The 144,179-nt window shown below is 41.4% G+C and overlaps 1 protein-coding gene across 1 annotated transcript; it reads left to right on the plus strand.

The window, feature by feature from the left end:
• The first annotated feature begins 27,994 nt into the window (after positions 1–27,994).
• Positions 27,995–120,359, plus strand: elfn1a (extracellular leucine-rich repeat and fibronectin type III domain containing 1a). The gene is made up of 3 exons (XM_034088412.2): positions 27,995–28,269; positions 75,406–75,496; positions 115,359–120,359. Exon 3 carries the CDS (start codon positions 115,754–115,756, stop codon positions 118,100–118,102), a length of 2,349 nt encoding a protein of 782 aa, XP_033944303.1. The 5' UTR covers positions 27,995–28,269; positions 75,406–75,496; positions 115,359–115,753; the 3' UTR covers positions 118,103–120,359.
• The last annotated feature ends 23,820 nt before the right edge of the window (positions 120,360–144,179 follow it).

Here is a 144,179-nt window from a genome sequence, read left to right on the forward strand (position 1 = left end):
TAATAACATTTTTAGTGCTGACCTGCCTCGTAGAACTTGTAGACCATGACCTATAATTCAACTTCTATAACTACATCAGTCCTCTTTGTTATATCTGCAGCAGACTGATGGTTGATGACAAGGTAAAGTAGACTTGCTGAACGCAATGTACAAAGGTCTGTTGCTCCTAGTCACAACCCTGCATAATATCTTCTAGCATGGCTGTTCAAACTCTACAGGGCCATAGGACTCATAAATCACAATACAGCATATTGAAGTGAGGGCGACCCCAACCTCAGAGCAGTCATAATATATTGATTCCTGCATCTTTAGACAGCAATAAGTACATGATGGCTGTATTAAATGCTGCCTTATGCATTTATTGCTTAAAGGTCCCCTATTATACAATTTTTCATCAATATATTATAGGTCTCAGATATATATAAACATGTTTCTGAAGTGTTTGGCTCGAAACACCAAACAGATCACGCATTGTAGCATCCCACAAACCCCTCTGTTTCAGCCCTGTTTCAAAAGTGCTGATTCTCTGTCTGTTGCTTTAGATCAGGGGTGTCAAACTCAATTTCATCGCGGGCCACATCAGCATTATGGTTGCACTCAAAGGGCCGGTTGTAACTTTAAGACTATATAAACATACATATATAAATATTTAATAAATATAAAATAATGTAATTACTTTATTGCCTCTGCATTGGATTATTATCGGATAGGGTAAAAACTTCATAAATAACTACGTCTGAAAGCAGAAGTCTAGGGCAAATAAGTGCAAGTCTCTTCAGTGAGAATGTCACACAATTATTTTAAAAGAAGAGCCAAATTCTGAAAAAAAAGTGACATTAAAAAAATTTAAGATGCATTATGGGACATGTAGTTTATGGACATCGTGCATCTGTAAACCGGCATGTAACCGTATAATAAACATATTACATTCTTTCAGAGCTCTTGCGGGCCACATGAAATGAAGTCGCGGGCCGGATTTGGCCCCCGGGCCTTGAGTTTGACACCCCTGCTTTAGATGAAAATAAGGAGCCCCTCCCCACGCCCCTCCGCGAGATATTTGGTTAAAAAGAACACAATGGTGCTCTAGGAGGAGATTCAGGTGATAAGGTGGGGGGGGTTACCTTGGTTGGTTACTGGCTAATAGTTACACAAGCCAAAAAAACGTTATGACATCACAAAGTGGCCGGAATCTGATCAGCCCATTTTCAGTCAGGTTTTTAAATAAATGGATCAGGACAAAAAGTGAGAGAATCTTTTTTCCTGAAACTTTCAGAATCTCTTTACACAGAGGGGACACATGTTGATGTAGAAAATATGTGAAAAAGTGGATTTTTCACAATAGGTGACCTTTAATAATCAATAATGATCATTTGACTTTTGGTCCTCACAATGACAAGAAAAATGTGTTTAGTAAAATGATGTATTTCTTACCTCGGATGGTAAATGATCTAACTGTAAGGGCACATTTTACAAGCTGCAGTAAAGTGAGCTTTTGTTTGAGTTCAGCTGTCCCACTTGCCTTAGTAGTCCGACACACAGTAACACAATACATATGAATGCAAGCCACAAACACAATTGCCAGGAGACAAAGCCAACAATCTTTTTTAAGTAATTATCCTGGCAGTTTCTGTATATTGAGCTAACTAAGAACGTGTGTTTACCTCATATCAGTTCCCAGTCACAGATAATGTCAGTGGTGGTGACTGTCAGGCTGTCAGCAGCTGCTTCCTCACTGGTGATATGAAGCAACAAACTGCTGTGAGAGCAATAATAATGTGTGTGCTGTGAGGGAAATGATTGTTTCCTATATTTATGATTGTATATTTGTATGACCAAACAAACGGAATGACCGCAAATAGTTTTCCTTTTAGAAAATTGCCATTGAAGCAGGCTCAACACATATTAGAAGTTGTATACTTTAAATACAATCCAAAAGACAGAAATCCATATGATGCACCTGCATATATGCTCATTTCTTCATTAGGCATCCTCTAAAACTTCCACGATAATGTATTGCCCAGGTTGTTACGGATTTGAAGTAAAAATGAAATGAAATAGGAAAAGAAAAATATGTATGGTGACACAGAAAATGGTATAATTGAAAATGAAATCATAGAGCTTCTAAAGAGACTTGACTCATTTGCATAATAATGAATACTGATGTGTTATTGTGTAGCCGGGAACAAGCTGTTTAACCACACTTTGAAATGAGTTGTTCCTGGGCTTTGAACCTCTCGCTGTACAGCTGACGTCTTTGCACTGAGAAAAATGACAGGGAAGTAATGAAAAAACATCTTTCTCACATCAGAGCTCTCTGTAAATTCCTTTCAACACATCTGTTCCCCTGGAGTGTCATCAAGTGATGCAGCTGTAAAATATATGGGAGTGACAATCCTTAGAGCATCAAACATTACCCATCAGCCCCCATTTATTTTGAAATGAAATGAGCTTATTCATTCACATGTGTTCATGCCCGTATGTCATTATGTTATTCACTGTGTTGGCAAACAAGTGTTGTTTTGCCCTTGACCTGAATGAAATATGCCTTAGAGAGAGACACACACACAAACACACACACACACACACACACACACACACACACACACACACACACACACACACACACACACACACACACACACACACACACACACACACACACACACACACACACACACACACACACACACACACACACACACACACACACACACACACACACACACACACACACACACACAAACCACATCTAGAAGTTAGCTTTAGGTGGGCAGCAGACATCTTCATCTCTGAGGTCAGTCATCGGGCCATCATTGTCTGCTGTGACCCGCTCCGAGCCGCGGAGACACCTGAATCATTTGAATGATTGTGTCGCATGGAGCCTCAGACGGTACAAGGAGAGATTACTGTGATTGCATCTGTCTCGCTCCGCTGATATCTGTCGGTGTTGCAGCTTCACAGGGTCAGGTGAGTCTGAGACTGACGAAGACGCGGTAGATTGTAATGAAGCTACGATACAGAACAGTAGTCCGGAGAGGAAAAAGTCATTTCAGATTTTTTTTACGTCTCCCCTGATAATCAGAGTTGAAAAGCAATTTCACGTTGAAGATTTGAGATAATATCTCAATTGCATCATATTCATGTAAACGATGAAAAACAAGTTAAACTGTGTTTAATAGGAGTTCAGATAGCAGTAGTATCTACAAAGACAAGTCAGGTCAGATTTTTTTTATTAAATTAAAGGAATAGTTCAATATTTTTTGGAAAACATTTTTTTTTGCTTTCTTACTGCAAGTTATATGTGAAGTTTCATACCACTGTCATGTCAGTATGACAAAAACTGGTAGAAGTGAAATAGCTTAGCTTAGCACAAAGACTGTAGAAACGGTTACAAAACGCTAGCCTAGCTCAAAGTGCGTTAGAGTGGAAACACTGAAACCTTGTAATATTTAATTTTCTCAAAATGTGCCATACTTTTAGCATACCCAATATAGGCCTATTGAGAAACAGCAACCAAGAAACAATCACAAACATAACCCCCGGTAAAACCCCAAAGCAAGGTTTTAAAATGTCCTTTTTCAGATGTTTTGAGGTGTTCATTAAGGATTGTGTTATCCTTAGACCAGTGGTCTGGGGGGCGCAGAGGCATGCCAAGGGGGGCGCAAGAGAACAGGAGGAAAAATGGCTGTTAAAAAAAAAAAGATTTAAAAAAAAAAAAAATCATAAATTGAAAAATTATTGATTCAAAAATAATATGATGCAGTACAGTACTATTACGTCTGGGTCTCTGTGTTTCATTAAAGCTCGGCTCTGTGTGTGTGTGTGCGCGAGCGAGAGAGAGAGAACGCACCGTACCGGAGATCGTTGTTGTTAGCTTCTGGTGCTAGCGAGCTACGCTAACGGATATAAGGAGTTGTTTCAACAACAAGATGGAGGAGACTCCTCTTCTGTCAGACTGAGAGACTCAGTGAGCTAAAGGACTCTCTGATTGTTATCTCAGTGGGTCTCAAACGTTTTGGTCACCATTAATGTAAACAATTATTTCCGAGGCACACGTTTATAATGATCATTATTACGGTGGCCCTGAAGTGCAAGACACCACAGCATTTCAGAAAACATCACAGCATTTCACAAAACACTACAGCATTTCACAAAACGCCACAGCATTTCACAAAACACTACAGCATTTCACAAAACGCCACAGCATTTCACAAAACACTACAGCATTTCACAAAACGCCACAGCATTTCACAAAACACTACAGCATTTCACAAAACACCACAGCATTTCACAAAACGCCACAGCATTTCACAAAACACTACAGCATTTCAGAAAACACCACAGCATTTCAGAAAACACCACAGCATTTCACAAAACGCCACAGCATTTCACAAAACACCACAGCATTTCACAAAACACTACAGCATTTCAGAAAACACCACAGCATTTCACAAAACGCCACAGCATTTCACAAAACACCACAGCATTTCACAAAACGCCACAGCATTTCACAAAACACCGCAGCATTTCAGAAAACGCCGCAGCATTTCAGAAAACACCACAGCATTTCAGAAAACACCACAGCATTTCACATTCGACGGAAAGGGTATTCCTTTAGGGAGAACACTTCTTGTTTGTGATTGGACAGAGCCAGCCAGAGAAGAACTGCTGTGATTGGTTGTTTTTGCTGCCAGTCAAGAAATGACGCTTCGTGATTGGTCAACACCCAACAGCGAAATATGTCCCAACCATGGTCCCACAAGGTATGGTCCCAACACATCAGCCGTTAGCACACACTCAGATCTCACAGCTCCTCATACAGTATCTGTTCAGAAACTGGACAAAAGTTAAACATGTACAAACCACAGACTGTCTATGTCATGGCGAATACAGTCGCTGCTTTATTTTATATTGCAGGTCTCCCTTGAAAAAGAGATCTATGATCTCAATGGGACCAATCTGGTTAAATAAAGGTTTGAAATGAAATGAAAATGTATGTCTGTATGATGTTGTTGTGAGTGTGTACGGAGCAGCTACAGGTTAGTTTAGCCTGATGAATCCGATTCAGAAAACACGCATTTTAAAAGCTTTTCGCCTGCCGTCTTGTCTGCAGACTTGTCAAAGCGTTAATTCATGGTTTTTACTAACTGTTATCAGTATGTAGTTACTTCGGCATCACTTTGAAACGTGTATTACAATTAAATCACGGTCAAATATGTTCATTTTGTTGTAGGATTTACATGGAGATACGCCCCGTCCCCTCTCCAGCGCCTCTTGTTTGAATGACAGCATTGACAGGAGCAAACACAGCTGACAGTCGCGGTGAAACTCGAGCAGCCGCGGTGAAACTCGAGCGATTAGAGCGATGCGAATATTGGGTGGTCTACCATAGTATTTACATGGAGATAAGCCCCTTAAAAACCATGAGTTAATAAAGCATTAATTCTGTATTTACTCCTGTCATTCAAACAAGACGCTGGAGAGGGGGCGGGCCGTATCTCCATGTAAATTCTATCGGAATCGGATCCATCAGGCTAAACTAACCTGTAGCTGCTCCGTCCACACTCACAACAACGTCATACAGACATAAATAAAGCAGCGACTGTATTCACCATGACATAGACAGTCTGTGGTTTGTACATGTTTAACTTTTGTCCAGTTTCTGAACAGATATGAGGAGCTGTGAGCTCTGAGTGTGTGCTAACAGCTAACAGCTGATGTGTTGGGCTAATCACAAGCGTCATTTCTTGACTGGCAGCAAAAACAACCAATCACAGCAGTGCTTCTCTGGCTGGCTCTGTCCAATCACAAACAAGAAGTGTTCTCCCTAAAGGAATACCCTTTCCGTCCAATGTGAAATGCTGTGGTGTTTTCTGAAATGCTGCGGCGTTTTCTGAAATGCTGTGGTGTTTTGTGAAATGCTGTGGTGTTTTCTGAAATGCTGTAGTGTTTTGTGAAATGCTGTGGTGTTTTCTGAAATGCTGTGGTGTTTTCTGAAATGCTGCGGCGTTTTGTGAAATGCTGTGGTGTTTTCTGAAATGCTGTAGTGTTTTGTGAAATGCTGTGGTGTTTTCTGAAATACTGTGGTGTCTTGCACTTCAGGGCCACCGTACATTATAGTTCTAAAAAAATAAGAGAATAAATGAAAAACAGGTATGAAATACTATATGACAGTAAAACAAGAATAAAGTTTAAAAGGGTGATTTGTAAAATATCCATAAAGAAAAAGTAAATCTGTTTCCAGTTCTGTTTCAAATGGGTGCTGAGAGATGTATCCATAGATCTCTTCATGTTGCTCTCAAAGTGCACCAGATTGATGCATTTAACTTCAATATTTAAAAATAAATCTTCCCGGGGGAGCTTGCCCCCGGACCCCCCTATGTGAGGTCCACACACCACCTATAAAATAGCACTTTACCCCTGCTTACACCTATATGCCTCAAGCCTTCATTGTAACTGTCACACTGTGTATATGCGTGGGGAGTGTTGCAGTAGAAAATTCCACTGTAGCGACCGGTACATTAATGGGAAACCCTAAATGTTTGAGCACCCTCTATGAAACGTCAAGCTACCCCACAGCACCCCAAAATAAATATCTGGCGCCGCCGCCACTGAGCCTGACTATTTGTGTTGGGGGGGCTCGACTTATTTTTTTCTCCAAAGGGGGGGCCTGACAGAAAAAGTTTGAGAACCACTGCCTTAGACAGAGCTGTTCACTAATGTGTATAGTGACTATAGTCCTTAACCTGTTGGCTGTACTATATATTTCCTCATACAGATAGGAAGTATTAGGATCATCTCATTTATATCTAAGCTAGAAAGCAAGTCAATGTTTTCCTTCTTTGAAATCACCTTGCAGATTTTAAGAATGACTGCAGAAAGGTAGAGAGAAAAGCCGAGCTTTATGTTGTGAATGCCCAAGGATCCGGTGGGTTTTACAGATGAATGCCTCCATATGCTGCATGCCTCACACATGAGAGCTGCAGGCCGGAAACAAAGCAGGATCTGTTCTCAGCGGTGCTTCCTACACGCTGTTCTGTCTCAGGGGCTCCTGGGTGTGCATGTGTGAGACCAAACTCATTCAGCATTAAAACCTTTCCTGTGTTTTACATAAACTCCCCCATTAACTCGAGCTACTTTTTAAAACTTAAAATTGCCTTTAACGTGAATACATTTGTCTTAATTATTTTCTGAAACAAAAAGTACAACCCTAATAATTTTCAGAAGTGTGTCAGGAAAATATGTAGCCATTTTCCGTGTGATGTAATAAGCAACTATCTTTTGCCAGGAGCAGATTATTCATTGGATCGTTGTAGCAATACCAGCTGCTGCTCTTAGAGTTGCTTATTTGCGTATTAGACACCTTTGTAAATACTTCATGTGGAATGAGTATTCATATCTCTTCCTGGCACACTCAATAGTACCACAGAGTTACAGTCATTTCTTTTAAAATGGACAGTAATTATTAAAAACGTTGCTTTTGTAAGCTTGCATTAGCTTCTTTTTCAATCCGACATTAAGCCTTTCATGAAGAAGAGACTTTCTGATTTATTTTCATTTTGGCTTTTTAAAGTCTCCTTTAAGGGACCGCCCTGTGATGTAGTCATTTGATTCAAAGTGTTTTCCTTGGAGAGCAGAGCAGCTTCTCCAGGAAGTGATGCGTGATTATCTCCGCTTGTCACAATCCTAATCAAAGTAAAGTTCAGACGTGCCACGGTGCGAGCATTATGGGGGATTGCACAGATGTTTCAGATGGCAAGAATCAGGTGTTATTCCCTTTCTGACACAAACAAACATCGTGATGGGCGAGAAGTGAAGGAAGCATTTAAAATTTGATGTGGGTTGTGAGGCCTGAGAGCGCTTCTCTGGGATTTTATTGAAACTTTTAATAACAACATAGGAGTATCGACCAAACTACTGCTGTGTTTATAGTTTATAGTTTATTAGTATCCCCATTAGCTGGTGCATAACAACAGCTAATCTTCCTGGGGTCCACAAATAACATAAAACATGACATTCGACAGTACATTACAAGACAATGATACAAATCGTGTACGGCGTCAATTTTCCTTCAAACAGTGACTTTCATATCAACCATCACATACAGCTTATTTTCTGATTCCCCATTTCCTTGAAAAAAAAAAAAAAAAAAAAAAAGAATAATAATAATAGTGATTTTACAAATGTCTCCCTTCGCTTCTTTTAGAGTAAAAACTAACTAAACAAATACAATCCTCATCATAACTGTGAAAGGCTGTGTGTGTGTGTCTATGTTAGCGAAAGTACCATATTCCTGCATGTGTTTAAAAAACCTATATGAATCGGTGTGCTGCTGTATGTTTACCATAACCTGTCTGCTGCTTGTGTAATTTACAATCTTTGGGCTTCTAGATGCCTCTTCAATCGTCTTTTGAAGCTTGCTTTAGTTGTTTCTTTAGAAATCTGATGTGGCAGTGTGTTCCATGCAGCCATGGCTCTATACAGCACTGTGCTCTTCATAGACTCTGTTTTGGCTTTAGGGATTTGATAGCAACCTCTTGTGGCATGTCTCGTCTTATATGTATGGATGTTAGAGCTAGGTGTAAGTTGCTTATATAGACAGGTTGGATGTTTCAGCTCATTTATGTTTCTCAAAAAGACAAGGAGTGATACCATCAGCCTCTCCGTGACTAATGTCCAGGAGAGCTTGATATGCATTTGTTTACATTATGTCTTGGTGTCCACCTAAGGGCAAGCCGAGCTGCTCTGTCTGAACCAGTTGCAGCTTTCCCAGGTCCCTCTTGTTTGCCCCTGACCAGATCATTGAGCAGTAGTCCAGTTGTGAAAGGACTAGAGTCTCAATGACTTGTTTTGTCAGTTGCGGTGGTAAAAACACTGAGCACCTCTTGATGACAGATATATTCCTCCCCATCTTTGCCACCACTGACTCTATGTGTTTCGTCCATGATACATTGTTCACTAGGATGAGTCCCAGGAGCTTTGTTTCCCCAGCATCAGATACAACTGCGGTTTAGACCTTAGTACGTAATTTGTGCCAAATACAATACTTTTTGTTTTTTGAATGTTGAGCACTAATTTGTTGCTGGTCACCCATTCCATTACTGTTTTCAGTTCTTTGTTCAGAATATCAGTTATCTCACCAATTGTGGGAGCCTGTGTATATATTGTCGTGTCATCCGAGTACATAGAGACTTGTGCTTTTTCAAGAGCTAATGGAAAATCATTTGTAAAGATTGAGAAGAGTAAAGGACCTAGTGAACTTCCTTGTGGAATTCCACTTGCAACACATCTAGCACTAGAGATACTGCCATTAAAGTATACACTTTGAGTTCTGTTATATAGATAGCTTTCTAGCCATGATATCGCCTTTGGGGCAAAACCATAGCACTCCAATTTGTCAAGTAAAATTCTATGGTCTATCAAATCAAAGGCAGCGCTATAATCTAATAGTACTGCTCCCACCATTTTCTTCACATCAATCTCTTTCATCCATTGATCTGTCATTTGTGTTAATGCTGTGGCTGTTGAGTGACCCTCTCTATACGCATGTTGATACTCACTCATCAGACTGTTAACAGAAAAATAGCATTGTATTTGTCTTTGTTTAGAACAGGTGACAGGCGTATTGGTCTGCTGTTAGAGCCAGTGAAGGCATTCTTTGCAATTTTAGGGAGTGGAATAACTTTAGCTACTTTCCAGATTTGCGGGCATGTACCTTCCAGACTCATGTTAAAAATATGACAGATGGGTGCAGCAATGAACTTGGCTACATTCTTTAATAGCTGACCATCTAAGTTATCAATACCTGGTGGTTTATCATTATTGATTGCCAACAATAACTTTTCCACCTCTTCTGTCCTAACTTTACCCAGCTCAAAGGTGCAATTTTTATTTTTCATAATACGTTCTCTAATATTAACATAGGACGACTCGCAGCTAGATTTTGGCATTCCCTGCCTTAGCTTCTCCACTTTATCAATGAAATAATTATTAAATAATTGGCAATATCTAGTGGTCTAGTGATGTATGCCCCCTCTGATTCTATAAAGGATGGTGTTGAGTTGTTTTTCCTACCCATGATGGTATTCAAGGTACCCCAGAGCTTTTTTCCATCATGCTTTATATCATTTATCTTAATCTCATAATACATTTTCTTCTTCTTTCTGTTCAGTTTTGTCACATTATTTCTTATTTTGCAATATAACTGCCACTCAGAATGATTGCCGGAATTCATTGCTGCCCTTTTTGTTCTGTCTCTATCAGCCATACATTTTTTGAGCTCCTCGTCAATCCATGGTGCCTTTACTGTTTTAACGGTTAACTTCTTAACAGGTGCATGTTTATCCATCACTGGTAACAACAATTCCATGAAAACATCCAGTGCCGCATTTGTGAAAACATTAGACCAACATACTCCCTTAACATCCTCCACATATGAATCACAGCAAAACCCTTTATATGATCTCTTCAGCACTATTTTCGGTCCTGCTTTTGGGACTTTGGCTTTCCTACATATTGCTACAAGGTTATGATCGCTGAAGCCAATTGGTACTGATACCGCTTTGAGCACAGTTCACTTGCGTTTGTGTATATGTGATCAATGCATTTGGATGATGTTACTCCAGAGCTATTGGTAATTACCCTGGTTGGTTGATTGATCATCTGATCTAGGTTACATGCACTTGTTACCGTCATCAATTTGTTTTTCAATGAACAGTCTGATGACAGAAAGTCAATATTCACGTCACCCAATAAATATATCTCCCTGTTTTCATCACATGCCTTCTCAATCATTTCACACAATTTATCTAGATAATTACTATCAGAGCTTGGTGGTCTATAGCAACATCCCAGCAACATAGGTTTTAAATGGGGCAGGTGAACCTGCAGCCATACCATCTCTACCTCACTTAACATCAAATCCTCCCTATACTTCACAGGAATGTGACTTTGTACATAAAAGCCACTCCTCCCCCATTGCAGTTTCTATCCTTTCTGTAAAAATTGTACCCCTGTATTGATATTGCACCGTCCTCAAACGAGTCATCTAAGTGAGTTTCAGAGATGGCCAAAATATGAATATTATTTGATATCAACATATCCTGAACACACTGAACCTTATTTCTAAGGCTGCAGATATTCAAGTGAGCGATCTTTAGCCCTTTCTTAGGTAGTTTAGCATTCACTGACATAAATAGAGATAGACTAACAGAAAATTAAGCACAATGTCCATTACAGTTCTGATGCTAAAGTGCATGTTTGTGTGTGTGTATGTGTGCATCCCTTGTGTGTGTGTGTATATGCATGCACCAAGCTACAAACCCCTTCTGTCTCTTTAGTCCCTTTTCTCAGTCCTCTGAGATGAGTGGCGTGAGTCCGTTCTCTCAGCCCTTTGGGAGGGGGGGATCGGGGGATGGGTGGGGGTTTGCGGAGGATGAACAATTAGTCTGTCGTACCTAATGTAAGCAATGTTCCCTTTGCTCCTTTCGGCCTTCATGGCAGGGATGAGTTCCTTTCTCTTCTGGCGTACCGCTTCAGGATAATCCTCGTTGAGGAAGATGTTCGTTCCTTTCAACCTGTTTCGTCTCCCCATCACAGCCGTCTTGTCCTTGAAACGCAGAAACTTCACAACAATCTGCCTAGGCTTGTCTGCGCCCCTGCCGTATCCCATTCGATGTGCCCTTTCCACCTCGATCCTCTCCTCATCCATCTGTAGTTCTGTTCTTAGCAGCTCCCGGACCTTGTACTCCGATTCCTCCCAACTCTCCCCTGGAGACTCTGGGATTCCATCAATAATTAAGTTTTTGCGTTTCGATTGGCCCTCTAGATAGTCTGATTTTCCACTCATTGTCATAACAGATTCACGCACAGTACTAATGTCTGTGCGTGCTTCTTGGCTCTTCTTCTTCAACTCCTTACAAGTCTCTTTTAGTTCATCCACTTCTTTTTGGGAGAACTGTAGACTGTTCTTAAGGTCCTGAGCCTCCCTATTCATATCATCCATTCTCTTGTTGGTGGAATCAACCAAGATTTGGATGAAACTTTTAAAATTGCTTTCTTGCTGCGTTAGTAGCTGCCCGTATGCATCCTGTTGTTGTTTTAACAGTTCACGCCCCTCTCCTGAGGACAACGTCAGACAATACTGACACAATATTATTGACTTGTCAGGCAATAAGTACACCAACAAAATGCAACAACAGTGTCAATGTGTCAAAACATCACTGCAGTAAGAGAAAGGTGAGATTCTTCAGTAAGATACTTAAAGGAATGACTTACATTTCATCAAAATTAGTCCACCGGGAGTACAAATATGGCCTCTTTCTGGTTAAAAATGACAATTTGGATCCTGAAAAGGCAGTCAGCATCCTCAATAACCCCAAAAAACACTTAAAAAGTGTCCAAATCGGCCAAGCCATTTTCAAACTATTGTCCACATAGGCTAATTAATGCAACTTCCGCTAATTATGCAACTTGTCCAATATATGCAAATTAGGATCTGCAGTTTCTATATCCTCGGGGATCCCCTAGTATACATTTCTAACGTAAAACTTTGGGGTATTCAACATTTCCGGGTTCACAATGCTGGCAAATAGACTATTTATAGATTCAACAAGGTTCACATAAGAGCATGAACCATACTGGGAGAAATCCCTGAGCCTTTGACTCATATTTGGATAAAAATGTGTGTCAACAGTTCAAATCTCTTTTTGCATAAACTCTCTATTCTTTATGACCGAAACAACCTTTGTGCTAATGTCACAGATCAGTGACTGGATCTCAAAACCCTGCAGAGCTTTCTGTGCCATGGTGGTGGCACAGACAGATGACAATTAGCCGTTTGTGCGACACAAGGCTCATGCATGACTTCACTAATTCCATAACTGTATTTGATTGTAGGCACTATCATATTTGCTCACAGGACAATTGTGCGGGGTTAGTCGGAGTTTGAAAAGTGAATCATTCAGAAAAAATATTTTATCAAAGAAAAAAACATTGATTTTTTTATTTTTGGCCTGAAGTCATCTTCAAATTAAAGCAAAGAGCTTTTTTTGGGCCACTCACAGATTATGGAAAACAGATTTCTCAACAAAAAAAACCAGCACATCAAATGGTTGTTTTAATAATGTAGACTTAAGGCCCATATGAGAATGATGCACCTGCATGCATATGGGTGAATGCAAATAAGTTAATGAGAACATACTGCATTGTTCTCATTTTTTTTCGGCAAACATTTCAGGGCTTTGTGGACGTAATCCATGACAAACTGGAGTTGAGACCAGGAGGCGGAGTCGCAGTCTTACACGCTTCTCTGCGCTCTCTCCTAGGCAGTCATCCATAGGAATCCCGAACCCAATAAAATACCCAATATTAGCGTGTGTCTGCCCAAGGACAATTTAAGGTAAAACCTAATAGAGGTGTCATACATAATAACCTAATAAAAGTAAATGTAACAACTACTACAGTGCAACAAAACAGGAAGATTAAATGTGGTCTCTTAAACATAAGATCTCTAGCATCTAAAGCAATATTGATAAATGATTTAATATTAGATTATAATATTGATATATGCTGTCTCACTGAAACTTGGTTGAGACATGAAGAATATGTCAGCATAAATGAGGCCACTCCACCCAGCCATATCAATACTCATATTGCTCGAGGCACGGGCCGAGGAGGTGGAGTTGCAGCAATCTTTGACTCAAGTTTACTTATCAATACTAAACCAAAATTAAATTATACCTCCTTTGAAAGCCTCGTTTTTAGTCTTACGCATCCGACCTGGAAAACTTTGCAGCCAATCTTATTTGTTACAGTGTATCGTGCACCAGGTCCTTATTCAGAATTCTTATCAGAATTCTCTGAGTTTTTATCAACTTTGGTTCTTAAAACAGACAAAGTAATTATCGTAGGTGACTTTAATATTCATGTTGACGATGATAAAAATAGCCTTACTGTCGCATTTAACTCTATATTAGATTCTGTTGGTTTCTGTCAGAGTGTAAATAAACCAACCCACTGCTATAATCACACTCTCGACCTTGTTCTGACTTATGGTATTGAAATTGAGCAACTATTAGTCGAACCGCATAATCCTGCTTTATCCGACCATTTCTTAGTAACTTTTGAAGTACTATTACGAGACTACAAAGCATTAGTCAAAAGCTCTTGCAGCAGAAACCTATCTGTTAGTGCTATAGCCACATTTAAGGAAGAGATTCCACCAATACTTAACTCGATAGCATGTCTGCATGTAGGGGAGGAAACTTATACAAAATGTACACCACCCCAAATTGATCATGTTGTTGATAGTGCTATAGATGCGCTGCGAATAAAATTAGACTCTGTTGCTCCTTTGAAAAAGAAGAAAATAAAACAACATAGATTAGCTCCATGGCATAATGCCGAAACCCGCAAAATAAAGCAAAAGTCTAGACAACTTGAAAGGATATGGCGTTCCACTAAACTTGAAGAATCTCGTTTGATTTGGCATATTACTCTCAATGAATATAAGAAAGCACTGCGTAAAGCGAGAGCAGCCTACTACTCTTCATTAATAGATGAGAATAAGAATAATGCAAGATTTCTTTTCAGCACTGTAGCCAGGCTGACAGAGAGCCACAGCTCGATTGAGCCTTCTATTGCCATAGCACTCAGTAGTAATGATTTTATGTGCTTTTTTAACGATAAAATTGTTACTCTAAGAAACAAAATTAATGACCTCTTACCTTTGACCAGTATAGTGTTATCAACAGCTCCCGGAAACGTAAGTTCTAATATTACACTAGATAGTAAACTAGAATGCTTTTCAGCCATTAACCTTGAACAATTACATTCAATGATTCTCTCTTCTAAACCATCAACGTGCATGTTAGACCCAATTCCAACTAAGCTGTTGAAGGAAGTTTTTCCATTAATTAGCACTTCTTTATTAAATATTATGAATATGTCTTTATTATCAGGCTATGTTCCACAATCATTCAAAGTAGCAGTGATAAAACCGCTTCTTAAAAAGCACAACCTCGATCCAGAGGTTTTAGCCAACTATTATAGACCTATTTCTAATCTTCCGTTCCTCTCAAAAATTCTTGAGAAAGCGGTCGCAAAACAGTTGTGTGATTACTTAAAAAACAATGATTTATTTGAAGATTTTCAGTCTGGCTTTAGAACACATCATAGCACAGAGACAGCTCTGGTTAAAGTCACAAATGATATTCTAGTGGCCTCAGACAAGGGACTTGTCTCTATTCTTGTTTTGCTCGATCTCAGTGCTGCATTTGATACTATCGACCATGATATCCTATTGCAAAGACTAGAGCACTTAGTTGGCATACAGGGAACTGCTTTAGGCTGGTTTAGGTCCTATCTATCTGAACGCTCTCAGTTTGTACGTGTTAACGATGAATCTTCCACGCAAACCAAAGTTAGCCATGGAGTGCCACAGGGCTCAGTGCTCGGACCTATTTTGTTCACATTATATATGCTTCCATTAGGCAATATTATAAGGAATCATTCTGTAAACTGTCATTGTTATGTGGATGATACTCAACTATATTTATCAATCAAGCCTGATGAAATTAATCATCTAAATAAAATTCAAGACTGCCTTAAGGACTTAAAAACGTGGATGACCTTAAACTTTTTGATGTTAAACACGACCAAAACTGAAGTTATTGTACTTGGCCCGAAGAATCTACGAAACAAATTATCTAAAGATATACTAACTATGGATGGCATTAATTTGGCCTCCAGTGAGACTATAAGGAATATTGGTGTTATATTTGATCAGGATTTATCCTTTAACGCCCACATAAAATCAATTTCAAGGACCGCCTACTTCCATCTACGTAACATTGCAAAAATCAGGCATATCTTGCCTCAAAACGATGCAGAGAAACTAGTCCATGCATTTGTTACTTGTAGGCTGGATTATTGTAATTCTTTATTATCAAGCAGTACCAAGAAGTCAGTCAAGTCGCTTCAGCTGATTCAAAATGCTGCGGCTCGTGTACTAACCAGAGTTAGGAAAAGGGACCACATTACTCCTGTTCTGGCTGCCTTACACTGGCTCCCTATAGAACACAGGATAGAATTTAAAATTCTTCTTCTCGCCTACAAAGCCCTTAATGGGCAGGCGCCATCTTACCTTAAATAACTCATTATACCCTACTGTCCTACTAGGGCATTGCGTTCCAAGAATGCAGGGTTGTTGGTTGTTCCTAGAATCTCTAAAAGTACAATGGGAGCCAGAGCCTTTTCTTATCAAGCTCCACATTTGTGGAATCAGCTTCCAGTTTGTGTTCGGGCGGCAGACACCCTATCCGTTTTTAAGAGTGCGCTTAAGACCTTCCTTTTTGATAAAGCTTATAGTTAGGGCTGATTAGATTCAGCCCCTAGTTTTGCTGATATAGGCTTAGTTTGTCGGGGGACATCTTACTTCTTCCTTCTCTCTGTCTATACCTGTGTACTCTCATGTTCCGATTAACCCAGCTTCCCCAAATGTCTTTCTTTTTGGTGTCTATATACGCTGGGATCCGGTGTTATGGATGATCCTGCGGTCCTGTTTCCTGGATCGCGAGCGCTGGATCTTGAGTCGTGGCTGTGGTCCTGGATGGATATCCTCGTGGATTCATCTTCCTATTATACACACATGCATTTCCAAACATTTGGACTACCTATGTTGCAAATGTATTATCTTTTCAATTTACACACGGCATCTATTGCACGTCTGTCCGTCCTGGGAGAGGGATCCCTCCTCTGTTGCTCTCCCTGAGGTTTCTCCCATTTTTCCCTTTAAACTGGGTTTTCTTTGGAAGTTTTTCCTTGTACGATGTGAGGGTCTAAGGACAGAGGGTGTCGTATTGTCATACTGATATTCTGTACACACTGTGAAGACCACTGAGACAAATGTAACATTTGTGATATTGGGCTATATAAATAAACATTGATTGATTGATTGATTTTCAAGTTCATATTTGTATTTTGTGCCACTACTGTGACATGTCTCCATGCTTTGCTGCAGCACCTATTTTCACCCTCTGTCTGAAACTAGAGCCCAGTCTAGGGCTGCTCAATTAATCGTATTTTAATCGCGATTCCGATTATGGCTTGCAACGATTACGAAAACAACGTAATCAAAATTAAACGATTATTTTTTTATTATTATTACTTTTTCAGTTGAATTATACTTAAAGTTCAGGGTAATCAACTGTTAAACACATACTGTTCAAATGTTTTTTCTCCAATAAATTGATGTTTTCAAAGTAAATGGATAATCGTTTTTAATAATCGTGATATCAATGATTGTCCCAGTGGAGTGAGTGGAATATGTTGAATATGTTTTACCAAAATGTTGGCTATTAAGGAGTTTTCAGGTTGTGACAGTGCACTGCAACATGTTTGTTGATCTTGTTTATTGGTATTTATTATTTTGATATTATTTATTTAAATGTAGACATGAATGTATAATTTATTTTATTTTGTATTGGTTTTTCAGTTGATTACCCTGAATGTAAATTCAACAGTTAAAAAGTACAAATTATTATTTTTATTTGTTTTAAAGTACAATAAATGGATGTTTTCAAAGTAATGAATAATCGCATTTAATAATCGCAATTACAATTATTGACCCAAATAATCGAGATTATTATTTTTGCCATAATCGAGCAGCCCTAGCCCAGTCTGCTCTGATTGGTTAGCTGGCCAGCTCTGTTTTGATTGGTCAACTGCTTAGAGATGTCCCGCCCCTTGGCCTATCATTTACAATGTGTTGGAACGCTAGCCAATTGAAGAGCGAGTGTTCCATAGTGATGTCACCATGTTACAGAAGTAAACAAATGAGTCCAATGCGTGTTAGGGACAGGGGGGGAGTGTGTGGGAGAGAAACTCCCTCTGGTGTTCATTACTTTTTACTATTTACTATTTGCACATTCAATTAAAACCAGGAGCTGTGCTCATGTACTGATGAAGGTTTAAATACTATTAATAAGCAGCGTTGAGCTGTTGTGAGATATTTTTTAACAGCAATCCCTTATTAATTTGCCTTACTGGTCATTTAAATGAAGTTATTATAAATATTGTACTCCGTAATGTGAGTTCATGAATAAAATCCTGTGTTAATAAGCAGTGATTAACATGTCAAGCTAATAGGCTTATGAGGGATTTCGTGCTACGTCTAAGCCTCGATGGAAATTTCAGCTGAGACAGAAGTCGCACACCGCCGTCAACTTAACAAAAACATGTGTGTGCGGTTGTCGGCATGTCTATGCATTTCAATGTGTGTGTGTGTGTGTGTTGTGCTTCTATTGCTCTAAACACAACCCCTCCTTCAATAACAGCTGAACCTGTACCTGCTGTTTCAATGCGCTTCCTCTCACCTTCCCAGATGCAAAGGCGATCAAAAGAATTAAGTACTTTTAACCCGAGTTTATCAAAACAATCCCTTACCCAGCACCATCTGTCAGAAATCATAAGCCAGCTCACAACCTTTGACCCTCCTCTTTTCATTCGAGAAACTCTGCAGTGCAGTAATGACAAGTTTTACAGGAACTGAGGCAAGTATTTCTCCATAAACATTTCCCCACCTCCACTGATCATACACTTCACAATCTGCTCTGCTTCTCTCATCGTTACGTGAGCTGGGGAATCAGCTCGAAAACACAATGTAGGCGGATGTCCTTTTGTCGGTATGCACAGCATCTGTGTGGGCTGCCTGCTGGGCTCAGCTCTCTTATGGATAGGGCACTGGAGGACCCGGGCTCCCTGGCTGCAGTCAGACAGATGCAGACTGGTGGGCGCCTCATTGCTAAATGCCTGCAGACAGACACACAAGCCGCGGCTGTTCACTGTACCAACGCTCGCTTTGAAATGGCTGCGAGAGCGATGTGAATCCACAGCACATGCGCCTGAGTCCACTTTCCTGGCCTCTGATCCGCCATCAGTCTGTTTACATCTTATAGCATGACTCAGATGTTGTGAATAGAGAAAACAATACTGTGTAGGATGAGGATGGTTTCATCAGCATTCGTGCAGATATTATTTCCATAATGGTTTTACTTGTTGTTTTTACTTATTTAGTTTCATTTAATGGTTTCATGCACACAAATGAATGTTGGCTTGGTTGAAGGAATACTTTGGTATGTTGGGCAATATGCATATTTGCTTTCTTGCTGAGAGTTGGATGAGAATATTCCAATTTCTTATCAAGGTGTGTGTTGAAGTCATGTGGCTCAAGCATTAAGGAAGTCCCAAGTCAATTGTTCTTGGGCAATTCAGGTAATCACAGCTAATACCAGCTCACGGATGGTATTAGCCCCAGGGCCCTGAGGACCTGTGCCCGCCAGCTGTCTCCTGTTCTCCAACACCCGTTCAACCTGAGCAGTGGAAGACGTCCTGTGTTGTTCCCGTCCGTAAGAAGACGACTCCTCCTGGGCTCAATGACTATCGGCCAGTAGCTCTCACATCTCATGTGATGAAGGTGCTGGAGAGACTGGTCTTGGCCCATCTCAGACCGCAGGTGAGATCATTTCTAGACGCTCTGCAATTTGCCCACGAGCCTCACCTGGGGGCGGACGATGCCATTATTCAGGGTTCGTACACTTTTTCACCAATGATTTTCCATAACTTCTCCATGACTTCTCCATGACCTTTACCTCATTTTCCATGACCAAAAAAAGTACTCTTCTCAGCGGTACCACTGAAACATTTTTATTTTAACATGGTAAGCTGGACAATAAGGTCTGCATATGAAACATGTTGAGCCGATCTAAAACAAATCAAATAGTTTAATCAAATAGCCTCTACACGCTAAAGCCACTGTAGACTAGACTAGGGCGTGATTGTAAACATCTCGACAGTTAAATGCCATTTTACGTTTCATTACTATACGATACAGTATTTATTATAGTATTACTATTTCGGCGATTAGATAAAATATAAATTATATTTGATGCAACTTTGGTTACATTTCCATGACTTTTCCAAAACTTTGGGAAACATATTGTTATCCATAACTTTTCCAGGGCCTAGACTTTGCATTTTGAATTTCTATGACTTTTCCAGGTTTTTAATGACCGTAGGAACCCTGCATTATTTACCTGCTGCAGCGTGCTCACTCATACCTGGATGGATCGGGTTGCACTGTGAGAATCACCTTTTTTGATTTCTCCAGCGCTTTCAACACGATCCAGCCTCGGCTACTGAGTGACAAGCTGCAGACTCTGAGGGTAAACTATCCACCATCTCCTGGGTTACCAACTACCTCACAGACAGACCACAGTACGTCCGGCTGGGCAGTGTGCTGTCTGATGTGGTGGTTGGTGGAACTGGAGCCCCACAGGGGACTGGGCTGTCTCCTTTCGGATGACTCTGCTGAGGTAGGGTGTATAAGGGATGGACGGGAGGAGGAGTACAGAGCGCTGGTGGGTGATTGTGTGGAGTGGACTGGAAGAAATCATCTGCTTCTGAATGTGGCCAAGACCAGAGAGATGGTCATTGACTTCAGGAGGAAGAGGACGTCTCCTCAGCCCCTGTGCTTTCTGGGAGAGGATGTGGCTGTTGTGGAGGACTACAAGTACCTGGGAGTGCACTTAGACAATGGGCTGAACTGGAGGATCAACACTGACGCTGTGCACAAGAAGGGGATGAGCAGACTCTATTTTCTGAGGAAGCTGAGATCCTTCCACGTGTGCAGCAAGATGCTGGAGATCTTCTAGTCTGTTGTGGCCAGTGCACTCTTCTTTTCTGCGGTCTGCTGGGGGGGGGGCAGCATCAGAGCCGGTGACACCAGCAGGATCAATAAAGTGATCAGGAAAGCTGGGTCTGTCATCGGCATCAAGCTGGACCCCTTTGAAGCTGTGGTGGAGAGGAGGACACTGAACAGGCTGTTGTCCATGATGGATAACCCCACCAATCCTCTCCACCTGCAGCTGGACAGTCAACGGAGCTCCTTCTCCAACAGACTGCTGCAGCTCCGCTGTCACGACGACCGATACAGGAACACATGCCTGCCCACTGCAATAACTCTGTACAATAAATCACCTCTGGCTGGAAGAGAACTCCATAGTTTCTCTTGGAATAAAACCACATTGTACATGTTATTTATATAATCTGTTCAATATTTAATATTCCATCTGTCATATATGTATGTATATATGTATGCATACATAATACCTTGTAAATTCAACATGTATATTTTCTACTTTCTTGTTTATTTCTAGTCTTTTCATTTTTATTGTACAATGCCATGTCTTTTTGATGCTGCGACAACGCAAACATTTCCCAAATTGGGATCAATAAAGTACTATCTTATCTCTTATCTTATCTTAAAGTCAAGTCAAGTAAGTTAAGGCAAGTCAAGCCACTTTTCTCACCCCATAATACTGCAGTCCTGCCTGCATATTTGCCCTTTGTAAAGAGAAGGACAAGGTAAAAGCACCGTTTCAATGTGGATATTGTTGGCGGATTTACGTTGAACAGTTATTCATTCATTTAATTTGTTTTGAATTATTGATATTTAGTTTTTCTTTAAAGTAATTCAATTAAAAAACTAATAACTATACAAACGCTATCAGATTTGTTCTACTTTCTTCTAATTCCAAATATATTCCCTTATCACTTTTAAAGATGTAAACGTTAATAAAAAAATCAGTTGTAATGTCAACATCGACAATGTTATACATTCTACAGGCCTATATATTCAATATCAAATATATAAACTAAAAACATAAAACGATCACAAAAAAAATCATGTTCGAAGTCTTTTTGTTTTTGCAGGGAAAGTTGCAAGTCATTAAAAGTGAATAAAGGGAAGTTAAGTCCCCCAACATCCCCGTTCATATCTACCGCCAGCTGCTGGTTAGCCTAGCTTAGCATAAAGACTGGAGACACGTGGGTAAAGCTTATCTGACAGCAGATAGAGAACCTGAAAGGGCAGCACCTCCTTCAGGACTGAGAGGATCTTTCCTGATACATCTCCACTGGTATTCTCTGTCTGCAGTGACGTGCTGAGATGTTTCTCAAGGCATTTCAGATAATGAAAGACGGCATTGGTTCCACTAGATGAATAATTAACTAGTTATTCTTTATCCCTCTGGGGCATGGAGCGGCTGCCAGTACATGTGCAGACAGGTGAGAGGATTGCTGACTGTATAAACGATGGCATTGAGTCAGAGTATCTCATGGTTTCAAACAGGCGTGCAGCCAAGTAACAAAAAAGAAATCCTATGGGGGAATGTCCTTGAATAATTCAAATACAGATGTATTGTAAGTGTATGCTTCTTCTTGGGCTGCTGTTATTGTGAATAGAATAATTATTAAGGTGGAATCTAAGGACATATTTCCCATTATAGGGTTTCGTAATGAAGCAGTTATATCTCAGGTGAAGTGATTGTCTGCAGCTTGATGGGAAAGGAACTACAAAGAAGGCACTTCACTTTGACTACAAGGTCACATTGTGCATCATGCATGTAGTTCATTTTGACTGGATGCTGTGTGTAAAATGTAAGTATTACCCCTATTGCCTCCAAGCTAATGGACGGAGAAGAAGGTAGAACAAAATTGACCAAAGCAGGCCCTTTTAATTATATATGTCTTGCATCCCCGTCAAAATAACTCCACTGTGCATTCCCTGTAAGTGTATCAATATGAGCTGGACACTATTTACAGACATAGCGCTCCATTCCCCTGGATAAAGGGAGTGCGGCCAACCCAGTAGCTCAGCTGGGAGAGCTGAAAGTACTAACATATTTTCAGCCTTTCTTCATCCATCCGCACCATAAATAAACATTGTTCATTCCAGAGTCACAGGGCACAGGCTGCATGTCACAGCTGCTGGAATCGCTGCGTCTCTGTTGTAAGGCTTTTAGTGTAGGTGGGGGGGTGTTTATCCCACCGGTCATGCTGAGGCAGCCACCAGGGGGCCCGGGCCCTCCTCCATGAGTGGAGCCCACGCTCTGCTCTCCACTGTGAGCTGTCTGTCTCTACCGGTACGCGAGCTGTCAAAGATCTTCACAGGAAACATACACAGGATGAGGAGGAGGGGGGACATCTTGTTCGATAAATTACAAAGCAAGTATGACCCTCGCACTAATGAAGAGGTACGTCTGACTCATTGACTGCTCCATAACGAGCACAGACAAAGCAGAGACACTAAACGTCACCGTGCCGAGCCGCTGATAAGGGATCAAACCTCAAATTGGTGTCCTTGTGCTAGTCGACAGCGGGTGATTGATATTTCAGAAGAACACAATAAGTTTATAACCCAAATGTGTAGTAAAACAATGATCCTCTCAGCCCAGGTCACTTCTACATGCACATTCAAACTTAGAGCAGAAACTATGAGATCAATTATTATCGGTGCGGACTAAATATTTAAACGAATGCAAATAGTACTCCCACAACGGTTCATGGTTACTGTGTCGTAACCTCGTCCCACTCAGCGCTCTACCTAGTGTTTATGCAAATTGTTCTTCAGAGTTAGTTTGTTCATTGCAATTCTCTGGTTGGTGCAGCGCGGGTTAAACTCGTCCCTGCGTACAGATTGTTCTCTATCCTTTTATTGTTCGCGTCCGTCTTTCTGTCACTGCTTGTTATTACTCAATAGCATTTTGGATGAAGCCATTAAATGCAAATACATTGTATATTGCCTTGTTAAAATTCAATGCTGGAATTTAAGTGCACATTTACTCCCCTATGCATATTTGAGTATGAAGCATATCATTAGGAATGTTATACACACTCACAGGGTCCATTTCTCTCCCTCGAGTACTTTTGACGTTTTTGTATGTGTGCTTTTACTTAAAGTTTCTCAATTGATTATTCTGAGCATTGCTTAACAATATTTATGCAATCGCTCTGCCACACATTTCCAATTGAGAACTATTAAAACTTAAGGACATTTACTTATAGCAGGAGTTTAACAGTGAGGTATTGCTTGTTACTTAAATGGGCTCTATTGCTGTCATTTTCAGGTTCAAATGTGTATTTGGTGTTTGTCCTGAGACATGCTTACATGCTTTCATGTTTGAAATGTACATTATTTATTTAGCACCTCTTTTCACCCTCTGTCTGAAACCAGAGCCCAGTCTGCTCTGCTTGGTTAGCTGGCTGGCTCTTTTGTGATTGGTCAATTGCTTAGAGTTCCCACCCCTTGGCCCATCACATATAATGTGTTGGAGCGAAGTGAGAGTGTAACATAGTGATGTCACTATGTTATGGAAGTAAACAAAGGACTACAATCGAGTCGTTTGAGAGTGTTGGAGACCATTTACATGCACAACAACCTATATAACACACTAACTGGAAAGGGAACCCCCCCCCAACAAATAACAGTAGGGCCCCTTTAAAGGTGGGGTAGGTAAGTTTGAGAAGCCGGCTCGAGATACACTTTTTGTTATATTCCATGGACTGCTCTTAACATCCCGATAGCAATGAATATCTTAAGTGCTTTGACAAAAAATCCATAAAACATGTCATCTGTGGAAGCCAAAGTACTGTAAAAAGCACGACCAATCATGTTAGCCGCCCCAGCTAAAGTAACTGGATGGCCTACCTGCCTGTCAGCCTTCCATCGGGGCACACACTGATCTCGTGCCCTCATTGGTCATGTGCGCGTTCGTGTGTGTTGGAGGAGGGGCTCTATAAGGAAGTGGCAGATTTCTTCCGGCTGTGTATTTTCAAATTCGAGCGCACTCGAGCTGGTTTCTCCAAAATGACCTACCCCACCTTTAAATAGAGGTTCAGAATACTTCCTTCCACACTGTTAATATTCATATCAATATTTGAATACATGTATGCCTTTGTACCATTGCAAGAAAATAGTTAAAATACCATTTATCTATGTAGATTATAGGTACATGGCTACCAATGTTGGCCTCCGGTAAGCTGTTCAATTGACGTAGCGAAGACATTATTACCATCGCATGTCTAATCACTTCATACCTTTGCAAGGTGCATCATTCCATCTGCTGTGTGTGTGTATGTTGCTGTGAGGACAATACGAAGATATGTAAGCAGGGCTGTTAAACGTCAACAAGCACCTTGGAGTGCAGCCTCCTATTTCTCCCACACAACATTATCATCGGTGAAGCAGCTGTATGTCGGCCCACTGCTCAGCCAGTCAGATGGATCTGCTGCACTCCTCTGACAGCAGACATTCCATTATACCAACCAGCAGTCACAGCCTCCTCCCCTGAATGATTGCCATCCCTGTTACTTGCCTCAGCACCAAATTGGCTTAGCCAGTAAATGAAGGATTTGAATAATACATTCCACCAATCTGCCTCCTTTTCCTCTGCCTAGACTTCATTTAGTGACATTGTAATCCTTTCCTTTGTAGCCATTTGCTCAACATTTACATGACGCATGTAGCACCCTATTCAATGTGACACATGTCAAATCGCCTGATATCAAAAAAAGCTTTGCTGTCATTTTTACCTCTCCTAATTCTGTATTTTCGATACGAAAGCCTTATTTAAGGAGCATGTCAAATACATTACTTTGAAATACTTCAAGTTCTTTGCTCCTTCGCGATCCTTCTTCTTTTTCTGTATTGGATAAAACTAAATCTTATGATTAAAAAGAAGTTCAAATGTCATGTGCAGTTGTGTTTCAGCAAAAATGTAGTAGCTACACATTGAACTTAATTACATGTGAACAAAGAAAATGTGTAAGAAGCCTAAAGTGCATATAACATTTGTATTATTGGTCATAATATGTTGAAATGCTTAAAGAATGTTTAAGGCTATGATTCATTGATGTGCTTACTGGTTTTAAAAAGGACAATTAAGTTGAAGATAACGTGCAGCTTCAAGCTTAAACAAAGCATCAGTTTAACTCAAATGCAGTTGAGACACCCATATGCAACCATATGCATTGGAATATGTATATTCGCTTTATATCTAAATACTGTGGGAACCATATTCTCTGAAGAACCACAAATATTGTATGACAAACCCAGCCACAGGGTGTCAAAGAGCCATATGTTTATACTTAGCCTGCACTGTGTATTATAAATCATTAGTTGATAAGAGAGACAGTCCTATCCAATAGGAATCAGAGCTCATACCTGAAAGATGTTTAAGCGATCATGCCTCCGGTAAATTCAGCGGAGAAGGTTCATTATGAAAGCCCATCTGCTGCAGTGTGAAAGGTGCACAGTCTTTATGTTGTGTCTGAAAAAGGGGCAATACAAACCAGTCTGAGCCACCTAACATTTATCCTAAGAAATATGTTACATGTTAGGACTGAAGCAGAAACATTGGCATTTGTAGGAATACATGTAGCTTGCCTGCTCAAAAGAAAAACAAGACCTTTGGCTGAGACATGCGCTTATCTGCCAGGTTTCGGCTTGATATCTTGAGACCTTTATTTGCTTTATGTGGTCAGGGTGGTGTGCAGTGGCAGCACAGGGCCAACAGGCTACAGTGTCTATATGGGGTCATGTATCAGCCTGCCCTGGGGTCGTGAGGACGTTAAGAAGCGTGATACAGTGTGCCTTTCATTCTCAGAGCTGCAGCTGCACTGCCACGACTTCCTGGGCTCGGCTGTCGACATCCACATTTCACAGCTCCACTGTGACTGCTGCAATGAGACAAGACAGTGCAGCGTCTCTGCCAAGTCCTCGCTCAGCCACTTGCTCCCTCTCTGAGAAGAGCATCTGCAGCCTGGCTGTCTCTCCCCGACATGCTCAGGTCATCCCCTAGACTACGTCATTACAGAGGACATCAGGTTGCACTCTCCATGAATTAAATCTTGGGCTGCATTCACACAGGGACAGACAATGTGGCTATAACCCTTCAGGCACGGACTCCTGCTATTTGTTAGCAGGGAAATGTCTTTTTTTTTGCACTGGCATTATTCATGTAGGCTCGACTTTATTTCATCATTTGGACGTGTTCATGTGTGAGCCAAAGGTAGATTAAATATATACAAATACCGAAACATTTTCATTTCACACCAATTTTCGGTCCAGGCACCATGCCTTATCACAATGCATGAGTTCATTTGTATTCTGCAGGTTCTTGTTTTCAATAATTTATCATTGATGTGTATTGATTTACTATCACCGGGACCCAGGCTTGGCCTCCTTAGTGAAGTATGGTCTACTTCAATAGCCCCCCCCCCCCCCCCCCCCGCCCCCACCCTATTCCAATTAATCCTGAAATGTACAGACCACTGCCATCACAACGATGCAGTTTTTACTTTTCTGGGAAAACTAGTTTCCATTTACTTCGGTGTGTCTTTGCACTGTTATCAAACACACAGCATGCAAGCCTATTCATTTAGATGGATGCGAGAATAACACAACATTAAATAAGTGATATTGAGGATAATAGAAAGACTCCATGTTTCAGACAAAGTCAATCTTTCTTGCTATCAGGAATCTCAGGGATCCCCATAGACCAAATACTATTACATTGAAATATTAAGCACCTCTTTTGGTTAAGTGGCCCCCTGGTGGTAGGACCAATGGACCTTGGCATGGAGAAAATGATCTCCTTTAATGCAATACCAAATTAAACAAGCCTCCAAACCGAAAATGAGCAATTCAAATCTGTTTCCAGTGCGGAGGTGCAGCCCAGGAAAAAAACGAGGGAAAGTTTGCTCATAGATTGGCTGTTGAATGCTTAAATTCACGTGACGTAACTGTTACTTTTCACTCCGTCTGTATTCATTAAGTTGAACCCTTTCAGTTTTTCCTTTATAATAGACGAGCTATCAGGCGTTTTCACTTCACAACCGGAGGAGTTTCCATAACCCTCCCGGCATCCGTGATGATCCCGCCACCATTTATAGCCTCGCGGTGAAAAACAATCTTATTATGAGATTTAAACTTTGCCTCGCCTCGACTGGAGGACACGCATTCCTGTAGCACTTATTCCTTGCTGTTTCCCCAACACCTGCCTACCTACCCGCCTCCTTTGATTGTCGCTTAAACGCCGGTGTCAGCTCTCGGTGTAATAGAAAAAGCCAGGCAGGACTCCGTGTCTGTTCAGCATAAATAAAGGCGAGCGGTGAGAGGGAGCTCAGCCCAGAATTAAATCACTCACCGCTAAATGGATCTTTGAGACTCTCCCTTGACGCAGTCAGCTGCTGTTCTGTGCGTATTCAACCCCCCTAAACAGAGAACTGGGATTCTTTTTTTTATTTTTATTTTTTGAATTATCTAACAGAAATATCTCCTGTCTCTTTGAAAATCTCTTGTGTTCGTGGTGACATACAGTTACCAGCTTGGTATCGGGAAGAAGCTCTCGTTCCGCGATCGTCAAGCAGGTAAGCTGTCTCAGTGTTGCTACATTTTACACTTCAATATCGCAGACTTTAAGGACAACATCCTGTACTTTATGGCATTTGCACACGCGGTAAATATTTGGAGGTTGAAATGAAATTCGGTTAAGAACATTGGTGTTTTAAATTGAATAGTATTTGAGCGGATGTGTCGAGAAAATAAACATAACTTTTCTATTAATGATAACATACGCACAGTACAGAATGCATATTAAACTTGCTCTATCACGAAGAAGTAATTTGCATTTGTCACTGCGAGATATTTGCGGGACATGGGGGGCACTTTCATCCGCTTTTTAATGCAAATGATTATGTGTTATTAAGTTTTGTTATTCTCATGTAACTACATGCTCGTGAATATTAAGACACGAACGTTAGCTTCAACCTGATACGGCTCCAGGGAAAGTAGTAGACCTTTGCAACTGTAAACCTCCACTAACACCGCCCGCGTGAGAGGTCGCTTCAGCACCACGGACAGATCCCTGCCGCTTTACTCAACTTTATTCCAGAGATTCGCACAAAGAAACGGATATCTATTCACTCCTGAGGAAGAACTCGTGTTGTTGTGAAGGTTAGCCATCACTTTGTACTATTATTAATGAAATAACTAAAAGGAAAAACACTTCTCTGCCACAAAATGGAGCCTATTCAGCTTTGAAGAGTTCATACAAAAAACCAAGGCAACAGCATGAATTCAAACATAGTCAACGTTCAGGGCAGTGTATGGCCTTGACCCTATTGTGTTGTCTTCACACAGTCTTTGCTGTGCAGTAGTCCTGAGCAGTCTCACTCAGATTAGCTGAGGATTTGGCTGTGCCTGTGCCATCTGTCTGGGAAATGCATACTATAGCCATACTGTACATGTTGATTTATTTGAATTGCTTATGTGATAGGCTTCGTATGGATTCTTCTCCCTTTTTATATTCAGTTCAGAATTTCCAAAGATGTTTTGCCAGCTAAAAGAAGTCTGCCTGAATCATCTCTAAGATGGGGAGGTGCTAGTGGTATAGGGGGGGGATCTGTAGTCTGAAACAATGCCAAGTTTCATAACCTACACTTGTCAACTAAATGACAGCCCTATAGGAACAATTCTCTGGCTTTCCACTCAGCTGCACTATGGACATATGAGTGCTGTACGATCTCAGTTCTGGCTGAATAATATGTTACCGTCATAGTGACATTTAAAGCAAGGAAAGCATTTATGAAATAAAGCTTAGACGATCAGTTTTATGCTGCTGAACTCTGGGCATTGTCGCCTGTGGTTGCCCGTTGTTCCAGTCATTTCATACAGAAGGTCAGCCGTGGCTTAGCCTCTATGTGAATCACCACTTCCTTCAACTTTTATTGTGTAGAGTTATGACTGTTTCAAAACATCTTAGTTTTGCTGCTGTTGCTAAAGCTGCCTCTCGCATTAGCCTCCGTATCCCCCTTCCCCTGTCCCCGTCTCCCTTATCTTGATTATGCAGCTGGATGATTGAGTCAGCTATTTTGTATGCAAGTTGCCTTAGCTTGGCTCTTTGTGGAGGAGAGAGAGTGAGGGAGAGATCGTGCCGGGGATACTGAGAGAGACTTACAGCTTCTCATGACGGCGAGGAGTGGAGAAGACGAGGCTGCCCTACTCGATACATTGCTGGATGAGAGAGACAGATATCCTCAGGGGGGGCAGCGCTTTTGGAAATGTGACCAACCTTTCTAAACGGAAAAGGCAGCGCTCATTAGAGTAGAGTAGATATGTGGTCTTGAATTGAAGCATTAAGCAATCTTGAGACGGAGTTTGGCTGATAAAACCAATTCTTACTGAATTGAGAAATGTTTTAGAGGCACGTCGGCACGCGATCACATTTCTCTTGAACTGCTATGGAGAATACAAATGTGTATCTAAACACATCCTGCATTTCACAATGGCATCTCCAGTTTGAGTAGTGGGGGAATTGACCATGTACATAATCTTTATATGATGTACATATATTTCCTGCTTCTTAAAAACGAAAGGTTCAAAAATGTCCGACCGTGTAATCATCGTTGTATCTTTCCTGTATGACTGATTCTTGGAGGTACCTCCCATTGTGAGGAGAAAAGTGCAATTTATTGGACAAGGAAACAAATGCAAATAAGTGTCTGTTCTCTCACTGATCTGTCCTATTGTAGAAAAGTGATTGGGGCCTGTCAAACTGCAAGTTGCATCAGTCACATGTTGTTGTTGTCGTATTGTTAACACACGTACAGTCAGAGCTGTGAAACATGGTACGACAGACAGTCACTCATGTTTCAGCTAACGCTCCACAGCCCTCCACAATCGTTCAAATTCCAACAACTACCTTTGGCTTCGAGTAGTGAGTGCCATTTTACGAGAGCTGTTGCACCACCTTAGTCTCACGAGTCCCACGTGCCACTCAGATGTCTTTTAAAGGCTTGTTTTCCTCAGTAGTGAAAAGGGTAAGGTCAGGGAATAAGACACAAAGGAAAGGAACACATTGCAATGTTCTCTCGGTAAGAGGTACACAGTCAGGATTGGATGCTGCAAATACTTTATGGTTTTTGCTTTAACTATATAGAAAAGCTCATATACAGTAGTTACAGGACATTTTACTTTATAGATATACATTTTGTATTATTTTAGAACTTCTAATGTACACCATGTTAACCTTGTAGCTTTCTTTTGTGAAGTCTGCCACATATGACCGAATATTGGGAACATACTGTAATGGCATTGAAAGCATTATATTTGTCCGAATGTACTGCCTTGAATCTTTCATTTTCAGCATTTCAGAAAGTGTTTTTTGCCGTGTCCGTGAAGACTTGTGAAGAGTTCTTGGTGGTGAAGGACATGGACATCAATGTCAGAGTTGCGCCTCAGGACAACAGACATGAAAAGGAGATGGTATTGACAGGAACTCAACATTCAGGCTAAGGGCTGGAACTAGCAGATAAGGCAAGCGCAGGTCTAAACATGCTGCCCTGCATATTTTATGCAGACCGTGCAAAACACAGATAGACCTTGGTTTGGACGATATTATTTCATAGAAAGCATGTAAAAAAACCATTAGAAAATCGCACCTTGATTTAGCAGCTCATTAACTGCACATGTGTTCACAGAGCTGTGGCATCGGGACGCAACACATTTACTTAGGGGGGTTTATTGAAAGTGGCAGCGGTGGCCCTTCGGGTTCCAGATGCGTTCCCAAAAAAAGGGAAATCAAATGGCAGGTGTAACCATTATGGCTGAGTGCTTTCCTTTCGTTCACCTTCTAGCATCTTCTGTGCTGATTACAGCTCAGGAGAAAATGAGACGACTGCCACGTATGGTGATTTGTACGTGTCCGTTGACAAATGTTCAGCAGAGCTGGGAAGAACATATGTCCATGAGAGAAATGCTGCACGCGGTAAAGCTGGAACGGGCTGCTTTGCCTTTGGCAGATTGTGGGGATCGACCAGGAGATGTAGGGAATCGCTCGAGGGTGTGAACCAGTCATAATTGCACCCCCCACCCTCATCCACCTGGCTGCCGGTCAAGTCCCGGATTCCTCCTCACGTACAAGTCCCTCCATTCCCTCGCCCCCCAGTACTCATCGGACCTCCTCCATGCCTACACCCCTTCTCGGAGTCTGCGGTCCTCAGACACGGGCCTGCTCTCCATCCCCGCTCTCGCCTCCGAACTGTTGGTGACAGGGCGTTCAGTGTTGCGGCCCCCACCCTCTGGAATGCACTTCCTGCCGAGATCCGTAATGCTGCCTCCCTGGACATCTTCAAACCATCACTAAAGACACACCTGTTCACCCTGGCCTGCTTCGGGCCCGAGCCCTTTCTTGGTCCCCCGGCTTCCTCTATGTTTTGTTTGCCCTTTGATAGTCTGTTTGTTTTCTTTGTCCACCATGTACAGCGACCTTGAGTCCCTTGAAAGGCGCTTTATAAATATCATTTATTATTATTATTATAATTAATTTAGGAGTGCACAAAAGTTAATCCACCCAAGAGTGCCAGAAACGTTTCTGCGTACTTCCCCCAGCCACCTGCTGCCTGCCTCGTGAGAGATGCAACGCTTTAGTAAATAAGCATCACAAAATGGCAGAAGATTGCTCTGTCTCTGCCTCGCCATGCTCGCAGCAAAGTCATTAGATGCAAAGCGCCAAGGCTGTGTTTCTGCAGGCACCTGCTCTGCCTGATGAAGCTCCGGGACATGAGCGCCCATTAAAGCTGGCGATAACCGTTCTGTCCAAGCTCATCTCAGAAGCACGGCCTTTTGGTGTGTCCATGATGGCTTACTGTGTGTTGGTCACCTTTTCATCATCGAGCCAGATCTGGGGGCGGGCGGAGGAACTGCACATTTAAACTCATACCAAAGTAGCTTGGCAGTGTATCAACATTATATTGATCTGTGATATCATCAAGTGTTTTGTTTTCCTGCTTTAAAAGGCTGCATTAGCGTAAAGTGATCTCTGGAGCTGATCTTTATTCACTTGGACTTTACCGTTGAGTTTTTATTAAAAATAATGATTGGGAAAACATTTTGTGAAAGCACTTATAGTTAACTCTATAATATCTCGTTTGTAGAAACACTGTATTTCCACTGGCTTGTTCACAGTATCCAGGGCTGCTGGAGCTCTGTCCGCAGTATGCAACATATTCCTCTGTGTGTGCACACGGCACACACCAATAACTCTTATCTTCTTTTCCATTTCATTTTATGACAACACACTATTAGTCACATTAGTTTCAACAGTCTTAATAATCCATTGCTATGGCCAGTTTATTAAAAAGACAATGGTTTGTTTGAGTGTCTTCACCTTTAGTGATTATGAAGGTACTTAGTGCACACACTGGACTGTGTGCACTATTAGTGTTCTTTGGTCAACATCATGTGGAGCTGACTGTGCTTTAAGGCTTTACCTTCTGTGGTAGTCACACACACACACACACACACACACACACACACACACACACACACACACACACACACACACACACACACACACACACACACACACACACACACACACACACACACACACACACACACACACACACACACACACACACACATATGATTAATGAATAACAGCCTGGATGTGAGAACTTGTTGCTCCAGACCCGACTGCTCGTCATCAATCATATGGGGATGCTATACAACTAAAGAGCCATGCCATACAGTATTATACTGCAGGTGGATGAGGGGATGATGTATCATAATACAGTGTCCTGTCATATCTCCATACAGACCTGAGAGGTCGAGGGCCTTTTTTTACATGTATGCACTCTTTTTCTTGCACACTTCCGACTGAATGGCCCTGATCTCAGCTTGAATCCAACTAACCCAAAGGGAGAAGGGGTTTCACAAAGGGAATCTAACCGGCGGTGTGCACGTGCCGTTAGGTGTGAATGAAGGTGACAATGTGCCATTATGACACCTTTTCATTCCTCGGATGTAGCTAATTATCATACGTGGAAATCCTGTTAAAAATAGATGTGTGTTTAATAACATCTAAATCAGACAATGTAAAACTCAATTTATTATCCATCGTTAATAAACAACTTCTTTTAAAAAGTCCTCGTATGCCATCTCTAAGGAGACAGACATGGGCGCATGTGAGCAAAACACGCACACATACCCTCCGTCTATTGAGGACACACACACACACACACACACACACACACACACACACACACACACACACACACACACACACACACACACACACACACACACACACACACACACTGTCACTCTTTAACTGAAAAGACAGGACACCGATCACATTAATTGGCTCCTTGGGGAATTATAAACCCCAAAGAGTGGCTGCAAAGTCCACGGCACTGAAAGTCAACCAAATAACCAAGTTTATGTTTAACCTGCGAGCTGTCACTCAAACTAAAGGCATTTTACAGAGCAGACTTTGGCTCTTGTGTTTTGCTGCAAGCTGCACATCTTCAGCGCAAAGACACATAGTGTGAGAACATGTAGGTGATTCGATCCCTGATCAGTAATGCACCGTGATCAGGCCGTGATCAGGCCGTGATTAGGCCGTGATTAGGCCGTGATTAGGCCGTGATCAGGCCGTTTAAAGTTTCCTCCCAACAATGACATTTAAACCAACAGTCTTTCAAAATGACAGATGCTCGATGAATAAAGTGTCTCAGACATGCCGCACTGAAGGCAGAGGCTTTTCATCAAACGGGGAGAAAATGACTGAGGTCAACAAGTGCCAAAGTCATACCATGGTCATCAAAACATGTTAAGTTCTACGTGATGCGCTAATGAAGTAAATTAACCTGTTCAACGCTTCTGCAAACACGTGTGCAAATATGAAGCACTAAATGTGTTCTTCTCTCTTCCATTCCGTCAAATAATTGTTGGTGGAAAAGTGATTTGATTATTGGTCAAAGAGTTGGCTCCTCATTGCGTGCTATGTGCTTTTCTATGATGTTACGTGAGTATCCGGATGAAGCATTGTTGCTAAGTTGTACTGCCTAGTTACTGGCTATTTAGCTAGCTAGCTTGGTTGCTTCTTCGGCCATGTTTGCAGAAGATGTTACAGAAAATGAGCCAAACGACAACTATCTCCTAATTCCGCAAAACCAGGAGATCACTGAGCTACACAGAGTGAGGTGGAGAGACCACAGGTTGTGCTAGCTAGCTCATTATTGTCTCAATGGTGGTCTTGTAGTCCATAAATGACTACATGTCAGTATTGGGAAACGTGCAAATAGGGAACCATTTCAGCAAAACAGGAAAAGAAAGCTTCCTGCAATTGAAATGAACCGCTCCAGGTTAGGGTTAACCCGGACTACAAGGGGCTGGTGTGAACGCGCCCTTTAGCTTTGACCCCCAGTGTTTATTCCCGCACACTTTGATGAAGACTTGTTGTACCATCAGCTATTACGGCCCATCTGCGTTGAAGCTTGCCGGCGGGCGTGTCTGAAACTCGACCAACAACCAATCACATGAATCTCCCGCCCCTGACACACGAGCAGCGGTTTGATTGGCTAGAGCTTGTACTGGCATACGATTCGATTGGCTGACGCTTCTGCCGAGGCTTCAAAAGTTGAACATTGCTCAACTTTTGCAGCGAGCCACGCCAGCAACGCTCCGCGTCGCTTCCCACAATGCAGTTTGGCGAAAAGTGACGTCACCACATTCAAAGTGAATGGTGAAGCGTCAACGCACGCCGCTGTGTAGACAGGCCGCTGCAAAAAAACACCATATATTCAAATACCGTTAAATGGTTTTCAGTTCAGTTTTTCATTAATGTGTATTCACGGTGTATCCTTGCAAGCACTCAAGTCGTATTTTTCTCTGATCGATGTTGACCACCCTCAGAGTTATTCATTCAACTCCTAATGCAAAGAGACTCAGCTCGTAATTCAGGCAACTCATCTCTCCAAGGAAGAATCTCACAGTGTTTACCATTCTAAATAAATACACACACAACATGAGAGCAAAGATGAGATGGGGGGTGGAGGGGGGGGGGTCCCATTCCTGTGTCCTAATCTCTAAATGGCTAAACAGCTACATTTAAAAAATAAATGGGATGCTATTAAATTGACTCAAATTCAAAGTCCCGGTTCTTTGCAACAATGAACGGTACCTTATGAATAATAAAGGAAGTCTATGATAAAGGACAAGAAGCAAAACAATGATTATTTTCATGTTTATGTAGAAAATAATCTACAGAACAATTTCACAGAGTTGTGAAAAAAGTGAATCCTGTTTTTTTTCAAGGCCGTTCTCTTTAAATGTCACGTCAAATGTTTAACATTTACTCAATTATCAACGTTTCTGAATACTTTTTCGTCACTCGTTGTCAAAATGTCAAAGCATAATGTGATCAAATACACTTTGCAGTTAAAGGGAATCAAAGTGATGACAGAATTGACCTTCCACCATCAAACACATACTTCAAGACCCCCGCAACCCAGGGTCTGGCTCTGCTTTTAACTCAAGGGATTGATTGTTGGGGTGTGTTTGCACTGGACACACATGTTCCCCTTACCCAATAGACACACATTTAAGTGTACACTCATCTGGAGTGAAAGCCAAGAAGACACGGAGCAATCAGATGATCAGTCCAGGCTTCATCTGCACGTGGTGTGAAGGTCATCCCTTAATCGTCCTTCCCACCACGTTGTCGTGCAGCTGTCTGATGGATGATTTGAGCAAGCAGATTGCTTCCCGTTGAGCGAGCACTAAAGAAGCCATACAGGGGACACCCGGCAGCAATGCTCATGAGTGCTTGGTGGCTGATGGGCGACCCCCACACATAACAAGGTTACCTTGGTCACCGTGAGACAGTGTTACTCCAAGATATGTGGCGGTCCCTGTGACTCCTCGCTTACATCACTGCCTTTGTTCTGATGGTTGCTAATCTAGAGATGGTCTGTCAAGACACACACATAGTTCAGGTCACCTTTGGAACTGCCATGTGTGGTTAAACCCTCCTTACTGTATATCCTCTTAAATCCTCCTAACAAATATGTGGATTATTTGGTTTAAGGTGTATAATGTTAACTTTTCTTCTCTTTCATTATCGAAATTATGTTTTGAAAGGGAATGCAGAGACAAAAATGGCTGTCATAAATGACCAGTCATCTTATTGGATACTTGTTAGGTTATCTACTTAATAAGTATTCAATCATTTAAATACTTTCAATGTTATTTTAAGATTATAAGTGTGTTAAAGTAGTAAGGTACTTGTTCTTTACTTGAGTATTTCCATTTGAAACTACTTTCGAATGTATTGTGCAAACTCCCATGTTTGGGCATGATGAGAACTTGTTATTATGTTACGTTCACCTATTGTTTGAAAAGACTGGGAGAGATGGAGGGTAATTATCCCACTGCGCTGACCCCTAAAGGGAGCTGCGCAAAGAGGAAGTCAACTTTTGCTTATTCTGTCAAAGATACGCCGTGGCACGCTCATTGGATTGTCATCAGGAACAATGCCGCATGATTGTCAGTGATCATTTCCACTTCCTACAATCACCGCCGCCTGACTCACGGTGCAGCTGTCGTGACAGAAGGCTTTTATCACACAATAATGCCGGCATCTGCTTTAGTATTTCAATTCGTTATCTTTAATGCCTGAAAAACAATTTGATTTCTTTGGACTTTGAATAGTTGTATGATTTTAGAAATTGGCGACTCAATAAGGATCAAGCAAAACATCAGAGCCTAAACTAAGTAAAGCTTTATGCAATCCACGACGACTGACCAGCTGTGAAGGGCAGCTTGTAAGTAATAGGGTGTCTGACTCATCAATTATTTCAACAGCCAGGGCTTGACTTTGTAACCTGCGGACGACTTTGTTGGTAGTAGCAAAGATCAGTTTTCTGAGGAAATAATTAAGTAAAATATATTTTGATGGCTATAAACTTACAGTGTGCCAGAAAAGCTGACAGAATATCTCTAATGCATCCATACATCTCAACCGAAAAGCCTTTAGTCAGGAGGGAGCATAGCTTTTAAGTGTTGGCAAGTATGTCACGATTCAAGAGTGCCAATGCAGGGGCTGTTCACAAACTTCGATAGAGTTACTTCATTTTTAATCAGTCAAGCCAATGACTAAATCTACAGATTGTCACTGTGGAAGTGAAGACGGGACATCGTTACCATAGCAACTGCTTCCAAACTTGGAGCAAACATACTAGCATCTACTTATAAAAATGTGCCAGTATTCACACCATTATCAGGCCACAGTGTACCATAACACTCCTATTGGAGAGCGTCGCCGCATACTTGACTTGGTGTTCCTTGACACTATCCCAGCCTTTAATATGATGCAAATTATTCAGAGAGCCTGATTTCAACAGAGCCATCCAAACAGTGTCTGCAAATGGCCTAAGTGTGTGTGATTTACACAATGGCATGCATAAGGGACCTGGAAATAAACTAACATGATACATTAATTAAGACTCCCAGTGTTTGTAAAGAATCCCACTTGTGTGTTTAGCTGTGCGGCCGATTAAACAATGCAGTTGTTTGGGGAGAACAAATGTGTCCTTTGCAGAGAAGATGGATTGCAGCGCAACAAAGTGAGCAACGCTGGACTTTCAAAGCAATAACTGAACAGAGCCACAGCAACTGGAAAAGAAATCACTATAGTGATGTGGCCAAAGCAATGAAGTGAGTGTTGGACCGTGCCAAGTTCTCAGAGTGCTGTTACCGAGTACTACAGATCATGATTCAGATTGGATGCAAGACCTTTCTTGGCAGCTTGCTTGCCGCTTACAGCAGCGAATCAGAAACATATCAATATTTACCTGGATAACTGCCATGCTGTAAGCTGACGTCTCTGAACACACCAGAGAAATAACATTTGTGAATAATGTGTTTTATATTTTCTAACCTCTGATGGGAAAACCAGAGGTGGGAAGTAGTCGAGTACAAATACTTTTTTACTGTACTTACGTACATTTTTCTGGTATCAGTACTCTACTCCACTACTTATTTTTCTGACAACTTTTTACTTCTACTTCTTACATTTTTAACACACATACCTGTCTTTCTACTTCTTACATTTTCAAAGCAGGCTCGTTACTTTAAGTTTAATCTGTGTTTGGCAGCGAGTCATTGTGTGTCTGTTGATTTGAACACGATCCGTATATCCATCACTTCCTGGTCTTCTCTAAAGAAGAGGGACCAATGAAAACGTTGCCATTTTGCCGTTGTTCAGCTTTGAAACATTCATTAGCTAACAATGACATTATTGTCAGTGTCTCTATAAAACAGCTGGTAGTTATGGGTACATTTCGAAGCCCTACTTCTTCACTTTTACTTGAGTAAAGAAATGTTGTCAGTACGAGTATTTTTAAACACGAGTATCTGTACTTCTACTTGAGTAAAGGATGTGAGTACTTTTGCCATCTCTGGCCTACTAATGTGAACATTTTGGCGAACTCACTTTTTTATGATTATTATTCAGGTTGACAGCTGGCAGAAAAGAAAAGTTGTCCATTCCCAGCTGCTGAGCATCAATCTGACGCTCCACCTGTTGTCTCTTCACTCTTGCTCCTTAAACAGCACTGTCTTTCAGGACAAATCAGCTCAGCCTGGTGGTCACCCACTGTGAGACCAGAGCACGGAGAGAGGAGGATCCGGGCTGCCAGATTGTCAAGCCTGAGAGGTGTTATTTCTTCAAATAAATATGGAGATTATATGTCAAGACTATGTGCCAATTATGCTTTCCCACCTCTTTAGTAGGACCACTTGGAATCTGTGTGAAAGTATGCAGCATTGAATAACATGTACAGTTAGGGTGGCTTGTCAGTGGTGCTACATACAGTGAACAGAAACTGGAGAAAAGCATAGGGTTAACTCCCAGTGATGCCACGACGTGTAGATGTCATCACTGAACCAAGATGAGAGCTGTAATCACTTGATACAACGAACAAGAACAGCAAGATATTAAGCTTTCCTTTAAAGAAGACTTCCTCTCATCTAAGATCAGAGGCTGAGACAACATTAGCCTGAGTGTCAGAGCTTATAGTCTGCCTGTCTTATTGTAAAGCCACCCGACAAAGGCACAACACACAGTTCTAGCATGTTGAACACTGATACAAAATGTAAGCAGTAACTTGGAACAACATAATTATCTTCTGTAATTTTTCACAACTATAGAGGCACACCCAAACGGAGCAATTTCAATATGAATTCATGCCCATGATGATAGAAATACCTTGGCAGCTGTGCACGCGGCAAAGCAATTTCTGCTGCTTTTACTAAGGTGTGTGTATGAACTGTGTGTGTGTGTGTGTGTGTGTGTGTGTGCGTGCGTGTGTGTGTGTCTGTGTTTGTGTGATTTCCCAGTTCCATGTGCATTTTTTCTAGTGCACATCAGAGTTCCCGGCTAATAAAGTAGATGACAGTGTGTTTCCCCGGTGCGGTAGCCATGTCCAGGCCCCATCCCATACCACATGTATTGGAACACAGGCAATCACTACAGGTCCTGGCATATGTGTTTATAGCTTGTTGAGAGTTCGATTGCTGCTGAATCAAGAGGTTGACTGATTGCTTATACAAGTATACGTTTGGAAAAGCAATTCACGTTTTAGCCCGTAAGTGAGCGATTCAAGTGATTAGCCTGGCGCCGCGCTGGATCAGTTTTTTTTTGCGCTTTTCTATAAATGTCCTACTGTGCATTTTGAGTTTTCTGCTCTCAACCAAGTACTACATCCAGAGCTCAAACACGAAAACGTTCACATGGTCAATTCAGGGTTGGACATAAGCATAAAATGAAGGGTGGAGCAAGCTCTTGATATAATGTATCCAGATCTCTGCTCACTTGTAGCAGCTGTAAAATATTTTCATCAGTGAAATACACCTAATAAAATACAGTGTCCTTGCTTGCCAAAACCAGAAGATATACTTAGCAGCGTACACAATCAAGAAAGAGCACGCTGGTTTCTTATTCTTTCCTTGGCTTGTAACTTGAACCTCTTGTCAGTGATTTGATGCGGTGAGAAGAGAAGGCACCTTACTGTATATAGATCAGCTCGCCTCCAGGGGAAATGTGTTTAAGGGGAGTCAAGAGAAAACCCGAACAGAGCTTCAGCTAATGGTTTCACAGAGTTATCTCCTACACTGAATGGAAAAAATGGAAATATAACTCCCAGTACCATCAAAATAGAAGCTCATGCCGTTCAATATCCTCAGTTGAGTGCTGGAAGAAGCCAGAGCGGTGAATATTACTACAGTATATGTTTCATTCGAGGACAGGACCTCCCCTGAGGGCCCGAATATCTATTAGCCCCGCGGGTGTGCCCACCAGACTTCAGTCCTGTCTGCCTCAGGCACGGACCCTCTGTCAATTCCTCTGCTCTCTGCCCCCGGTCCCCCTCCAGGGAACTGTTCAAAGAGGTACATCTGTTATGTCATAACATGATGATGAACTTGGTTTCCCTTATTTACAGATTATCAAAAGCATGTTCGGTCCACCACATCAAACAAAACCATTATGACTACTTTTATGGTAATATTACTTTATATGAAGTTAAGCAACTAGACAGTAGCCTCATTCTTGTGGGTGTTGCAAGGTTTTCCCATGAAGCATTTAAGTAAGAGTGTCGTTTCCATAATGGGAATACACATACAGTATTCCTGGAAATGTGGGAGACAACCCATACATTCAGCCATTTAATACCAAAATAGGGTTTATTTTATCATAAAATAGGTTGAACATTTTAATTAACTCCCCGAGATAAGTCTTCTAAGATTATGAGCCTGATTAAATTGTAAATTCCATTTTGAGCAGCGTATAAATCCACATCAAAAGAAGGGCATTTGTCCCTGTCGTGAATGCTGGGCTCTGCACCCTGCTATAGAGGTTCAAGCTCGACTAACTGTATCCCTTTCTGTCTAATCTGATGTGCATAGTTGAATGCTTGCACCTAGTGCTACAGTACGTGCCAGTGGCTCTGTACTTATAATTACAAATGTTAGGTCTTTCACTTTTCATTATCCCTGCTGCTTAAGGATTTTCAGATTTCCCATTGGGCTGATCTGATCTTATACAAAGATATACAGTGAGAATGACTGGACTGAGACGCAACGGCATACGACTTCAAGCACTATACGTTCACACTGGGGATATTGATAATTAATGTATACAATTTAATAATGCAACATATTTCCAACATTGCACAAGTAACAGCATGACAGTGGACTCCCTCGCAGTATGGGACTGAAGAACACATATAGTTCAAAGCATACTTATCTTTCCACATTAATTGCGTGTGAAATCTTCTTGATGGAAATGAGAAAGGGAATGTGTCGCGAGGCATACATATTTTATGCGGACGATGTTCAAAGCGATGACACTGCAGCGCTTCTATCATACAAAGGACACGGGATGGATCGGTCGTTAAAATAAGACTAAAATGATGGCAGTCACTGGTGGCCGCCGTCTACATCAAAGCTTTTAAAGTGTTGCCGTCTGAATGATGGATTGGAGATGGGTTCACTTGGCTGGTCCTGCAGCTCGGACCGCAGCCAGTTTGGTGTCCGGCGGGGATCAAAAGTTTGAAAGGACCTCCCATAAGAGGAAAGACATTTGAACTTCGGTTGCAACTCTGTTTCATCGATTAAAAGTTTTCTGTGAGAATTAACTGCTTGATTATTAAGTGACCCTTAACTCTCCAGTGTTTCCAACAGTCTTCAGCCAGTGAGTGTCTAAAGAGAATTATTATAGAAAACTGAGTGCAAATGGACTTAGTGGGATTAATGAGCCTTGTTCAGCCGTAGAGTAACACTATAGGAGAGGAGAGGCCAATCCATGTTCAATCATCTTTTAAACATCTCTTTAAATTAAATTGTAACAAGATTAATATATTCAGCTTTTCATATTTTGATTATTTGCACAACATATTTACTATCAAACCATTCATCTTCACTTAAAAAGAAAATGTGCTGAAGTCTGCCATATATTGTCATATTTTCATTATGCTAAGTGCTTTTGTTTTTTTAGCTTTTAAGATTCTTTGTGTAGTTATAAGTGTCTTTAGTATCCTTTTTTAATGCTAAAGTGTTAAAGTATTATCCTTGTATATTTAATTTTGTACCTACTATTACAACTTATTTTCTTAGATTTCTCCAGTATGTTCGCACCACAAGATACCAAAGCAAAATCCTTGTTTGTGTAAACGTACCTGGCGATAAACGTGAACACGGTTGTCCCTCTCGGGCGCAGTATTGGGAGTTAAAACATTTCTTGCGATTTAATGAATTGACCTACCATGTAATCATTTGACATGATTACAGCGGTGTATATGTTCATCTTTGTTTCAGTTGCACTTGCAGGAGTCAGGTAATCACTTTCCAGGAATTACTATGCGTTAAGTTGGAGCTTTACATTTCACAACTGCTATCTGTAAATGAGATAACCCACTTAAAGTAGGATAAAGAGCCCGTGGTGGATGGACCAATCAAAACTCCAATGACTTACTTGTTAATGAGTCTTGCATAACATGCCGTACATCCATAGCATGGCTCACAATGACAGATGATGCCCTTAATTATTGTCGTGTTTCAACGCACATCAAAGGAGTCACTTTTTAAAATAATTCTTGCCATTCGGTGTGTGGATTTTTGTGAACTTCCAGTCGTGTTGGCTTTCACAATAGTGCTGACAAAACAGGCTTTAGTAGAATTACACAACAACTCCTCTGACAAAGCTTTGAGGGACCATCTGAACCGCGCTGCTCTTCTCTTGTTAGTGTGCTCTGGATATATTCAATTCAATTCAATCTTTATTTCAGACTCAAGGTCCATATCACATACAAAATGACAAGATACACATCAATAAATAACATTACAAAGGTAAACACAAAACAAATCAAAACAAACACAAAATCAGTCCAATCACAGCGAGCCACACACGCTCATTGTCTGTAGAGGCTATTGTGCCAATGTCTCCAAATCATGGAAGAGAACCGAGTAGAACTCTTCACGGGGTTAATTAAAATCGAGATAACATGATTGTCAGAGTCTTCTAGGCGACACATGCATTTGTACATTACGTTTCTTAAAAGGGCTTGACAGGTAGGTACCCCCAAGTTAACAAACAGCTGGATACAAAGCCATTGGCCATTGTACTTCCCATGGTTGTCTACATACACTCCATTGTTAGTCCTCTGGGTGTAGCCTCTGTTGAACATCCATCCCAAAACAACAGTATTGGTTTTAAATGGGCAAGTGGGAGGACCACTCACCTTCTTATATTGTTTTCATTGACTGGGGTGGTTGTATATGAGAGACTTGGAGAGGAGGCAGAGGCAGAGGTGAGAGGAACAGCGCTGGAGGCACTTTGTCCGAGGCTGATCAATAGATGCAGTGACATTGTTTCTTGTTTTGTACTGCTGCTTGAGGCGAGGTGGTATCACTGAAATCTATATTATAGAATATATAACTCATATATATCAACATCGCACATCAAATAATCCAATCTAAAGGACAATGCAATTGACTATGTTGCACTGTTATACATGACAAAGTATTGTTCTACGAGATGTACAACTTTTTTATTTCACGTCTTTGGACGGAATCATTTTGACAGCAGAATTCCTTCCACAGTTTGTGTCACAATTCGGAATCATAACTCAGTGAAATCTGTACACGCAGACAACGAAACACACACGTTTTGATAAGGTGTTACATACAGTATCATTATGTTTGATATTATACTGACTGTTCAAAAACATGTCAAGTTATGGCATATCTGAGAATAACACTGACAAATGGACAAACAAGTTCCTGCAAATGTACTCTCTTGTCTCGTCCATCATCAGTGCCTGCTGAATTGTTTTGTATCTCTTATAAAATATGTGTTTATCCAGACATGCCAAGCACTTTGATTGGATGGAGTGGAATAGTGAACGAAGGCCACACACACACACACACACACACACACACACACACACACACACACACACACACACACACACACACACCCTCCCCCTGCTGCTGCGTGCCGTAAGCTCTCCCATGCACTGCTCTGAATTACCTGTCAGCATCGATTACAGCCAGTCAGTCTGGATAGGATCTTGGATTTTCTCTACCTCAGAATTAAGATAAGCTCCTGCCTGCCTGTTTGAGATGCCCCTTGTTGACCCACCTGTTGAGTGTGATGTGAGGTGTGTGTTCCGCCACTGTGGCCACATTATCCTCCAGCTGCACACACACTCACACCCAGTTGGCAGCACTCACTGTCCGTTCCTGTCTCTCCTCTCACCTTTGTTTTATTTCTCTCTTTTCTAACACACCCTTGCTAAACTATTGGTCTGCTCTTATTCAACCTCATTTCTTTGCCACACCTTGTTGACAGTACATTCCAATGTCCCACTGTATCTGTTACCCAAGCAGAAATACAACATTCTGCTTATTTACCTCGTAAAGGACATCTTTGAATTTAAATAGGCCATTTCCAAATAGTTATGGCGCATATAACTGAAATAGAAACTAAAATAGAACATCTGTTAAAATCTTAAATGGTACGGCACTTTTTATTGTCTGATACTTATCTAATCTGCTTTAAAACTGTCTGTTAATCCGTCAAAAGCAAGAACAGGCAGTGATCAATTACAACAAGTTGATTAATCTTCTTCTTTCGTATAACGTTATATGTCCAACTCGGTGTCGTGTAGCCATGCCAGCATCTCTGGTCCTAGGTCGAAGAGGCTGGCTTCCGAGGGTGGTCTAAAGTTGATTAATGATAATGATAACTACAACAAACTAAAGAAATGCCATATGTCCCACAAAGTTAATCATTTTGTATTTATGTTTTCACCCCATGATGTTGACCCTTTCAGAAATGTAACGTGTCCCTTCTTGGCCAATGCTTAATCCCTCATCGGGCGAGTGTTTTTTAGTTTTCTTGCTGACAGACAAAGTGACAAACCAAGACAAAACGTTACCTCCTGAGTGGAGGTAATCGTTCCCTGAACCTCTGTATCAGCTCCACAGCAAAACACATTTAACTCTCTCGGCTGCAGGCTTTGAAATGAGTCTCCAACAAACAGATATCTCAGCTGGAGACTGCCAAAAATCAGAGTGCAGCTTTAAAGATTCTCCTGCTTTAGGACCAAACAATTATATGTTCCTGACCTGACGCACAGTAAAAGCGATCGTGTTGGTATAGAGAACTTTGGGGATTTATTGTAATCTTCCTCCTTGAGCTGTGGTTCAGATAAACTATTCATGATTCCTGAAGTGCGTTTCCTATTCATTATCAATGGAGAGCTCCAGGCCGAGCATCAATATGACACTGCAGTGAAGTATTGGTCCTATGGATTTGAGAGGAAGTTTTTCATCTTCATAGATTCTGATTGAACTTTCTAATGCGCAGAGAAAATGATATGTGGTGTTCCCTAAACCACCGCAAAAGCTTTCATCGGGAGGGGAGAGGCCAGCCCTAAACGAATGCTTTCTATGATTTGCACAGCTTCCAGCCTAATGTTGAGATGATGAGAGTCTCATGGATGGGAGTCTGGAATCTAATATCATTTCAGCTGAGGGCTGATTACACTCAAAATGTGTGCACACTTTCCAATATGTTGAGTTAAGTAGATACTGGGCGAAATGTATATTTTGGTTTCTTGCGAGGATTTTCAATTTGACAAACGCGGATATGGGTTTTTAATGCCGGAAGATATAAGATGACTTGCGATGTTTTCCTAAACTTTAATGCCATTTCATCCGGGGAAATGAGCTGATTTGTAAATGGATGTACTGTAACTTCAAAGATTAAAGGTACCATGCTTGAAGTCTTATGTTGTGTTCCCTTTCCTGTGGTATGTAACAAAGGTTTTTGTGCATGTAAATGGTCTGTCCAAGCTACAATCCCAAAGTTCCCTCCAGAGGGAGTTTCTCTCGCACACACACCTGCCTGAAATGCCTTCATTGGAGTACTTTGTTTACTTCTCTTTAGGGATGTAACGATACCAAAAACTCACGGTACGATAATATCACGATAAAAAGTCCACGGTACGATATTTATCGCTATATTGAAAAATAAAGGGAAATAAATGCGATTTTTTTATTTTTTTTTATTTATTAAATAATAAATCTGATTTGTACAGCATTTTAGTAGGATAGTAGTATTTTAAAGTGTCAACAATATCATAATAATAATCTAACTCTCTCACTCAGCATCATCAAGGTTATCTTTTAGGAATATGAGCATGTCCACATTTCCAGGTAGAAGCTGGGATGTTTGGGCGTTTACAATATCCCCTGCTGTGGAAACAACTCTCTTGCTTGGTACTGATGTTGCTGGGACAGAGAGATATGCTTTGGCCATGGGTGACAGCAGTGGGTCAAACTGTGCATTGTCTCTCCATCACTTTAAAAACAATACCGTTTTTGCCAAGAAGGTGAGGCTTATTGACAGGGCGAGATATAAATATACTGTTGGTACTTGTCAATGTCTCTAGGTATGTACATGTAGCCCTGTAAATACGATGTCCTGTTGTGTTATCTGTTGTTTTATGTTCATGTTGTAACCTACTTGCTGCCATGTTGGACAAGTCTCCCTTGAAAAAGAGATTGATGATCTCAATGGGACCACCTGGTTAAATAAAGGTTTAAAAAAAAATAATTATTAAATAAATAAATAAAAAATCGCGGTAGATTTTGTCCGTCTCACAACGGTATTGAGACATTTATTTACCGCGATATCGCGATATTCAATATATCGTTACATCCCTACTTCTGTTACATAGTGACATCATGTAACACTGATGCCTCTATTGGCTAGCTCTCCAGCACAGTATGTATGTGATCGGCTAAGGGGTGGGACATCTCTAAGTGGTTGACCAATCACATCAGAGCCGGCCAGCTAACCAATCAGAGCAGACTGGGCTGTGGTTTCAGACAGAGGGTGAAAAGAGGTGCTGCAGCACAGGCAGTATGAGAAAAATAAAGAGCTTTTTGAACACTAACGCATGTAAACAAGAGAGGCACAAAATGCAAATATGAACCTGAAAATGAGCATACTGTACGATACCCTCTTTAAATGAACAGACGCTTCAAATACTGGGTCAAAATGTTGAGCCAGTACTACCGTAGTGTTTTTTCCCTTTACAACTTGGTTACTTACACAACAACAATATGGTATCACTGCATACATTTGAAATCTACCTTTATCTAGAGCTGTTAAGATTAATTTATTAGTTGTCAACTATTAAACTAATCACCAACTCATTGAAATAATTATTTCAATCCGTTTTAAATGACATTTTATAGACAAAACAAGAAGAAAAATTGAAAATGTTAAATAAAAGTCATCATTGGTTGCCTGAATTGTATCTCTTTTCAAACTTTTTTGCCATTTATATGCATGTACATTTAAACGTGGTAACCTTGAAATGGTTCTGGCACTTTATATATCGTTGCTGCTATATTGTATTACCATGTCATAAATACTTGTGTATGCTGCTCTTGCTCTTTTGCAGTTTTTGCATATCATGTATTTTGTTTTTGCTATGTTTGGAAAATGTAATTTTCCTAGATGTTTTATGTGAGGGACTGGAAATGAGCTCAAAGCTAAATCTGGCACTGTTCCTCTTGACACATTTTAATGTTTTAAGTGTTCATTGCATTGTCCCTGCCAAATAAACGATGAAATGAAAAATGTCTCGGTTTACAGTGGGTCAAAAGGGTTTATCTTGGTAAATAATCAAACAGTGCCATGAGAACTAACACTAGCATCAGGTCAAGACAGCCCAGTCGTAGTGCGTAAGTACATCTATTTTCACAAACTGTGTACATTTCTTGCCCCCTGATCTTTAGGGAGTACTGTTATTTGATGTTGGGTACATCACACTTTGAGTTGGGGCTGCAGGAGCCCAGGTTCTAATATGACAGTGACTCGGGCCCACATCGCGAGCCTTTAGCTTGTCTCAAACATGGCAGCGTAATTGTGTCTCTGTCAAGCCATTCTGTTATTGTATTTACAGCTCCTAATCCCCCTGGTAATCCCATCGACTTCAGTGCAGCCACAACCTCCTTGCTTGAGCTTTCCTGGACAGCTGTCATCTGTTTCCATTTAACTGTCAAACTGTTGGGACAGATACGAGATTATTAGCTAGGTGTGATGCGGTCAACATTTTCTTTATCGGCTTTCGCTGTCTGAATGACTGCACCCATATGGAGACGTCTAGACGTGTGAGCTGTGGGAATAACAGCCCCGTAATTGGATTCATTTGGAGATGATCATTGTACCCATTAGTGCCATTTGTGTACATTGATGTAGACTCAATCTTTCATTGCCTCCTCCCCTCCCCTTGGAAATGAACAATTATCTTTCGTAAATTGATTTCTGCCACACACGGAACTGAGCATCAAAGGTATGAACGTAAAGCCACTCAGTCCAGCACACCTTTTATCTGTGTCACGCTCCACACACACTCTGAGCTTATCTCTGTATGCGAGGAGACATCTAGGTCTTGAAGAAACCTCAAAACATATGATTCATTTTATGTTTGCATGCCTCTAATCCCCCATGATCCACTATTTGTTATGCTATGAATGTGCTCGCTGTGTTTGAACGTCAGAAGGTTTGAGTGATACTGGTGGAGAAAAGGTCTTGAGGCGGCAGCCGCTATTGTTATCAGATGATAGTCAACCAGGCCTTGGGCACATCCCACCCGGAGGCTGACATAATTTCCTTAGTGCCATCCCTGATCTAATATGTCCAGGCTCACTCCGAGGGCCAGGGTATGAGCCAAGTGTCCATGGGGTTTTTTATAGTACAGTCTTACTGCAGCAGAAAACACAACCGTGCTCACATCTTAAGTGGTAGCTAACCAGAGCAGTTTACTTACTGTGAATTAAGGCTAAACCTCAGCATATCATGAGCTTAAGCATGGTATAATCATCAGTTAACGTCATATTATCTAATGTCATGGGTTTAGGCTTTAAGAGTAAATTGTAAACAGAAGTTTTAAATAATAATAATAATTAAAGCTGCAAGCAGCGTTGAGCGGGTCTTCGACGTTCCGCAGGCTGTTGTCCGCACGTCGACGTGTGTGTCTAGGTGTCTCGAGGACTCGGCCAATATAATTAGCCATAATTGGCGTAGAGCTGATGAGGGCCGGACAATTAATGATAGTCTGAAGTCTGGCGCAGTTTGGACCATTTTCCATTGAATTATGTTTCATGGCGAGGGATGCGTTACCATGGCAACGGCATACGTTGAGATTTCAGATTTCACTTGGAGCTGTTGAGGCATGGACCATCAGCCATCATATGAAGTCTGGTGCCGTTTGGAACCTTTTCCATTGAATTAGGGCAACACCGTGTTTCATGGCGAGGGACGCGTTGCCATGGAAACGGCATATGATGACATCCCCTAATTGACATAGAGCTGCTGAGGGCCGGACCATTAGTCAACATCTGAAGTGTGGTGCAGTTTGGAACCTTTTCCATTGAATTAGGGCAACACCGTGTTTCATGGCGAGGGACGCGTTGCCAGGGAAACGGCATATGATGACATCCCATAATTGGCATAGAGCTGTTGAGGGCCGGACCATTAGTCATCATCTGAAATCTGGTGCCGTTTGGAACCTTTTCCATTGCATTAGGAAAACACCGTGTTTCCTGGCGAGGGACGCGTTGCCATGGAAACGACAAATGGTGAGATTTCCGATTTCACGTAGAGCTGCTGAGGGCCGGACCATTAGCCATCATATGAAGTCTGGTGCTGTTTGGACAATTTGCCATTGACTTACAACAACATCGGATTTTTTGGCGAGGGATGCGTTGCCATGGAAACGGCATATGATGACATCCCATAATTGACATAGAGCTGTTGAGGGCCGGACCATTAGCCATCATATGAAGTCTGGTGCTGTTTGGACGATTTTCCATTGACTTACAACAACATGGGATTTTTTGGCGAGGGATGCGTTGCCATGGAAACGGCATACATTGAGATTTCAAATTTCACGTAGGGCTGTTGAGGGCCGGACCATTGATGATAGTCTGAAGTCTGGTTCCGTTTGGAACCTTTTCCATTGAATTACGACGACATGATGTTTGACGGCGAGGGATGCGTTTCCATGGAAACGGCATACGTTGAGATTTCAGATTTCACTTGGAGCTGTTGAGGGCCGGACCATTAATGATAGTCTGAAGTCTGGTGCTGTTTGGACGATTTTCCATTGACTTACAACAACATCGGATGTTTTGGCGAGGGATGCCGTTTCCATGGAAACGGCATACGTTGAGATTTCAGATTTCACTTGGAGCTGTTGAGTCATGGACCAGTGATATAAAAGTGAAGATTGGGGGACGATGGGACCGTGTCCATTGCATTTACAGCGACACCGTTGTTTATGGCGAAGGATCCGTTGCCATGGTAACGCCAAAGTAAGGAATTCTGACAGGCAGGTAGGCCATCCAGTTATGTTTAGCTGGATGGCTATGGAATATAACGAACATTGTTTCTGAAGTGAATTACCTACCCCACCTTTAATAGACGCAAGGAGGTAAAATGTATGATAATAATAAAAAATAAATAAAATGGTTTATCTCTGACAGATAAGACACAAAACAACTGAGTTGATACAACAATATCAAATATAAAACCCCATAAAACAAAGTGAACATATAGGTACAACAGAAATACAAATAAAAAGATTAAGACCTATAAAATAAATAAAACAATATAAAGGTCGGTAAATAATAACGATTAAAAGAACAAAATGACTTCCCATCATCCACCTTCTAATGTTGTTGTGGCCCTTTAAGGGTTTTTATGTTTTGCATGTTTAATACGGTTAAGTATGTTATTTAAAAAATAATATTAGGTATACAAATTTATAATTTATATATTATATTTTCATGTTAACCAATATGTATTTTAACTTCCATAACTTCCTTAAATATCCAAAACATTTTGGAGAATGAAGCTTGTGATGCTCTTTTGGATACCCCTCTCTAGTAACACAATCCACCTACCAGTGCCTCTTAAGTTTATTATACCTTGTTGAATTCTGGATTCTGATCAGCAGGGTTTTCATATATTGATCATGTTGTTAAACATACCGCGTGTTAAATGATATTACTTTTGAGTGTACTCAACATTATTGATTTTAATTCTTGCTAGCACAGCATTAGCGTTCTGGCTCAAAGTTCTTTGAGCTGAGCAGATTATAAATATCTCCTGTTGCCTATTGGAATCAAAGATGTATCCAATGACTGGAGTTTTCATTGGATAAGAGTCTTATTATTATATGTTTTTCAGGTATTAGTCCAGATCTCGAGTGTCGTTTGTGAAAACTCTTCATAATTTGATTTCAAATCTGATTGCATGAAAATATAAATAATGAGTGTTGAATGTTTTAAATTAGGCAGCTAATCATGATATCAATGGGGTCGTGCCCCTTGCAACATTATTATAAGGAGTTAGTGTATTCCGCAAAAGTCATCAAGCTGTAGTTTCATATTTCAGCTAACTCTTGGCCAAAATATCTCCTAAACTGTAAAACTTTAGCTCTAACAGATGGTCTTGTATGCTTGTATTTAAACCGCACAGTTAACAAATTGGTGATTGGCAGCATCAACACTTCCTTTATGGCTATGAATGATACCAATGGATTTCCACAATGCTTGTAAAAGTAAAAGTAACAATGGCATTCTGTTGTAAATCCCTTTAACTGAGTTACACAGCCTTATAGAGGATTAGAAAGAGAAAATCCATAGCAAGCTCAATCTCTGTGTTGTGTCTTCATGATCCTTAACAGCTTGCGATTTTTTCACACGGAGTACTTTCACCCAAAGTAAGGAAAACAGCCAAGCATTGTAGTAAAGTACTTCATAAAGGCTGATGTGTGTGGAACACCCATTGGGGTTTTGAGCCAGAAGGGCTGTGAGGATGAAGAAGCTCACCAGGTGTTGTCTAATATGCAGGTTAGCCCTCCAGGCTGTCCATCCTCTGTGCTACAGAAACACTGCTTCCTCTCACTGTTTGTCTATGCCTGCTCCACTGAGAGCTCTGCACTGAACACCACTGACTGACTGAGAATGCTCAATAGTCTGTTATATGCATGCAGCCTGAGCCTCTTGAGAAAAACACAGATAGCTTTTTCTTGAAGGACGTGTCTATACCTCCTCACACTGAGTGTTTACAGTGTGTCTGGCTCTCCTGGCAGTCTACTCCTTGTTCTTGGAGGGCCGGTATGTTTTGAATGTGTGTTTGGTCATCTAAACATTTCTGAAATGGGCGGGTCATTGCAATATATATGATGCATCTTGTTGAGGTGGAATAGGCGGAATCATCAAGATCATCCCTACTAGTCAGTCCCCACCCTAACTATAATGATGGCAGGGTCAGCCATGTGTGTTGTATCTCGATGGAGAAGGTTTTGCACCCTGCCTCAGTAAGTGCATCTGGGTGTTACACTGGGCTCGTGTCTACCTAAAGTTAAGGTTCCAGAAAAAAATATTAAAACAGAAATGGCCATATAAAAGTAAATCCCTACCAAAAATACAAATGATGGTAAAAGTAGCGATAAAGGCGCCATGGTGTAATAAGGTACCGGGCATTACTACAGTATATCGCCAGAATCGGGAGATCATGCGAAATAGCCACCGTGGTGGAAAGGCCAGATTTGTAGCAGTAGAAACATGTATGCTGTTGCACAGTATAGCATGATGTTGCTTTACTGACTTCTGCAGGTGTATAAAGGTCTCTGTATAAGTTATTGCAACTACAAGTCAAGAACTGCTTTGAATGATTATTCAATTATCTGTTCCCTCCTACTTACCCGTTCCAGTGTGTTATTGTACAAGTGGGTTTGCTCAACTTTAAAGAAGATAATGGGCTGAACCACATCTTGTGGGCTTGGTGACATTACTAAGAATCTTTCATTGATATTTTATGGAAATGTTACCTGAGACTAACATTAGGCAGCACACTTGCCCAGAGGCTCAGAGGGAAATGATTCCCTTTCATTTGTTGCAGTATAATGTTACAGGACTGTGTATGCTCAGATACGACCTGCATACAGAGATGATTGTTTGGGCATACAGTTAAAGGAGATGAGGAAGAAAGACTGGAGGGGGGGGGGGCAGACAAACTGTCACACAAGGTGGCCCGTGACAGACAGTGCCGTACCATTCCTGAGACACGAGTCAATCACAACTCTGAGTGCAGGATGTCTCTGTAGGTCCCGTCTCCCCTGAGCTCCTTCAATACATTACAGTGATGGACGTGTGTCAAGTGCTGAGAAAAAGTCAAGCGACGTACACCAATCATGTGCTACCTGGCAGTGTAATAGGTCCATGTAAAATGTAAGATAGACAGAAGTAAAGTGTTGCTCAGTTCTCTTGGAGAAGAAAGACTTCTTCCTACAGATCAGCTGTTATAGTCATTGATCTGACAGTCGCTTCTTTTCATCCGAAGAGAGCTGGAGTCTGCGTCTGCCTGGTGTGAAAATGTTCCATTTTTGAAACACTGTCTCTTGTACAATATTCCTCTGAGGACGTTGCCTGTTTGGTCCAGGGGAAGTTTGGTCTTCTGTTGGTTTGCAAAGAAGCCTGCTTTTCCGGAAAGAAAAAAGAAAGAAAAGACAGTAGTACAGAGAAACAAGTGTTCTGTCATTTAGTTCAATCCCAAACTGCACCACGGTTTCTATTTGAAGTTCTATTTGACAAGCCTCCCCAATAGGCCAACATCAAATGAGGATATACCTTGAAGCAATCACAATTTCTGTCAGATCTTTGATTTAATATTTTAAGCTAGCTACTTCTGAAAATCCCATTCTCTCCAATACAGGAAACCTTATAAAGCAGTTAAGGAGTTTTGCATCGATCAAGAGAAGGACAGAAGAAATGTGGCTCGTATTTTAAACAGTGATAGAAGATTGAATTCATGATTAACTCTTTAATAACAGATGGATAACATGTGAGGATTTTAAAATATGTGTCAAATATGATGGTACAGGTCATATTTTTGTGTTTTTATAACTCATCTCTTGATAGTCTATTGATATAGCATTACTTATTACATAAGTTGCATGCAACTAAAAAACAATTGTCTAAAATATACCACATTAGCATATTTTGTCCACCTTTTCACAAAACAATGGCCTCATTTGTGACACCTAACAAATAATATAAGGCACTACATCCTAGAACTCCGATTTCACCATCTACGCCTCCTTATTGTATGGCCTAGGGTTATTGTCCCTAGGCCATACAATCATGTTAAGCTAACACCAAAAAGACTTAATGTTCAAGGAGACATGTCCTACTCAGCTTAGTTGCTAAATCCCAGGTGTTTTGACTGATTGCATGAAAGGGACCTGGTGAAATGAAAGCCACCAAATGTGCGGCCATTAGAGACGCAGGCCACTTGTGGAAGCATGTCGAGCACTTGTGGAAACAGTCTAAAGCATCCATTAAGTGCAACTCTATAGATGGATCAGGCCAATTAATTGTTGCCATGGTGAAGAGAGTTACAGTCATTACTGTAGTTCTACAATCACAGTCGCAGCCCCTTCAACAGGGCTCTTTACCACTTATCCTTGACACTCCTCTCAGTGAAATGTGCATATGTTCATACATTCAGTATGCTTCCACATAATCCAATGCGAGCAGCAACACCACCTCCCTTACAGTAGGCTGGGGGGGGGGGGGGGGGGTAAAGTGCAATTACTGCACCCAGCACCCTGACACGGACACAGACACGGCAACGTAATTATCTCTGAAGTTGGACAAATGCAGCCCTCATTTTTCGAAACCCTTGTGTTAAAGGTTAGTAGGGATGGCCTGCCACTCCTAATACCCTGATAGGCAGGGGGGGCACCAGGAGGATGGCCTGCCACTCCTAATACCCTGATAGGCAGGGGGGGCACCAGGAGGATGGCCTGCCACTCCTAATACCCTGATAGGCAGGGGGGGCATCAGGAGGATGGCCTGCCACTCCTAATACCCTGATAGGCAGGGGGGGCACCAGGAGGATGGCCTGCCACTCCTAATACCCTGATAGGCAGGGGGGGCACCAGGAGGATGGCCTGCCACTCCTAATACCCTGATAGGCAGGGGGGGGCACCAGGAGGATGGCCTGCCACTCCTAATACCCTGATAGGCAGGGGGGGCACCAGGAGGATGGCCTGCCACTCCTAATACCCTGATAGGCAGGGTTGGCACCAGGAGGATGGCCTGAATGGAGCCTGATTAACAACTGCTAAACAAGTCGGATGGGAACAATCCACCATCTTTGTTAGGAAGCTGACGGGTGGCCTCACACGTCTCTCTGTGTGATGCACAGGAGCCCCAATGGGACAACGCACAGGAAACACAAAAGCCCAGCATTTATAAAGCATTTCAAAGAGTAATGACTTTATATAAGACACCTACATCCTATGGCTTTAGTTGTTCTAATATTATAGTCAATCAAGTTTTCAAATACAGTCAACAGCACCTGGCATAACCTTTTGTCTCTGGATATTCTCGGCAGATGAGTCAACAATTATTCCACCCACATCCATATTTCTATCATCATGTCTTTATCCATTCTACATGCAAACAGTTCAAACTTTGTTGGAGCTTCTCTTTTCCTTCTGCATTCCATCTTCTAGCTAAATGTAAAAAATGTACATCTTAACCCCCATCCTATTTTAACATGCTTTTTTAATTATTATTATTATTCAAGCTTCAGGCTCCTCCAAAAAATGCAATATATGCTTAACACGGGGAGGTGAATATAAAAATGTACTCAAAGTGTTTTACCACTATCTTTGTGTGTGTTTTGAAGACCAGATGACTCTCTCCTTGTAAACTCAACATTGCTAAAATGGAGGTTATACTGTATTGTACTGTGAATTAACAGTGAACTATTAACAACCCCCAGAGGGAGGAAAGAAAGTGCCATCATGTTTTTAATGCATCAATGCAATAGTTGTAATAGACTAGCAGCTTCGTCACCACCTGAAGAATGTTTGGCTTTGCACTACACAACATTAAATCAATATTGGTGAGCAAGGCAGTATCACGGGTGTTTCATTAAGAGAGTGTCATGTGTATCCTCTATGTGTCACATGGATCATATGTGTGCGTGGTTGGGACTACAGTATACAGTCTATACAGTAACATAGCCTGTGTTTTTCAGTCCTATCCAGGTCTTCTGGATCGGATGGTTCTTGACATGTTGGCAAACATCTCTCCTCAGTAGAACGACGATGTAAGCACACAGGCTTTTGGTTGGCTGGTGTGCAGCCAGGTAGAATGACATGTTGCAAGGAGCCATGAGAAATGTGCTGCAAATCCCACTTAGGTGAACACAATCTCTGCCTTGACTTTCAGGTTTCATACATAATGCAGTCCAGGCTAAGCAAAACATTTGGATTTCCCAGGAGCAAAGATAAATAACTTTTAAATTCTACTTTTAAGTGCACTTGCTTACAAGAGAAAAAGCATGATATTCTTATCGACTGAAGCTAAGTGTCTTTTTCACAACAGCATAGTAGAGTGTTCAAGAGGACAAACATGTATAGCCTGAGTAGTCTAAAAATGCCACTTGACTGTTCAACTTTGCCCTGGAAAACACTCGTATATTTTAAAAAGGACATAAATCCTGCACAAGCAGGTCTGGGACTTGAGCAGAGTGGCTCAGCCAGGTCTGTCCAGGAGGGGTCAGAGTTGAAACAGACTGTCGATGAGGCCAGATTCATTCACAATGTGTTTAAAAACAACTCCCCATTGAGCACTTTGTTGTAAATATAACACACTCGTTAAACAGACTATACTGATAATCAAATCGCGTCATGACTGGATTTCTCGGTACAGTGTGAAAAACAGTGTGAAAGTGTGTAAACATATTCAATGTCTGGTTTGTAGCTATTGTTAGAAAGTAGGGGGATGATTGTGCTGGGAATATTAGAATCAAGCTACCATTTAATCCACAATATTTATTATATTTTGGTTTTGTCTTTTGGATAGTTTAGTTCTAGTAGCTTAGGGTTAGGGTTGTGTGCAGCAAATATGTCAGTAAAGATATTTTAAATAAGTAAATGCATCCAATACTTCCCAGTATTATCCTTCTCTGACTCTGAATTCAGAGCAGCACTGCCTTTTAAAGGGCAGTGACACTGACAGAACCTCAGTAAGGCATGGGTAGGTAACAATAACAGAGATATGATTTCCAACAAATACAAGTCACACTCCAGAAGATCAAAAACACACGAAAAAAGTCCACCTCAATATAAAATAGTTTTAGCAACATGAGGAATCCAAGAAGAAAATACATTTCAATGATCAAGCACTGCAGCCTTTTTGCTATAATCACCAGTCGTCACTTTTGAGTGCTATCTTATTTCATACGTCATAACTCAAATGGGTCGGGAATAGATGTATTGGGTTTTTCAAAAAAGGTCATTCATACATTGGGAGAAAGAGTCATTGAATAAATGAGAGCAAAAGTGAAAAGGCAGGGGGAAGAGAGACAAATGAGAAAAGAGACAAAGGAGGGTTTTCTGCCTGGGACAGCATGAGGGCTTTTGTGTGATAGCTGCTGGTAGGAGGCAGCGAAAAGATAAGGTTTACTAATAGGCTGTTCAGGAGAATGTTTCATTTATTATCATACTTTACTAATGCGACCGTGGAGTAATATCGAGCGTCGGTGCTATTCAGGAGAGCTCTGAGAGGGTTACATTGTGGGGACTGTTAGTGGTGCTTTGGAAACCGTTAATCCTGGTAGAGAAAAGGCAGCTGCAGCACTGAGAGGCTGTTATGAAGGGTGGTTTATGGCAGCCATGGGCAACGTTAGGTCTGCAGGCCTGATACTTTAATCATTCCCATGAACACATATCCAGTACTGTCTTTTCCTCCGTGCCGTTCTTTTTTTTTATCCTCAGCTCTACTTTTTTTACAAAAAACATTAAACATTTAGTATTTGTGATTAAGCATGCTACAGGTCTCGGTTTCATTCTCCTGAAAAAGCCAAACACACTAACCAAATCATCATCATGCAAGCATACATACGTCAGCTTTTGTTCCATTGTACTCCAGACTCAAAATGGACATTTTTTAAAACCATATTAAATTGATGCAGCAGAACTAGGTATTTGCTGGTGTAGAGTACCATGGATTTAAAAAGGCAATCACAGAACAGTTGTCAGAAAGTTTGGGAATGATCTAGATTCCAATCAATAATAGTAATAGAAATAGGTTTTCAAGGGCTTTAAAATGAGCATCGTGTAAATGCCAACAGCTTAGGGTTAGGGTTAGGGTTAGGGTTAGGGTTAATCAAGGACTTATGGTTAGATTACTTAGTTCAAAGATAGTTGAAGAATCTGTGAGAAGATTTTTGGTTTTCAATTCATCTCCAACTTCATGTGTGCTTGAGGGGGGATTTGTTTTAGCAGCAAAACATATGAAGAAATAAACATACACAAATCCCTCATCGGGAAGATCAAAGCGGTTCTCAAAACTTTCTTTCCAGCTGGCAGTCTCCGAAAGCACTCTCCTTTTATATTCCTACAATAAAGCAATAAGCAGGCCTCCAACCTTCCTGGTATTGATCTGAGGCCGAATAGCAAATGAGAGAGCAGTATTGCCTCTATTGCCACTATTTTTCATGGTGATGTACGACCTCATCACTGAACATTTATGTTGGCTCCCTCTTATGTTTAGCTTATGACTAATTAATTGTGTATGACTTTATTAGCTACTGTACCATCGCTGGTGTTGCTTACTTCAGAGTTTGTGTAGGAGGCAGAGGGAGAGTTTATCACTTAAAGTCTTTAAACTATGCATGCAACAGGACATTATCCTTATAAACAGTAGGAAACAATAGCAGGCTACAAGTTATTGTGACAAGCACGTTCAGCAATGGTGTATAAAACCAAGGAATAAGGTCAGGTTGAGAAACGGGAGTTGAAGTGGGTCAACTTCCTGTTATAGGCAACAGGAGTTTGGAACATGTGTAGTGGGCAGTAAATGCCTCATAGGTGACTAGACTACAGTAGTGCTGGAGGCAAAGAGAGAGGAAGAGCCAAGGCCCAGGAACACAGCCAGCACAAACACATGTTGGAACAGGAACCAAGAATCCCACACAAAGCCAGGTGCTGGATGGCAAGAAATGTGGACGACAAAGACATATTTCTTTCCACTGCAGGTCAGGTGAACCACGTCATGGCTAGGAATGCAGACATTAGCTCACACATTAAGAAAAAAAGATACATCAAAAAAACATGATTTCTGTTCATTAAACTCTAAATAGATACTTAAGGTAGCTTTTATGTTGCAGACAAAGTAAGTTGATCAAATGATACTCTCAGTAAGGAAAGAATATCATTTATGCTCCCGTTCAGTGGCTCACAGGGAGCAATCTATAAAGTAGAAAGTAGAGTAGAAAGTAGGCGTCAAGAACTGGTATAACACGTCTGTGGGGGAAACTTCTGAAGCAATTGTAAACAGGACTCAGAGAGACACGAGGAGAGCTGGAGCTTTGATGGCAAACACTGACGGTTTATTTGGAGCTTCGGCCGGAGAATTCACAAGACATATCACGGGCCACGATCTGACCACAGGTTGAGATGCCAAATCAATTCTGAAGAACCCTTCCTATCGTATGATGTTGTAACTGTTGTTCGCTAAGGGTAATCAACATTCTTCATTAGTTAGACTAAACAGCGGAGGAAACTGAATTGACTTTAGTTGTCGGTTTTGGCTCGGGGTCCTCTACACCCCGAGAAGGATGTGTTCCAGGTGTCCCACAACAATGACTATCTCTGACCGAGAGTTGCCCGGTCACAAACTGGTAACAACAACAACTTGCGAGGGCAGCCCCTCCTTAAGGGAGATAACGGCTGCTCAAGGTTGGAGCATCTGTGTCAGAGGGTGAAAGAGGACACTAGGGCAAATTATTCCCCAACAGTTACGTTTAGTTGAGTGCTATCATGCACGACTACCAAATATGAACCCAGGAAAACAGAGAACAAAGGGATAAAGCCTAAGGAATACAGCGATACAGCAAGTGATATTCACTGATTTGTCATTACATTACATTACATTGCATTTAGCTGACGCTTTTATCCAAAGCGACTTACAATAAGTACATTCGACCAGGAAGACACAACCTTGAAGAAAACAGAATCATATAAGTACATCAGGTTTCATAGAGCCAAGTATTTCAAGTGCTACTCAACTGGCTTTAGATAAGCCAGTCCTTTATTAGTATATAAGTGTTCTGTTAGCAGTTCTTTGTTAGTAATTCTATCGTCGAAAGAGATGAGATGAAAAGTGGAAGCCAGAAGTTATGTTTAACTTTAAAAGCTAAATGATGACTGGAAAAGAAGCACATATTGTTTCCCGTTGAGACGTCAGCTCCGCTATATCTGCAGCAGTCATCTCTTCCCTTGATGCAGCTGGTGAATATTGCCAAAAACCCGCTGCATTCAAGCAAAGCGGAAGCTGCTCAATGATGCAGCATGACATGTGGTGTTTGTATTATCTCTGTGACTTAGCAATTAGCACATAGAGAAGGGTTGCCGGAGAGGAGTACATCAAAATGCTGGTACACAAAAGGCATACAGAGGATTCAGAAAAGTAAGTATATTTATTTAGTTTAATGGATTCACGTCTTTTTAGCAAATCTACATTCACTGCAAGGCAACCCTGAGATGCTAGCTTAAAAGTTGACTGTTAAAATGACCAACTAAGATCATTAAATCTAACATACTTTAGTTGGGTAGGCTCCAACTAAATATCACTCTTGTTCCCTTTTCTCCTATAAGTCCTATAAGTTAGAAAACCCTCTTGATGGAAAGAAAATCACGAACAGATGAAAGAAGTACGCAAGATGGGGAAAGTTAGGTCTGCTTCTGTGAATCAGCATTAGCCTCAAGGATAACAGAAAACTGAGTAGGTAAGGAGAAGATGGAGGTTTATAGATGTCAAATAGTGTTACCATGTACATGCTAAATCAAAGATTAGAGAAAATATTAAAGCTCACCTATTATGCAAAAAACACTTCTTCATGTCTCTTCTACATCAACATGTGTCCCCTCTGTGTAAAGACATTCTGAAAGTTTCAGGAAAAAAGATTCACTCACTTTTTGTCCTGATCCATTTATATAAAAACCTGTCTGAAAATGAGCCGATCAGATTTTGGCCACTTTATGATGTCATAACGATTTTTTGGCTTGTGTAACCATTAGCCAATCACCAACCAAGGTAACACCCCCCCTTATCACCTGAATCTCCTCCTAGAGCACCATTGTGTTCTTTTTAACCAAATATCTCTCAGAGGGGCGTGGGGAGGGGCTCCTTAGCTTCATCTAAAGTAACAGACAGAGAATCAGCACTTTTGAAACAGGGCTGAAACAGAGGGGATTATGGGATGCTACAATGCACGATCTGTTTGGTATTTCGAGCAAAACACTTCAGACATGTTTTGTATATATCTGAGACCTATTATATATTGATGAAAAACAGTATAATAGGAGACCTTTAACTGTATGTCCACATCTTGCACAAGTGAATCAGGTGTCAGTAATTGACATTTAGCAGCTTGAATGATCCTTAGGTCCAAACACACGTTCCTTATGAGACCAAGAAACGTGTGATATTGAAATGGGATTAGTGCTGTACTGTATGTTGTCTGCCTGCCCCTTTAAAGCCATGATTTTAATCGTATTTTCTGAGAGGTGAATTTGTCTTTGTCTGTGTTTATGTTACCTGCGATGGGTAATCCATCACAGTGAACAGCACGTCATCTTTTATTGATGTCATAATTTTGTTTTTGCATACTAATGAAGCTGACACATTAGCAACGATTGCACTCATGAATTAGGACTATCAAGACTTGGAGAAATACTTTTGTTGGTGTAATAGTTTAATCAAAAACTAAAATACTGATGTTGCCAATTCATCACTTAACGCAAAAAGAGCAAAGGCTGTGATAAAAACACATAAAAACACACAAGAACATTTTGATCCATATTTAAATGTTTAACACATGAATACCCTGAGCAGACACTTTTTGATGGGCTACTCATTTTGTAGAGACCATCCTCATTTAAGATATGTATACTGTGGAGCCAGCTCAATTACAGCAAAGTAGTTCATAGATGGAAGATTAAGTGACCTATTTCTAGAATTAGAAAACCCATAAAGTTCAGTTTAGTCAGCAGGCAACACGTTTCAACTGACTTAAAGTTTCCTGGACTATACTCTACCCAAATAAAAAATACTGCATGAATTATTTAGGTACAAATTGAAATAAAAGTGTCATCAGCCTAACAGTGAAACTGGGGTTCAGCAGTTTGGTCTTTGTAATACAATGAATTCAATATATATACTTTTTATGATAACGTTGACCTAGGCTGTAAATGTATAGTTTTTTGACAGTCTAGACCAGGGGTGTCAAACTCAATTTCATCGCGGGCCACATCAGCATTATGGTTGCACTCAAAGGGCCGGTTGTAACTTTAAGACTATATAAAAATACATATATAAATATATCATATATATAAAATAATGTATTATATTATATTACATCATTGCCTTTGCATTGGATTATCATCGGATAGGGTAATAACTTCATAATTAACAACGTCTGAAAGCAGAAGTCTAGGGCAAATAATTGCAAGTCTCTTCAGTGCGTATGTCCCAAAATGGTTTAAAAAGAAAAGCCAAATTCTGGAGAAAAAAGAAATATAAGTGACATTTTGAAATAAAAATCTAATTCTGAGAAAAAGGAATTCTATGAAAAAATGCATATTTTGAAGAAAAAAAGGCAAATTCTGAGAAAAAAGTCATATTTGAGATGCATTGTGGGACATGTAGTTTATGGGCAACATGCTTCTGTAGCATGTAACCGTATAATAAACATATTATATTCTTTGCAAGCTCTTGTGGGGCCACATAAAATGAAGTCGCGGGCCGAATGTGGCCCCCGGGCCTTGAGTTTGACACCCCTGGTCTAGACAGACTTGTATTTGGGATTTAGTCAATCATCAATTTGGTCACTCAATCAGGTTATCAGTCATTCTTAATTTGGTCTCAGCTCACAATAACTTTCTAAAAGTGAAAAAGAATAGCAACTAATTTATATCAAAGCTCTCGATAAAAATCTCTAAAGAACCCATGAAATCAGCTACAGTGATATTGGTTTAACAATACACAGTAAGTATAGTGTGGATGGACTTAATGTGCTGTACTTAAAAAAAGTTTTAGTCGTCAAATGAATTCTGCTTGAATAGCTGAGTGAATAATTCTGGCAATGAGTTCACTCAGGCTCACAATGTAATAACAACTTGAATCCTCGGATGACTCAGATACTATTTTATTATTGTACACGATGCACTTTTTTTTTATTATACTGTGTTCAGTCAATCTATAACTTAATTACGTTCTTAGAGCATTGTACAATATGTTTCTTTAAAAGGTAAGACAATGTCCTGACTATTTATTTTGCTTTTTTCGACCAGCTCCTTTCTGTAAACAGTCTGGAGAGCACCGCAGAACGCACCATGCAAAGGCTCGAAGCGGCTGCTTGGCTGCGGTGTTGACACTGTGGCTTCATCAGACCCCAAAGTGCATTACCAGCTCCACTCAAAGCCTTTAATGAATCAACTCTGGCAAGAGCCATCAATATAAAGACACTGAATAATGCCTTCAGTGCAGACACTTAGCTTGTAACCCTATCCATTCTATAAATGCTGATTGAGGAAACAGGGAAAACTGCTGCACACAGGTTGTTCTCACATATGATGTCAACATAAAATGCATTTATGGTTAATAGAAAAGTGCTTGTTTCATAAGATGTGGGTACTTATATATACCAGCATGGCACAGTGTGACATACAGTGCTTTACCAATATTACGTTTTTTTCGTTTTTAAAGTACACTGTAAATCGAACATGTTACAACTGCTTTTGAGCAGCTCTCTCACTGACAACAATACCCACACCTGCTTGTATCTCATGTTACTTCATTGTATTATAGATGATGTCTGTTCATTTTCCCTGTTTAATTATTCAATTCAGTCAAACGAGGCGATTACATTAATCTTCATATTGCAGGAAGTAATAACCAACATGTCCATCTGTCGTCATTTATCTAAATTGAATTCAACTTGGCTGTATTTTACATATTTGGTAAAGTATTCTCGAAATGAAAAGCAAAAGCAGGCTTCTCTCAGCCAAGAGTTTGCTGAGTCATGACATTGCTGTCTTAGTATCTTGCAGAGTAGAGGTGGAGTGTTGTGCTGTGATTTATTGAGTGGGCCTGCTGCAGAGGGAAGCAGGGGGAATAAAGTGCTCTCACCTGGAAAGCCAAGCCCACTGTGATTAGGAGAGATTTTCCGAGGCTTCGCTGCTCACATTAATGTAAAAAGATCCAATGAGGTCTGAATGATTCCATATTCATGAGAGGATGGATGAACAGTCGCAGGAATCGTGTACGCAGAGCCACATTGATTCTTAACAATTATCCACGTTTAATATGTGAATGAGCACGAAGGAGTGTGCAGGACGTGAGAGCTCTGGCCACTTTCTCTACATAATGAACACATAGGGACCGTGTGCAGGGTCTGCATATTCAGTGAAGTGGCTGGGAGGTGTCCCCGTGTACCGCTCGAACACACTCTCAGTGTGAGGGCACTCTGCACACTGTGGCTTCCCTGGTTTGTGGTTAACAGGTTTCCGTGTTAACATATGTACGCTGCAGCTCCATAGACCCACCCTCCCTCTACGCTGCGCACGCTGAGCTTCTTGATTCAAACGGGGCGAGATAACTTGTGCCATTGTTCATGTTCTCCATCTTCTGCTTGGATGTTTTCTTTACATAACTCAGGCTCAGAGTCACACAGTGAGGATTTCAATCTGGTTTATGGATAATAATAAACTTGAACGCAGGGATTTTTACAGCACTCAGCCAACTTGACAAGCTCTGCAAACACCTCTAAGGCCTTAAAGCTCACCGGGGATGCAGCAAATCCAGGCTTTTACATCTCAAAGTCCTCCAAGTCTCCTCTGATCTCATCAATTAAACTGCAAGCTCCCCCTTATGGAAGGCTTATACCATGTGTCCTTTAAAGCCTGCCTTTAATGCTATTCACATAACCTGACGGGGACTCGGACAATCTCTGCAAACTGATATGAGTGGATCTATTCAAATGTTATAGATACAATTTAGAACCAAGTTTAACCCTTCAAGGGTTTCAGTATCCTGGGGGATACAGTCATTTGACAGGCTCTGTCATTGTGTAATATTGGTGTATATTGGTGACACATGGGTGCAATAGGGGCCACGCTCCTCTTCTTTACATCCCCCGCACACGTCTCCGAACAATGGGAGACCGAGCCTTCTGCTCATTCGCCCCGCGCCTCTGGAACTCCCTCCCAGATCAGCTGAGATCTGCCCCTTCCACCGAGGTCTTCAAAACCGGCCTTAAGACCCTCTTCTTTCGGCAGGCCTTCGAATAAACTTTGAGCACGGTACACCTGGAGTACTGCCATTTTTATCGCTATCTCCGACTTTTATTTTTGTACTCTGTTTTATATTTTATTTTTTGATTTCTTATTATTATTACAATTATTTGTCTTTTATTATCTCAAAGCGTATCAGTATCCCTTGTTGTGAAGCACTTCGAGATTTGTCTTGGCAGATGAGAAGCGCTATATAAATTAAATATATTATTATTATTATTATTAATAACAGTGTTATATAGATGTAATAATAGTGTAACATGAGTATTATAATAATGGTGTAACATGGGTGTATTCATGTGTAATATGGGTGTAATAACAGTGTAATATGGATGTAATACGGTAGTAATAGGGGTGTAATAACAGTGTAATATAGATGTAATATAGGTCTTAGATGGGTGTCATATGGGTCTAATAACAGTGCGATGTAACATGGGTTAAATAAGGTAGTAATAATGGTGTAACATGGGTGTAATACCGTTGTCATATGGGTAATGTAGAAAATAGCAATCAATACATTTTTCAAAAGTATTTATGTGATGACAAATAAATAGTTTGCACATTTTTATTCAGGGTAAGATGTTGATTTTACAATGATGACATCAATTAGGCAGGTGATCAAATCCCCATAGTGAACCATGGGATGCTTCATGGAGCTCCTTTGCATGCCTCAGAATCACAGTTTGAATTCAGGGCTCAAGATGGCACTGATGACAGGACTCATTTTAAATGAATGCCGGAGCTGTTGGTGAGATTCTTTGCTCAGCTGTAGGTCTTTATTTAATGGCGGCAGTAGAGCTGGAGATATTCTCCTGCCGCTCCTTGATATGATCTTAATTTGGAATTTTAGAGAAAGAGCCGCTGGACAGCAGCAACACAGCAACGTCAATGTTTGATTGCACCACATGTCTTCGAAGATGCCTTAGATGTGCGCTTATGAGAATATCAGAAAACACGCATCATAAAAGCAAACTGCGCAGTACATGCACACTCCAAATGTTATGTTTATAGATACTGAACAGGAGTAGTGCAGAAAAGGAACACAGTGTGTGCTTACATGACTTCATGCCTCTCCTTGAAAGTGCACAATGTAGCATGCATCCTTTCTTTTCCTGAAAAGAGCCTCTGTGTATTAGTGTGTTCTCGGCACGCACATGAACCTACAGTAACTGTTCTTCTCAGTCATTCCCAGAATACCAGCACACAATGCTCCCTTCAGTCGCTCCTGCCCTGGAGAGAATCTGCTAAAAGCAATAAAGGCAGTGGAGTAAGACCACGTGGAGCCCCTGTTATTCTTGTCATCCTTATCATTCCACTCCACTTATTACAGATAATAACAAATGACTGCCTGTGTCACTCAAGAGATCTGACCAAGAAGAAAAGCCATTATGGCCATTCACAAGAAGTTCCTGATGAACAATCCTGGAGTGCAAAAACGGACATGGGACTACATTAGTGTCTTTCTCGCGCGCGTGTGTGTGTGTGTGTGTGTGTGTGTGTGTGTGTGTGTGTGTGTGTGTGTGTGTGTGTGTGTGTGTGTGTGTGTGTGTGTGTGTGTGTGTGTGTGTGTGTGTGTGTGTGTGTGTGTGTGTGTGTGTGTGTGTGTGTGTGTGTGTGTGTGTGTGTGTGTGTGTGTGTGTGTGTGTGTGACCACTATAGTTACTATTCATGGCTATTCAGAGCCTGCCTGGAAGCAAACAAAACAAGGCACCACTGTACAAATGCCAGACATTAAATGAGTGAGTCCCCAGGCAAAACACAACAGCCCCAGAGTTTGTGCCAACTTAATGGCTTCCCTGCCTCTGCACCCCGAGGTGCTACCCGTTCACAGAGCATGGAAATGGGCCGAACAAAAGAGTGTGAATGCACCTCAGAAATGAAGTGTCAACAGCAGGCTTTCCTTTAATGTGGCAGGGGTTAAGTGCAAAGCGTGTATGCGTTGAAACAACATAAAAGGCATCCCACATGTGCAAGTGTCAGGTTCTTAAATAGAATATTAGATAACATACTAAATGAATGTACTGTATTATACACTTTGAGTATGATGGAAAACATAGCATCAACAAATCTTAAATTCCACAAGTCCAGGTTAAATACAGACTGAGTTGCCAAATAAATGTAATATAACTTCAAAGTGAGTTGTTGTCAATCTCCATCTGCAAAAGTTAGTTTTCTTTTACATTTGAGGATCTTAAAGGCTCTACATTTTAACCTGCACACCGGTTAAGGTTGTGAAGTATACGAAAAACACATGTGCTCCCAAAAAACTATTAAGTATTTATTAATCCCTCGTGGGGAAATTGTTTCTCTGCATTTGACCCATCATAGTGTTAGGAGCAGTGTGCTGCCATTTTGAACGGCGCCCGGGGAACAGTGTAGGGAACGGTGCCTTGCTCAGGGACACCTCGGTAGCACTTGGTCTTGCCGGGACTTGAACTGGTGACCTTCCAGCTGCCAAGCCAACTCCCTATCGACTTCGCCAACACCGCTATGTTTAAGAAAACATAGCTCCTTTTCCAATTCATTATTACAAAGTGACTGGATAAGAAAATAACTATAATTTACAAAAAGGTTCTTTAGTTATTTACAGATGAAGTTTAGGATCTGTAGAAAAACATCTAGGGGAGGATGGGAATGCAGAAAAGGGAGAGAGTATACTGTCATTTTTATTTTTGAAAGGGAAGGTATTTAAAAAATGTTGGGAAAGTTAAAGGGGCCCTGCTAGTTTGCTTTTTGGGGCTTCCCTTTCCTGTATTGCTATATGTTTGTGTGCATGTAAATGGTCTGCAAAGGCTAAAATCCCAAATCTCCAGAGGGAGTTTCTCTCCCACATACTCCCCGCCCTTCCTGAAACACCTCTATTGGACTCCTTTGTTTAGTTCCCTAACATAGTGACATCATTATGTAACACCAGCGCCTCTGTTGGCTCACGCTCCAACATATAGTACACAATATATCTAAGCGGTAACCGCTGGCCAGCTAACCAATCAGAGCAGACTGGGCTCTGGTTTCAGGCAGAGGGTGAAAAGAGGTTCTGCAGCACAGGCACTATGAGACAAATTAAGAGCTTTTTGAACATTAAAGCATGAGTAGAGGCACGAAATACAAATATGAACCTGACATTTTGCATAACAGGGCCCCTAAATCCATGTTTTGATTTTATTTCATATTTTCTATAATTGTTATATGAAAAACAGACCAGATTGTAGGATTAAAAAGATGGTTTCCCTGTGTTTTAGTGCACATCAGGTGGGGTGAGAAGATATAATAATAATAATTATTATAGCGCTTTTCCAGATGCTCAAAGCGCTTTACAACTACACATATTTTTTATACATGCAATGGTCACCACTGTGGACAATACCCACAGGAGCAAGTTCAGGTGAAGTGTCTTGCCCAAGGACACAACGGCTTTACAGACGCAGCAGCGGCGGGTTTCACCCTTGATCTGATGATCATTGCACAGCGCACTGCGCCACACCGTCCATCTTCACGCCTCGAAGTACACATTGATATTATACATGTACTGTGGACAATACCCACACGAGGAAATCCGGGTGAAGTGTCTTGCCCAAGGACACAACGGCCTGACGCAGTTTCGGCAGGAGCGGGTTTCGAACTGGAGTTCCCCAGCACCCCCCTTGATCTGATGATCAGATGCACAGACCACTGCGCCACCCGTCCCCGTGATGTCTGTGAAAGAGCCCTTCAGCACAGAGCTGTCACCTTTTTCACACCATTTTCTTATATTTCCCATACATATATTATCTTTATATATCGGGGTATTGCCGTTTCCCTCTAAGTAAAGAAAGTACACAGTGAGTATATGATTGTTAGGTGCATTATCGGCAGAATTGGACAGAATTGTTTGTTCACAAACAAATCTCGTAAGACCATTAAACCTCTGTAACGTGCCATTGAACTGAATATTTCATCTATTTTAATTCATTTTAGATGAGGCAGCATGTAAAATGTAACCGGTGATGTATGATATTTTAATATTTATTTACATGACAGAGTGGCAGTTTCTTGCATAAGCTTTTTTCTTTTTATTACAAGCAACCGTCAGTTGAACAAAAATGTTCCATGTTTAATGTGTTAGCTTCTAATTATAGTGCAGTCATGTTTTTACTTTAGCAGCCTGGTCTACAAGCAGCCATGTTGCATTTTTCTGTAGAGCCATGACAACATCATTATGTGTGCTCTAGAAAACATGCCATGCTGCTTAAATATTGGATGAGTGAAGGAATAGCACACTAGCTTCTCACTTTCATGAAGCTATCAGGAAAGCCATTCTGTCTCCAAATGTGTTTTTTACTGTATATCTATTTTTGGCAAGGCAATTTTCAAGTTTCCTGCATGCATACACATACACAAGGCCAAGAGTGTAAATGGAAGTGTCCTGATGTGTGTGTTTGAGTGTGTGTTGATCTGCTTAAGGCTTGTTTTTTGTGGGTTCAACAGACAGCACATTCTCTGTTATTCTCCATTGGGGAAACTAGCTGCGCTGCTCTCCACTTCCATACCTTTAGGCTTCACTGAGACTCAGTCACTCAGATGTAAAACCACATCTTGAGTATTAGCAAATAAAATGTAGATTTAATAACTTAAACCTTCTGTTCAGTAATTATACTGATTATATCCCAAAACAAGCCCAGTAAGTGATTCATTTCATTTTGTCACAGAGAAACTGCATTTGATGTCATTCATTAATGTTGGTAATTATGATTCTTCATCATAGTGGACCTTTAAAAGAGCAGCAGTACTTTCTGGTCCGCTGCCTGTGACTGTACAGTATGATACAAATATCGGTTGCGCTTTTCTACACCCTCCTCCACCACAGCTGCTGAGATTTAATTTCCTGCAAAGTGAGGCACTGCTTGATTGGCAGTTCAGGATCAGTGAAGCACAACACAGTAAATACTCACCACCTCAAATGGGTCATCATGTCAAAATCTAAAATGGTTTTATTCGATACAAGTTTCTGTGACTAAAACTGTGCCAGGCAAGGAGGAACAGTTATTGAAAAGCAACACTTCTGTCATGTCTTAACGCGGTCACACTTAGATTTATTTCTGTCATTTGGCCGCCTGCTAGCGGAAGTAAATACATTATACCGGATAATATTACTCTGTCAGCGTATTGACAGCTTTGCAACCTGATTTTATTATCATGAAAGACAGAGATAGCAAATTAAATTAAATGACATGTTTTGACATTAATGTATGGCATGTTCTCCATGTACATGCATTTATACAACCAATGTGATTGATGCTTCCTTTTCTTATTACATGGCGAAAATGTACTTGAACTTGACTTGAAACGAGAGCTGTCAAATCATTATGTAAACAATTTCACAATTGCATCCAGTACATTTAAAAACGTTTTCTTTTCTAGATAAGTTTCCTCAAAGCTGAGCTTAACATTTTTGATGTTTTACTTTCCTTTAAATAATTTGACTGTGTGGGTGCTCCTCCTTTAAGGATAACATGCAAATGTACACAAGAGCTTAAGGGGCTAATTTGAGTACAAATATCAGAGACTTTGAGATCTAATGGGTATGGTGGACCAATAGAAAATGTATCATGTTAAAATGTCAAATATTTCACGGTTTCAGCTAAAATAAATTGACAATCTGCTGTTTTTCCCTTGAATGTCATTATAGTCGATAGTTGGTCAGACTAGTCAAGACATCTAAAATGGTTATGGGCAATTTTCTCTGCTTTCTGATGGTTAGAAACATCCTTCACCGATAATGAAAATTATTTTTTAGTTGCAGCCCCATAAAAGTTCATAAAATGTCAAGTCAATCACATATTGTCCTAACAATTAAAGCTATAATAATTATGTTGCAGACATTGTGCAATGCTGTTCGTGATCATCAATTGTATCAAACAGAAAATGAAGGAACAGTGTTGTTTTGTTATGACCGGCCCGTTGGCCACAACAGAAAAACCAGGAGTGACGCTGAAAGTTTCCAATAATCTCCGCACTTTATTCGGCAACACCAAAAACAGCAGAGGGTGGACGAGGGGAAAGGATCGCGGTGAATGGGCGGTAACTCCGGGCAGCTGGGCTTAAGTAGCACCTCCGGCCAGGTGTCCCCGATCACGCTGATTGGACCTGCAACAACATTCACACCCTCACAGGCCCCAGGCTCTGGGGCCGTCACAGCCCCCCCCCCCCCATAAAGTCAGGGTCCCCAACAGAACCCTGGCACCCAAATCAACCACTTTACCAAAAACATAGTGCCCACCACATTGAGAGAAAACAACAGGACACAAAAGTGTGTTTCTTCACTAGTAAACGTAATATTAATTTAGAAAATCTCACTTTTTATCTTTGCTTAACATGTAGGGGCCTTTTACCCTGCAAAGCACTTACTGTAAGCACACTTATCTCTTCAATTAAGAAGGGGGCACAACAACAAACAGGGTCTGCCTTTTGTTACACAGAGAGAAGAGGAGGGCACACATTGACCTGGGGTCACTTCTTTTCTGAATATTTTACTGCTTTCTTTATTCAAATGATTGCAGATGACCAGACCTGAATAGCAAATCTAAACTCCGCCTCTTAACTGTATACATTGGATTTTATTTTCTAAAACCTCCACTTAGGATAGTCATAGCACTGATCAAAAATAATTTAAGTGAAACATCCTTTATGCATTTCTAAATATTGCTACACTGTGCTACACGCCAGTCATCTCCTAGTAAGTTGACACGAGCCAGAATAAATTGGCAGTGATTTAAATTCTAAGGAATTGCTCAAGCTGTGGATCCCAGCAAGTTATTTTTGTCTTCACATCCATGTGCGCTGCTCTGCACGTCAGCAGCTGGGCAGAATCCGTCACATCGGTGCCAGTGCTCAACCTTTCAATGCTCCGGGTCAGCATCCTGGAGATCTGCCAGAAAGTCCAGCTCCTCAAGACCATATGGGGTCTGTTTCTCCTCAGCACCTCCACTATTCCCTCCTGCACCCCAGCTCCTCCAGGGCTGCAACCTGACCCAACCTCGAGTACACATGCCCTGTGTACAGCAACACGAACGAAGCCTGTTTCTGTTCAGATAGAGGAGCATGCTGGAAGGATACTTCTTCCCATCTCTCCATGAAACAGTCAATATTCCCAGAAAAGGGATATTAAACATTCACTGTATATTAGTAATAGTGTGTCAGATTTCTACAGAATAAGGTTTTATATACATAATTGTAGTAAAACTATTTTGTTTTATTCACATCACAACAATGGTCTGCCTCTGTGACCTATACATAGTTGCTTCTGCAGTCAAGCAGCATCTTATTTTTCATTATCAACATGTTCCTGTAAATGTATAATAGGACACATTGAACTCAAGAATTAAATGATATAGGAACAAATTCACTGTTTTATTAACCTTTGATCTCTAGCAAGGTTTTCTTATTGTTGGGTGAGAGTGGATAAGAGCTCTTAAGCTCTTAAGAAATCTTCTTTTGACAATTTGTTCTTCCAACGTAAGGAAATTATAATGATTGGATTACATTTCTGGGCAACAGATTTTGTATTTAGGACTTTAAAATGCTGTGGTTCTGCTTGGATAACGTACTTTTTGATGCATCTGAATGTTCTTGTTATAATTAAATACACATCTCCAATGTACTCTATGACTAAGTGGGATTCAACATTTTGCACACCTGGGTAGGAGCGGATTTGGATGATTAAGAAATGTTGGGGCATCTTAAATTAAATCGTATTTTCTCTGACAGAAAGTTATTTAAGATAATGATAAGTAAGGCCCATTGTTTATCTTTTACCTCAAGCTTCTACTGTACATGCCAACTTCATTGTTTGTGTCAACATGGTCTGATGCAGAACTCATTCTTTCTTTCACTTAAAATTACTAGATTTTGTTATTGTAAAGATCTAATGGAGCAGTGTGTGAATGTGTTTTGAGCTGATTCTTGATTCTTGAGCAACCTGTCTGTTGAAGCCTGGAGGGGAAATAAATGTTCTCATTGGTTAAAGATGGCAGGCAGGGGCAGCTGCAGGACTGACCCTGCCAAGGACAGAGAGCTTCCCATGCCTGCTCAATGCAATAAATGGGTCATTGAACAGCTAAATGGAGTCATTATGATGAGTCATTAAAAGAATACTGCTGAAGTCTCCCAAACTGGCCTTTTCTCTTGGTTCCGCTGCTTTTTGTGTTTTCACAGGCCTTTGCTGAAAGGCAGCTGCCTTGGGCCACTTAAACTATCACCCCTTTCACTGGGATGCAAATAGCAGCCTTATCAGCTAATTGAATTGCATTATCTATTGTACTCTCATTTAGTGAAAATCTAGCCATTTCACAGTTTTCCATTAATGATTGTTGGAGATTGAATTTTGCCGGTGCTTTCCATCTGATATGGCATGTCATACACTCTGAATCACAAGGGATGAGAGCACGGAATTGTTTCATTAGGGCAAGACGAGTCATACAGTATGAATACTGAGTGTGCATTAATCTGGACTCGTAGCGTCCGTACATAGGTCGGAGAATTGCAGCTTTGCTTTGTTGCATATTGTAGGGACTGGGTAAACATTATCATTCAAGTAAGAACAAAAACATGTTTAAAAGATGAGGAAGTTGTTCTATTTCCCTTATTGTAGTGAATACCAAACATCTATCTCTGGGCCACAAAGCTTCATTTCCTCTATTGTTTTAACGTCCAATAAAAATGCATGAAGACGTGCCGGTGGACATTCCCTGCGGGCTGTGTGTGCAGCACATTCTCCTTCACTTTACAGGGAGTCATTAAGATGATAGGGGGGGACTGATGTTTGATTAATTAGTAAAACTAACTTTGGCAGGACCGGACACTGAAACAAAGGCTTTCATTAGCTTCTGCTTGCCAGATAAGGTTAATGAGGTGGTTCTGATTCTTGAAAAAGAAATGAGAGGAAAAAAGAACGAGCACACTGCTGAATTCATTTCGGAGACGGCAATGCCAAAAGAAGGTTATCTTCTGAAGAAGCAGCTTTTTATTACATGCACCGTTACGACCGACCTCCAAGTATTGGATCCAACATGTCGGCTTACATACCTGCATGTTAATGAATGTATTAAGTTCATGTCAACATGCAAGCTCCATTTACTCCTACCATGCCGTTTAAAAACAATTAAAATCTTAATAGAGGATGACATTCATAGATTTCTCTGTCATTTCTTTTTTCTTCAGAGTTCAGCAAGAGAAATCAGTGAACATCTGCATTGCTCGAGGACACCAGGGATGCTTTCTCACACCGAGGACTTCAACCTAGATACCAGGGGTAAGTGCGTATTCTGCTTGTATCTTGAGTCAACTGCAGCGTAGCATGAGCAAACGCCCTGTAAGAGGATCACAGAGAATCCAGCGCTAATCCACATGGTCACTACACATGACAAGTAGGTGCCAAAGATATGTTACTTAAAGGACATGTCACCCTGAGAGCGTACCGTCTCAATAACACTCTGCGTTCAGGTGTGCATGCTTCTACCACTGCTTTTCCATTTAAATAAGCACATAAGTACTGGAAGCCATAATGTTTATTATATAATTAAGAAGGTAGAGTCTTTTCACAGACTCAATACAACATATAAATCAAAGGTCAATACATTTCTATTTTTTGTTATAGTTTAATATGAATGACCCAACTACAACCACCTCATCAGGAATGACTTCATTCTTATAAACCTCCAATCTGTCTTTTAAATGATTTATTTACTAGCTAAACTTTAAACGTTTCACACATTTTAAACCACTAGTTGTATTAGTTCATCACCACCCGTTACTCAAAAAATAAGTAATAAATAAAATGTTGAAGCTTTCATATACTACCCAACAAGTGATCTCTTTAAATGCCTTTATAAAGGTAAGCAGTTTTTCCTTTTGCTTTGTTCTGTCCCATTATTTTCCAACAAGCAAGCGAGTACTCTCATTGGCTGGTGTGTGTAGTGATAGAAAGCGTATACGCATGCTAAACAATTAGTGCTAATAAAGAGAATTGTGAATTGTTACTGACTCACTTTCTTGGCATTCATTTAGATAACCTGCACCCATTCTCCAATATGTGACTCACTAGGTACACAGCTAGTCTGCCACGTAAAGCAGAGCAGATGGGGAGTGCCCTAAGGCTTTATTAAAGCCCGTCAGCCCAAATCGAGTTTGTTCTAAATTTATCACTATCTGCTTGCCATTTAATTAATTGTTGAAGGAGGAGGAAAACTAAAGTGAACTGTAAGCTAAGGATATCATAAGAACCGATACCTCAACGTTCTGAAAACTTGAGAGTAGGCCTACTTGTTCTAACAGCTTCCGAGAACAATATCTTTCAAAACGGCAAGAGGAAAGCTAGTAAACATTAGCTGTTAGCACACGGTGGCTAGCACAGTCCTGCTTGGCTAAATAACAGTTAATGGAGGTTCCAGTAACATTCTGGTGCATTCAAGCTCTATTCAGTTCAAATGAGAATATGTGAAGTGTCAATACACTTTTTGACTGTGGCATCAAGTTGTGAATCTAGAATCAAGGAATTTGATTACTTTTGGTATCAACAACTAGATCTCTGGTATTATGACATACCTATTTTAAGTTTGAAAAATTCATTCCTACAACCCTCCATTTGCTTAATGGATTTAAATTAAATGAATAGCAGGTAAGTCCCTCTTGTCCTACTTAACTGCTTACATTCTAACTGTAACAATGCTAACACAACGTTTTAAGCTGAGCCAGCCATGTTCACAAGGACAGCATTTCCTTGCATATGGCATTAAGCTTTATATTACAAGAAATGCATCACCAACTTTGTTTTTGTATGAAATTAGCAAACCAAGCTCATGTGGCTTTTCGTGTAGTCATAAAGCGTTTTATTTGCCACTTGCTAATACTTGACTCATACAGTAACAGTGCCCAACAAAATATGAAACTATACTAAACACGGCGATGCAATCTCAAAACAGAAACGCCCCCAGAAAGATAATTACGATCATGCTGTGCAAACAAAGCTATGGAGAAATAAAGAAGTGGTTTTCAGTGTGTCGCATCGTCATTTAAATCAGCTTGCAACAAGCAATGTATAAAATCTTCCAGAAAGCACATAAAAGGATATTAAGTCTGCTGCTTTAGTCTCATCACTCACCAAATAAATCCTGTTTATTGTATTTTTATTCAGTTATTTTCCGTTTACAAAATGTTCAGTTTATATATTTCAAATGGTAGCAGCCATTTATTGTATTTGTATTTAAACTAAGAAGATGAGAGACAATGTGTTTGTGTATGTATTCTTGTCAATCAAATGAAGAAAGACATGTTTGGAGCGATGTCAAAAAGAAAATCTTTATTTGGACACATCAAGTATGTGTGCTCCATCAATAATATGATGTAATCCTTGCTGTGTTTCAAGTACAGCCAAAAGGGATTGTTGGTATGTCAAGCTGTCTAGAATTATTTCTGCTTCACCAATTCTTAGCGTATAAATATAAAACGTATGCATATGAGCACAACAAGCCTTTTATTTATTGCAGTCCTAAAACAAGTTTGGCAGCACATGAAAGAGGAGGGGCTAGGTTTTACACCACTGTCATTAAAACGAAAGATGCACAGTAGTGCTGCAGCTGGTGAAAGTTAGTGATGAGTCTGAGAGCCCAGAGCTGTAGAGGGACCACACAACTCCCAGTTTAATTATTTTATTTAAAGAAAAAGTGTCCAGACCGATATTCTTTAAGGGGACCCATAATTCCTAGTTTGCCTCCAGATATATGTGCTTTTACTTCAATGATTTATACAGGGTGTGAAGTGTGTGCTACAGCGGGAAAGAACCTGCGTTTCTCAATGCCTCCATCTTACATCTTTCTGTGAAGCTTTTTTCAGCTTGATAAATGCCATCTGTTTGTGATGAGGTGTGTGATTTCAGCATTAATGCCCCTAAAATGTGCGAAATAAGCCTACCTGTTTCACAAAATTATTACAAACAAGGAACAATAAAAAAATGTATCCAGAAAGTCAGAAATCAGCAGATATACAGTAAATCATAAAAAATGTTGTAGTGTCAGTATTGCTGTTAAAGGGCCCTAAACTATTCAAACAAACATAAATAGTGGAGCTGCCCACTACATTTCATCTGAGTAACGCTGTTCTGTGACGAAGTAAAGAGGGAACAGTTTATATCATCAAGTCAGATTCTAAAACACATCGTAAGCACACTGGTCTATGACTAATATGAGAGGCATTCAAGGGGTTATGACAGTTACAGAGATATATGACGTTATTATATTATAGCCCACAGAAGTGGATGTTACACTAATGGGAGGATATCACTCGACAACAACCTGCACAACAACACCCGCTGCTGTTCTGTCGAGATTGACATTAAAAATGACAACATCTTAAAAAACTTCTCAGTGAATTGGCAAGCCATGTTGATGCTGAAAATGATTTTCCCATGAATTATCTTACATTTTAAAACTAATTTCACTATCTTAGTCAATTCAGTCTGGAGCATTTGTAAATTGCATACATACTTACTTTTATATTATTATAAGAAAAGAAAATGTGTGAACACCACAAACTCTAACATCTCAAATCAAATGTAATTGGCAAATAAGCGTAAGCCCGTTTTCAGTCACAGCAATATAAAGCAATATGGACACACACATTTTTATTTTTAAGTAAACTAATGCAAAGTCTCTTCAAGGGAAACATTTCTACCAGTTCGCTTTGTATACCGTCATATCTCACAACCCTAGTGGGACAGGATAAAACTGTCCATAAAAGTGGTTCTGCAAGACACCCAATGTTGTATGTTAAACAAACTATACTGTATGCCTCTAAGTTTTCCAGTTTGACCCATACAATCAGTAGAACAGCTGCCATGGGATTTAGAATATCACAGTAATTTATCACTGTGATATTCATCTTCCGGTAGCTTTATTCCTACCAAGCTCCACGGTGTCAGCTGCTTCATCAATCTGGATTCCTAATTGATGGCACTAGAGAAGAGTTATTTGAATGGATTACCGTAAAGAGCATCGTGGATTAGCCTGAGAGAGACACGGATCCCGAGGGAGCCATTGGTCACATAAGTGATTATAAAACATCCGTTTGGTAGGCAATTATTGGGTTCCTTCCTCATCAAAGACTTTTAACCCTTCCTCTGCGCTCTCTAAACGCATTGATTCCACTAAAGCTTGTTGTACCTCACGTTGGCTGCAGAGGTGTTTGTTGGGGCCCAAGCAGAAGTGATCAATGCACTGAGGATGGAAAAACAACTGGTTGTAAATAACGTATTGGTTTATGTAGGTGTCTTAATGACTTAGATACTAAGACGTCATCCTGGTACCACATGGTGACTATATACAACCAACCTGTCGTTTAAAACAAATCAATGCAACATATTACACCATCAATGGCAGCACAATCCATATTTAGAGGGCTAAATGGCTGCTTTACACTTCTTGATGCACGATTCATGTGATTTTTGTTTTCAAAAAGCCCTTTATTTTTCTCATACTGCCTGTGTTGCAGCATCTCTTTTAAACCTCTGTCTGAAACCAGAGCCCAGTCTGCTTGTATTGGTTATCTGGCCGGCTCTGTTGGCTGTGTAATGGGTTGGAGTGTTAGCCAATCGGAGCATGAGTGTTACGCTACGTCCACACGGTTCCAATTCAATTCAATTCATTACATTTATTATAGCGCTTTTCCAGAGCTCAAAGCGCTTTACAGATACACATTACACACATATCAGACATATCAGACATGTAACGGTCATGTACTGTGGACAATACCCACAGGAGCAAATGCAGGTGAAGTGTCTTGCCCAAGGACACAACGGCCTGACGCAGTGGCGGCGAACTGGTGTTCCCCAACGCCCCCTTGATCTGATGATCAACGCACAGCCCGCTGCGCCACTCCGCCCCATGCTTCAACGGAGACGCTTCCCATTCACTTTGAATGCGGTGACGTCAAGCTTTGCCGAATATATATATAATAATATTCAATAAATAACTTGTCCCACAAGTCAAGGTGAAAGATCAATAACTTGTATTAGGTACAGGTTCAAATAAAAATAAAATTATAGCCCACAACGTCTCTAAAGGCTAAAATGTAACTTTAATTGACATAAAGAATCCATACAGCAAGTTAACACAGGGTTAGTTCTCATCATGTAATCTCATTAAATGTATTCCAATCCCATACGGTGTTAAAAATGACTTTTTAACACCATATGGGATTGGAATACATTTAACACTAAGAAAGGCAATCATGGAGAAAATGAATGAACGTCTTAGAGGGCTACACAGATTTGACAGACAGCTGTCAACCCTTCATTACTGTCTCCCTAATGATATTTTTCCAAATCACTGATGAACTGCTGTGCCACTGTTTTTCTCATCATGACAGGGGACTTTTCTCAAATCATGACACCTCAATTCTTCCCTCTTATTACATGCCAGACCTTAGAAGCAATTAAAGAATGAAACGCCATGTTTAATACATGTTCTGTATAAAACACAGATGTAGGCATGTGCTGAAATCTGCATGGTGAGAACATTTTTTATTGTATAACTTTTTTTCAATAAAATATTAAAGTCTCCCAGTCCGTGACTTTTCCTGAAAGTGTGTTATGTGTTACACTGTGAGCCTCTCCGCTCACACAGTGTTCAAATAGGGACGGAAAGAGCAGGTCGGTTTATCACAGGCGTTTATTAGCTCCAAACAAAGTATACACCGGTCTCCAACGTTGCCCGTGTGGGAACCTTCACAGGTCCTTTGGCGACCTTCCAGGATCCCTAACCACATACCCCCACCGCCCGACTCAGGCCGGGATCCCGCCGGCCGCAAGCTGACCCCCCCCCCCCCCCCTCCGCTGAGCGAGAGAGGAAATCAGCCACGACCATCCGGTTACCCGGACCTGTGGATCACCTTGAAGTTGAAAGGATGTAACGCCAGATACCACCTAGTGATCCAAGCGTTGGCATCCTTCATGCGGTGGAGCCACTGGAGCGGGGCATGGTCCGACCAGAGGGTGAAAGGGTGCCCAGGAGGTAGTACCGCACTGCGCCGACCGCCCACCGTATGGCGAGGCACTCCGTTTCCACCGTACTGTAGTTCACCTCCCTCTGGGCGAGCTTACGGCTAATGTACAGTACGGGGCGTTCGACCCCCTCTACTTGCTGGGACAAAACGGCCCCCACCCCACTGTTCGAGGCGTCGGTCTGCAACACAAAAGGGAGAGAGAAGTCAGGAGAATACAGAAGCGGCTTACCACAGAGGGCTTTTTTAACCCTCTCAAACGCCAGCTGACACCGCTCCGTCCACTGGACCGGATCTGAAGCACCCTTTCGGGTCAGGTCGGTCAGGGGACTGGTCAGCTCCGAAAAGGACGGGATGAACCGCCTGTAGTAGCCGGCCAGCCCCATGAACCTCCTGACCTCTTTTTTCGTCTTGGGCGCCAGACAGGCTGAAATGGCGTTTGTTTTCTCTACCTGTGGCCACACCTGCCCGCCGCCCAAGTGGTAACCCAGATACCGTACCTTCCTCCGTCCAACAGCACACTTCTTCGGGTTGGCCGTGAGCCCCGCCTGCCTCAGGGACTCGAGCACTGCCCCCACCTGCTGCATATGCTGCTCCCATGTCTCACTGTGAATGATGACATCATCCAAGTAAGCAGCAGCATATGCAGAGTGGGGACGCAGCACCCGGTCCATCAGCCGCTGGAAGGTGGCTGGAGCTCCGAACAACCCGAAAGGAAGTGTGATGAATTGGTATAAACCATACGGAGTGGAGAAGGCCGTTTTTTACTTACGTACCAGCACGACGGGGCAACACCAGTCACTGGTGGACTCTTCTATCACTCCCATTTCTAGCATAGCCTGAAGCTCCGCCTGAACAATTTTCCTCTTGTGTTCAGGCAGCCGATAGGGCCGTGAACGAATGGCCACGCCCGGGGGCGTTTCTATGCGGTGGTGTATGAGAGAGGTGCGCCCTGGCAGCGAAGAGAACACGTCGGCAAACTGCCTTTGCAACGAAGCAACGTCTGCTCTCTGGCCCGGTGAGAGATTGTCTCCACAACAGACCGGGGCTAATTTGTTGCTTTTAATGATCTCTGGTCCGAACTCATCTCTCTCAATCACCGTGGTGGCCAGAGAAACAGACGCCACCTCCCTCCATGCTTTCAGGAGGTTAAGGTGGTACATCTGTGTTGCTCCTCCCCTGTCAGAACGCACCACCTCATAATCTACGTCCCCCACTCGTCGTGTGACCACGAAGGGTCCTTGCCACTTGGCGAGTAGTTTAGAGCTAGAGGATGGGAGTAATACAAGCACTTTATCTCCCGGTGAAAATTGTCTCAGTTTCGACCCTCTGTTGTACAGGCGCTGCTGACGTTCCTGAGCCTGGAGCAAATTCTCCCGTGATATCTGCCCCAGTGAGTGGAGTTTTGCTCGCAGGTCCATAACGTACTGTATTTCGTTTTTACTGGTGCTTGGACCCTCCTCCCAGTTTTCCTTAACTAGGTCCAAAACACCCCGGGGCTTCCTACCAAATAACAGCTCAAAGGGAGAAAATCCCGTGGAGGACTGGGGCACCTCCCGCACTGCAAACAACAGAGGATCTAGCCATTTATCCCAATTACGACTATCTTCGTGAACGAACTTACGAACCATGTTCTTTAGTGTTTTGTTAAACCGTTCCACCAGGCCGTCGGTCTGCGGATGGTAAACACTAGTCCGTATTGAATGGACGCCCAGTAGTTCATACAGCTCGCGTAGTGTGCGTGACATAAACTGTGTGCCCTGGTCAGTCAGGATCTCTTTCGGGATCCCGACTCGGGAGATAATGTGAAACACTGCCTGCGCGACGCTCTTTGCAGAGATATTACGCAGCGGCACTGCTTCAGGATATCGCGTTGCATAATCCACTAGGACTAGTACAAAGCGGTATCCCCGGGCCCGATGAGGTCCATACCAACTCTCTCAAAAGGCACCTCAATCAATGGTAACGGGCGCAAAGGCGCTCTGGGGATGGCCGGCGGATTAACCAGCTGACATTCACGGCAAGATGCACACCACCGCTTCACATCTGCGCGAATGCCCGGCCAATAAAATCGGGCCATTATCCGGTGTAGTGATTTGTCGTACCCTAGGTGACCTGACATGGGCTTATAATGAGCCGCCTGGTAAACCATTTCCCGACGGCTTTTTGGTACCAACAACTGGGTATTTATCTCTCCTGTCTGTGTGTCCCGGCTTACACGATACAGCCTGTCCCTAACCACCGTAAAGTGTAGGTGAGTGAGTGCTGCGTTTGGGTGTAGCTGGGAGCCATCAATACTCACCACCTGGCCGAAGGCGTGCTGAAGGGTCTCGTCCCTCGACTGTTCGAGGGGGAAATCCTCCACGGGAAACACCAGCGGATCCAGAGGGACCTCCGCGGCCACCTCCGTGTCAGTTTCCCCTTCTACGTCGTCAGCCGCCTCCGCCTCTCCACTAAACACAGCACACAACTCACATTTCCCTGCCGTCCGTGAACGTACCCCCATGGCCCCCGCTAGCTTAGCAAACCCCGGCCAATTCGGCGAGTGCTAACTCCAGCCCTGACTCTATGCTTTTTCCCCTTAAAAGACATTTCCAGCGTCACCTCCGGGTACTGGTGAATATCCCCATGCACACACCTCACCTTCACCCACGATGCTTCAATCAATCCCCCAGGCCGAACCAAGCGCTGATGGATCATCGTCTGATTACAGCCCGTGTCCATCAGAGCCTGGTGTGTACCCCCCTGTATACATACCGGTATACGGTACGTCCCTTCCAAATCGGGGGAGGCAACTGGCGGTCCCGCAACCTGAACCAGCTGTCCGACCTCCATGAGAGGACACTCCCGTCGGAAGTGGCCGGGCTGTCCGCACCGCCAGCAATCCTGCCCTGAAGTCTGAGGAACCCCCCGTGTGGTGCCGGACGACCAGAAGCATAGGCCGGACCCTGGGGAGAGATAAAAACAGGAGGGTAAGGTAGGGCTTGGGGGGAAAGTGTCGGGGCTGCGGGGTTGGGGCCGTGTGGTGGTGGGGAGAGAAAGGCAGCTGCTCCAGGAAACCTCCTCCTCGGGGCTGGGACGGGTCGGCCCGCTGAAACGGCTGGTGGTCGGGGCTCCTCTTTCATGATCCACCGGGGAAGCGAGAGACAGCTGCTTCCAGGTTGGCGGGGCGATGGCACTGGACCCAATTCGCCGTCGAAGATGGCAGGCCGGCGATTAACTGCTCCAGCGCCACCTGCCCGACGACTTCCTCAGCGGAGCGCACCCCCGGCTGGAGCCAGCGGCTCGCTGCATCCAGGAGCCGCTGCGCGTAGGAGAAGGGCCGTTCGGCGTCCTCGAAAGGTAGGGCCCGGAACCGGCAGTGATGTCCTTCTGGCGTGCTGCCAAGCCGGTCCAGGATGGCCTTCCTCAGATGCCGGTACACATGCCGAGAGGCTGCTGGCAGGCTGTGGGCGGCTAGCTCAAGTTGACCGTCTTTCTTGAAAAATCCGAAGTGTTGCCAAATGTTTGATTTGTAGGTGGTATTTTTCGGTGCGCTATGTTTCTCTTTCTCCTCGACTTCCATGTGTGTTGATAACTGAGACTCTCGGCTTCCGTAGTGGCGAAGCAAAGATCAAAGATCGTCTCTGCTGAGTGCTGACAGGATGAGAGGATATTATATGAATGAATCGTTTTTTACCGATGCAAAGACGCTACAATCGATGCATCGCGAGTTCAACCCAAACTGTAGCCGATGTGCACTCTCTCAACCGGTGCACTCGCATCTTGAACGTTTATGCTGGTGCACCGATGTGAATCGGTGAATCTTAACATCCCTACTATCCAGTGTTTCCCCTACCATTGTCTTGGAGGGGCGCTGCCAAATTCAATGTGTTTTTTTAAAATATATATATAGCACCAAATTGCAAATAATCTATAAATTCTGTCACTTTTCACATTGAACATGTGCTCTTTTATTAAATAAACTAAACGCTTTCATTTGAAGTTGTGAGTTTAGTGTTTTTGACCCTAAGAAACACTGATGCATTAATCAATAACAATAATCCACAGCTCCTCTCTCTGCTCCAGAGGATTTAAAAAATATATATCCCAATGCCATAAAAATGCATCAGTGACGTGGTTGAAATCGTTGCATTTGCGCACCAACATTGAGAGAGAGAGAGAGAGAGAGAAAGAGAGAGAGAGAGAGAGAGAGAGAGAGAGAGAGAGAGAGAGAGAGAGAGAGAGAGAGAGAGAGAGAGAGAGCGAGAGAAAGATATTTGCGAGTTGCATATTAACTGAGGGCCGGCCCGTAGCACTGGCGTTATAGATGTTCGCCTAGGGCGCCAGATCTGTGGAGGCGCTGTGCTGACAGCTCTGGGGGGAAAAAAACCATTTTTAACCGTTGGCGCTCATCCTAATTTTCGGCCTTGATGTAACAATATTCATAATTAAGTAAATGTAACACCCTTTTCATCCCGGCTACACTTTTCATTTGCCCTGTACGATGGGCGCTGTAAGTGATGAAAATAGGGGATGTTGGCTTATTTGGCGCCCGCACCTCACAGCCAAAATGCGAGTGAGTGTGGGAGAGAGGGAGGGTTGTTAGGGCTGTTGTTATTAGAATCTGGTGCTAGCGAAGATGTTTCGACAATAATGTGGAAGGAGAGTCCTCTCCAGTCAGACTGAGAGGCTGATACTACAGCTCAGTGAGGTAAGGACTCTGAGTGTTTAGATAGTTCACTTTCGTCTAAATTCAAACGGTTTGGTCACAATTTATGTAAACACACATTTCCAAGGCACTCCTTTATAATTATTGGGATAAAACAGGTTTGAAATCATTCCAATGTATACTATAGGACAGTAACCAAAAATATCCTTTAAAACTGGAGAGATAAAAAAAAATGCATAAATAAATAAATGTTAAGGTAAATATGAATGAACAACACAAATAAAATAAGTTTCATTTGTTATTGGCTATGGTAGGTTATTGGTTATGTTCACTTATTTGATTACATCCACTTGTCGAAGATGACACAACAGAGACTTTCGACCCAAACCCAGCTGTTGACTTGTGGATGAAAGCAGCTAATCGCAGACTCAACCAGAGAGAAAGTAGTAGGCCTACATCATCAGCTACCATGTCTGAGAGAGAGGAAGACAGTGAGGAGAACAGTCAGGAGGGTAGTGATGACAGCTTGTAGGATTACTGGTCGTGCTAATGTTGTCTTGTGTTCACCTCTGCATGTGTGTTCTGTGTTCACCTCTGCACGTGTGTTCAGTGCCGTGTGTCTGGCAAATAAAGTCAAGACCCCCTCAAAAGTTACGGTTTATTTCATTTTAAGGATGAGCACCAAGCAACATCTCCAGGTGCTCCTTTGAGAACCAGGGCAAAAAAGTGATGTGCACCCCTGACTATAGTAACGCAGTGTAGGCGGAGCCGTGACGTCATCTTCAATGAGAGCCCCAGAAAAACAACACAGCCGTTAGCTCTTAGCACTCAGCTCTTCACAGAAACTAGACAAAAGTTAAACAAGTACAAACCACAGAGACTGCCTGTGTCATGGCGAATACAGTCGCTGGTTTATTTATGTCTGTAGGCCGTTGTTGTGAGTGTGGACAGTCGGAGCATATATAACGTTAGCTTAGCCAAGCTCCATTTAGAAAACACGCATTTTAAAAGGGTTTTTCGCCTGCCGTCTGTCTGCAGACTTGTCAAAGCATTAATTCATGGTTTTTACTAACCGGTATCAGTATGTTGTTACTTCGGCATCATTTTGAAACGTGTATTACAATTATATCACGGTCAAATATGTTCATCTTGTTGTAGTTGTAGCCCCCTTGCCAGCGATTCTCTCTCTAGTTTAGCATACTCAGCCCGACTCAGCCTGGTTGTTCCTGGCCCTAGAACCACGATTTTATGGGGCCAGAAAAACTGTGAATTAGGACCCGCTAGCCGGTACTAGGCCAAGTGGAAACGCAACCAAAAACGGGCCCCGCATGGCTCGGCACGCTTAAAGCGAGCTACCCGCTGCAGTGGAAACGCGTCATAAAAAGGATCTCTGCAGGCCATGCACCTTTAAGAAGGATCTCTGCAGGCCATGCACCTTTAAGAAGGATCTGTGCAGGCCATGCACCTTTAAGAAGGATCTCTTACCATCTGCTTTTCTATCACCTTTTCAAATCCTGTCTCTTTGACATTTACCATTTTATTTCTTATGAAAGACAGATCCCAATAAGCCTTATTTAAGCCTGTAAACTAGATTTCATAAAGATTGTTAATAAAACAAAACATTGTGATGAAAATGCATTTGATGAGCATGTCTAGGTAAATGTTATGCGAGTACCAGTTTATTTGAAGGTCCTAAAACGTATGTGAAACCGTTTCAGGTATATAATCTTCCTATGGAACATTGAATCATCTTTAGTGATGTTTTAAAGACGTTTTCTTTGGTCTCAAAGATAACAAGATTGCAGGAGATAAGATGCCCAAATGAGAAAACCGTCACAGCATCATTTTGTCACAGTAAAGCATTTGCAGGTTCTCATTCTATTACCTTTTAATCTGTCTGCCTCACGTCCTCCGTTACAATCTTATTTCACACATCACTTTAATGACAGTATAAAAGTCATTATCTATCATTTCCATCATATCCCGCTATGTTGGGGTATTTCTATTTATCTGAAGTGACCTGATCATTTAAGGATAGCCTCATGTGTTTCTCATCAGCGCTATGCTTCTTTATTATCTTTGAGAAAGATATCACTACAGCTGAAAATTGGACCTCAGATGGATTATAGATTAGTGTCAGCGTCTGACTGTCCAACCTGGGCAGTAACCATTCAGGACTTTGGCAAATAATTTCTCAACCAGGATGTTTTTTAAAACCAAGTTGAAAGTGTAATAAATCTGCTTGATGAAAACCGTTTACTATACAGGAGGAGTGATGTGAGTAAATTAGTCAATAATGCTGTCTAAGTTGCATTTATATATATATACGTCAGAGATCAGTTGTCTCCAACTGTGAGCAATCAAAATGCATGAGTATCCAAGCTTCCACAGCAGTTGCATTTACTTAATGATTCACCTTCAGCGAGTGAGAGGGAATGAAGCGATTAAATCAACAGATGTGAGACTTGTATCCTGATACCTGAATGCACACAGCTGTGGGTGGATCATGAATAAAGACCACTGACTTCCATGCACAGTGACATCATTTCTACAAGGGCATGGTGACTGGGTCTAACAATATGCATACTAACATAGCTGCTGCTTTAGCAAAAGAAAAGCTGATTTTAATTATTATTTATTATTATTTATTTATATATCTTTGTATGTAATGTAGCCATTTATTGTCTTGCTTATAATAATGATAATAGTCATTTGTAAATATCATTTTAGAGCACACCTTTGAAATCGAGAATCGGGCTCGATATATGGTTAAATTAAAATCAGTAGGCGAGGCTGTAATTTCGCCAGCTGTTACTCTCATGCTCGAGGCAGAAAATAATAGTTTTAACATGCCAAAAAGCTGCTGTGTCGTTTATTGCACCTCAAACATTAAAACAAAGCCAGAGTTACGTGTTTCTGTACTTCCTCTAAGAAGAAAGGACAGTAACAGAAGATCTCTGTGGCTTCAGGCTTGATCGCCGTTCAAATGTCAGCATTGGTTTCCCCAAAAGTGGGCGGGGCTGTAAAGTGACGTAGATTTTACTCATCTATTATTCAAAACCATTCTATTTATTCTAACGTAAATTACATGCCAGTGTTTTATCTTTTTATTTAGCGATTTGTTTTTGCATGTTTAACTGGGAATGTTTTCATGTTGAACCGGAAGTACGTCACTTCACTTCGTCTTCTTCGTCCCTTTTACGTTCCAGACAATGCATGGCTCAGCGTAACAGACAGAACAGCGACCCCAGGTGTGTCTACATTGCAATTACATCTTCATTACTGATGGAAAATACTTTACCTAGTGTTTGTTAACTGGGTTTTTAATGCAGTTGGCTTTTCTTAATGGTCACAATATTGCTATGAGTTATCAGAAGCAAATTATGTTTCTGAAGAGGTGTAGTCAATTCCACCCTTCAATGTAGCATAAATGTGAACTCTCATTACAGGAACAATACCGGAAACAGACGTAGGAAAGATCCTCAGCTCGGTGATTGGATGTTTTAGCCGCAATGCACGTTGGGATATGGTGTTTATGCGATGTGAAATCCGAAAACATTTAAAAAGAAATAAAAAATAATAATACTTTATTCCTGTGGACTGTATAGCTCAGTTGGTAGAGCTGGCAGCCAACATATTGTAAAATATATACTTACATTTACATTTTCTAAATGTAGATATATTTATGGTATAGAGCTACATTCCAAAAAGCTTCCATTACAAGCAATGTAATGCTGTAAAACGTTAAGAGCACCAGGCTCTTCCTTCAGACTTTAGATCATAAGGCATCTGTACTGAAAAACTGGCTTTAATGAAGTGTATTATGTCAAAACGTTTCACCTAACTGTATTAGGTTAGTTCAAAGCAATAACAATAAGTTGAATCTAATATTTTGTATTTAAACTTTAATAGTATTGCTTTCAACTAACCTAATACATTTAGGTGAAATATGTTGACATAATACATTTAATTAAAGTCAACGTTTTCGTTTTTTCAGTGTATCACACACACACGTAACACACCCCACTGGTTGCAAGTAGTGAGCTAGCAAGAACACAATGTTTTAAGCAAGAACCGTCAATAATTATGTAGCACTTGTATCTTCTCTTGCACTTTATATGTCGTAGCTGCTACATTGTACTACCATGTGGTAAATGATTGTATATGCTGCTCATGCTCTTCCTGCATTTCATGTATTTATTTTTGCTATGTATATAAATGTCATGTTTTTATATGTTGTATGTGACGGGACTACGGATGGAAATGAGCTGTTTTAAAGTGTTCATCAATGTGCACTGTCCCGATTCAAATAAACGATTCAATGAAAATGAAAGGAATAACACAACATGTCAACATGTGTATTAAACATCTAAAAAAGATTGTGGTATACAGTGAACAAAACGGTTATGTAAATATTAGGGCTGTCAAATGATTACAATTTTTAATCAGATTAATCACAGCTTAAAAATTAATTAATCATGATTAATCACCATTCGAACTATGTCCAAAATATGCCATTTATTTATGTATATTGTTGGGAATGGAAAGATAAATGAAAGAAGGCGGATATATCAATTTAACATACAGTATCTATGTTTATTATAACCTTTTTCTGCATGTCAAAATGAAAGACAACCCACACACCTATCAATCATCAAACCGTGGGGTCTTAATTCATTACGTGTTGATTTCTATCAACGGGGGAGTACTTCAGGAAAGTCGACAGAGGGGGGGGGCTAGTGGAGTACTTCGTGACCACAGAGTGTGAACGTTGTGATCAGCTGTTTTAGCGCAGTTCTCCAGTGAAGGGGGGAGTCTCCCTCCGCAGCCGGTTGGCGTAGTTTTGGCACAGTTCCGTTGTACAGACCGACGTTAACAGCAGCCCTGTATGTGCACACGGAGACCGACTCTGTCGTCCGGTGATCTAACCGCCTTCTGGAAAAGCTTCACAAGTACGTCGGTACGCAAATGCGCTTTGTGACACAAGTGACGGTACGCATTTCAGATTACGCACATAACCTGCGTACCAGTTATGTGCACCCCTGTACCAGAGCCATATTATTACTATTTGGCTCTGCCCTGTACTACAGCAAGAGTATTCTGCGTCGGGACTTCCTGCAACAACACCACGCCGTTATCAAAGATGTTCTATTGAGAAGACGATCACTACGTGACAACAGTTTTCAAAACCGTGGCTACTGAAATCAGTCTTACTAACTGCTGTCTATGCAATTTACTCCGCGCGAGTTGGCAGACTTTATTTTGCTTACTTTAACATCATTTTTCATGGTGGGACTAAGCCATTTCTTGGTATGGGCGTGTAGCCTACCCCAGCCATACCCTGGCGCTGCCACTGGTGGCACGTATGGGGCGGGCCATTCTGCACATGCGTTAAATGCGTTAAATATTTTAACGCAATTAATTCCAAAAATTAATTACCGCCGTTAACGCGATAATTTTGACAGCACTAGTAAATATACAGGTAGTTAAGGCAAGGCAAGGCAAGTTTATTTATATAGCACTTTTCAACACAAGGCAATTCAAGGTAGGCAGCTACCCCATAATAGCTGTTGGCTAAATAGTTGTCAGACGAAATGTTAATGAAAAGCAAATATGATATACCACGCTAACTACAAAATAACACTCAAAATGTAGGAAGAAAATATATTAAGCAAATACATTATTGTATAAATCAAGGCTATGCATATACAACATTCTAATATAGTATTATATATATATATATATATATATATATTATACTGTATTATAATTATTATCTTTGTAATATTGGTAATTGTCCAATTAGATACTGAGATTGTATGTTAAAGGGTTGCAATGGTTAAGTCTTTCAAACTTGCAGCTTTTTACAAAACTATGCACATATTTTACAGCACAGTGAAAATCTGAATGTATCACAGTGAAAATAAAATGTGTGGCCTGACTGAAAGCAGTGATTTCAACAGGGCCTGCTAAAAGAGCGCTTTCATATGCGAAATTATTAATCTCATCAGGCATCTGTCCACTTTGTAATGTATCATGTCATATGACCTTCTTGACTTTGTTGTAAAATTATGATTGCATCTGCCTCATCTACTTAGCAGGTTATGACACAGAAGACATCTATTGACTAGACACCCTTGTACAAGCATTTTACAAGAATTGTGCAAAAGGCAACGTGGATGAGGAGCATCTGTGAAACAGAAGCAGTGTTTAAATGTGGATTAAACACGCTGGTAGTGGAACCTGCTGTTAAATCCCTCATTAAAGCTCTTGCTCCCATAAATAGGGAATGATCTCTTCTAATAAAACCTCTGCCAGAGAGGAGACGTGTGGGAAAAACCTTGAATGGCATGGTTATGGCTGTGACAACTATAGTATCACATGTGAGAGCTACTCAAGAATGATCTTGTCTGCATACAGACATAAAATATTTGTTTTCCTTTGTGAATTTTTCCAAATCAGCAAAGCAAATACTTCCTTTTGCCTCCGAGAGGGTTTGTGGAGGTAGATTAAAATGGACAACAGCAATAAAAATGAAAGTTCTGACACAATGTAATCTGAGCACTTGATGTCCGTTATTCTGAACTAATGTCTATTAGCATTTAAAACATTTATTGGTGGCATTCTGCGACTGGGATAAAAGTGTTCCCAGTGGCCAACCTGTCATCTCTTGTTGAAATCTCCTTCAAGTCTGCAATCCGCTTTCTGCGGCCCACCAAAAAAACCTCTCACTTCTGTGAAAGTCAAGCTGTTGCACACTCTGCCTCTTTTTGAGCCTGAGAGAATGTGCCCTGTCAGAAACAATAACTTCCCTTTTAAGGCAGAGACAGTTTTATTTCTCAACACAGCCGTCGCACAAGGTGGTTGTTTCCATTTGCTTCCACCATGTTTCCTTTCATTCCACAATTTTTTCATAGATAAATCAAAGTCCAGCAACAGGAGAGCCAGTTCCCTTTATATACTTGCTTGCTTTTTTTTCAACAAGTCCTCCAACTCATACGACCAAATAGGTTGTTTGTTCAAGCGCTTAATACGACCTAGTATAATCACGTTTTAGAGTTTTCGACCTCTAGTGCTCCCGTTGATTGCAAACGTTACAGAGGGTCGTTTATTCACAAATAACACACTCTGGAAAATCCTAAATTGTAGAATAGTTTGGCCATTAAAATGCTTTTTGATTAGATTTCTAGCGAGAAGTGTATATTGTACTTTTATAATCTACGTCCAGTGGATGTGTAGGATCTATAGTTTGATAGATATTACGAAGATGATTTGAGGTTTCGCCAGGAGAACGTGTATATGCAGCAGCTTCCATGTAAAGTTAGCGTCAACCCTCACGGGGTGAAAACAGTATTTCCGGTCTCGAAGTTTTCATAATAAAACCAATGATCAAATGATTTAACAGTGATATCTGCAGTACTCATCCACTAAAAAACATCAGTTTATCCTTGTTAATTACACGACATTAATTGGTTTAAATTGTGTACAATGCTTTTGTGTTTTTCCCATAGGTTTTTCACTTTAGATTCTGAGAGACACATTTCTTTTTTCAGAGGTTTTTATAGGCTAAAACATCAAACTACACCCATAATCCTGTATGTTTTAGCCGCAATAATAATAATAATAATAATCCTTATATTTATTATAGCGCTTTATCAAAGACTCTCAAAGCGCTTTACAAATACACATTACACATACAGATCATACATGTAATGGTCATCTACTGCAATACACGTCGGGATCAAAAAACATTTAAAAAAAATAAAATAATACTTTATTCCGAGTGTTCTTGCTTTTCTCTTTGGAAGTCATCACATAACGGCATTGTAATACACGGTTTGGCTGCATTACATATTACAGATCTGCCGTAGTTCTCTATTTCTAGAGCCCTGATTAGAAGACTTTTGGACAAACTTGAAGAAATGCCGCCGAAACTGAATATGTGACGTGGATCAGAAATATATCAGCAATTAAACAACATCTTCCATTTATTTTCACAAAATACGTCTCCTTGCAGTATCAACACTAATTCGGCTGACTTTTATATTTGATCCAATTGGTAAATAGGCTGTATTTACACCATAACGATGCACAGCTGATAGAAAGGGACTTGTCGTTTTTAAAGATATTACTGATCTTCTTATAATTAAAGATCGTAATATACTGAGTTGAGAGAATAGTCAGGGGTTTTGGGTGATGGGAGACACATCTATGGAATCAGAATTTCAATAGCTGATATTATTATGTTTTATTAACTAGACCACTGGTTTATTAACCCGCACCACCGAGTGGTTAAAGCACGTTATTGAATTTAGTTGTTGAATAAGTTTTATTTGATGAAAACATTTAAATATTTAAAGTAGCCTACATACAAAATAGGGGGAAAGTAGAAGGTCAATGATAGAAATATAGAATAGAAAATATCACGAAGATACTGTAGTGATCTCTACAATAAAACAGTTTAGTGGAGGACGTCCAAAGATATTAATTTGAGGATGTGCAAAACAGACAAACTAATAAGGCTTTATTTAAACATTAAAGAATACTTTAAGTTACGGTCTTCTTTTGAATAAGAAAAAAACGTTGGGGGTATCGACAGATAAATATTAAGTCTGACAAAGTACTTAACGTCCAATATATTGCATAGTTTATTTTGGCACTTGACAATCGCTTTCCCTGAATTTGACTCAGGTGTAACTAAATTCTGATTTAAGGGTTGTATATATTTCACATCATTAAGTATGTAAGTAACACAAATAAATGTAGTGGAGTAAAAATACCAGGTTAACCTCTGAATTGTAGTGGAGTAGAACAAAATAGTATGCTGCTGTAACAAACATATTTCCCAACTTGGGATCAATAAAGTATATCTTATCTTATCTTAAGATCTGGGCTGGGCTGGACCAGTTTTGGAAAGTCTGCCGTGGTTCCATTCCATTTGAAAGAGCTGTTTGACGCTCAGCGTAACCTTGTCGCACTGCCACTCCAACATCCAATCACAGAGCTTGAGGACTAATCACGGGGTTTGTAAAGCAAGGCGGATGTTGTAGTCCCAAACGTTAGCTGGGGATTCTGGGTAGTGTAGTGTAGTGTATTTGGAAACTCTGTAGTGTCTAAACTCCGAAAAAACTATTTGTTTCCCGAATCGAAGGTTAAAAACACAAAAGCATTGTACACAATTTAAACCAATCAATATTGTGTAATTAACAAGGATAAACTGATGTTTTTTAGAGGATGAGTAATGCAGATATCACTGTGTAATCATTTGACAGTGAGGGGAGTACTTCCGGTTTTATTATGAAAACTTCGAGACCGGAAATACTGTTTTCACGCCGTGAGGGTTGACGCTAACTTTACATGGAAGCTGCCGCATATACACGTTCTCTTGGCGAGACCTCAAATCATCTTCGTAATATCTATCAAACTATAGATCCTACACATCCACTGGACGTAGATTATAAAAGTACAATATACACTTCTCGCTAGAAATCTAATCAAAAAGCATTTTAATGGCCAAACTATTGCACAATTTAGGATTTTCCAGAGAGGGTTATTTGTGAGTAAAATAATCTCCGGAGCGTTTGCAATCAACGTGAGCATGTTGTTTCTTACACGACCACTAGAGGTGCTATACTTTAAAACATGACTGGGTCGTAATATGCTGCTGAACAATCGACCTATATGGTCGTTTTTTGTAGGAGGACAGGCTGTTTTTTTTCTATAACCTTGACCCAACTGTGATACTCTCTCTACAAAAAGGAAAAAAATGGTTATTACGAATAAGATAATCTCCATGAGCACATAGACGAACATTCATATCACAACTATAATGTATTGAAACTCCTGTTGCATGACTCTATGGATAGTAATGCTGCTCCAATCACTGACCACCACAATTTGAAATGCTCCCCGGACAGCCCATTCATTTAATGTTAATTATGTTTCTGTCTCTGTCAAACTTGCTTTCAGATGCATTCACATGACACACCATTTGCTCTTTGCTCACTGACTGTTTTCACCCTAAGGCTCTGCGCCCAACCTGGTGTTGGGCGCAGAGCCTTAGGGTGAAAACAGTCAGTTTAGTTTAGTTTCTATGATCATCTCTCCTGCTAGCTTTTGGTGCTACATAAAGCTGTTATCTGATTGGTTGTGAGTCAAAAGGTCAGCGCTTAACATGGACAAAGTTTAAATAATTTGAAAATGTCCGGCGTCAATTTCGAGCTATGCGCAGTTCTGTAGTGCTTCCACAAAGTCGGGCGACAACGCTCTGTTCCTAAAAACACAATGCCAGCGCAGACCCGTTTTCGACATGAATGCAGCTTTTGATTAATTCCAGAGCATAGTATGAACAGTGCCACACTGGCAAATTACAATGCATGTTGCTGTAATAAATGGTTAACAGGTCAACCCTGACGGAATTTGTATCTTTACAAGATTAAAATTGCAAAATCCCCTCGAAGGTAGAATAACTTCTCAAGATGAAGATTAAATTAAGAGTTAAATTAAACTCTTTTGTGAAAATAATCTTACAGATATAATGCATTTATCTTAAATGTGTCCGTTGCTCTGTCAGCATGAATGGCTTCTCGGCTGTCACACTCTGAGGCCGGTTAATCCGTCAGTCAGAAGCACGGTCCTGCAGTTCACAGTAATAGAATTAGCTCCAGTCACTTTCTGAAGGTTAATTGGTGGGCAAATCTTTCAGCATGACGAGGCAATTGATTGAGATAAGAAGAGTCTGATTGTGTCAGCGTTTCATCAATCGTTTCATCAACCCTCTAAACATAAGATATTAATAAAGATGATACATATAAAAAAGGCATTGAAACCCAGCAATCCTGTTAAATCTGCCTGAATAGTTTTCTATAACTTCCTGTCACGCTCTGGCGTCACAGCGGCTCCCACTTTAGTGCGACATGTCATGAGTCAGCTTGCTGGCAGATGATTTGGCTCCGAGGCCAAATAAGGGGGCCAAGTTGATGGTCAGTTGATGGCCTGGAAAATTGCATTTAAGCCTTCAGGTGTTATTCCAAGTTGTATCTTATTCTCAGACGTACAGAATTAAATTAAACTCTACTTTGCTCCTGTCCCTATGATACATGCTCCCTATAGCCCAGCTGCCCTTTCCTCCTGATCAGTATGCATGCTGTGGGGCTGAACTGCTATGGTTGTGTTATAGAATATGGTACAGAGCAAAGATCACAATGCTCATTTTGAAGAAAGAACTGTGAAAGGCTGAGCAGGATGTGTTTTTTTGGCTTTCTTGTTTTTTATTATTGTGCCATCTCCTTTATTCTCTGCCCTAATTCTCTTCAGAGTTTCACTGATGCATCGGTCTCTATCAGTGCGGTGTGATTCTAAAACCACTCTCCAATTTAAAGTTTTACAAAGTATGACACCTGCGTGTGTCACAGTTTGCTTTCTCACTCACCTATTTTCTGCATTAACTTTCCTTAGTCACCTGGTAGTCACACCCTGTCTCTCTCTCACTCTGTTGCACCCATCAGCTCCATTAGTATTTAGGCCCACTTCACTTTCACCTCAGTGCCAGATCGTACTTTGCAGCATGCCAGTCTTTCCCGCATTACCCTTCAGATTGCTCTCCCGGTTTCGACCCTGCCTGTCCCTGACTAGCCTGCCTCGCCTGCTCCCTGACCCGTGCTGTACCTGCGACTCCCGTCCTGCTTTCTCCTGGAACCCTCGTCTGTCCCCGACCAGCCCTTTGCCTACTATCTGCCGTTTTGTCTCCTACCAGCCTATTGCCATCAATAAAGCTGATTACCGACTATCCCTGGTTTCCCGTGTTCTGCACTTTGGTCCTCAGCTCGATTGTGACAGAACGATCTGGCCAGAAATGGACCAAGCAAACACCGGGTCTCCTAGAGACCGCTTTGAAAGGGTTGAGGATGCCATCCAAAGACAGGAGGTCACGATAGCTACCTTAGCTACCGAGACCCACCAGACAACCTCAACCCAGGGACAAATGCTGGATTACCTTACCTCCCAGATGCAACAGATGGGCGCCACGGTACAACAGCTAACTGCTACCATGGTTGCTATCGCCCCTCCGCCCGCAGCTCCGATGCCCGCTCCAGCTCCGATGCCCGCTCCAGCGGCGGGCCGCTGCTCGCTACAACAACTTCCGGTTTCTGGGAGATTTCGACTTCCGGTTTCGGCGGAGAATTCCCATTCCTACTCTGACTCACGGTACGGGGAGGCCGAGCCCATGCAAGTGGGTCGTACCAGTCTTACCTCTGGGGAGAGGGAGTTACGTCGAAGAGGTAATCTTTGCCTTTACTGTGGTCAGGCTGGACATATGGTTTCCCGTTGTCCGGTAAAAGGCAGAGCTCATCAGTAATGGGGAGTATACTGGTGGGCCAAACCTCTGAGCTGATCCCCAATCTAAGACCCTTGTGCCATGCTCAACTCCTCCTGACAGGCAAATCTCAGGCTCTGGCTGTTTTTATCGACTCCGGATCAGATGTCAGCATCATTGACGAGGAGCTCGCACTACAGCTGGGCATCCAACAGGTTCGGTTGCTCCAGCCGGTACCGGCTAATGCTTTGGATGGTCACCTACTGGGAACAGTGACACACCAGACGACGCCGGTACATATGCTCATGTCGGGGAACCACCATGAGACAATCCAGTTTCATGTACTACGGTCCCCCCAAATCCCTCTGATTTTGGGCTATCCGTGGCTCCGCCGCCACAACCCAAACATTGACTGGGCAACTGGGTCTATCTTAGGTTGGAGTTCCTCCTGTCATCAGGTTTGCCTCAAGCAGGCTTCCGCACCTCAACTATCTGTGGATATGAACCTGGTTCCGGATGTTACTGGGGTTCCGGCAGAATATTTGGACTTTAAGGAGGTTTTTAGCAAGGCTAAGGCGACATCTCTCCCACCTCATCGGCCCTATGACTGCGCCATTGAGCTACATCCAGGAGCAGTTCCACCCAAGGCCCGGTTGTACTCGCTTTCGGCACCAGAGAGGAAGTCCATGGAGACTTACATCAATGACTCTCTGGCTGCAGGAATTATTCGTCCTTCCACATCACCCGCAGGAGCAGGTTTTTTTTTTGTGGCGAAGAAGGACAAGACCCTGAGACCCTGCATTGACTATCAGGGCCTGAACAACGTCACGGTGAAGAATCGTTATCCCTTGCCACTCATCTCGTCAGCATTCGAGTTACTACAGGGGGCTACAATCTTCACTAAGCTGGATCTACGAAACGCGTATCACCTGGTACGAATCCGTGAGGGGGACGAATGGAAGACCGCCTTCAACACCTCTTCAGGACATTACGAGTACCTGGTGATGCCATTTGGACTTACCAATGCCCCTGCAGTTTTCCAAGCAATGGTGAACGACGTACTCCGGGACATGTTGGATCGTTATGTTTTTGTTTATCTGGATGACATTTTGATCTTTTCAAGGAACCTCAAGGAACACGTCCATCATGTCCAGACGGTCCTCCAGAGACTTCTGGAGAACTCGCTGTTCGTCAAGACAGAGAAGTGCGAGTTTCACACTTCCTCGGTCGCCTTTCTCGGCTACATCGTGGGTCAAGGAAGTGTGGAGATGGATCCTTCTAAGGTTTCTGCGGTTACTTCGTGGCGGGTCCCTGATTCCCGGAAGGAGCTACAGCGTTTCCTGGGATTCGCCAACTTTTACAGACGGTTCATCCGTGGCTACAGCACCGTGGCCGCCCCGCTCACCGCCCTGACCTCGTCCAAGGTGACGTTCCGATGGTCCCCTGCAGCCGAGGAGGCTTTTCAGGACCTCAAGGGCCGGTTTACATCGGCTCCTATCCTGCAGGTACCAGATCCTGCTGGTCAGTTGGTGGTGGAGGTGGATGCTTCTGACGTTGGGGTGGGGGCCATCCTGTCGCAACGTTCTGGGGAGAACCAGAGGCTCCATCCCTGTGCTTTCTTTTCGAGGAGATTGAGTCCGGCGGAGAGGAACTATGACGTGGGGAATCGGGAGCTTCTAGCAGTCAAGTTGGCGTTGGAGGAGTGGCGACACTGGCTTGAGGGGACAGAACAACCATTTCAGGTTTGGACCGACCATAAGAACCTGGAATACATCAGGTCGGCCCAAAGACTGAATCCCCGACAAGCCAGGTGGTCGTTATTTTTTACCCGGTTTAATTTTTTCCTCTCCTACTGCCCGGGCTCCCGCAACGTTAAGGCCGATGCTTTGTCCCGGCAGTTCGAGAGGGGGGGAGACAACTGGGGTATTCCGGACACTATTCTCCCTGCTCCTCGGGTGATCGGCGTCCTCACTTGGGAGATTGAGGAGAGGGTTAAGACCGCTTTGGTGGACCAACCCGGTCCGAGTTCTTGTCCTCTCAACCGTTTGTTTGTGCCTCAGGTTTTGAGGGCTGAGGTGCTTCAGTGGGCTCACAGATCCAGACTTTCCTGCCACCCTGGAATTCAACGTACCAAGGGGAGGGTTCTAGAACGGTTCTGGTGGGCCACGCTGGAGGCTGACACTCGGGAGTTTGTGAACGCCTGTCCTGTGTGCAATCGGCACAAACCATCTCATCAAGCGCCAGCGGGACTCCTTCATCCATTACCGGTCCCACGTCGCCCTTGGTCACATATTTCATTGGACTTTGTGACTGGTCTACCACCGTCCCATGGACATACTGCCATCTTGACGGTGGTAGATCGGTTTAGTAAGATGGCTCATTTCGTACCCCTGCCTAAGATCCCGTCAGCTAAGGAGACGGCAGAACTGATTCTTATCCACGTTTTTCGCATTCACGGACTGGCGACTGATGTGGTTTCTGACCGGGGGCCCCAGTTCACCTCTGTGTTTTGGAGGGAGTTTTGTGAACTGATCGGGGCGACGGTCAGTCTCACCTCCGGGTTCCACCCACAGGCCAATGGCCAGACCGAACGGAAGAATCAGGAGATGGAGACCACTCTCCGCTGCATGGCTTCCGATCATCCCACAACCTGGTCAAAACAACTCCTGTGGGTGGAGTATGCCCACAACACCCTCATCAGTTCCGCTACTGGTCTTTCCCCTTTTCAGTGTGCATACGGTTTTCAACCCCCATTGTTCTCTGCATTGGAGAAGGAGGTTACCTGCCCGTCTGTCCAGGCTTTCATCAGACGTTGTCGGAGGACTTGGAGGCAGGCTCGAACAACTCTGCTTCAGTCTGCTAACCGGTACGCCACATCAGCGAACCGCCGACGCACCAAGGCACCTGTGTACCAGGTAGGCCAGAGTGTGTGGCTTTCCACTCAGAACATTCCCCTTCGGGTGGAGTCTAAAAAGTTAGCACCCAGGTTTATTGGACCCTTCGAGATTGTCAAGGTCATTAACCCCGCAGCAGTTCGACTGAGTTTGCCCCGGAACATGAAGATCCATCCCACCTTCCACGTTTCCAGGATTAAACCGGTCCGGGAGAGTCCTATGATTCCTGCCGCCCCTCCACCACCACCCCCTAGGATGATCGATGGGGGCCCTACCTACACCCTTCGTCGTCTACTCCGTTCCCGTCACAGAGGAAGAGGGGTTCAATATTTGGTGGACTGGGAGGGCTATGGTCCCGAGGAAAGGCAGTGGATTCCTGCTCGCCATATCCTCAACCCTCAACTCATCCGAGACTTCCACCTGCGTTACCCGGAGCAGCCTTCTAGGACCCACGCTCAACCAGGCGTTAAGCCAGGGGGCATTCGTCCGCTACAGACCAGAGGCTTCGTCGAGGGGGAGGGGGAAGCGTCATCAGTCGAGGAGGACGAGGATTTTCAGGAGGGAGAAACCGAGAGAGCATTCTCAGATGAGTATTAGCCTTTCCCCATACCTCCACCTTCCACCCTTTGTCTGTAAGGTTTTGGTCTATTCTTCTTAGATATATATATATATATATATATATATAGTTTTTCTTTTTTTTTTTCTCTTTTTCTCCTAGAAATTTTCTTAGACGTCAGGAGCCGTCCATTAAGGGGGGGTTCTGTCACAGTTTGCTTTCTCACTCACCTATTTTCTGCATTAACTTTCCTTAGTCACCTGGTAGTCACACCCTGTCTCTCTCTCACTCTGTTGCACCCATCAGCTCCATTAGTATTTAGGCCCACTTCACTTTCACCTCAGTGCTAGATCGTACTTTGCAGCATGCCAGTCTTTCCCGCATTACCCTTCAGATTGCTCTCCCGGTTTCGACCCTGCCTGTCCCTGACCAGCCTGCCTCGCCTGCTCCCTGACCCGTGCTGTACCTGCGACTCCCGTCCTGCTTTCTCCTGGAACCCTCGCCTGTCCCCGACCAGCCCTTTGCCTACTATCTGCCGTTTTGTCTCCTACCAGCCTATTGCCATCAATAAAGCTGATTACCGACTATCCCTGGTTTCCCGTGTTCTGCACTTTGGTCCTCAGCTCGATTGTGACAGCGTGGAATACCAAGTAGTAACTGCCGCGTGCAACTTTCCAATAGACTGTTTTCAAATTCAGGATGTCTGGGCATATCTCTCACAACGCCACCTTTGCACTCAGGGCCTTAATTACCCTTCAAGGATCTGTCATTTAACTTTAAGCAGTTATTGAGAGTAACACCTCAGCAATACCTGCTGTTTCCTGTTAATATTTAGCAGGGACCAGTACTAATAGGTAGCAAGAAGATGTTATTTGTCCCTAATACTTATAATTATGCTCACTTTTTAGGTTTATATATGTTATGTTATGCTTCTATTGTGACATGTCTCCATGCTTTAAGGTTAAAAAAAGCTCTGTATTTTTCCCATACTGCCTGTGCTGCAGCACCTCTTTTCACCCTCTGTCTGAAACCAGAGCCCAGTCTGCTCTGATTGGCTAGCTGGCCGGCTCTGTTGTGATTGGTCAACCACTTAGACTATGTGTTGAGGCGCTAGCCAATAGAAGCACAAGTGTTACATAGTGATGTCATTATGGTCCAGACGTGAACAAAGGATTCCAATGGAAGCAGATCAGGAAGGGGGGGGGGGGGAGAAAACTCCCTGTGGAGGGAACACAGGGATGTCAGCCTTTGCAGACCATTTACATGTACAAAAACCTAAAATTCAACTTAAACATACTTCTTTAACCAGCCAAAATGCACCATATTAGTAGATGTAATAATACTGTCGAAACAGGTTGACCAATTTACTATTTGACTGCACAGGAACACATTTACATACACATAAATACATTAAAAAAAACAGGCATGTCAATTATCAATTCTTTGAAAGAGGCTGCAGTGAAATGTTCTAGTTGCATGTACACAAACAAAGGAAAATAATAGTTTTAGGGGACAGGGAGACTATAGAGACATAAATGAAAATAAAGTAAAATAAGTCAATCCACGAATTTCCCTCATTGTTTACAAAGAGAAACTAATCCTGTACAGTGGCGGGGACATTTCAAGTATCAACCCGACTAATCTTGAATACTCCGTATGCTGGATGTGTAAATAAGCAACTGATTATATTGGCTTGTTGTCGCTGCCCCAAGGTGGCCAAAATTAATTTGTTGCTGCTTTCAATTTGAGTGTAATCCTGTGAAATGTTCCCATTTGTAAGGAATCAGGCAAAAGCTGTAAATAACACGGACAAATATCTGTGTTTTTCAAATCTTTTACGAGTCACCTACATTATGTAAGTCCAAATACAGTACCTTATCACCACATGTATTACTTTATTCCAGCCTCGGTGTCATATCAAGATAAATACTTGGATGAAAGCTTCTTCATGAGGAAGCAACTCCTATGGCCATGCAGGAATAATTGTCTGGAAAACAAATGAGTGCAGTGCATTAAGATGGCATACAATACTCCTCACACAGAAGTTAGGTTAACTTAAAACTCCATTTGCTGAGCTCCTGCCTACTGAAAAAGACACATCAAGTATGTCAGAGTGGCTGTAAAAAGTGTTGAACTTTTTGCAAACGGTACTCAATGAAGACCATCAATTATTTCCCAGAGTAATTAATGTATTAGTTTAATATCCTCTGATATAACCCAAGCATGTGTGCCCTATTTCTCCTTCTGAACAAAGCAATGCAGTACCTCAATGAGCACAATGTTTTCTTTCCCCAAGAGAAGCAGTTCCATTTAAAACCAATTTATTCACCACTTCTATCTTTAAATCTTTACTTTGTTTCCATTCTTCTAAGCAAGGAGTGCATGGACTTTCAATGACATCAAATAAAGGGCAGTCATTGGTATGGATGAAGAGGTTCCCCTGAGATTCCGACACCTTCACCATCACAAAGAACGAGATAGAAAGCACGGGCAGAAAGGGATTCAAACTGCAAAAACAGTTCCTCTGATATCATGCTACTGTAGAACTTTGGAGACAGAACAGAAACATGTCCATTTAGTATGCATGGTGAAATTGTTTGGACGGACACGCAGACAAACAGAAGGGCACCGAGAGGCAGAGATAACCAGGGAGGGGGGATGTGTGGGGAGGTGCTGTCTAGTTGGTTTGCAATGGATATACAACTGTTTGTGCGGTGGGAGACGCAGTATTGTGTTTCTTGATGTGCCGTTCTGGAAATGCTGTCAAAGTTCGTCTTGAAGCACCGGCCCTTGTAACGGAGCTGTATTTAAGAGGCTTTCTTTGAGACAGAGGACACACTCCTCTGCAGTGGCGGTTCTAGACCAGTTTGACTGGGGGGGCCACTGGGGGGCCAGTTATTTTCTGAGGGTGGCACAATAAATGCAGGACGAAAAAGAGAACTAGACAGTATGAAGTAATTGCGCATAAGAAAACAATGCAATACAGTTATTGGTATTTGTTTCTGTACACTTATTTATTTCAGATATATCTTATAGTTATTCATTTCATTTCATTTCAAACCTTTATTTATACAGATAAAATCCCATTGAGATCATTGATCTCTTTTCCAAGGGAGACCTGTTCAAGTAGTTCCACATGAAACATAAAAGCATAAACAGAACAACAAAAGGACATCATCCAGCATAATTTACATAATTATCCACATAAGCAGGTACCAATAGCTTCTGATTGACTAGCATCCAACCAAGCTTTAAAAACATTTAGTGGCACCAGATTGTTCAGTTTCCATTTAATTTGCAGACTATTCCAAGACAGAGGAGCTGTGCATCTAAAAGCTGTCTTCCCTAAGACAGTCCTAGCAGTTGGCACATTTAATAAAACCACAGCATTCGATCTCAGGCAGTAGCCACTTACAATTCTCCGTGAGATCAGGGAGCAGATATAAGATGGAAGTTTCCCTAACATGGCTTTGTATATACAAATGTACCAGTGACTGAGCCTCCGTGCAGTTAGTGAAAGCAAACCAGCCCTTGCATACAGGGTACAGTGATGGGTTAATGCTTTACAGTTTGTCACAAATCTCAGAGCACTGTGATACGCAGCATCTAACTTGACCAGGCAATAGGCAGGTGCATTCATATAGACCAGATCCCCATAGTCCAGCACAGGTAAAAAGGTCACAGTGACTAGCCTTTTCCTGGCCTCAAGCGAGAAACAGGACTTGTTTCTGAAAAAGAACCCTAGCCTAACCCTTTTTTTAGCAGGTTATTGACATGAAGTTTAAAAGAGAGACAATCATCAAGCCAGATACCCAGGTATTTATAACAGGCAACAACTTCAAGTTTTGTTCCTTGCGTAGTTACAATATCTAAAACAGGCTCTGGTGTCTTTTTGGCTTTAGAAAAGAGCATTACCTTGGTTTTATCCACATTTAAAAGAAGCTTTAATTCAGAGAACTGAGTCTGAATAGTGTTAAAAACAGCCTGTAATTTAACAACAGCCTCTTTAATGGTGGGACCTGCACAATACATCACAGTATCATCCGCATACAAATGTAAAGTAGCTTCATCCACATTTTCACCTACGCTGTTAATATATATGGAGAATAAAAGTGGTCCTTAAACAGAACCTTGTGGTACACCATTAGAAATGTTTAACCACTCAGAAGACAGTCCATCAAAATGAATACATTGGGACCTTTTAGAGAGGTAGTTCACAAACCACCCCACTACAAGGCTGGATATGCCAATACTGAGTAGCCTCTGCTTTAAGATGAGATGATCAACGGTGTCAAACGCTTTGGAAAGGTCAATAAACAGAGCTGCACAACTCTGCTTATTATCTAAAATACTAGTAATGTCATTCACCACTTTCATTGTGGCAGTGATGGTGCTGTGTTTCTTTCTGAAGCCTGACTGATGTTTAGACAGGATGTCATTGTTACATAAAAACTCCTTTACCTGTTCACTCACTAGGCGTTCAAGAACCTTAGCCAGAACTGACAATTTAGAGATTGGCCTATAGTTATTTAAAATAGTTGCCTCCCCTCCTTTCAGTAAAGGCCCTGTCACACTGTCCCGAAATTGACACCCGATGGACACACGATAAAGGAAATGTTCAAATTCGGCTGTGATCGTAGCAACATCGGGCCATTCGTGAGGGCATCTAAGCCATCGTATGACCGCCGGTGGAGTTTCTCAGGCTCCGGCAGCAACTTCGTGAGCGGCAACTTCGTAATGCACTCGTGAGGGCATCTTGTCAAATCGTGTCATCTTCGTGTTATCATCGGTGCATTCACATTCACTCTGATCGGGGCGAATGCCCGATGGCACCAAGGATAACAAGATGCCCTCACGATGGCTTTACGAAGGGCAAAATTGACACACGAATTCAACACAAAAATGAACCTTCGCAAGGTCCTTCGGCAATTTTTTGGCATGCCAAGGATTTTGCCTCCGCTCACGAAGTTGCTGCCGGAGCCTGAGAAACTCCGCCAGCGGTCATACGATGGCTTAAGATGCCCTCACGAATGGCCCGATGTTGCTACGATCACAGCCGAATGTGAACATTTCCTTTATCGTGTGTCCATCGGGTTGTTTTATTGCACAACAAAATCATGTAAATATATTATGTAAATAACCCAATTTGTGTTCTGTGAAACTAAAAAGGATATAATATATTATTTTGAAGGACAGTTGACAGGAAATTGTTGTTGTTATGGAAACAACATTACGGAGAAAACGTAATATTTTCTACATATAAAGACGGAGAAAGTAAAGAACAAAGTCTGAAGATATCAGTACAGTATCATACTTACTGTAACATAATTGTTTTTGGTACTTTCATTGCAGTTGTATGTCTTAAATGTAATGTAAATGTCGCCTTCGTGTGTGGTTCGGGGCCATCTTCGTGCGAAATTCACAATTCCATATTCGTGTGTCCATCGGGTGTCAATTTCGGGACAGTGTGACAGGGCCTTTAAGGCAAGACATAAGCAGACTTCCATACTTTTGGAATTGTATTTGTGCTGAGGGAGAGGTTAAAAAGAGAAGTAAGAGGTGGAGCAATAAAGTCTGCAGCTATCTTTAAAAAGAAAGGTTCTAAGTTGTCCGGGCCAGCCGGTTTCCTAGGATCTAGCTTAGATAAGGCTTCATGAACAACATCAACAGTAAAAGGGGTAAAACTGAAAGGGTTTTCCAGACCATGTTGTTCAGAGTCACAGACTGTGGTGTTTACAGAAGCAGAGTTAGTGACAGAATCAAATAGAGAACCACAGGACACAAAATGCTCATTAAAGCAATTTAGCATAGTGGCCCTGTCCGATATAGAGCCAGATGCTGTGGTAAGGCACGGAGGTAGCTCATTACGGATATCACCGGTTGATATCGATTTTATTGCTTTCCAAAATTTCCTAGGATTATTTAGGTTTTCTGTGGTAACTGACAAATAGTACTTCGACTTTGCACTTTTGACATTTGAAGTGAAGCTATTCCTTAGCTGCCTAAAACGCAGCCATTCTACCTCTGAGCCTGATTTCCTAGCCTTTGCCCAGGCCTTGTTTCTCTCATGAAGGAGACTGGACAGCTCAGCAGAAAACCAAGGATTGTCTCGTCCCTTTACTCTAAATTTACGCAGCGGTGCATGTCTATCAATGATCTCCATAAAACCAAGATAAAAATAAGACCATGCGGTTTCTACATCAGCACACAGATCGATTTTACCCCAATCAAAATCAAACAGATCATGCACAAAACCCTGCTCCACAAAATGTTTTATGTCTCTCTTGATGATAATGCGAGGTTTAACCTTTTGGACCTTAGTGTCCCTAATTGTGGCTACAACACAGTGATCACTCAGATCATTTGCAAATACTCCCACAGAAGAATATTTATGGGGAACATTAGTTAAAATGAGATCAATTAGGGAGGATTTATTAGGGGACTTAATATTTGGGCGAGTAGGACTGTCTATAATCTGGGTACAATTCAATGAGATACAAAGGTTTTTAAAATCCTCTGACACTGCAGTTAACCAGTCCCAGTTAAAATCTCCAAGTAGCACTATTTCCTTGTAGTCTAGTTGTGATAAAAGATTTGCTAGTGAAGACAAGGAGTCTTTGACAGCTGAGGGGGGTCTGTAGCGACCCACCACCATGACCTGTTGACCCTTTGCCACTTCTATATTTAAGGCTAAAAATTCAAATTGCTTACTGATCGATTTGGAAACTAATGTGGTTACACTGAACTTATTCTTAACATAAATTGCAACGCCACCACCTTTATTAGGCCGGTCGGTACGATACACATTAAAACCATTTAAGGCAATGTCAGAGGCCAAAATAGACTTGTTTAGCCATGTTTCAGATAAAACAATGACGTCAGCATCAGTCGATTTTGCCCAGATACGGACAAAATCTAGTTTACCTAACAGACTGCGCACATTCAAGTGGATGAAACCCAACCCAGACCTAGCTTTAAAATCAGCAGGAGTAGCGATCTGACTATTACTACTGGGCGGACCAGGGTTAGGTTGTACATTTCCTGACAGTAATAACAACAAAAAAAACAGGCATCTTTTCCTCTTAAATGACACACATACATTGTCATCTAATTTAGAAACACCGGAAAAGTCTGCGAGAGTGTGATTAGAGCTTAAGAAGCAGTCCTGAAAAACCATCATCGCAGGAAAATAAAAAAGACAAACATATTTTGTCGAGCAGATTGACTGTGACAAGGAAACCGGTAATTGTTTGAGCAACACATCCGAACCTTTGCAGGGGATGCCCACTGCGGGTGGCAGAACAGACCTGAATCCAGTAGACTTCTCAGAATGACTAGAGATCTTCTCATAGTCCAAAACAGTTAACAGGCACAGCAGAATCCCAATATGGGCCATTTTCCCAGACCAGCAGAGCATCCGGATAGGCGTGCAAGCAGGCCCGAAATGTGGAGGCGCTCCGTTCTCCTCGCGATATCCCCGGTGCAGAACCTCCTCAGTACAGCAGGATAGGCAAATCAGGACCAGCTCGAGGCGTAGAGGCGCTCCGGTCTCTCAGCGATATCCCCGTGGTAAAACGTCCTCGGCACCGTAGAGCACGATAGGTGGAGCAGGTGGATACAGGCCTCTGCTACAGCAGGTGTAAAGCAGGCCGCAGCCCGAACGTGAAGCCGCTCCGGTCTCTCCGTTACGCCCCCCGGGGTAAAATCTCGCCAGGACAGCAGCACACGACAAGTGGAAGCAGGTCCCCGCCACAGCACAACTGGGCAGGTGGAAAAAAGGGGGCCCAAACAACAACGTGCAGCCGCTCCGTCTCTCCGCGACTTCCCGGGAAAAACCTCCCCACAACAGCACAGGTGCACAGGTAAACCTCCTATCCACGCCGACGGAAGAGAGGCAGCCCTGCCCCTCACTTTCCACGCTCTGTGAGGCGGATGAGAAAATGTGCTCCGCTCGCGAAAATGCGCTCCGCTCGCTCTGATCGACGAGTGTAGAGTGACGACGAGTGTATTACTGTTAGCTTCAGCTTAAGTTATAGTACCATTTTTGCACTGACACCATATCATATTTATATAAAAATAAAGGCAATGCACAGTTACATCTCTACTTTACATAAGGGCGTCTGCATCCCAGGCTGTAGTTTCCTTCCCAACATCTCACATTACAGCAACAAAATCCTGCGGTCTTTGTGATTTTTGGCAAACCGATCAACAAATAAGTCAAGATTCAAAGCCTTTGACCTCCTTGACTCAATACTAAGCAGACCCAGATTGCTCAGTCTCTCATCAGTTATGGTGGATCTGAGAAAAGTTTTGACCAGCTTCAATGTAGAAAAACTACGCTCACAGGAAGCAGAACTGACTGGGATTGCGACTGCTATTTTGCAGAGTCTGAAGAGCTCAAAAACACTTCTTTATAAGGCTCAATGAACTGAACAAGCTCCACTGTACTATCAGGTCTCTGCATCCCAGTCTTTATTTTCCTATCTAAAATTCTGCTGAACTGATGTAGCTCATGCCCCAAGTCCTCAATATTTGCATCATACAACTGAGCAAATGAAAACAGAGTTGTCTCCTTCAGAAATGCATTACTTTTGGGGTTAAGAGCTTGGATGCTATTCATCATGTCACAGTTTGTGTTTGAAAACCGTCTATTAAGCTCATTGAGCATCTGATCAATGACAGGGTAGAAAAAGGCTGTACGAAGCCCGTGTTTCTGTCTCCCTCTGTCCAACAGTAGTCAGTACGAAGCTTTCAGCAGGTTTAGAGCTCAGTCATTTTTTGTCGTTTTGCTGCTGGCTGTATTGCAGTATCACATTGCTCAGAAATGTTCAACACTTCATCCCACAAGTTATCAAAAAATGACTCCTGCCTGAAGTCATTCAATGTCTGAACTAAATATCCAACTAAATCCACAGCCTTTGAAAGGTCAAGGGATGAAGACTGTAACATGTCAGAGAGAAATGTTGTTTCTGCAAACACTTTACGGAGTGTTACAAGATGCACAATGAATTCTAGATCCAACTGTGCCAGCAGACCACGTGCCTCAATAGATCTCTCACCATTGCGTTCTTGGGCTATGTCTTGCAGTACTCGCTTGAGGGCCGGTAATCTATCCATAATGTTAATGTTTCCATTATGCTACAATGATGGGGAGTTGTCTTTTCTCTTACTGTGCCACAGAACAACACAAACACTTGTATTTGTATTGTTATTATTTTTAAAGTAAAGTAACTTGTTACTAGTTACTTTTATAATTTAGTAACTAATAAAGTAACTTGTTACCTTTTTGAGAGCAGTAACTATAACTATTGCTAGTTACTTTTTAAAAGTAACTTGCCCAACACTGGTAATAAATCATCATTTCACTTTTCATTTTTAGGGGGGCCACAGGGGGGTCAGAGGCCAGTGTTAGGGGGGCACTGGCCCCCCCTGCCCCCCCCTAGAACCGCCGCTGCTCCTCTGCTTCAGGTTTAAAGACTATAACACGAAAAGGCACAGCAGCTGATAGATTCCATTTAAAGTGTGATTCAACCTAGCACAAAATATAGTTTGTCACTAGCACAAACCTACTTCGACCTTCTGCTTTAAGGCCATGAAGATTCAGACTTTTGTGTGATTTTTAACTGAAAGACTCTTCAAGTCTTGTTCTTCTTCCTCAAATTAATTTGCTTCACTGTACATGCTGCAAGATTGAAATATAGACTTCTGGTTCTTCAAATGTACATCAGCCTCTGTGATGTTTTCGAGCCTTTTTCCATAATAAAAAAGAGAGAACCAATGATTTATTGAGTAGAAGTGAAGTATGAGCAGGCCCCGAGCAACCGCGACAGAAAGGTACAAGGCAGTGTTTGAATCATTCTTCAAGAGCTGGGTTTCAATAGGTTATCCACAGAAGAGGGAAAAGAAAAGCCTTCATTACCCACCGCATGAAGCCTAAATGGAAAAGAGAGTGTGGAATGGCTGCCTGTGTCTGATAGGGGAATATACTCAGCTCTGATGCCTTGGGTGTTCTGGCCTGCTGCACTCAGGGCTAACACTGGACCATACAGATTGCTGCCATTATGGAAAGTGGGTCTGTGGTGGCAAATAGAAGATCTGCTAAGGCAACATACCCTGATGGATGCCTCAGGCTCATCTGAAGAGCTGCATACACAATAAGATGTGATTTGCAAAGCAGGAAAACTGTATTTTAAAGTAGCTTCTGCTTTGTTTACAAGTCAACACCGGCGCAGGCGTTGTTTTTTTTTGTTGCCATATGCTTTGAATATATAGAAATTTGTATTGATTGGGATAAACCCCTTGAGATGCACCATCTCGTTTTCAAGGGGGTCCCGAAAACGAGATGGTACTGGGACAAGAGAGGAAGATACAGTGTTTGAATTCAAAATCCACATGCAACATCTACAGTTCCTCCTTTTTATTGTAAGCACTCTTGCGTGTATTTGTGTTTGCCCTAACACAGGGTTCTAGCCCGGCTCTAATGTATGCATGGCTTTCAGTGTTGGGGCGATGAATCAGTTGGAGGCTCACTAGAGTGAGTCACTGTGGACAAACAAAACACAGCCAAAGCATTGTAAATGAGAGGTGGCTTCTCAGGTTTAACTTAAACTCCATTTGGCCGCTAAAAGGGTTTTTCACACCAGTGCCACGCTGTGAGCGGGTGGAGATCAGGTCAGATGAGCTCAGTCTCTTCCGTTCGGTATTTGCAATAAAAGGTCAGAGACTGGGGAATAATAACGAGGCACCGTTTTTCTTTAGAGCTCCTTTGCCTTGCACACAGATATTCTGCTGAATTTGTTCATATTCATTTCATGGAACATTTGATTTGGAACCTCTTTCCTCCCAGGGGCTTCCAGAGTGTTCTTTTCTTCAATGCTCTCCTGCCGCTGCTCTTTTGTCGTTGTGAAGGTGGTTTTGTAATAGCAGCCTTTAGAATGCTGTTGCAGTGTCCACCACAGCATGTATTTATCCTCTTTATCTGCTCTTGACTTCACTGACAGGTGCTTTTGGCTTGGTCATCTCAGCCCGATTGCAGATCATTTCATAATATTGAGTGAACAGAGGAGATTTGCAATTAAAAAAGGTTTTCTTTTCAGCAAAACGGCACTTCATTTGTGTTATGCTTGCTTTTATGTGCATTTGAATAAAACTTGCGGTGAACTGTTGTTGGACATCACTACTATTAATTGACATGGTCTGCCTAATTGTTCCATTGTGTTACCTGCTGAAATATCGGAGGTAATTCAATACAAACAGCACATAGCAAAACATTTAACACATTTGGTAAAAAAAGAGGGAACTGGAAGGCAGACATGCTGAATTGGCAATAGAGACATACCAGCTTATTCTTCTACAGGGAATTTATGGAATATAAATCACAAAAAGGCTAAACCTTTTAGCTATAGATTCACACATATAGGAATTTGTTATTTGGTGGAACAGTGGCTCCGTCTAGGCTTCCCAGGCTAAAGCTGTCTGTCTGCTCGCAGACTTTCCCATTGGTTGGGTTTTATTTATAAATCTCTGCTTGGGTTGGTTCCCTCCTACATTTGCACATATATGTCAAAGAGAAAGTCTATATGGCCTGCGCTCCCAAGATTTTATTCAGATGCTGGTTCCTACAGTGAGAACAAAACTGGGTAAAACAGCTTTTAAATATGCTGCCCCCACAGCTTGGAACATTGTAGAAGGAGCTGAAACTCTCAGATTGAATCACTATGGGGGAATTCAGGTCCATCTTAAAGGACAGAGAACAAGACGCCATTGGTCGATGTGAGTGCTCGTATATCCTAAAATCGTTTTAAATGTTGCCAGTTTTGAATGATTTGTAATAGTTTGTTTTACTTCGCATATTGACTGGCTAATGCGCCATTTTATTTGTGTTTTACAGCTGTATTTGTCTGTGTTTTATCTGTTGTAACTTCGTACATGCTGCCCCTCTTGGCCAGGTCACTCTTGGAAAAGAGATTTTAATCTCAATGAGTCTTTTACCTGGTTAAATAAAGGATATATATAAAGCAAGGATTAAAAAAAAGGAAATATCAATAACGTTTCAGTGCAAAGACTTGTGTCCCCAGCTTGATGTATGAGAAAAACCACAACACTTGTATGATTGTAATTTGATAAATTTAACTCAGAAAAAGGTCAGATGACAGCGGGGAATGGCCTTTGGGTCCATGATGGCAGGTGGGGTTTGAAGAATATTTACTCTGCCATAAACTGTCACATTTATTCTATTCTAACATTATCCCTGCTGTGAAAGGCATGTACGCTAACACACTAAAGCACCTTCTTGCCCTTTGTGTCCCCCCACAAGGCTACTCATGTTGACCTGGGTCTGAGGCCGAACTGGCTTTCAAAAACACAAGATTATCTCTGGGTTAATGTGCTCATTTTCAAGCACATTTTCAAATGTCTTTCATCAGTTAATTATGAGTGGTACACACTTATCCTAAATAGTTCTGGGTTTGCCCAGAAGTATCTGTGTAACTACCTGAACAATATGTTTTCTTTTTATCTGCTTCATAAATGTCAACCTGCGTCGGTGTATAAATTCCCCTTGCAATTTGTCAAATGGACAAATTGCTGCAAAACTCACACTATTACTGTTGATTGCAGCCTTTTAAGTATTACTGCATACCTGAGCAGCAAGCAGCATGACATATTTTGAAAAATAAATGCTGCAATTAAAGCTGAAATAATGACTGATAAGTGATGTAATATAATATGTTTGGGCACTGAATACATCTACTTTTAAATAAGTATAACCTCTACACTTTGTTAAAGGTGAACACATGTAATAAACAGTAGTACAACAGCCAGTTTGGTATGACAAGATGCGTATTGTGGCTAATGTTTGCATATGATGACGTTCGATAGATATTCCTGTGCAGCTGATATGAATGATTAATGCTTGTGATATTGTTAAAATACGGTAGGATTTACTACCATTCAAATGTATATCACCGAGTGGATTTCCTGGTATTATCTTATCGTATGAAACTGCATAAAACGCAAAAACAGATTAAGTATTCACAAAAGAAAAGCAAAGTCTTCTAAGGATTTCTTATACTGTGTTTTGTTTTTCAGAAACAAATTTAAAAAGAAACGTCAAAAAAAGAAAATATCATTGTGGGATTTCTTTTTTTATCTGGCCTCTGCAGATAAGAAGAGCAAGAGCATTTTTATAACCGTGGCTTTTCTCCATTTGCAAAAAAACTTAATTTAATTTAGGAAGATCCAGTAATCACACCTTGTGCTCAATTTCTCTCTTGAATCAGTGCTCAAAAGGATTTTAATTTATGCATGATGGTTTTCAGAGAAAAACCCTAAATGCATTGATTTGAGTTTCCTTTCATGCGGGTCTTGTATAATTGATTTAATTTCAGCTTCTAAACATTGGCCTTCCTCAATTGCATCTGACAGTCCTCAGGTTAATGGTGTGAAACCACGGACCCTGCTTCCCCCGACCTGTCAAGTGGTAATTGGCCAACAGTTTCCTTAAATTGCATTCTGCCACAGGGACTGCAAACACCTCTTAAATTATGTACAAAATAATTGGTAGGACATGAACAACAAGGGCATCCAGTAAACATGAGGCCTATGCTTTCACTGCAACATTTAATTTATAACATGTTGTAGAAGTGCATTTATTATCTTGATAAAATGTAATTAATATCGACTATGTGTTCTTGTCTTTTGCAGGTTATTCCTCCATGCACATGAAAGAGACACAGAAGAGAAGACAGTGGCAGAAACGATAAGATGAGACCATTTAATGATGGTAACCTCTAGGGAGAAAAGCACAAGCCAACCCGAGGCAGTATCTCTTTTAAGCACCACCACAACTTTCCTGCAGGCAAACCTCAATGAAAGGAATTCAGTGTAAGGAAGGTTTCTCCTGTTTTTCTGATTGGCACATGGGGGCAATACCATCCATCAATGAGGAGAAAACATCTCAAAGGAATGTTTCTGGCCCGGCGAACAGCTAAACATACAGCTGATATTCCAACAGGATCTTCTCAGCTGCACTGAAACCACCACAGTATCACCCTCATCTAATTTGTTGGTCCCTGCACATCACTCTCAGAGAAGCACCAATGGCCTGCGGCTCAGGCGTGGTGATGAGTGCCCTTTTTTGGTCTGTAGCCATTGTATATATGACTCATATTGGCAGAGTCAGTGGAGACTGCTGGCTGATTGAGGGTGAAAAGGGCTTTGTTTGGCTTGCGATTTGTAGCCAAAACCAACCACCTTATGAGGCCATCCCACAGCATATCAACAGCACCATTGTTGACCTTCGTCTGAATGAAAACAAAATCAAAAGTATCCAATACTCTGCCCTTAGTCGCTTTGCCAACTTGACCTACCTGAACATGACGAAGAATGACATCTCCTACATAGAGGATGGGGCCTTTTCTGCTCAGTTTAACTTACAAGTCCTTCAAATGGGCTTCAACAAGTTGCGGAACCTGACAGAGGGGATCCTCAGGGGCTTAGGAAAGCTGCAGTACCTCTACCTCCAGGCAAACCTGATTGAGACTGTGACATCCAATGCCTTTTTGGAATGCCTCAACATTGAGAACATTGACCTCTCTATGAACAGAATCCAGCAGTTAGACGGGTCTACGTTTACCACTTTGAATAAACTGACCACCTGCGAGCTGTACACCAACCCATTCAACTGCTCCTGTGAATTACTTGGTTTTGTCAAATGGCTCTCAGTTTTCCCTAACAGGACAAATGAGCGGATGGTCTGCGACTCCCCACCTGGCGTCTCTGGTTATAGTTTATTGAGCCAGAATCCAAACAAACCAGCATATCGAAATGCGCTTCACATGCTCACCACTGTGTGTACTGACGACTATTCGACACCTTTCTTTGCCGTGCCCACTGAATCCACGACACCCCCACCGGACTCGACACTCTGTGGGCTGGAAGATTGCCCCTCAGGCACAGAACCAGAAGACATTACCATCAGTACAACCTACACTGACGTGGAAGTCAACCCTGTGATGAAACAGAAGCAAGTATCGAATACAGGTGCCACCATCACGGTTCAGATTCCTCACCCCTACAAGAAGATGTACATTCTGGTTCTGTACAACAACAGCTTTTTCACAGATATTCAAACCCTGAAAGATATAAAGGAGGACATTGACCTTAAAAACCTAAAACCCCACACTAACTACACGTACTGTGTCGCTTCAATACGCAATTCTCTCAGACACAACCACACCTGTCTGACCATCACTACAGGCCCTTGGCATGGAAAGGACAGAGCTGTGAACAATGCGACTGCTACTCATTACATCATGACGATTTTGGGCTGCCTCCTTAGCATGGTCATTTTTCTGGGTGTGGTCTACGTTTGCTTGCGAAAAAAGCGTCAGCAAGATGAAAAGCACAAAAAAGCGTGCAGCCTGAAGAAAAATATAATAGAGCTCAAATATGGGCAAGAGCTAGAGGGTGCGACTATATCTCGAATGTCGCAGAAGCAGTTGTTGGCCGGGGAGAACATGGCACGTATGCCATACTTACCATCTGCTGCTGAAATGGAGCAGTATAAGTTTCAAGAGATGAGTGATACTCATAAAATGATGAAAGGAAATTACATGGAGGTGCGGAGCATGGACCACCACGAACGCAGGGAATGTGACATGGGAATGCCAGGGAATAGCCAGGGGTCGGTGGCAGAGATTTGCACCATTGCAAAAGAGGTGGATAAAGTCAATCAGATTATTAACAACTGTATAGATGCGCTCAAGTCAGAATCCACCTCTTTTCAAGGGAAGTCTGGAGCCGTGTCCAACGCAGAGCCCCAGCTTGTGATGCTATCAGAACACCCACAGAATAAAGCTGGCCTTCTGTCCCCAGCGTACACAGACAGCTATCACCACTCCCTGCAGAGGCATCGGACTTCTGATGTCTCGCCAAAGAGGCCCAGCACCGCCACAGGAGGGTCCTCGCGCAGCCCAAGGCCTTATCGCTCTGAATCCAAGTACATAGAGAAAAGTTCCCCAACAGGAGAGAACCTGCTCACTGTAACCCCTGCTGCCGCCATCCTGAGGGCTGAGGCAGAGAAGATGCGTCAGTACAGTGACCACCGCCACGCTTACCCCGACGCTCAGATAGAGGAGCTCGATGGTCCTGGCGGCCACAAGACCTCCATGTTGGAGCCCCTCACTCACTCCCGCAGCAGAGACTTATCATATTCCCAGCTGTCATCTCAGTATCACAATCTAAGCTACTCCTCCAGTCCCGAGTACTACTGCAAACCTTCACACAGCATCTGGGAAAAATTCAAATTCAACCGGAAACGGAACAAAGACGAGGAGTACATGGCGGCGGGCCACGCACTGCGTAAGAAAGTCCAGTTTGCAAAGGATGAGGACCTGCATGATATTTTAGACTACTGGAAAGGTGTTTCATCCCAACAGAAATCATAACCTCTTTTGGTGTTTTTAAATATGGACCACACATTGCAGAAATGACACAAGAACCTCGTCTGACAATTGAATCAATGGATACTTCCATATTACTCACTCACTCAAGTGTACCACAATCTATTTTGACGGTGTTGAAGATGGGATAAAGAGTCTTTAAATTTGTCATATGATGTAAAGCATTCAGCGGAAACACTTTTATCTATTAAAGAGAAAATATATTGCAAATTAATAATATATATGTTACAATGGATTATAGGTTTTTGGGTATCGCATGGCCAAGTCCTGTGACAGTGGATTTCCTGTTGTGTAATATGAAACTAATATATGAAGATATGTCTACTGAAATCTCAATATTTTTGAGGACCTACCTGGACCCTTCATATAAAGAGTTTGTTTCTTCCCTCCCTGCATATATTTAATTCTACAAATCTATGTACAGATATATATATTTGAAATGTTTGCTGTGTAAATGGATACGTATTAGTGGATGAATCAGGTTTATGAAATGGTGCGCTGTTCATTCAGAATAACTTGTTGCTGAAGAACAGCCACTTAAAACCTGTCAGAACATTTGTCATTTTAACCATCACCGCCTGTTTTTTCTACTCTTTTCCTTTTTAAAAAGCTTTTACATGCATTTAATAGAGACAGATAATTCAGTTTGATTGTCCCCTTTCTCACATAACACAGTGTTCATTGCATGGAATCTCCTAGACTTCATGCTAGCAGGATGCAGTATATTCCATGCTGTAATGAAAGTCTCAATCATCACTTTCATGAACCATCATTTGTATCTGTAGTACCAAAGTAGAAAAAGCTGAAATGTTTACAATATTTCTGCACGGTCTGGGAATTTTAACATACAGCAGTAGTTCCATTTATTATTAGTTTTGGACAAGTTGTATCAGTTACAAAGTGAAAACAATAATATCCACTTACAGGATATGGTATTGAAAGCCTGCTCTTAATCTCTAACATGTTAAAGGGAATGCAGCTCCCCTGTTGTTTAGATAGAGACAACTGTTCTTCCCTGCAGGACAGTCCGATGTATGAATGTAATACATATTCTGATCTCTTTATGGCAGCTTTTAAGTATGGAAGTATTTATTTCAAGCTATTAACGACTGTGTGTTTTCCTTTGCTTCAATATTACTTCCAGTGTATTATATTGCATAATGTCTGATCCGATAACATGCAGGAAAGTAGATTGATGTTCGGATGGGCCTTATTGCTTGCCGATGGGTTTCATTTTAATTTCCAACTGCTAGGCTGTTCAATCTTTCTGTTATGTTTATATGTATTCATGTGGAACCTACTTGCAGAAGGTCACCTTTGAAAAAGAGATCAATGGGATTCACCTGCATAAATAAAGGTTTGAAATGAAATGAATATTATCAAAGTTACATACCAGACGAATATCAACGTGCTAGAGTAAACATTTGAGAATGTGAAACTGAATCCTCTGACTTACTGGCTGTGAATTTGTATTATCATGACATCTTTTGAGTAAATATTAACGCTTTTTTCTTTATAAGATGCTTATTTAACTTATTCCAACAGGCTCATGATGATTCATTGCATATTCACGGATGAGCATTTGTACAGTCAATGCTAGGTTTTAAAATAAAGATTAATTAGGTCATTTTCACATCATTCATAGGCACCTCAAAATACACATAAATATCCATAACTGAGAAGCAGTAAAGGCATACTCTTTGAACTGTGTGTTGAGGTGAGTTTGCAAACTGATAGCAGAGCTTTTAGTTGGTATTTCTCCATTAACTCATAGACATTGAGTATGTAAATATAATTGTAGGCATTATTTAGCCCAATTGTATTTTCTCTATGTTATTATGCCGCTTCCATTCCATGCAAGTGTGTCATGACGCTGATATTATTCATCGATGTGAAGTAAAGTATTCATGAGCCCGATGTGGATGTGTTATGTAAGCACCTTATGAAGTGTTAACTTGGTTGTCTGACTTAATATTTCAACCGCCTTAATATTTTTGGGATATGTGTACAAGTGTATATTTCCTTTTGTTTCTTTCAGTGTTGATACTGTTGACAAGTCTCCATTTGTTGTTATTTTTATAAAAGCATTTCAGTATCTTCTGAGAGCTGTCAGGTTTCTAGTTCATTTAGCTATTTAGCAACATGTTTTTATACTGCATATTGTAGCACTTCTGTGTCTAATAAGAGTGTTGATAAAACCTTTAGAAAGATCAACAGGTGTTGTTCAAGTGCATCAAAACAAACAAGAGCACAAAAATGTGTTTTTTTTATTTTATTTCTTAATACTATGTTATCTGCTTTCAGACAAAGTACTGTGAAATAAAGTTAAGGGTGCACATACAGTATACATCAGCATCTTTATTATGACTTCTGGCCAGAATCACTTTCCCTTACGGCCATTGACTAATGGATTAGGCTTCGTCACTTCAGGCTTTGTTGCGACCGTGAGAGGCAATGTGTTGCCATTATGCCTTGGAAATGTAATTTGGCTTTGAGACATGAACGCCTCGCTCTCTGATTATATTTCTTCACTCTGCTATTTAGGGGCTGGGTCAATTTGTTTAAAAAATGCACGATATATCGACCAAAAGTACTTTTTCCTTTACCCGAGTATGAACCCCTTAGATTAGTTGTTTCAAAATTACATCTAATTCTTAAAAATACGGATTTAAGAACTTAGTAAACTACCTTGGATAGCAAAGCACATATTGCCATCTGCCATTACGGTCACCAGAGCAGAGGTAAACAATTATCGTCAGTCTGCTGTGGAAGAACCATGTAATGGATACAATGTTCGTAAATTACCTCAAACCTCATCCGGCATTTCTGTACTGCATGCCTTGTGTTCTGTAAATAGGCATTAATATACATTTTAGGCCTATGTATATATTGCCAAATACCTATTCAGTGATGTTTTCCTTTTTTACAGAATTTGTCTTAACATACAAAGAGGTAAGGAAAGGGATCTTCATGATCACTAAAATACAGTTTATGAAAGAAAGACTGAATTTAGTAAAATGTTCATATTGGTGTTCTCTACAAATGTTTAGTTTTTTTGTTATTCTAACGGAGCACATATGAAACTTAATACATAAACACAATGTTGACCTATGGTCATTACCAAGCTGTTCCGCTGCGGCAGCACCAGACAAAACAGACAGAAATACAGGCTAATGACAACAGCTGTGCTCTGTGATCAGCTATATTCTCACCTAAAATGAGTGATGGCAGAGGAAGGTAGAGACGACATTAAGGCAGCCACAAAGCATCTGTTACCGTAACCATGGACCTTGGCATCTGAACAGAGGGGGCATACATTTTATTCACAATGGGTGTGGCGAGCGTGTGCATTTACTCAGACATACTGTAGGCCTACATTATTGATGTATCGAGTTCAGGACACTTTTTCTTTAAATAGATTTGTGTTCATGTCCATCCCACGCCACATTTGAACAGGATTAAGCTAATAATGACATTTAGTCCAAAAGAAAAACTGGATTAAGAACTGATTCTTGACCAACGTTGTTTAGATATGTATTTTTCGTTTTTTGGTGACTTTTCTAGTATTAAACCTTTGACAGTATTTTTCAGGTATTGAAAACATAAAGAGGAAATGTAATTGAGGGAATTATCCCTAAAAGTCAAAGTGGATATTTTCGCAATTTTATACCCATCGTATAGTGCGAAAGAGAGCAAAAAAGCTTTATCCACTCAAAGGAGTTTCAATGGAACATGACACAATGCCTACATGTTGCATTTTCTTAAAAGCATGTTTCTCATGAAAGCATTTTTTGAATGTCCTCACTCCCACCTTTCGACTAAAAGGAAACATTCATGCTCATTGACAGAGTCAAAGCCACAATGTTGAAGATGATATTCTTTTGCTCACCCTATTTCTGCTTTCTGGAAGCATAATGAGCGGGGGTTGTTGGTTAGTAAAGGCAAGTTAACAAGTCACACGTTCAGTGCATTTGAAATCACAGGAGCAGGTCAAGGCTGTGTTTTTATGTAGTTCGAAGGTTCACCTTTCTCATTTAGTTCAGTTAAATGTTCTGTCCTCAAAGCACAGCTAATTGTCATTCCTCTTATACATATATAATACCCTGAAAGGTTCCTGAAACTAAAAGGAGTCTATGCTTTCTTTAAAGGAATGCAATGAAATTCAACAACAAAGCGATAACTATATTGCTTTGCCTGACTCACCTCAGCCGTCGATAATGTTTACTGTGCTGCCATCCAATTGCAATTTGCTTGTTTGGCTTGCCTGGAGGGAAATGAAGGGGTGAGACTGTGGAAGTCGTGGTCTTTGATTTGTTGTTGTTCCTCACATCAGTGAACCGCAGAGGTTAGCATGAAGGCAGAAATTACACACAGACTCAAACCAACACCCCCCTCAAGAAGCAGAGCGGCATCGACCTCTGGGAGTGGAAAAGTTTCATAGCTGCACCTACAGTAACATAAACTGTTCCATCTTGATTGATATTCACAGTTATATAACCAAAATATAAACTATTGTTAATGATGATGAAGTAGCTTGGGCAAAAAGCAGAAATGATATTCACTGTGATGGATTTTCTTATCTCAATCAAGTTTCTTTTAAATTTAAGTTTTTTTAAATCAATGAATATTTGGTAGATTTAAAAGACACAGGCTGTGTAATGTGCGTTTACTGTCCGCCACGTTAATTGTGTTTCTGAATTCTGGCTGTGTAAATCTATCCTCTAAATAGGGTACTATAAACATTCACAGTGGAACACAAAAGCACTTTCAATGGCAGGCAAACTACTAAATGTTAACAATTGCAATACAGTGAAAAATACAGTGAGATAGATTTTATAGTTAATTATTACCATTATGAAAATCTGTGATGACTTTCATAGTCCCAAATCTAAATGTACATAGCCTGGATCCTTTTATCTAACAAGGCAAAAACAAATAGCTCTGTTAAGCTAACAATAGTTTAGCATGTGAGCATCTGGAATGCAAGATATTATTTATTTTTCCAAGTGATAGCACACCCTTGTTAACTGAACATGAAACCGTTAAATAACAGGATTAACTGTATTTCACTGCGTGTAGAGGTAAAGTGGCTGAAGTACTTAAGCCACCCGCTACTACACTAACCAATGCAAAAAACCTAGAATCCATAATGTATTGGTTGCTGCTGAGTATTTGTAATCGATGCAACTAAGTCCACAGCTCGTCTGTCCAGGAGAGTTCAAAGTGAGAAGCATGTTTGTGGACAAATGCAACTCATGTCCTACCACTGTAAAGTCTCTTCCGAGTGTTTGCCTGGCATAAAGTTACAGTTTCAGGGTTTCAGCCAGTTCATCTAAACCATGTCTGTGTTCCAATAGTCAGCCATAAAGTTACATTGAAGACAAGGGGATAGTACTGAAGTTAGCAATAGCTATAGCTACAGTATTAGCCTGAGGCTAATTTACCTTGGAAGCTATCTTTTTCAAGATTCGTTCAAGATTCAAAGGTTTTATTGTCATTATGCACAAAGCTACAGTGTAGTAATGGCAATGAAATTCTTCTGACCTGAGCTCCTCCAACAATTCAATATATATAATAAAATACCAAAATACCAAATAAAATAATAAATCAAATGTAGTGCAAAAGGTCTAGGCCTACATGTCAATAGAATATGGGATATGTACAAAAAGAGATAATGAGATTAAATAATGTAAATTAAGACAAAATTCAATATGGTTTATTGCGGTATATTTATCTTCCACTTTTTTGGTGGGCAGTTTTACTGATAACATTATACAAATTCTTATTTTCGGGCCGCCAGCTCTGCCAGTACTGGGGCGAGGCCCCAAAATGGAGGACCAAGGTTTTAATCCGGCGTGGGACCATTTGCCATGTGTCATCCCCTCTGTCTCCCCTCTTCAAATCTGTCTCTACAATAAAGGCAATGGTTGTCAAAAAAAAAAAAAGAAAAAAAAAAAGTGCATTCTTGGTTAACAGTAACTATTAACATTCCTAGAGAGCATGCTAACATTTGATTATTAGCAGTAAAAGTAGATTGATCTGTTTTGGAACAAGGCCAGCAAATATGTCATTAAGCTTGAATCTATCTATCAAAATCAATCATTTATAGAGAAAACGATTATACATTAAAGACAAGCCTTGACTTGTAGTCCTTAAGAATGAATGACGCTCGCTGCCTGGTTCGTGACACTGCTGTCTCGCTTTGAAACCCGCAGCTCAGTCAGCACACGGCATAAATCATCAAAGGAGGGAGCATTATTATGAAGTCCCAACACTGATGTAGGATGGAGGAATGACAGCTTTGGATGATTAATACATTTACAAAATCCCAGCCCTCTCTCAAATATCCTACTGAGTGTATATTCTGCAGGGAATAATGAACATGACAACGAGGGATTTCAGAATCGGGACATTTAGACTCCAACATGTCACAGTCGAGAAAACAGGGCGCAGTACAGGGATCACAGAGCTGGGGCTTTATCCAAGGGGTTATGTCGATACGGAACAAAGACATATTTTAGAAGGAAAAAAACATCAGCTAGATATAAAAAAATATATATATATAAACCTAATCCTCAACCGGGTTTTCATCGATGGAAGAGCGACTTTGGGAAAGACAAAGGATCATGTCGATAGTCTAGCTGGAATACAGTCTACTAATATGACTTTCCTTTCATGAAATGTATCTTCTCTGTAAGAAAGATTGCTTTCTCGCAACATGTCATCTTTTCCATGAAGTTTAGCGATGGAGATCCTCTATCCCTGGGCATGGCGCACACAGTGCATTAATCAGCTGTCAGCAGAGCGTGACTAAAGCTCAGAGTTTAGTTTGAGGAGAGGAAACTCCAAAAGTGTCTCTGCTCTTGTCAAATTCAATGTCTAATTGGATATGGGTGATCAGCTGTGAAGAACAGAGGATCTACAGTGGGCTTTAAAATGATATTCGCATTGAGATCAGAGCTCATACGGCTAGTGCAATTAACAGATCGAACTCGTATAAAGCTGATTTGCAGGGTGATCAAACAAGCTAATAGCATTTCCAGGAAGGACACTGACCAAAACACACATTGCAATACACACTCTAAACATATTTAAATAGCAAATAGTCATATATTTTGTTGTCAAACACACATTATTATTCAATTAAATCCTATTTCATATTACTTTCAGCCGTAACGTTGTCACATATAAATGTGTGATGTGCTTCCTGCGGTGGCTTATTCCCCAAGAGAGAGCATTATGAATGAATCTTTTCATGTTTTTTACCAAGGGGTGTTGAAGCCTGTGATCTACGAGCACCTTCATGTTGATGGGCTGAAACTCCTTACTCGTGGAGATTTATGCTGATTGATATTGCGCCGCACCAGAAAAGACCCCGGACCCCCTCATTAATACACAAAACGTCAGCTGGAGCTCCAGTGATCGCCAAGCAGAACAAGTGAATGATCCTTCAAATGAGAGCTGAGTTGAGGCAGGTCACAGGGACCACCAGGTAACACTACCGGAAGGGGAAGAGAAGAGGAACTGCTGAGCATATTACACGTTGGAGCAGGCTCATTACGTTATGAAAGTGAGAGCAAATCAAAGAGTCTTCACACACTGGAAAATATAAGACGTGTGCCCACATGGGTCACATGATTTTTGTTCCCGCAACTTTTGCTTCTGCCGATAATGAGCCTTCCTGTCTCTTCCCACATCTTTGGTCTTTATCTTTTTTTTCACCCTTCCAAACAAAGACTCCTGATCATAGCAGAGTACAAATGAGAAGAGGCTGTGCTAAAAAAAAAAAAGAAAAGGAAAATCAATGTTCCATTCTTGAAGATAAAAAGCTTTTAGGCTTTAATTATTTCCTCCTTGTAGCTTTATGAATTTGCTTACTACTCAATTCAGAGCTGAGGGCTCTCTTGAACACTCGTACAATGGGCTGGATCAGGACATTTCCTTTCAACACATTTTACAGAGTATGTTCATTATTTTTTAAGTATTAAAGACCGGGATTCTACAAGGAAAAAAAAGTGTCCATTGTTTTGCTTCTAAACAACTTCGAATCGATTAGAAGCTCGTCCAATAAAACATGGGCAATTCTTTAAACAAAACATGAATAAAGGCTAAAGCCAATGAGAAACATTTGACTTACAAGTCAGTGAACAAAAAAGGTTAAATGTGGTTTATGTATAAGATTAAATAAAAGTAGAAATAGAACATGACCAGAACATCGAAGGAGTAAATAATTAAATTAATGACAGCAATTTTGACTTCAGGTTGTTGGTTTGTTGTGAATGAAGGCTCCCTGTCACACCATCATAACTTACGGCAACATTGTATTTGGACCAAGCCATATTTCATGTTTTCAGTAACACCTGTGCTTTCTCTGCCATATGGAAAACAAAATGTCTGCTGCGAAGAGGGCCTCTATGAATGAATAAACAATACATTAATGAGTACATTTATGAAAATGGCATAAAAGGGGAACATTTTGCCTAAGAGCCATGTAAACCGAGCAGTAGTAAAGAAGTGTTTTTTGTTAAAGCAGCCCTGCTTTGCTTTTTGGGGTGTTCCCTTTCCTGTAGTGTGTTGGTTTGTGTGCATGTAAATGTATCTTTTAACACTTTGTATACACAGTAAAAAAAAACAAGAAGTCGTTTATCAAAGTTCATTTTCATTCAGCAGGAAGTGAGAAGATGTCCTGCTGCTGTGCTGTGAATGTGTCACTTCATGATCCTGAGCAATTATGTCACTCAATCAGATTTCTTTCTGTCACACTTTGTCGTGAGCTTCTGTCTCAGCTGGAATTCACCATACCTACGTCCTCAGTGTGATGTCTTTAATCTAAAAAATGCTGCAATCACAGGGTCTTTTTTTTCCCTTCCTTCCTGGAGAACGTGTTTCTGATTGCTCCGGCACTTGTTATTTCCTGGAAGAGGCTTTTGATGCATACTACAGTCCTCTAATCCGCCCAGCAATCATAAGGTCTCTGGAAGCTGTCACTGATTGCCCTGATACGGACATTATTTCAGAAGATGCAAAAAATAAATGAAATGAGTTCCTGTCAACGAAAGGAACCTATAAACACTATCTACTTAGACAGATGTATCTCATGTCACAAATATTAATATACATGTCATTACTCCTGAAGATACAAATAAAAAAAAGAAATACTGGCAGTTTAATAACGTTTTTGCTGGTAGAATTATGATTATCAACTCTGAAAATGTGTAGCCTTTGACATGTGAAAGGACTTTGTGGCGCAGATGAGAATGCAATTACTCCGAGGCTTCATGATTTGAAATAGCTATGATTGCAATCCATTAAAAAGTAGCATTTCCCATCATGGGCTAAAAGCATTGCAAGAATGATCTGAATACCCGATGCTTTGGCGCATTAGTTTCTCTCTTTAGTGAAAAACAATTCTCGATTATTCTGATTCTATTGAATGTTTAATCACGCAGAAAGGGAAGGAAGTGCCTTGATTTTCATTTTCTAGGAGCCGCTGTGACTCCGCAGGTTGCTGCATATTCTCACAAACACTAACTACTCCTGTTTATCCTCTTTCTTTCTTCACGTATGAACCGGAGCATTTATTAGAGTTTGTTTGTAGCCTTTATTTAACCAGGTGAAAGCCCCTTGAGATCAAAAGATCTCTTTTTCAAGGGTGACCTGCAGCACATTAGTTACACATGTAACATAAAAACAACAGAACAACAATAAGGACGACATACAACATAAATTACAGGGTACAGTTTACAAACTCTATTTACAGTGACAGGTACCATGAGTATCAAACAGCATGTCACCCAGCTGAGTTTTAAAATGAGGCAAGGGAACCAAAGTGCTCAGTTTTACACATTTTTGCAGACTGTTCCAATTTAGTGGAGCTGCACAACTAAAAGCTTTCTTCCCTAAGACAGTCCTAGCACTTGGCACATTTAATAAAACAACATCATGAGATCTCAGGCAATAAGTACTTTCAATTCGTCGAGAGATCAGAGAGCAGATCTAAGAAGGTAGTTTACCCAGCATGGCTTTGTAGATGAACATGTACCAATGACTGAGCCTCCGTACAGTTAGTGATGGCAGACCTGCCCTGGCATACAGGGTACAGTGATGAGTAAGTGCTTTACAGTTAGTAACAAATCTCAGAGCAATGTGATACGCAGCATCTAACTTTTCCAGGCAATTGGCAGGTGCATTCATATCAAATCACCATAGTCCAGCACAGGTAAAAAGGTCACAGTGACTAGCATTTTCCTGGCCTCAAGCGAGAAACAGGACTTGTTTCTAAAAAAGAAACCTAGTCTAACCCTCAGCTTTTTAAGCAGATTAATGACCTGAAGTTTAAAAGTAAGAGAATCATCAAGCCAGATACCAAGGTATATACAGTATAGCAGGTAACCACTTTGAGTACTTGTCCTTGCATTGTAACAATATCCAAAGCAGTCTCTGGAGTCTTTTTAGCTTTTGAAAAGAGCATTACCTTGGTTTTCTCAACATTTAAAAGAAGCTTAAGCTCAGCGAGCTGAGTGAATAATGTTAAAAACAGCCTGTAATTTAACAACCGCCTCCTTAATGGAGGGACCTGCACAATACATCACGGTATCATCCGCATAAAAATGTAAAGTAGCTTCATCCACATTTTGACCTAAACTGTTGATATATATGGAGAATAAAAGTGGACCTAAAACAGAACCCTGGGGAACACCATTAGCAATGTTCAACCACTCAGAAGACAGTCCATCAAAGTGAACACATTGGGACCTTTCAGAGAGGGAGTTCACAAACCACCCCACTGCATGGCTGGATATGCCAATACTGAGTAGCCTCTGCTTTAAGATGCGATGATCAACGGTATCAAACGCTTTGGAAAGGTCAATAAATAGGGCTGCACAACTCTGCTTATTATCTAAAATACTCGTAGAGTGCTACAAGAACGGAGACATGAGGAAGTGAAGAAGCTGATGAACATGAATAGGACATCTGCACAGACTTAAATCAGGGATGTGATGCAACTGTTGAATTAATTCATGCATACGATAGTGTTAATATTAATTTGTTTCCCATGCCTATGGTTACATGTGAGTCTTTCCCAAAATGCATTGGGTTTAAGTCCAAAAAACCCTCAGGCCAAGTTTCCAGGGATGACGTATTTGTGTAGGCCAACCCGGAAATACACTGCGCATGGGTTCCCTCGACAAAAAAGCAACGGGATTTCTCCATAGGATTTTGGAAAATAGCTCGAATAAGGTCTGTGGAAAACGAACCTGTTTGATAAATGCACGTTTTGTTCAGCCGGATAATATCCACATGCTAACGTTAAGCTAAGCCGAGTACAGCAGGGTCGCACGACTTCAACGTCACGCCAACTTAATATCGATATTCAAAAATACAGATTCAAAATTGTACAAGTTGAAGCGTAACAGTTTGCAAGAGTGCAGGTAGGCCTACTTGCTTCCAAGCAGAACAGGGGCAAACAAACTTAGCGGGAGTGTTTACGTCCTCATCCTCACTCCCAGGTCGGCTTATGTTGACGTTATCCATAGCGGGAAGTAGGGGTGCTGGGGGTGCTGCAGCACCCCCTGTTGGCGAGTGGTGTACATTTGAAAAACTGAGTGACCACCTAAATAAAAATGATTAAACTACATAAAATAGTTATGATTTTACTTAAAATAAAATTAGCTGTATACAGTGGCATATAATAGTCATAGTATATATTTGTATCAGTCAGGTGGCTTGAATTTATTTTCCAAATAAATAAAATCTGAGTCATCTAGGTCGTAGGTCGTGGGAGAGTGACGTAATTGACGCGACACACACACTGCAGAGTGACAACTTTCTAGAATGGTGCAAAAAAGGATTTTGGATTTTTTTTTTTTTACAAACAACCCAATAAAAAGAGTGGACCACCAGCTACTCCTCAGCCCACCACCTCTACAACTAGAGTAATATGACACAGAAGAGACTGACACATCTGACTTTGATGCATGTCCATAGTAACATTTTGGACAATGTGGATGTATCTGCTCTAATGAGGGTCTTCATTAGTGCCACCCCAGGCTACATTTGAAGTTTTGTGAAGCCCCAACACAAGGTAAGACGATATTTTTCCTTTAATGCTGCTGCCGCTGTGCAGTGTTTTTGCCTTGTCAATCAGTTAAATTTGAATTCATAGTCTTATTAATATTGTAAATAATATGTTCTGACTATTTGTAATGTTATGTTGGTTTGTAAGACCCATAGTTAGCATGTGGGCATGTGCAGCTGTTGCTAAGTGATGTAGGTCTATAATGGTTTATTAAGCCTAACAGAGGCGAGACACCCCAGGTGAATAGGCTAATTTTTTGTTGACTTAAAGATATCAGCTAGACATTTCTACAGTTAATTACCTACAATGAGGCAATTGTTTCTTATATTACAAGTTTTCTGAATATGCAAATGAGTCATTATCTCGTTAAATGTGCGCATATTTTAACACATTTCAGGAACCGAAATCTGAACTTTGGATAAAGCCAGGTTCAAAATTCTCGTTTCATTTTGTAGTCATATTAGTATCTATGGCTTTTACAGAAGGGATATCTCTTTTTATCACTCCATAAATCAGAAAATACCATCAACAGCCCTAAAATATCAATTTTCGCCATGTTTCTAGGTATAAAATCTTATATAATTCAGGTTATGAATGATATATGAACAAACCCTTCTGTAAAAGCCTTCATAATATTAATAGGAATATAACTGGAAGGTTTGGTGTATGTAAGTGCAACTGAAGTGGACATTTTGGACTCAGAGTAGGAGAAAAAACACATTTTGAGAAAACGACCTTTTTTTTTTCTCTTTTTTTTTTATAAATCTTTTTATTAGTTTTCGCACAGATATCAAACGGACATTTTCAAGACATTACATGTAAAATACTGTGTTTTCCTAGTACAGTTAGAAAACGACCTTTAAAGATTGCAGTGAGGCGCTAGCTAAACCCTCCTGTTCTTCGGATGACAGCTTGCGCATCGACGCACTCCGTGAAGGTATTTCATGTTCGGGGTCATTTGTTTTTTGTATAACCTTGCTTCGTGCAAGTGACAATTGTTGTTGTCTTCTCTGTGAACGTTTTTTTCGCCGTTCTTTTACCATTTTGAGATTTACATTTCTAGCGGAAAGCTAACCAGGAAGTGTTTTAGCACACCATGTGACGCATCTGAACGAATCACGTTGTCAGAAGTTGACACCAGCCAATGAGATTTTGTTTCTTGGTTTAAGACCCCTGATACAAAGGAAATGACCATATTTGGATCCGATGAGATTGTGCAGGAGAGACGGAGTGGACACGTTCAAATCCAGTTTTGGACAGTCTGCCGTGGTTCCATCCCATTTCAAAGTGTTGTTCGACGCTCAGCGTAACCCTCGGAGCACACTCTCCAAGCACAGAGCTTGAGGACTATCACGGGGTTTGTCAAGCGAAGCGGAGAGAATACTTACTTCCGGGTGTAAAATTCTCTAAAGCAACTACTATGAGCTGCTCCGACCCTCGGTCCTGACGGACTCCAACTTATGTTTATTAATCAAACAAATAAATAAACACAAGGATAATTATGTGTTATTGTTGAGTAAATAACAGTGTGTGGTTTAGAAACCCATTAATACAGATACAGATACAGATACATATTTCAGTATTCTGAGCCCCTACTCTCCCCATAATTGACGGCAACAAAAGTCCTACATTATTCAATTAAAATGAAGAAGTAAAAACAATAAGTGTGGCTTGATATTGAGTAAGAAAAAGGTTGATAAACGCTGTGAGAATGGATCTGCGGGTAGCATTCACTCGCAATCTCAAGTCGTCTACAACATACGTTTAGGGAGCTATATAGAAGCCTATGGACATCCCGGAAAGTTGAAAATGTACGCTAAGGGCCCCCCCCCCTTGCGTTGGATAAAGCCGACACAGGGGACTTGACATAACGTCAACATAGGCCGACCTGGGAGTGAGGATGTGTTGGTTCGGCAACATCTGTAGTCCTACTCAGCCACTTGTTAATTATTATCATTATCAGACACGTAAACTCTTCAAAAATCACCAGTGGGGTCACTGCTGATGTATTTAATGTCGTAGAACAAAACGTAATCCGTCTCTTACATGTGTGTCAACCACAGACCTTATTTCGAGCTATTTTCCAAAATCCTATAGAGAAATCCCATTGACTCTGAGACGAGGGAACCGGACGTGGTAAAATGCTAACTCACTTCTGGGTTTTAGGACTTGTCACTGCACCACTGTGTTGTTTTTATTTTGTAACACTTTGTAGTCTTTTTGTGTCTATTTAGGGTTGTCGTTTTCAGCATAATGTGAGTTTTCGTTTCACGTTTAAGTGTTTTCTGTACTTACACTTCTTCGTCACGCCAACTCTAGTCACTTTGTAATGATTTTGCAAGACTTTATAGTCATGTTTGCTTGATTTATTTTCCTTGTCCATCTCCTTGTCATCAATATGCATCTCATTGGTGTCATTTTACATCATTTAGTTGTTGTTTGGTTGGCTGTCCAACAAGAAATGTAAACAGATTATTTTGTATGGGCATTTTAGGGGAAAAGGAAAATACAAAGTGCACTATTACCAAGACTTTTTAACTTATGAGTTGAGAAAGTATTCAAATGATCCTCTGGTTAAAACATTTCACATCCTATATTTGCATTTTAGGAACAAATAATTCCTAATAATAATGACAAATAATGTTCTGTGCCACTGCAACAGAAACTAATTTTGAAGGACTAAGTGTGAGAAAAACAAGTGATAATTTGCAATGAACCTCCTCTGCATTCTACGTAACAACAACACTCGCGTTGAATAGAGAATGAGATGCATCAGACCGGGGAATGATGTGTTAGTATGCATTGTGACTGAAATTAAGCTCTTGTTCCTCATTTTACACTCTTTAGAAATCGGAATTGTACGGAAATAGCTTCTGTAGGTGGCCTTGCATGTATTTTTTACTTCTAATAAAAGTGTTAACAGAAATACCAACATTGTGTTCATATTTAGTATAAAGAAAAACGGCTAACAGAAGATTTTATTAATAATCATCAAAGGTTTTAAAAGTTAAGTGACATTGTGATGAAAGTCAGGTTCATATTTTAGAATCAGATGGATGAAACCCTCTTTAATGGTCACACATGCAGAGCACACAGCACACAGGGACATTTGTTCTCTGCTTTTAACTATGGGAACGATTAATCTAATATTCGATATTATTCAGGTATTCCAATATGAGAATGTGAGTTATGAATATTTGTATTGTAATTTTTTTTTTTTTTTTTTTTCTGGGAGGGGTGCCTAAGTTGATTACATATTATCAAATAGAATAATTCAATGTATACGACAGTGCCATAGCTAAATGTGTTAGGTCTAAAGGTGTGTTTTGCTCCGCTCACCGGTCCCTCACAGAGGGCAGAGCTGCAGGTGCTGATCTCTCTCTTGCGTCCGGTTATACTTCACTCGCGTTTATGTCAAAATCCATCAGATCTAGCTACTGTAGTTCTAGCTAATGATATGGCTGCTGCCCCTCCCTACACGCAGATCACGCAGATTCAAACCTCATCTTATGCCCAAATTCCAGCTGAGAGGGTCTTCTCTACAGCTGGCCTGATTGTGAATCGCCTCCACACCAGCCTCACCCCTGAGTAGACATGCTCATATTCTTAAACAAGAATGAGTATTGAATTGAGCTGCATTCTGTGCATAGGCCCTGTTATAGGATGTTGATCTCTGTTGTAATAGGGTTACGTTACCCTAACCCATTATGTTGTTCGTGTATGATCCCTCTTTCATTTTAAAACCAAGTTATGTTTTAAGCATGAAAGCTTAAAGACTCCTCTTGTCCATCAACGAAAATGGAAAAGTATATTGATTTCTTGTATTCTCAATTTTGATATAGTGCCCTTCCTATGAGTACAAGTACTAGTACAAGTACATAGGCAAGTGTGCATCTCATAGTTTCACTGTGTAGAGCAGGGGTGAGGAACCTTTTTCCTCTCAAGGGCCATTTAAATTTTTTCAACATCCTCCGAGGGCCGTACAAATTATTGACCTCTGCATACAAATACTAAATTCGCAGCCCATTCATTTGGCCTTTCTTTCATGCTGTGCAAAGAAAAAGCAACCTCTTAATCCAGATATCTTACCATGGCTCGCGTATGCATGCACGTGCACGGTTGAGGCATGACCACCAAACAGAAAGATATTGGACACAAGATGTGTGCAATGTAGTTCTCATTCATAACACTCCGTTCGATGTCTCACTATGGGATGTGCCTCAACGCGTATGCAAACAGAAGCATCAATCTCATTACACCAATCCTGATTGGCTGGTGATCTTGAAGTCTACATCAGGGAATCCACCCACCCTTTAAGCTTGCGCTACGTCGCAACGTCATTCAAACACCTCTTCTCGCTTCAGAGCACATCTCGAATATCAGTAGCCGGGCTAGCTTAACGGTCCACAGACTGAACCCAAGCTAACATTCGGTCGACGGGCGCTTGCCGGTTACTTTTTTGCTTTACAGAAGAATTGAACAAATATTAACACTACATTTTTCTTCAAACAGTAACATACCTGTTGCTAGTTTATCCCTCCGCGCCGACACCACGGTGAGCGGGGACGGACTCTTCTCTCCCTCACACCAGAGGAGACGGAGATAAGAAAGATATTAACACACCAGTTAATATTTTTTAAAGAAAAATCTACCCCGTCGTTTTTTCCTTTCGGAATAACGATAAGGTTGGATTTTTTTCGGTAACAAACCTGTTACTAGCTTGTCCCTCCGCGCCGACACCCCGACAAACGAGGATGGACCCTTCTCTCCCTCACACCAGAGGAGTCGGAGGCTCGGCTCTGCGGCTGCGGGTTTAGGATCTCGGGCACGGACTCACACCCGGTCTGCTCATCCTGCCTTGGGCTGGAACACGCCCTGGAAGCTATCGATACCCAAGGTTCGTGCGGCATTGTGCCCGCTTCACCATCAAGAGCCTCCGCCGACGGCTAGCGCGCCAAGCTAGCCGGGACGGGACCCCTTCATGTCCGTTGATTCGCCGGCCGGCAATCGGGACATGGTGGCGAACGCCGCGGAGATTGAGCCCCGCGCTGTGTCAGGCTGGGGCTCAACAACGGCGGTAGCCGCGGAATTGGAGCCCTGCGCCATGTCAGGCTGGGGCCCGGTGGCGGCAAGAGCCGCAAGAGCGGAGCCCCGCGCTGTGTCAAGCTGGGGCTCCCAACTGGACCTCACCGTGGTTCCATCCGCGGAGGATGTCCGACAGTTGGCTTATATGGAGGAGGATGAAGAGGATGCCTCTGAGCTCCTCTTATCCGACTCGGATGAGCACGAAGATGACATTTTCGTTTCATCTGCCCAGGCTGCCAAGCCGGAGGCGATGTCCGCTGCCCCGGGCGAAAGCACACCAGCTTCGCCCTGCCTCAGTATGGACTTGCAGACCGTGTGCAACGCGCTGCGTCCAGGCTGGACATACCCTGGCCTGAAGTGGCCAAGGAGACCTCCAGATCTCGCTATGAGGGGAAGAACTTGCCCCAAGCAGCGAGGATGAGGAAGCAGCTTCTCCCAGTCTTTTCAGAGATGCTGGACGAGGTGTCGGTCTCGTGGAGAGACCGCCCTTTCAGCAACAAGGCCCCAATCCAGGGTGCCTCCTCTTTGGACTGTGTCGACATGGAGAAGCTCGGCCTGCTCTGCAGGCCGCCCATGGAACCGCTGGTGGCAGCCCACCTCCAACCGCGGCTGGCAGGAACCCCACGCTACCGGCAAAGGCAGACCGCTTCCAGTCAGCAATGACCGAACGAGCCTATAAAGCCGCAGCTTTGTCCGCCGGGGCACTCAACGTCTCCTCACTGCTGACCGCCTACCAGGCGGAGCTCTGCGAGGACATGACGATCAAACCTGAGCCTGCCGTGTGAGACGAAATCGCAGCGATCACGGACATTTGCCTCTGTGTGCAGCGCTGTGCAGTCCAAGCCACGGGCAAAGCACTGGGGATAATGGTGGTCCAGGAGAGAGCCAGGTGGCTTACCCTGACGAACCTTCCAGACCGGGAAAAAGAGGACGTCTTGGACATGCCTATTGTTCCCGAGGGCATATTTGGCTCCGCTCTAGCTTCGAAGAAGACACGAGGCGAGGACGAGCTGGCCAAGAAAGTCTCCGGTTCCGGCAGCAGCCGCTCAGGCACAGCCGGCCCAGACTTTCAGCCACCAGACGAGGAAGAAGAAGAGGGCGGCCTGACAGCCTCCTCTCCTCTCCTCGATAAAGGAGCTGGAAGTTCCCTGTTCTCCAGCTCCAGAACACGTTCCAGTGTTAGATGCTCATGTGTTTCCGGGGTGCAACCACATTGCGGCTAAACCATCGAATCACCGAGCTGAGGATCTTTCCTACGTCTGTTTCCGGTATTGTTTATGATGGATGTATTTTGTTATACACACATTCCTTACATTTTAATTGACATTAAAGTATTTCGTGAGGCCTTCTAAAATGTTTTTGAATATAACTAGGGTTCTAGTTGAAGAGTTTGTAAATTAACATGAACCCAAGCCGTTGCCTGGCGACGCAATCGCACAACGTCACGTCCGGTAATTCCACAACCACACACATAGATTAACATCAATTTAATACATTAATGTAGCCTTTGTTTCTGCTAAAAGAGGGTGTCGACCAGCTGGGGCAACAAGAAAATCGGTGAAATCAAGTGTGACTATTACAAATAAATTAATATTGACAATAACAACGACCCAGCAGCTTTTTGGCATGATAAAACTATTATTTTCTGCCTCGCTCATGAGTAACAGCTGGCGAAATTACAGCCTCGCCTACTGATTTTAATTTAACCATATATCGAGCCCGATTGTCGATTTCAAATGTGTGCTCTAAGATGATATTTATAAATGACTATTATCATTATTATAAGCAAGACAATAAATGGCAAAAATATGTAGAAAATAAACGTATTTAAGATACGTTCGTAACAAACGTAACGTGGCAGAAAATACGTTTCTAGCTAAACGTAATTGAGAATGCAGTTTAGTTCTGTGGGAACGTAATTTTTAGGAGACAGGGTTGCACAGGATGTTATTAAAACGTAGATGAATTAGACACACCTGCTCTGCTGTCCTTCTTTGTCACTAATATTTCCCAACTACACTCAGGGAGCTGAACAAAATCAGTCTGTTCTGTTTAGTCCATTATTGCCCTGAATGACATTGTGTCTACAGCCACAATCCAAAACCTTCACTTTTCCTTAAATGAGCTCATTAAAGCCACTATTTGAATGTGCTATGTCATTACTTTTACGTTCAACATAACTCATAATCTATACTAATGGACAGATTACCATTTAGGTTCGGATGCACATTAGTCATAAAGAGATTTATTGATTTGTCATTAGCAGTAGTCATTTTAATAATTGATCAGTTATGTAATCAAACAAAGATGCTTAACAGATGCTGGTTGCAGCCACTCATATGTAAGGGTTTGCTGCTTTTTATATAATTTAAAGTGAATATATTTGGCTTTTTTATTTTTGTTTCAACAAAATAAACTAATTAAAAATAAGTTACCTTGGTCTCTGGGGATTTGTGATTGGATGTATTTCATATATTGTGATTCTTTATTTAGATTACCATATTTATCAAAACAATAAGTGGATGAATCAATGAAAACAAATAATCTTCATGACCATTATTTTTTCTAATATAAGATATTAGTGGAACCTTAGATTTGTTTACCTTGTTTTTTATTTTACACTTATTTTAAAGTAAGTCCTCTATACGTTTAGTGGTAATCAATCCTCTGCAAATCAGTGTTTTTAGTCCTAGCCTTAATATATATACAGTGGGGCAAAAAAGTATTTAGTCAGATGAAACCAAAATAGAACTTTTTGGTAAAAACTCAACTAGACGTGTTTGGAGGAGAAAGAATGCTGAGTTGCATCCAAAGAACACCATACCTACTGTGAAACATGGGGGTGGAAACATCATGCTTTGGGGCTGTTTTTCTGCAAAGGGACCAGGACGACTGATCCGTGTAAAGGAAAGAATGAATGGGGCCATGTATCGTGGGAATTTGAGTGACAACCTCCTTCCATCAGCAAGGGCATTGAAGATAAAACGTGGCTGGGTCTTTCAGCATGACCATGATCCCAAACACACCGCCCGGGCAATGAAGGAGTGGCTTTGTCAGAAGCATTTCAAGGTCCTGGAGTGGCCTAGCCAGTCTCCAGATCTCAACCTCATAGAAAATCTTTGGAGGGAGTTGAAAGTCCGTGTTGCCCAGCGACAGCCCCAAAACATCACTGCTCTAGAGGAGATCTGCATGGAGGAATGGGCCAAAATACCAGCAACAGTGTGTGAAAACCTTGTGAAGACTTACAGAAAACATTTGACCTCTGTCATTGCCAACAAAGGGTATATAACAAAGTATTGAGATGAACTTTTGTTATTGACCAAATACTTATTTTCCACCATAATTTGCAAATAAATTCTTTAAAAATCAGACAATGTGATTTTCTGGATTGTTTTTCTCATTTTGTCTCTCATAATGTAGTTGAGGTATACCTAGGATGAAAATTACAGGCCTCTCTCATCTTTTTAAGTGGGAGAACTTGCACAATTGGTGGCTTACTAAATACTTTTTTGCCCCAATGTATATATATATATGTCTAAATTAACTTAAAGGTCCCATGTCATGGCCATTTCTACTGATCATAATTCCATTGTTGAGGTCTACTAGAATAGAGTTACATTGTCGGGGGGGGGGTGATGAGGGGGCTGCAGCATGCCCATCTGCGAGGCTCCACTAGCGTCAGTTCTCAGCACAGATTGTGTACAGTTGTTATTGAAATGGTCAGACACCTTCACAGTAGATGCACTCAGGACAGCGGATCATCTATCTCAGGTTAACATGACCTGCTTTGACTAGAGACTCCCACCCATAGTGGTTAATTTACTTTTGTGTCGGGTCATTTTCATTCTTTTAAATTTGGCAAAACACACTGGCTTCTACAAATACAGTATATTAGACAATCATAACTACCCCTAAAGCTAGAAGTGAGAGTGTGATCTGCTGCAGGTTTACTTTATCTCCAGGTCCTTATGTTTTCATATTCTCATTAAAAACCATAAACAGTTGCCTTGGTGATCATAATCCATCATTTGAAATAACATGTCAAATGTTCCCAAACTTCATTGCCACAATCATTTTAGTAGTAGTTCTATCAAAAACAGGGTGCTAGGCCTGAAGATCATTATGTTTCTGTCTAGCTAAGGTTCCTTGTCCTAAGAATTATTTGACGTAATAATTGGAAAAAGTGAAAAAATACCCAATGAAAAGATAATTACCTGGGAGAGGTTAAAGGTTTAACTAAAGTCAAAGTCAAGTTTCAATATATTGTACAGTATACAGGTTCAAAAACTGCAGTAACAACAGAACAATATGTTTTGAACATAATTACTCTAGAGCCCTTGGTAGATGTACTGTTATGAGAGTCACGTACAGCTAACATATGCGTATTAGTCAAGCAAATGAAGAGCCATTAGAGTCAGAGCTACTGCAGAGAGTACCTGCTAAAAGATGCAACAGCATTACGAATACTTACTTTAACACATGGAACAAAACAAATAATATGTACTTTGTTTTATCCTTGACTTTGTTAGCAAACATGCTCCTTAATGTCTTTGTTTCAGTTATTCATTCCAACAACATCATTTCACACAGAAAGGAGAATAAGGGCAATTACAGTTGCAATTAGTTGTTTAGCTTCCTATTGGCAATAGCAAAAATAATCCTTTGAGCTTTGTTAAGTTTAAAGTGCAATAACTGGTGTGTTTCATACTTTAAAACCTGAACAAATAACCCTTCTTTGGTTTAAAGGAGGCAGAGAAAAGGAACAGAAACGATATAAAAGAAATATGTCAAAAGGCAAAACAATAATTCAGAATAGTCCCCGCCAACTGTTTTCATGTTGCCAAAGTCTGTGCCTTCAACTGGTTCCGTGTGGGCAAAGGGATGGAAACACTGTCCACACACTGGCAGAGTGTGACAGAGCTAACAAAGACGAATCCTGCACCTCCACATCCGTGGCCAAGAAGATTGATTGGAGTCTGCCTCTCTGACTTGCAGGTCCACTGGGAGGAAACAAACATAAACAAAGTCTGCAAACTTCACTGAAACTCTCTTTGACTTTTCTTTTCATCAACATAATGAAAAATCACATACACAACCTCAACTGTTTACAGTAATTACTGTGACCAATTACAGGGACTCGTGGTGTCACAATATCAGCGTTTACTCTGGCCTGCAATTATATCTTAAAGCCATTAAGCAAAGTCACAGATCAAACACTGTGCTGGGATTGAACAGGCGCACCACAAAGTGCATTATAAAGACCACTGGGATATCTGAGCACGGCTCTCGCCAGGACTTGGCTGACACTAATTAACTGCAATGACATTAAGAGTTGGGACTTGTTCTAATATGATGGGCAGTTATCGACTAATCCTTCCTTATTAATGTCAACTGTCTCTAAAACAAAACACTGTAAAACTCATTTGCCTTTAATTCATTGTTCAGGTCAGCGCGTCAGTCACTAAGGAGCTTTGACTTCGACAGCTCTGTCGTTTCTGTCAGCTCTCTGAACAGTACACTTTCATGATGTGGCTCCTGGCAACAGTCTTTTCACACAAAAAAAAGTGTAGGTGGACTGAGGTTAAAAATGTGGTGACTAGCCTTGCAGTGTTTCTAGCTTCTGTATTTATCCACTCCGTTGCTCTTAAGATGGATTCAGACGATACTGTGACTAAGACGCAGACGAAGTAGACAAAGAAAACAAACAACACACAGACTGTGGAGATTAAATCCCAACAACCAAACAAACACACCAAGGTATTGCTGGATGAAAAATAAATGCATCAGTCCCAATACTGACTTTTCATTCTCTTTAAGATATACCATCATTGGAAATGATTTGGTAGCAATTGTAATGTTGGTATTTGTATTTCTAGAAAATAATAGTTTTTCAGACAATCATTGCAAACAAAGATCCATCCATCCATCCATCTTCTCCCGCTTATCCGTGGTCGGTCGTGGGGGTAGCAGTTCCAGCAGAGAGCCCCAAACTTTCTTTTCCCTGGCGACATCAACCAGCTCTGACTGGGGGATCCCAAGGCAAACAAAGATGTCTGACAGAAATAAGGTTCATCTATTAGTATTTATAAATATATGGCAATTGTGTCATTGTTATTCATGATAAACATGCTGTTATGGGGCCTAAAAGGCAATCAACCTTGGAAATGAACTAGACCTGTATATTTTTTATAAAAGTGTGACAATGTATAAAGTAAGTACAAAGACAGATGTTCTCCTGCCATTAGTGCATACATTACGGTTTTACATAATTTCACTTAAATTAAATTGTAAACTATTAAAAAATTCTTCCATTTTTGCATCGGAAGCCTCTTTCAACATCTGAAGAAGAGGTTCTACATTCGGGCTTAGCAGGGTTAAACAGGTGTAATGACACATTTAACAGCATTTTACCTTCAGCACAGTACACTTGCAGACTGATTCTGTGTTCATGAATGCAGACTGTGACAAATGTTTTTCCTAAATGTTTCAAATGCACCATGAAGGCACTGGAAAGATATTAGCTAAATCTCAGATCAAAGCCTCAGCAAAGAAGTGAATAAAGCCCAAACATCTCTGTGAAGGATAAAAAGCCATTTTCATCTCCTGAGATGGGCAAACAGAACTCAATAACTCTGGTGTTATTCTTATAGGGTCACACCCATTTTAGATCTATTACATTTCATTACACTTTCATATCACGGCCGCCATGAATACTCGATTCCGAATGACTCGAGGGGTGTTGATTAATTTCAGATAACGGCCTATAGCTTTGATGGAAACGTCTTATCACTATTTCATATTAGCGCACCGACATGATGTGAGCATGCTGTGAACCATCAGGCTGATGCACACAACTGTGGCCCTGCATGATAAATGCATGTGTGAATACAAAATGTGTTTCATGCAGTAGAAAGAACTGCAATACCTACAGCCTGAATATATCAAATATAACCACTGCTTTCTGTGGGCGAATCCTGAACACTTCCTTGTATAACTTAATACAACAATGTGTATGTTAACTGAAGTCTGATTGGCATAATACCTATCATGCATTTCTATTATTAGAACCCTTTGCTGCAAGACTGTCAAGGTCCTAGAGTTTAAACAATCTGTTGAAGTTATTACACGGCTTGGTTGGATACTCGATTGTGATTAGTCCATTTGGACATTTCGATTTAACAGATGTGCACAACAAACATTTGTTTTCAGCCATCAGAAAACACCATACTGTACTTCTATATTTGGAAGACAGCGAAAACAAGTAAAGAAGACCGCCAGGAAGTAAACACTAACGTTAACAAGATTGCACACGATTTAAAGACTTGTTAATGGAAAAGAAAAATATGAAGAGCCTTGGACAGTTACATCAGTGACGCAATCATTTCAAGTTATGTTGCTGTTGCCGCAGTTCCAGCCAGATACTATTTACAAAACCAATTTATTGTTTAAAGCATAAATAGTGAAACTACAATTTGCCTCTCCCAACTAGTTAAGTGCAGTTAGCATTCATGTCTGTGTCAAAATGCCATCACTTTATCATTGTATCCCATCACACATTTGTGAAATTGTCATACAGTAATTATTTGAATTGTAATATTTTGTATCTGGGTCACAGTGGACTTGACCTTTGACCACCTAATTCTAAATGTCACGTAGCCTGTTCGGTGCATTGGGCACTTTGTTATGGTTACTTTGTTTGCGTCTATGTAGAAGTATCAGTTTGATATTTAATACCTGCCAAGTTGGCTGGTAACCTGATGACACTGTATGCCTCGATTCATGTTTAAACATAATTGGAGGGTGGGCAGGTGCTAATTTCAAGCCCTGGTGGGCACCCATAAACACAGTCTCATAGCCTAAGAAAAAGCTCACAGAAACCGAGGGTGGGGGCACCATCACAAATGTTTTGACCTGTGTTGCTAAGACATGGTTTAGCACTGGCAATGTGTCAACATGTTTTAGAGCTGAGGCTGCAAACTCTCCCAATGTTTTCTCAGCAAGTTTGACGGTATTCTAAAACCAACCTTAGTATTTTCTGACTCAACTTCAAACAATTGATATATTTGATCTAGTTTTAAAAGAGGCCCTATTAGGCTTTTGGGGTTTTCCATTGCCTGTAGTGTGTTACACAAGTGAATGGTCTGCAAAGCTAACATGTGAAAGTTCCCTCCAGTGGGAGTTTCTCTCCAACACACTGCCTGAAATGCCTCCATTGTAAGACATGGTTGACTTCTGTAACATATTGACATCACTATGCAACACTCGCACTTCCATTGGCTAGCGCTCCAACACATTGTACGTGATAGGCTAAGTGGCATAAGTATGAGAAAGATAAAGCAATTTGTTTCCACTAAAGGAACAACAACCTAAATGATGATAATAAAAGCATGAAATGGCCCTTTTAATACAAAATGAAGTTAAAATGCCACAGATTAGAAATAAGGTAAAAGCAATAATCATTCAAATATATTCTAATAGCATACCCTAACCCTAAACCTTCTGCATCATTAAAACAATAAATCATCATAATATAATACAATACAAATTCAATTAAAACAATAATAACTGAAATACTGAGACAAACTACGATATGAAGAAATTATACAGTGCCCCTATTAACCCTTTAACAACATGCATTTACTGATTTTAATTGAATAAATATTGCTTTGGAAAAAAAATCTTTGGAAAATAAAAAAAACAAAACAATTTCCTTCATAATATCATTGTGAACGTTTAATAGCTGAAATATTTATTATCAAAGGTTTAGTGTTCAAAGAGTGTGTGATCCTATTTGATATGCTATTTGTTTTTATTGCAAATGAGAATGCAATTAAAAGAGTATGCATCATTTGGTTTGGCTCTGATCTGCAGGGGGTTCATACACAGCTAAGTATCAAA

The sequence above is a fragment of the Pseudochaenichthys georgianus genome, chromosome 8 (assembly GCF_902827115.2).
Source record: "Pseudochaenichthys georgianus chromosome 8, fPseGeo1.2, whole genome shotgun sequence".
Classification (NCBI taxonomy): Eukaryota; Metazoa; Chordata; class Actinopteri; order Perciformes; family Channichthyidae; genus Pseudochaenichthys; species Pseudochaenichthys georgianus.

Bases quoted from the DNA above. Each gene is read 5' to 3' on its own strand.
- elfn1a (XM_034088412.2), top strand. From the start codon at position 115,754: ATGGCCTGCGGCTCAGGCGTGGTGATGAGTGCCCTTTTTTGGTCTGTA.